The sequence below is a fragment of the Monodon monoceros genome, unplaced genomic scaffold (assembly GCF_005190385.1).
Source record: "Monodon monoceros isolate NGI ecotype Baffin Bay Population unplaced genomic scaffold, NGI_Narwhal_1 Super_Scaffold_3, whole genome shotgun sequence".
Classification (NCBI taxonomy): Eukaryota; Metazoa; Chordata; class Mammalia; order Artiodactyla; family Monodontidae; genus Monodon; species Monodon monoceros.
The window spans coordinates 23,045,628-23,166,843 of record NW_021703780.1 but is presented as its reverse complement, the minus strand read 5'-3'; the positions used below and the strand labels follow the sequence as shown (position 1 = coordinate 23,166,843).

Below are 121,216 nucleotides of genomic sequence, written 5' to 3'. Positions count from 1 at the left end.
GCACTGGAGTTTAACTACCCGAGCTTCAGATTCTATCACATGCAAAAAATGTCCTTTATTCTCCAAGTTCTCACTTATGAAGATAAGACTCATCACCATCATCACCATCTTCATCACCCAGCCCTCCGCAGGGTGGTTGCAAGGACAAGTGCTCACGATGGTTCTTGGCTCATGGAGCATGTTGGGTAAACACTAGCCACTGTTGCTACTGTTTAATGAGTTCTCTGACAGTGATGGGCAGGTATGGGAGCCTGGAGCATTTGGCTGAACAGATGTGAGGAGTCTTCTTCCTAGGAATTAAGAATAACAAAAAAATATGACTGCTAGGAGGCAGCAGATGAGATGGCCCCTGAGTGCTTCCAGCCTTAAAAGTCTTTGTCTAAGAACTCTGAGCATCTTGGCAGGAGCTGGATATCCACATGAAAGAAAGTACTGAATGGCCAATGGAAAACAAAACAAAACATTGCTTGAGACTTTTGTAATTCTTTGTGTCCTCTTGGAGAAATGCCTTTTTGAAGCTCAATTTTTCTCTTTCCCCATAGTACTGATTTTTTTAAAGCGATTTTCATTGTTTTGCAAAAGAGCTGCAAGGATTGGATGGGCCCTCATTTCACCATCCTGTGGAAGAGCCAAGTTCTGAAGTTCCCTGAGAGCATGGGTGGTTAAATCTTGGACCAGCAGTACTTGAAAACCATTCTACTGTGATTATCCACATTGGACCAATAGGACTTGATTTGAGTTTCCCCTCTTCCCACAATAGAATATTCTCGAGAAAAGGGGAAGAAGTCTGTGGATTAGGTAAGCCTTTAGTGTGGAAAGTGAACAGTTGGCTTCAGAAGCAGCAGCAGCAGCTATATCCCAGCCCTGGGCAGAACAGAAGAGACCAGAGTTACCACTTTGAACTTTCTTTGCACTTAGCGGAGCTGCAAATTACAGAGGGTCAGTTCTACTGTGCCAAGGTCAAGCCAGACCTTCTTTGCTGGCAGGAGCACAGACAGGGACCAGGTCAAATCGTAGGGCCAGCAGAGGCTCCTGGTGTGATGAGGTTGTGTTGCCGGGTGGTGTGACCACCACTCAGCAGTTCTGGGAGGAGCTGTTCCCTTGGCCTCTCCAGCCCTGCCTCGGTCAGGATGGGCTTCACCCTCAGGCTTCAGATCTCCTCCTGACTATAGAGCACTGTGGGCTCTAGACTGCTTGCCAGGCCTCAGTGGCCCCAGCTCTGCCCTGACTTGGCCTCTTGCCTCCCTGCCCTAGTCATTTACTAACAGAAAGAATTTTGTGAACACTTGGCTACTATGTTAGTTTTGTTATTTTTTTCAATCAATCAAAAGTTGTTTTATTGTTTGTTTTTTTAAAATTTTTTGGCTGCGTTGGGTCTTCCTTGCTGCACGCAGGCTCTCTTCAGTTGCAGAGAGCGAGGGCTTCCGTAGTTGTGGCACATGGGCACAGTAGTTCTGGCGCACGGGCCTAGCCACTCCACAGCATGCAGGATCTTCCCAGACCAAGGATCGAACCTGTGTCCCCTGCATTGACAAACAGATTCTTAACCACTGCACCACCAGGGAAGTCCCAATCAACAACTTCTGTTGGGGAAGTTACTGTGGCAGGTGCTTCTAGGCCCTGGGGTAGAGCAGTGGGCAAGATGGGCTTTCGTGGGATGTACATTCTCAAAGAGGGAAGATGAAGTAAGTAAGTAGGCAGGTGAAATAAACAAACAAGGTAGCCTGAGAACAGCCAGGAGTGTGGGCATCTTGCAGTCGTTACCTCTGCTGCTCAGCACAGTGCTGTGGGAAGGTGTTGTGCACTCATGTCTGTTACCTGGCAAGGAGACTGCAGCTCGGAGAGGAAGACTTGTCCAGGGTCACACAGCTGATGAGGAGAGCCAGCATCCAGGCTGAGTGAACTCTTGTCTGTTGCTGCACAACCTGTTACCGTAAAACGCTGGCTTAAAACAATAATCATTTATTATCTCTCACGGTTTTGTGGGTCAGGAACTCGGGGGACAGTGGGGAGATTTGAAGGCTGGGGGCTGGAATCATCAGAAGGGTCTAAAGATGGGTGTTGGCTGAGACTTCAGTTGGAGCTGTCAGCTGGAACCCCTACACCTAGCCTTTCCATGCAGCCTGGAATTTCTTACAACATGGTGCATGGGTTATAAAGGCAAGTGAGAGAGAGAGAGAGAGAGAGAGAAAGTGTATCCCATTGGTTGGGGCAGTCACAAGGCTGTGCCCAGATTCAAGGAGAGGAAACGTGGACCTCACGTCATGGTGGGCTGAGCATCAGTCCCACTGTGAAAAGAACACGTGGGATGCAATAAATATGTTGCTGCAGCCTTCTTTGGAAAGAATGATCCACTGCATCTGGTCTGCCTACTCCAAAGCGAGCGTTCACTGCACCTCGCACACTGCTGTCTACCCTCGCAGGTCCATCACCCAGTCTTGTCTATTTGCTGACTTTCAGCCTCTTCCCGGGTCTTTGATTTCTTCTGGATGCTTCAAGGCCAGCGGTAGTCCCACACCTCGCCGTTTCTGCCAATTGTGGTTCCTCCCACGGTCTCTTGTAATTTTAGGACACTCTGGATAGCGTTTATTCTCTCCGGTTTTTGAAGCAGGGAATTCTGTTACTTTGTACTTCAGGGTCCATTAACCCGAGGGGAATCGGAGGGTGGGCTTCATATCAGACAGCTTCCCCCGCCCCATACAGGGGTGATATTCAAAATACTTAACCAATGAGGCATCCACTTACGCGGCCCCTGGAGCCAGGAAGGGAACACTAGAGACGGTCGTGGGAGACGAGACCTGTGTTGCTGCCGTGAACCGCACGGAGGCTTCCGCGAGGGGGCGCTGTGCCGGAACTGCGACGTCGTGGGGAGAGGGAGCCGAGGGGCAGTAACACTAAGCAGCGCACAGTGTTCTCGGGGGTGGAGGGGAGGACAAATAACCTTTCTCCCCAACCCATCTTAGGTTCTTTATTTAGCTGGGGCCTTGCAAGTGGAGACCAGCAAAAGACAGATTAGAAAGAGAAAAACTGAAGTTTATTAACACGTGCATCGTGAATATGCTTGGGAATACTCAGTGCTGAGGAACTCGGAGGGGTGGCTAGAACTGGGGCTTATATACCATTTCGAGCTAAACAAAGGAAAAGGGGTTAAGGGGTTTGGGGCTTCTGGGTAGTGGAGGCCAGCTTTGGGAAGGTGATCAGGAAAAGTGTGGTAAATAGGGATTGTTTAGTAAGGTTTGTTATGCAGATTTGTCTGTGCCTTCTCCTTAGATAAGAGTTGTTAAGAGTCCTCCTCTTCCTGGTACAGGAGAGGGAGACACCTTTAGAAAAGTAAATTTACAAAAAGAAAACTTGTGGCCTGTTTTAGAGGTTTTCTTGCAGCTGCTGGTTCTCAATGGGCCTTTAGCTTAAAATAATCCATATGCCAAAGAGACATATTTTGGGGTGGCATATCCTGGTACCCTTCAGGCATGAGTGACTAATTCTGCACAGGGGAAACAGAAGCTGGGCCCTGTGCTTCAGGGCCTATTCATGGTTCAGTGAGCCCTTCAGAAGTGAACTGGTGATTACACCCTGAGGTTCTTGAATAATGTCCCCTTAAGTGCTTCCAACTCGTGTGCTGTATTGGATAGGGAAGTGCCCACACTCACACTTTTCCACTTGTATCCAATTCAGTAGCTTCTCTGTATTTCTAAAATAATCCATATTCCCCCTTAAGCCATTTGGCTCCCTGGTGTAACTCCTTCCCCCACATCTTCCCATCTTAATGCACAACATATGTATGCCAGCTCTTTCCACACAGTAAATCAGCAAATATTTCATATTAATATTGTTCCCTCTGCTGTGTTTGAAACCTCAGGGAAGAATTCTCTGATGCCCACACCACCCAACGCTCGTACACTTTATTCTTTCATTCTCTATGCCTTTGGCCTCGTACTTGCCCCCAACTCAGTTGTGTAGTGGTTACTTATGTTGGAATTGTGTCTCTGACCATCGTGATCTGCTTTGGACACTTTGAGGGTTGTGACTGAGTAAGCTTGTGCTGGGTTTCCCCCTAGGGTATCCAGTAGATAACTGTCCACACAGACTGAATGCATTCAGAATAAGATGTTAGCCCTAAAACCTCTGTTAATCCACTTATTCAACAAATCAGTTTTCATTAAAACAGATTGTTTACACTGCTTCATTTAATTCTCTGTTGTATTTCCCCTAGAGTCTGTCTAGAAAGGATTTTACTGTATGAGAACATTAGGGCCTCTGGGCACAGGGAGCTGATAAACAGGCCAAAAAGGTAGAGGCTTCCAGGTCCCAGTGAGAGAAAGACGACAGAGGTGATCATGATAAAAATGTATTACATAAGTGATTTGAAAAGTAGAACTAGGGTTAGCATCTCTTGTAGGGTGGAGATTGGGATTATTAAATATAAAACAGGGGATCTACATTTAGTATAGGATACAATCCAATTAGGAGGTCAAGGAGGCAAGAAGATTTGTACATGAATGGCTAAAATGAAGATTAGGGTTAAAATAGAGTTAATGCTGCCGTTCTGTGCTGATGCCAGAGTAAATGCTGAATCAAAGCCATTTTGTGTTGGGACTAGAATAAAACTAGGATTTCCCTTTTTCTTATTTCATCAGCATGTATCCGAGAGAATTTGGTATTGTTGCCACTGCCATGGGGAAAGCTGGGAGACAGCATCTGTGAGGTTAGGACCCCAGGAAACTTTACACATTTTTTGGAGATATTTATTCATTCATTCACTCGCTCGCTCATTCATTCATTTATAGAACTAATTGGGGGCCAATTTTCTGCAACATTCTGGTCCTTGCTTCTATGAGTCTGAAATCCAGTGGGGGAGTTAAGCCAGGAACACACTACATGAACTACCAAAACTTCCTCCAGGCAGCTATGTTTCTTGTTCTCAGGGGATGCTTTGGAGCATCTGATAAACTCTTACTCCAGGGAAGCAAACCTCCTTCAGCTGGGGGGTCTAATAAATTAGACATATTTCTATAGTGGGATGATTTCCTCAAAGTTTACTGAGAGATATGAGACTTCTCACCCGTGCCGGGGAGACACTATTTGTATTCAAGCACAGGGTTAAGAGCCTGGAGACTTGAATCAGCCCTCCTGGGTCCAAATGCCTGAAATTGTTAAGCTGCTACTAAATTCTGTGTCTCAGTTTCTGCATCTGAAGAAGGATGGCGCTATTACCTGTTTCATAGTGTTGTAATAGAGATTAAATGAGTCAATGTGTGAAAATTACTTTAAATGGTACCTGGGATATCATAATCACTATATAAATACCTAATAATAACAATATGATAAATCACCTTTCTGAGCAAGAGTACAAACCTGATGACCTTAGAGAGGTCTTAGGTCAGGAGTCTGGAATGCCAGTTGTAATACCATATACTGCCAGTCGATGGCACCAAAGCCCACATTGTTAAAACTGTCCTGCCGGCATAAACATTTTGAGGTCTCCCTCTCTGTCTGAGCTGTTTTCGATTTGTGGGTGCAGTAGAAGATGAAACACTAGAACTGAAGAAGTTAAGCTTTCTACTAAGGCTCTGTTCTGAATTCCAGCCTAAGGATACTGAAATATTTGACGACAGTATGAAAGCAACAGTGTGTATTTGAGAAGTTGCCTGATGGAAGTCACCAGGCCTGGGTTTTAGTCCTAACACTGTATGTCCTTGGGCAAGTTTCTGAACCCCTGGACTTCAACTTCCCCCCTTCCTTGCTGTCATTTGGGGCATAAAATAGAACAACAATGCAAAACAGACACTTAAGGAAGTGGAAAAAAAACCCGAGGGAGAAGTAAAGAAACTATGGTAGAAATGAGAAGTGGAGGTAAAGAAATAGTAATGATGTGACAAGGAGGTGAGTTGGAAATGGAAATGATAAAATTGGGGAGATCACCATGGAGGTGAAATGTATGAAATACAAAATAGAGAAAATATTAAATTTGATTCATATGTTTCATACAGAGGTAAGTACTTCCCCTTAGCACATTTTCAATCTCTGTGTCTCTGTGTCTCTCTCTGTGTCACACACACACACACCCACACTCACACTTGCATGCATGCACACATACGTGGCTGTCATCCATTTCTGTGACATGACGGATGTGAGGAGAGCAGAGGTGCGGGGAACACAGACTTCCTGACAAAACCATGAAGAAGTTGCTCTCACTTTTCATGCACATCAAGCAGTTCTTGCTCAGCTCTCCCTGGAGTCCTCGTCCTTCCCCAGCAGCCTCCTGAGTGCTCTCTTTACCTTCTTGTTCCTCAGGGTGTATATGAGAGGGTTAAGTGAAGGAGTGCCCGCTGAATAGAAGAGACCAAAGAACTTGCCCCTCTTCTGGGCATAGGGATTTTGGGGCTGGAGGTAAACGGAAATGACTAAACTGTAGAAGATGGTGACCACAGTGAGATGGAAGGAGCAGGTCCCCAAAGCCTTTCTCCATGCTATGGCAGAGTTAATCCTCAGCACTGCCCAGGCAATGGCACCATAAGAGATAAGAATGAGGGCGAGTGGCATGACCAGGAAGATGACACTGGACACAGCTAACTGAATTTCATTGTAGGTGGTGTCTCCTCCTAACTACAATGAGGTACCACCTCACACCAATCAGAATGGCCATCATTAAACAGTCTATAAATAACTAATGCTGGAGAGGGTGTGGAGAAAAGGGAATCCTCCTACACTGCTGGTGGAAAACACTATGGAGGTTCCTGAGAAAACTAAAGAAAAACTGAATTACCATGTGATCCAACAATTCCACTCCTGGGCATATATCTGGACAAAACTATAATCAAAAAGATACATGCACCCCATGTTCATAGCAGCACTATTTACAATAGCCAAGACATGGAAACAACCTAAATAGTCCACTGTATATTACTGCAGTGATGCTATCTATAGACTGTAGACAAGCGGTGACACCTAAAATAAGAGACTGGTATACACATGGGTTTTTTTCAGTGATCATACAACAGGTATTTATTAAACATGAATCATATGTCACTGTGTTCTAGGGATAACTACAGTCCCTCGCTTCATAAAGCTCACATTCTAGCACAATGCTTCTCAAACCCTTTTCTCTTCTGTACCCTACACATTTACTCAAACATAAAGCCAAATATTTTATTCCCATTTTATCTCTGACCCTACTCTCACAACACCCTGTACCTGCTTCTATCACAGTATTCATCACACTGGACTGTTATCACAGATGTCCTAGTCTGTTTCCCTAACCAGACTGAAGTACCTTGAAGGCAGGAGCCAAACGTCCTTCAACTTTATATCTCTACTGCCCAGAATAATTATCTGGCACTAAAAATATATTCAACAAATGTTGTATGAATGAATGCATGAATTAAATGCATGAATAAATAAATGAATGAATTGCTTAGCATCTGCTCCAGATGTACAAGGGGCTGACAAGGAAAGCTGGCCCTATAATACTGAGGGCTGGCCTCTCCTCCCATAGATATATCAGGTATAATACAGCCCAATGTTCACTTAGTTCTATTTTTTTTAATATTCATATGTATAACAACTAAGAATCAGTTCTTGGTACCATAATTTCAAAGATATGCTCTGGCTCCTTTTCCACCAGAACTCACCTTATAAGCAGGATGACTGCTAGCTCCCCACCTCTCTTTTGCAGGACCCAAGAAAAAGGAATGACGTTTTCAGGCTGGATGACTATGGGCCAATGTTGAATAACTGGTGAATCGAAAGCTGATGCCAAAATCTCACATGACAAGCTCTGCCCTTCCTGGGCACTGGATGGAACCTAGATGTAGGAATGTCATCAAAGGGGAAAGCAAAACGGATTATTTACATGTTAAAATTAAAATCCTAGGAAAGATATGACAGAGCAATCTCTCTGGACTACAGAGAAAGGGAAAATCCAATTCTCATTCCATTTTAGAAAAAGACAGAGGAAACGCACAGTCTTTCCTACAAAAGCATGCAACTTTAAAGACTATCAATACAGTCAATAACAAAAAGGTTAAGGAAGAAACTCAATTGAAGCACGTAGACACTATTTTCTTTAGCCCTTAAGAAAACCACATCATTCACTGTTTCTCTTCCCTGGCCAGTAGAAACACTACCTCCTCTTACCCATTCTTCTCCATCCAGATCTCGCTCTTCATCTCCCATCACTACTGTGACCTTCTCTCTGCTAGGTGAATCATGTACCCACATCCAGTCCCATCTCTCTCCAGGTAGGACTTCCAGGGCCTGCTGCTCAGGACAGGTCTCCTCAAGGGGGCCAAACCCCTGTGAACACCCATCAGAAGTAACTACCTTCTCCCAGTGACTGACATTTTGAGCCAATGGGCAGTAGCTGCTCTGCATTTTTTTGCCCATTGGCAGTATGGCTTTAGATACCAGTGAAGTTCAGTGGCTCCACTCTGCATGTTAGGTTACTGGCCTGAAAGAAAAGGGCAGGAAAAAAAGAGAGAGGGAGGGAGGGAAAGTCATGAATGGGAGTAGCACCACATCAACAAAAATCACAAAAGAACCAAGCAGCCCGACGGGGAAAGAAACTGGCAAAGAGGAAGGAAGTTAAAGCTCTGATGAGAGTTTCAGAATTCGTGAGAAAAGCCTAAGAGCACCATATCGTTTGGGTTTCCTCTCCTCACCTTACCAGCTATGCGACTGTGGGTAAGCTTTTAGCATATCTAGGCTTCAAGTTGCCTGTCTAAAAAGTGGGGTAGTGATAGTACCTACCTCATTGGGTTGTTTGAGAATTAAACGAATGAATATCAATATGTATACTACACTTAGGACAAGCCCTGACCCAGAATAAGCGCTATATTCACCAGTTTGCCAAATAAAAAAACTTTAATTGTAATATTAAAGGATGGCGTAAAGGAGGAGGAGAAGGAGAGAAAAACAGATTAGAAGAGGTAAAGGTAAAATATGCTCCAGCAGGCGGGCCCTCCTACGTCCCAACCCATCCAATCCCACCTCCGACCGCAGGCCCCGCCCCTCCCCAGAAGGCCAGCGAGGGGCTCCCGCCAGAACCCCGGGCAGGGCCTCACAGACCTGCCCCGCAACCTCACCTTCTCCGCCGACCTTGCGGGTCCTGCTTTCTCCGCGGTGGGGCCGAAGGAGCGCAAAGGCCTCCTCAGATGAGGTCCGAAAAACCCCACCCGCACCTCAGAGACGAGGGGCTGAACTCCAAAGTGCAGACAGAGCCTTTCTATTCCGCGGTCTCCATGGTAACGCGCGGCTCGCCCTTCTAGGACCCCCGGAGGACTCTTCTCTTTGGTCCAGCACTACAAACCCTGAGAAGCTGGACGGTTCCGGTCCCCGCTTGCTAGTTTGGACCTGTTGCCACATGGAGAACAGATGAGCTTGAATATGAAATTGATCTTCTTCAGCGTGTGAAGAGGGAAAACAACGAAAGAAAATGGAAGCACGAGTTAATCAGAATTACGAGAACGTAAGCTCCACCACGCAGAGATCTTTAACTGTTTTGTTCATTCCTGTATCCCAAGCTCTTATAACAGTTGCTGAAGAAATTCTTGTTAAATGAATGAATTGAAACGATTCTGAAAAAATATTGCTGCAAAGCATCATTGACTAATATCAGTATTTGCCTCTGATCAGTAGCTTTATTTAAAAGAGAACTATGTGTCACATACATTTAAATATCTTATAATTTGGGGATTATGAAAACCCACAAGCATGCATTATAAGTAATGTATGCTGTATTTTCCAAAATATTATATTTCTAAAGTATTATATTTTTCTATAATATATTTTCAGTATGTTATATTTCAGTATAATGATTAGCAGTAGAAACTTGAAGAGAAGTAATTAAGTTAATTACTTAAGTAATTAAGATAAGCACAAAAGATATATTTAAAAATTTGAGGAAGTGGCAAATACTTTTTAGATTATTCTTTCCTACACTAGAATATGAACTGGCTAGCATAAAATTATGGGACATAACCTTTTTAGAAGGGGAAACTCCAAGAAAATTATTTCAAAAAGACAGCCAATATAAACAAAATGAAATCCATAAACTCAAAGACAAAAAACAAATACTTGCTAAAGTTCTGAGTTGAACTGAAAAAATAATCAGAATAATGAACAAGACTGTTGGAAGGAAAATGAAAAATACCTGTGACAGATAAGATGAATGAGCTAAGGATACATTTTTCATTAAGGATATATCTCAAAACCATGAAGTTGAGTATGTACAAAGTACATAATAACCTCTATGAAGCATTCTTGCCAAAAATATTGAACCTAAATCAAATCAAACCTTTCAAGCTTAAATATGTACAGAGTGAAACTATCTGTATAAAATTAGGGAAATGTAAATTATACTATAAAATGTTTATGGCTACCCACATATGTACTAAAAATATATAAACATGCATCGGAATAATAACATCAATATCAAGACAGTAGTTAACCTGAGAAGGAAGAGGAGAGGAATTGGAGAGGAGTAGACAAGGGGATATAATTATATCTGTAATATTTATATCTTAAGATAGATGTTAAGTGTTTTTTTTATTATTGTTTTGTATGCCTGAAATGTTTGTTATTTTTTTAAAAAAGCCCCTGGAAATGAATTTGGTAATTTCAACAGACAGCAGAGGGGCCATAGAATTACTTAACACCAATCAGGCTTCTGTTTCTCCATCAAGGATCATGACCTTCAAATTGGGAATGGTAGGACAAACATTAATATGAGGAAATTAAATTTCAGGACATACAAGGAGATAGTAAAAGAGTAACTACTTGCCTTAAATGAGTGCAAGTCTTCGTACCCAGATAAAATTGCTTGAAGGATCCTGAATTTCAGGCAGATTAGCCACAGGGCCCCTGGAGGCCATTTTTAAGGAGTGTGACTCATGCCTAAGACTGGCAAATATCCAAATTTTCAAAAACTGAAAAAAGATGAACTGTGGAATTAGGCTGAAAAGCTTGACATGGATCCCTGGCAAAATTCCAGCATTAATTATTTTAGGAGATTATTTATGAGGTTTTATGAGATTGGGGTTAACCAAGAAAAATGTAAATAAATTATATCTCAATTGGACTAGATTATTAAAGTCATATACTAAGGATCTGCTGTGGAAGTAAAGTATCTTCATATCAGCAAAGGTTATAGCAAAGCCTCTCATAAATATACCCTGTGAGTATATGTGTACTGGACGCTAGTACTGTTAAGTAGATTGATATCAGGAAGAAAGACTACAGTCTGAAGAGTGGGTGACCATGCATAGCATCTTTCCTGCAGCCTCTTGCTCAGTGCCTTTGTGCAGTATTCACTGAACTCAGTTTCAGAATTAGGGACTTAGGGATCAGTCTAATCAAGACCCAATTTCCTTTAGAGGAGAAGAATACATTTGTATTAAATTGGAGGATTGAAGGAATTTTTTTAATATAATGATCATTATTTAGCAATTATTATGAGCCAGGCACTTTCATAAACCGTATATTGTACATTCACTCTCACAATGAGCTGAGATTAAAGGATTTATTGTTAGTGTTTTACAGATGCAGCAATTGAGGTGCAAAGGAGTTAAATGACTTGACCAAAATATCAAGCTAGTGAGTGGCAGAGCCAGGAATCAGGTCTTCAGAACATAAGATTGATGAACTTTCCATAATACCATTTTATAACTAATGTGCCTAGTACTTTCTAACCTCTTTTGCTTTTGAATAAATAAAAGCCCTGATCAGGCTGGAGGGACTGCTTTTTATCAAAATAGCCCAAGTGTGATATCCAAGACTCTGGAGTCATTAGTTTCTCTTCTAATTTTATCCTCCTTTGTAGTTTTAGACAAAATTATAATCTCTTGGCCCTCAGGTTTCTCAAGTGTGAAATGAACGAATTGTACTTGGTCATCACTGTGGTATCTTTCAGACTTCCAATTCTATTATTCTAATGATGAAATTTGATGCCAGGTGATGTGTTAAATGATTTCTGTATATTGTCTCATTTAATCCTCATAACGACTCCGAAAATTAGATATTCACCCTGGACCTATTTTACAGTTGGGGAAACTGGGGCACGATGTATACCTTGCTTAGGTTCTTATGCACACAGGTACCAAGTGGTTTAGCCTGGATTCAATCCCATAATTAATTTTATTTCATTTTGATAAGCTTTAAAAGAAGTTATGACCAGTCACAAAGCTATGCAATCACTCTTCCCTCTGAAAGGAACCAGGACTCCTTGGAGAAATGGCTGATTCCAGGTCTGGAGCAGGAAATATACAAAATGAGCCTGAAATATCTTGTGCTGCCAGAAGGCAAGAAAACCATCAAAGACTCTTAGAGTTAGATGAAAAGGGCACAGGAAATAAAATAAAGGGACTCCCACTGGCCAAAGATGGAATCATTTGAACATCAAGAAGAAAAAGAAAAAAAAAAGAAAAGTGCGATTGATTAAGAGTCCTTGAATGTTCTTTAAAAATCCATGAGTTAATGATGCTCAGAAAGAGGAAACAACAAAAAATATTAGTTACCAATTGCTGCATAACAAATTACCCCCAAATTTAGAATCAAATATTGAATATTTATTCTCTCACAGTCTCTACAGGTCAGGAATCTGAGAGCAGTTTAGGGGTTGGTTCTAGTTCTGTCTTAAGGTTGCAGCCAAGATGTTGACCCAGGCTGCAGTCAACTGAAGGCTTGACAGGGAGCTGACGGATCCACTTCTAGACTCACTCATATGGCTGTTCGCAGGAGGCTTTAGTTCCTCACCACCTGGGTCTCACTTTTCAGCCTGGCAGCTGGCTTCCCCTAGAGTGAGTGATCTGAGAGAATGGGAAAAAAAGAGAGACCAAGATAGAAGCCACAGTTTCTTTTTCTTCTTCTTTTTTTTTATTGGGGTACAGTTGCTTTACAATGTTGTGTGTGTTTCTGCTGTATCAGCTGTGTATATACATATATCCCCTGTTTTTTGGATTTCCTTCCCATTTAGGTCACCACAGAGCATTGAGTAGAGTTCCCTGTGCTATACAGTAGATTGTCATTAGTTATCTAGTTTATACATAGTATCAATAGTGTAGATATGTCAATCCCAATCTCCCAATTCATCCCACCCCTCCTTTCCCCCCTTGATGTCCATATATCTGTGTCTCTATTTCTGCTTTGCACATAGGTTCATCTGTACCATTTTTCTAGATTCCACATATATGCATTAATATACGATATCTGTTTTTCTGACTTACTTCACTCTGTATGACAGTCTCTAGGTCCATCCATGTCTCTGCAAATGGCACAATTTCGTTCTTTTTTATGGTTGAGTAATATTCCATTGTATATATGTACCACATCTTCTTTATGCACTCTTCTGTTGATGGACATTTGGGTTGCTTCCATGTCCTGGCTATTGTAAACAGTGCTTCAGTGAACACTGGGGTGCCACAGTTTCTTTTATTACCTAATATTAGAAGTAATATAACATCATTTCTGCCATACTCAATTGGTCACACAAACCAACACTGGTAAAATGTAGGAAGGAGATACACAAGAGTATGAATACTCGAAGGCAGTGCTCATTGATGGCCATTTTGAAGAATGGCTAATGTATCAGTGGCCTTGGCACCTAGGGCACAACTTTTTACTCTGAAAATTAGCAATTAAATAGAAAAGTAAACATTTGTCTTTCCTGTTTGAACTGACATTTCAGGATAACCAAATAACTGAATTGATAGGTTAATGAGATAAAATCCTTGTTTAAAAAGGAATTCCGGGCTTCCCTGGTGGCGCAGTGGTTGAGCGTCCACCTGCCGATGCAGGGGGCGCGGGTTCGTGCCCCGGTCCGGGAAGATCCCACATGCCGCGGAGCGGCTGGGCCCGTGAGCCATGGCCGTTGAGCCTGCGCGTCCGGAGCCTGTGCTCCGCAACGGGAGAGGCCACAACAGTGAGAGGCCCGCGTACCACAAAAAAAATAAATAAATAAAACAAAAAAAAAAGAAATTCCAACTCATAAATGTGAAAAAAATATTGAATTAGAAAATCCCAGTTCTGCAATAAAATGGTTGATTCAGGCAAAGATCATCAGTGGATGAAACCACCAGATAAAAGGTTGATGAGGAGCTTTACATGGAGGGATCCAACTAGCAAGTGCTGATTCATTGATCAATCTTAGCATCACAAAGAGTGAAATAATGACATTATATGCCTCCTGATATAAAGCAAAAAGAAGTACGTAGCACCACGTAAGAATGCTTACCCATAAAGGTAAACCAAACTCTAAACCTTTAGAGCTAACATCTAGTTAACAAATACAAGGCTAGAGAAACAAATCATTAAATGAGGATGCAAACAGACAAAGCCAGCATGTGGAACATTCAGGACAAATGACCCAATTTACTCAATGCGGGGAAAAGTGAAAGATGGAGGAGCTATTCTAGATCTAAATTAAAAGAGGATTAAGAGAAATAACCAAATAAAGTATGTAGACTTCAGATCTTTATTCAAAAAACCAGCGTATTTTATATATTTGGGAGATTTTAATATGGACTCAGTATTAGATGGTACCCAGGAATTATTTTAATTTTGTTAGGTGGGATAATGACATTGTGGTTCTGTTTTAAGAGATGCATTCTGAAGAACAGGAAATAACACGTTTGGAGTCTGCGGAGGCTTTCTAGGGAAATTCCTCGACCAGCGAGTTGAGGTTTCCTAGAAAGTCACCGGAAATGATTATTGAAGGACTAGGAAGTGGAGCTAGAATAGGTTTCTCTATTTTCTCATTTTTAGAGGAGAACGTCGGCAGGAAGGTCTGTGTCTTCAGCCAGCGTGGGACGGGACTTTAGCCGAGGGGCTCCCAAGCTGCCACTGGTGTCTCCGAAACCGCCGAGGTGCGGCTGGGAGGACCCTGGCACCACCACCTGGTTCACTTAAATACACCCCTTCCCTGGGGCCCGGGACGGCTGGCGGGGACGGGGCGGGGCTTTGGAGCCCGGTCCGCCGGGAGCTGGGGACCGCCGCGGGTTCCTGCCAAACAAGGGCCTTTTCCTCCTGCATTCCTAACTCCCTCCCGCTCTTCTTGGCTCTCAGCAGCCTCTTACCCTTTTTTTTTTTTCATTTATTTTCCTCCCCAGCATCCACTCGTACATTAATTAATTCAGCCAATTTCTAGCTGAGCGCCTACTGGCGCAGGCACTGTTTTAGAAGTTGGGAATACAGCAGTGAACAAAATAGACAAAAATCCCTGCCATCAAAAGCCTGGGAGCCTACATTTTAGTGAAGGCGAGATTTACAGTAAACAATAGAAAGAATATAAGTTAACTTATGCACCATGTTGGAAAGTGATAAAGTGCTATATAGGAAGGTAAGGCATGTCAGGATTGGAAGGAGGGGGTAGGCTGTAATTTTAAATAGGGGACCTAGAGTAGGTTTCCTTGGGAGGATTATGTACAAGCAAACAGTTGAAGGAAGCAAGATTATTCATCGTGAGGGTAGCTTGAGGTGGAGGGGACAGCCAGTACAAAGGCCCTAAAATGGAAATGTGCCTAAAAAGGAAGAGAAAGGTCTGTGTGACTGAAGAGGGTTGAATGAGGGGGAGAATAGTAGGAGAGGTAATAGCACACCCTATAGACTTGTATGCCATTGTAAGCACTTAAGCTTTTATTTTGAATGAACAAGAGAGACTCAAAAGGCACATTCTTTAGGGCCTTTTATGTTACTCTTTATTTTGAGTAAGATGGACCCATTGAGGGGTTTTAAGCAGAGAGATGAAATAATCCAACTTAAGTTTTAAATGGCCTACTCTGTTGTATTGAGGATAGAAGCAGGAGACCAGCTGGATGGCTAACGTAATACTGTAGGGCAATGCAGACAATGGTGGCTTGGGACAAGATAGTGGCAGTGGAGGTTGTATTCTGGATATATTATCATTTTCAGTTTATCTTCCCCTGCTCCCTCATCTCCCATAGATAGCTCAGATTCTCAGTGATTCCTTCTTTTTGCTTTGGTCACATTCCTCTGTTTTCTCCTCCCTTCATCGAATATGCAGGAAAATAAGGTATGGGATTACCACTAGCTTAGTACTGCTGATGAACCCCAAATCCAGGGCAGTATTTGACACATCAAGCCAAAAAGCAGCTGCCTTGTGGGTCAGGAGAGGCCCTTTGGCTGGCGCCACCAAGGCTTAAATCCCTGAAAGGAGGCTGGTATCCACTGGAGCCACTTCAAACTGGTCCAGGCAAAGCCACGATTGACTTGGAGCTGGATCCAACCAGCAGAGAAGAAACCGGGACAGTGTTAGAAGACTGGAAAAGAAAGCTGGGTAAAAAGATGCAGCAGGTAAAAAGAGGAATGTCTGCAGTATATCACAAAGAGGAAGAACTGAGCCCAAGAAAGGAGGAAAGCAGTGGGAGTGTGGTGGGCCTGGATTGACCTTGTGGAAGTGTTCTCCTTCAAAGTACTTTTTTTCCTGGATGGCCTGGTGATCATTTTACATTATAGAACAATTGGATGCCATTTCTGTTTTTCATAAGGTATATCAGGGACTGAGTCCCTGATTTTCTCACCCCTCTTGGTAGGTCTGGGAGTTGATTTCCATGAACGGAACTTCATAGTTGGTTGCAGCTTCCCCTACATTTTCCATCCCTCCATAACCTCTCCAAATGTATTCTTTTCCTTGCAATAGGTGGTGGTATCAGATGAGACTCCAGGACCATCAAACCAGCTTTGTATCCGTGATACCAAGCTCCTGCAGGAAAGAGGTAATGCACACAGGGTATTGTGGCAGGAGTTATGGCAGCTGAAAATGGGGCAGGGACACAGACTAAGTGGGAGATGCTCCCTGGGGCCTGGAAATATGCTCATTATTGAGTATTTATAGGAAATCTGTTATTTCTATACTAGGCTTGGCTCGGTATTGAGAGGAACTAAATTGTTAGGTTTCTACCCTCATCTTAAACCAAATTTGGAAAAAAATAAAGATTCATAAAAAAAGATTCTTCAAAGCAATTTATGAAAGATACTGAATGTATTCATTCACTTATTATATGTACAACTTTATGTATGATAAGTAGCTTACATATGTGTACATGAATATTTCCACATATAAAACTTGTGGTATAATACAGTAACTCCTCCCAACCACAATTTTACCAACATGTAAAATTTGAGTGTAGGTAATTTTATTTCTGTACCTGTGTTAACCCTGAGATTTTTAAATTAAGTATAGGTATACCTGAGAAATAGAAGATAAAGCCATGGCAAAAGAAGGAGAAAAGGTATTGTCATGAAGCTTTGAGAAGAATAAAGGAAGATGGGGAAATGTGGGGCTGGGCTTTAAAAATGCTCTTTGGTGGCATATATGAAGAGAAAAGTGGATAAGATTTGTATAGAAGTGGCTGATGGTATTTAACAATTCTGGAGTCATAAAATTAGACCCTGAAAGGCACAGACTTTTAGAGGACTAGGCCCCTGGACACCCCAAAAATAGGCTTTTAGTATATATTACCTACAAAGAAAAAATACGTAAAATGAATTTCTAAGCATATTATTGGAACTTCCAGAAGAGAAATCTTGAAATTTCCACTGTATAGGTAATCATAAATGAAAATTAATAATATAGGACATATTTATCACAAATTTAGGAGAGGTAGAAAATAATGAATATTGCTTAACTTCGTTGTTAATTTTATTTCATTTTTTAAAATATATATAATTTTATGGTTCACATCAGACCTGAGTACCCAAGTCCTCTTTTTCTCAAAAGATCTTGAATTCTCTTCTTATAGGTGATTTTCAGGGCCATAAAGTTTACAGTTACTTAACATAAAATGTAAATGAGTTAATCTCGCCCTGGATAATATCTATACACTGCTTTAACAAATAGTTTTGTTATGGGCTGAATGTTTGTGTCCCCTCAAAATTCGTATGTTGAAGCTGTAACCCACCCCGCAGTGTGATGATATTTAGAGGTGAGACCTTTGGGAAGTAATCATGTTTAGATGAAGTCATAAGGGTGGGGACCCAGTGATGAGATTAGTGTCCTCAGAAATGGAAGAGACCAGAGCTTTCACTCTCCCCCACATGTGAATTCCCGCTAGGGAATTCCCCCAAGTTCATTTTTAACTTGAGGGCAGAAACTGACCTTTCAAATTCTGAGGCTAAAAAATAAAGTTTAAGAATCACTACAGTGGGGGGAATTCCCTGGTGGTCCAATGGTTAGGACTTTTGCTGCCGTGGCCAGGTTTGCTTGGGGAACTAGGATCCCACAAGCCTCAGCGAGGCTAGGAAAAAAAAATCACTGCAGTGGTTACCAGGGGCTCAGGAGAGGGAAAAATAAGGAGTTGTTGTTTAATGGGTATAGAGTTTCAGTTTCGCAAGATGAAAAAGTTCTGGAGATCTATTATGCAACATTGTGAATATTTTTAACACTATTGAACTGTACACTTAAAAATGGTTAAAATGGTAAATTTCATATTATATGTTTTTTACCACAATTAAAAACAGTTTTTAATGTGATGAACACTTAGGGGAAAAAAAGCCATGACAAGGTAACAAAACTTTCCTAATTTATGAAGAAGATGTGGTAAAAATCCAACTGGATGTATATGGAGGAGAGTTTGGGTTAGATAGGGTGTGTGCTTTGTCAAAAATTTAAGACTTGTACATTTTACTGTATGTAAATTTTACTGTATGTAAATTTTACTTCAGAAGCAGGAATGTAAACAAATATTGAACTCTAGTTAATGATATGTATCATAAAGTGTTAGGGGTGAAGTATGCTTATGTCTTCAACTTACTTTGAAATGCAACAAAATATAAAATGAATTTATGGACAGAGACAGGGATAGTTAGATGGACAGATACGTGATAAAGCAAATATTGCAAAATGTTAATTGTAGAATGTAAGTGGTGAATATATGGATGTTTCCTCTACAATTCTTTCAACTTTTCTGTATATTTGAAAATGTTCATTATAAAATGTTGATTGAAAAAAACCCAATTAGGAGGTTTAAGTTTATTGATGTTATAAGGAAGAGAACTGTTATGGAACATTTGAGAGCAAAACATGTATCTGCTGTGAGCTCTGTGCCTTCCAGGTGGTTTGGGAACTTTTTGAGACAAAGAGTTATAAAGTAACAGGCTTTCAGAGGAGATAGTGAGAAAACTGTGTGGAACCCACAATGATTGAACACAGGCCTGTTCTTGATCAAAAGCTAAGGGTGGCCTAGACCAAAGAAAAGTCTTCTTGGCCTATTTCTGTGGAAAGAAGCCAGTTTACTCCTAAATTGAGGTTTTGGTAAAATTGAAATGATAGTTTTGGGGTCCTGAGGCCAAAGGGTTATCCTAGAGACTTACCAGTAGATGATTTCAGACCAGAAAGAATGGTCTTGGACTTGGGAATATGTTGATGACTATCAAGAAAGATAAACCACCATAAACACTGAAGCTACAGAGAGGCTGAGCTGGATTGCAAGGAATAAAACAGGGCCCCATTAATCAGTAATGTGAAACTGTACTTCTTGCCCAATCCATATGAATTATACCTAGTCACGTGTACACTCTGAGAAAGTTTCTTTTGCATTTTAAAAGTTGTGTGTGCTCTGCTATGCTGGGAGGGCAGTTGGGGGGAAGCGGAATCACTTAATACTAGGAAATTAACACTAAAGAGACTCAGAATCAAAGGGGGAAAGTGATTTTCTCTAAGAAGAACAAGGGAAAAATTTTTTCTAGTAAACTAACTTGAGTTTGACCAGCCATTAAGTTACCTAAAGAAAAAAGCTTTGGGCCTATCCCTGGATATTTCTGATCCATACCTTTCCTTCATTCCTTTCCCTCCACCTCCACCCCAAGTCGTTTTGGACAAAATGACTTCAACGTTCTAATATAGGAAGCCAGGTTATCGTATAAGCTGGGAGTCAGTGATTTGGGCCATTTGCGGAGGGTGTAAGGTATTCTAGGATGAAAAGAGACCAGAGAAAAAGGTGTAGTAGGTGAGAGAGAAGAAGAACGCACTTACAGTCGGCTTGGCTGCTGGCCAGGGCCTGATACCTCAAACTGGAAACTGAGACTAGAGGAATAATGGAGAAGGAGGATACTGTAATGCAGTAGACTTAATCCCTAGGTTAGAGCTTCGGAAGCTTCTACATTTGGGGAGGAGAGGATGAAAGCAGAAGGTTTCAACACTGTGCTGAATTGACTCTTGGCTTATTTCTCTTCTCTCAGCTCTGCCATCTCCTCATTGTCCTGCCTTTGCCGAAGATGGAAGCCAAGGAAGCCTGCCAGGAACAAAAATCATACTGATGAGCCAGTCTCAAGTGAGCTAAGACCCCTTCCTTCCCTCCTGGAAATATATCACTGCCTCCTAAATGTGGCCTTATTTTCACTGCCTTCCCTGGCTATGCACCTCCCAAGTCCACGTGCTCCCTCTCATAAGGGATACTTTGTTGGGTGACAAACCATTTGTGGATTGTTTCCTCTTTCGTTATTTTTTGCTATTGAAAGCTGATGCTACCTTTCACCTCATCCGCAAATATACACGAAACAGTAACAGCCTTTCACTTCTGTAAACCTCCCTACAAATTCCTTTCTTCTGCCTCTGTTTCCTGAGGGAACTATGGAGTTTTCTCCAGGACAGCAGGGACATATTGTTTCAGGAGGCAGTGACATTTGAGGATGTAGCTGTGAATTTCAGTAATGAGGAGTGGCAGTGTCTGACCCATGCTCAAAGGCACCTCTATAAAGATGTGATGTTGGAAAATTATGGAAACGTGGTATCACTTGGTAAGGACTTTCCCTGTACTTGGCTTAGTACTTTCTCCCTTCCTTTTTCTTTTAATTGCTTTATTTATTGATGTGTATGGGGTCTCATATTGAAAATCAGAGCTCTCATTTCATATCATCAATATCTTCCCCCAAATTAGTTTTGAGTTGCCCCTGTTACATAGCAAGATAATTTTCTGGCTAACCTAGTTGTTTTCTGATTCTTTGCAATGAAACTCTCCCTGGGTGAAAAGGAGACACTTAACGTCTGTTCTCCCTGGATTCTCGCCTCCTCAGGCCTCTCATTTTCCATTAAATGCTCTGTATTCAGCTCTTAGTCATGAGCTCCTTCCTAGCGGCTGAAAACAGATTAACCTCCCTCTACAGACTCCCATCCTCCTAAAAAGAACAGGGAAAATACAACCAACTGACTATTTCCCAGAATCTTCTTCTTTGCCCTTCTGAGTATTGACTTTCTGAGAAATTTCCTAGACCTGTTTATTTACATGTTACCAGACCCCTGAATAAACCCTTTTCTCTACCCAAATGGACATTTCTTTCCTGTTTCCTGTTTCCATATGCAGAGGGGTCAAGGTAAGCGTTAGCACAGTTCTCTGTTGCTCTACACACTGTCTTCTTCCCTCTCTACAACCAGGATTTCCATTTCCTAAACCTCCTTTGATCTCCCATCTGGAGCAAGAGGCAGAGCTCTGTGTTCAGGATGGACAGGACAGGGAGTTCCTGAGCTGCTCCCACCCAGGTGAGTGCCAGAGAAGCTGTCAGTCCCCTTCTGTGTTCCATGTGACAGAATGGTTATAGAATGTTCTTAGTGGTGGGTCATCCATCCCGAAGGGCCCAGAAGGAAATCTATTTAGGAAATCTTAAGGCAGAGAAAACAAACAAACGGTTTGGATAATTATTCTGTCATTATCTAATTGGCTGTTTGCAACCTATCTAATATAGGCTTTTTGCAATTTAGTCCTCCAAAAAGGCTCAGACAATTCATCTCCCCTCTGTGTATCATTTACTCCAGTGCTCAGAGAGCATTGCCTTTCTGCCTCCAGTTGTTTTCTTTTTTTTTTTTTTAGGAGCTTCCCCCATTTGGAGACCTGAGCCTTTGACCCTTGCTTTTTCTATTCTCTCTTATTGTGAAGTTAGTTAGTTTCTCTCATGGCTTCAGCTCTTAGCTCTGATGCAGATGCCTGCCACATTGATAATGCTAACCTTTACCTCTTTCCTGGGCAGCAGTCTCATGTTTCTAACTCCTGGTTTTTATTTGAATATCCCATTGTCATCTGGAAAGCAACCTATCTAAAGTCAAATTCATCTCTCCCTCCAAGGCTGTCTCTTCATTAAGCTCTCCCTATTTCTATATCTGGTTCTACCTCTTTCTTACTTTGTCTTTCCATTCCCTGAACCTCTTATCTAGTCAGTCATGAAATATTACCAGCTCTTCATTCAAGCTATTTTCTGTATTTGTCATTCAAAAAAAAACTTGTCCTTTGTTTCTAGGCCAACTCCAGCTGCTGTGTCCACAATGCCTACTCTTCCTTCCTCCCTTCCTTCCATCTAAAAAACATTTATTGAGCAACTATCATATGCCAGGTACATATGAGCAACTATCATATGCAGTCAGATAAGATATGGGCGAGCCCTGACTTACGGAAGCTTATTTTCTAGTGGGGAAGGCAGGTAAGTAAATAAGTAATTATATAGGACAGTATGGTGGGAGTTCTTGGGATATGTAGATAGGGATATGTACCTGGTATATACAAACATAGAGGAGAAGCACCTAAATCTGACCTGGGGACCAGAAGACTGCAGAAGGAATGACAACTGAATTAAGCTATGTAGGATAAGTGAGGTCATTTAGTTGAAGGAGGGGCAGAGGGGAATAACAAGTAGGAAAGTATTGAGGAGTAAAAGAATGTGAACTGTGAATAGTTCAGTGTGACCAGAGCCAAGGACTTGGAGTAGCCAGTGGGGAAAATACAGGAGCTGTAGACAGGGGCAAGATCATAATTGAATGAGCTTTTGATAAACTGCAGACCTTTAACTTTATTCTTATAGTAACAGCTAAGATTGATTAAGTACTTATTTTGGTGTTGGAAGTGCTTTGCATACATTGACTCATTTAATTATTGTGGATAGTCTAGATCCCATTTTATAGATATAGCAACTGAGAGAAGTTACAACATCCTCCCAAGTTTGCACAGGTATTAGGTGTCAGAACTAAGATTTGAACCCAGACAGTGAGCTGGGGCTCTTGACTGTACACTTTACTTGCTTTCTGTCTGGTTAACGATGGAGTGCCATTGAAGTGTTTAAAGCTAAGGAGTGATGTGATTAGATTTGATTTTTAGAAGGAATAATCTAGAAGCGATGTAGAGGTTGGATTAGAGGGGAGGCAGACTAAAGGACATTTGAGGGTTATTAAAGTTAGCTGGTGAGAATGCACTGGCAGTAGAAGTGAAGGAGACGGGATAGAGTTAAGAGATAATAAGAGATTGATTTGGACTCTGGTTACCAACTGTAAAAAGTAACTCCAGCTAGCTTAACCAAAAGAAAAATAATTTATTATTCAGGGTGTGTCAGGGAACTTAAGGGCAGGTATACATGAGGCTCAAGAAGGGATTGGAATGCCATCAGGCCCCACTCTCCAGCTGTCTTCTCTGCTACGCTGTGGGTCTGCTTCATTCTCCCTTCTTAGCAGATGTATCTTCTCTGCTTCTCAGTCCCGATGGCAGAGCATTCCCTCCCCTACACGACATACCATCCCACCACCACTGGTTTTCAAATTTAAGTGCTAAAGCTCTAGCTCTCTTCAGAGCCTGGCCTTACCTGCTTTCACATCATGATTCCAAAGTTCATGAAGAGAGAATCTGTCCTGGTTTGGGTCAGGTCTTGCCCAGATCTAATCTGCCCTACCCAGATGGGTGGAGTTACACCACAGAAATATGGCTCTCCAGGGCCCACTCTCAGGAGCAAAGCAGACAGACCCCTAAAAAGGAGGCTGCGCTGGCACTTGAGCCCCCGCTTTGCAGCTCCCATCACAGGTAACATTTATACAATGTTAGTGAGTACATATGAGAAGTTGAAGATGATTTCCGGTTTCCTGTCTTAGGTGACTAGGTGTATGAAGTTGTCATTCACTAAACTAGGAGATTCTAGAGCATGAGTAGATTTGGAAGGATTTTTGTGAAGTTTACTCAGTTTTAAATATCTTAGTACTTTTCAGTAGTTCAGCCTATTTTGACGTTGCCATAATGTTAGCAATTTTTCAAGCATGGGAAAGTCAGTTACTCTTCCAACAACTTAACCATTGCTTCACCTCTGCCAGCCCACTTATTTCCTTTCCTCTGAACATCTGACATTTTTATTTTCTTGTTTAAGTATCAGCTGCCAAGACACGGCCTGAGAATGAGAAGGCAAGTTCAGAACAGGCAGTTTTTGAAAATGGAGAAGTCTGCTGGGTGAAATTTAAAAGTCTCCTAAAAGTTGTTTCCCAGGATCCAGAGGTTGGAGAAGTTTGTGTACAAGATGTCAAATTAGAGAATCAATGGGAAATGCCTATGAGGGAGAAACTGAGAGAAGAGAAAGAACGCTGTGAGAAAGTGACCTTCAAGAAAGGAAAGAACCAGAAGGTACTTAGAAAAAATTCAAAATGTATTCCATATAGGGTTCTTACAGAAAAGAAACTCCATGAATGTGCCAGGTGTGACAAAAACTTCAGCTGGCATTCTGACCTAATTCTCCATGAGCGAATTCACTCTTGCCAGAAACCCTATATCTGTAATGAGTGTGGGAAAGCATTCAAGACCAAAAATCAGCTTTCTATGCACCAGATAATCCACACAGGGGAGAAACCCTTTAACTGTAGCCAGTGTGGGAAGGCCTTCAACAGTAGATCAGCTCTTTGCCGACATAAAAAAACGCACAGTGGGGAGAAGCCTCACAAGTGCAGCGACTGTGGGAAGGCCTTCAAGACCAGGAACCGTCTCAGGATGCATCAGATCATCCACACTGGGGAGAAGCCTTATGAGTGCAGTGGCTGTGGGAAGGCCTTTCAGTTTAAGCATTCCCTTATCATCCATGGCAGAAGCCATACTGGGGAGAAACCCTATGAGTGTGAGGAGTGCGGGAAGGCCTTCAGCGGGAGTTCAGACCTCATCAAACACACAAGAATCCACACTGGGGAGCGACCTTATGAGTGCAGTGAGTGTGGGAGGGCCTTCAGCCGAAGCTCAGACCTAAGCAAACACACAAGAATCCACACTCAGGAGAAACACTGTAGGTGCCCTCAGTGTGGAAAAGCCTTCAGCAGCAAGGCAGAGCTCACCAAACATAGAAGAATCCACACTGAAGAGAAGCCTTACAAGTGTAAGGAGTGTGGGAAAGCCTTTCGTCATAACTGTAAACGCAGGGCTCATGAACGAGAACACACTGGGGAGAAGCCCTATCGATGTGGGGATTGTGGGAAAACTTTTCAGGATCGGCACTGCCTTACCATCCATCAAAGAATCCACACTGGAGAGAAACCGTATAAATGTTCAGAGTGTGGTAGAGCGTTCAGTGGGAAATCAAACTTGACCAATCATCAAAGAATCCACACCGGAGAGAAGCCTTACAGATGTGAGGTGTGTGGAAAGGCCTTTCATCATAGTTCAGTCCTGAGGCAGCACAGAAGAATCCACACTGGTGAGAAGCCGTATACCTGCAGTGAGTGTGGCACGTCTTTCCGTCAGAGCTCAGCTCTGATTGGACACAAGCGAGTTCATACTGGGGAGAAACCTTATGAATGTGAGGAGTGTGGAAAAGCTTTCAGAGTGAGCTCAAATCTTACTGGACATAAGAAAAGAAAACATGGAGTGTGGGGAACCCACAAACTTGATGAGAATGGGAAATCCCTCTCTCCAGTAACCTGTTCTCAGACCTTTTCATTCATCAATATTTTGACAACCAACACTTGAGGGTAGTGATTCTGGTGTTTACACTTTCTCATTTCTCCTTCTACTTCTTACACTGGTCCCTCTTGTCTCCTGTATTGGTTCTTCCTGGTTCCCTGACCCCCTAATTGTGAGACCCCACCAAGCCTTTGTCCTTGACCTTCCTATTCAGTGTCTCTTCAGTGAGCACATTCACTTCCAAGGCTTTGTCTATCAATAATAGTATTGTAATAATAAATACTAGTGCTTGACACATGCCAGGCATTATTCTTTACAATTTTTAATCATCTAATCCATACAACATCCCTATGGGATGAGGAAATTGAGGCATAAAAAGAAGAAACCTGCTGTGGATCACTTAACTAGTAAATTCTGAACAAATGCCCACTGAATGCTTAGACTTAGCTGAGCAATTTCCATTATCCTGCACCACATCTCTCGGATATGAAGCTATACCTCAGTTCAGCACAGAACATTTTTTTAATTGATAAACATTGATCATCTTTAGCAGGTTTTGCTTTAACTTAAAGCCTGAATGGTACTTCTCCTTAACGGATCAGAATTGCTGAGATTCGGTGGGGAAACGGAGGCAGGGCAAGGGCAGATTTTAAAATTACAGATAAGCAGAAGTCAGGTATACACTGCCGAAGCAGCAGTGTACATATGGAAAAAGCATGAAGCCTGACCCACTTTGTTATAAATACACTAAAAGGTCTTCAAGATGTTAATTTCTTAAATATTTGCTATATCTGTTTGCATGATATATGAAATGCTCTTTCAAATAGATTAGTAAATTTATATCTATCTTTTCAAGTCTTTCAGTGTCTAACATCTATCCTTTCTCTTGCAAATGTTACAGGTCCTTACTTCAGACAGAATTAAATTAAATACCCACATGCAATAAGGCTGTTAAAATAGAAATTGAAAATCCTAGAAGAGGATGCAAATGTGTCAACTTAATTAACATAATGACCATAATTGAGAATTAAATTTAGTTCAGAGTTCCCTGACTGGTAAAGAGATGAGCAATGGGTTCCCCAGCATTTGTCAAAAGTGTTTTACAAGCTAATGTTTTTAAAAAATAATAAGTTTGAGAAATGCTGGCTAGGTGGGGGTATTTATTCCCTTAAAGACTTCTCAGGGTTTATACTATGCTAATGTCCTTTCTGAGTCTTAAACAAAGGAACTGTAAGAAGCATTGCTTTCCCAAAGTGATGGACGAAAGAATTCTGTTTGGAGGAGCACCTTCATGGACTCTTGTTTCACAGAAAACATCTTAGGAAATGGTTACACATTATCTAATATGGACAAGGAGTCCAAGATACACAATTTTCTAGTAACAAATTCCAAAGGGAATTACATGACTTATTATACAAAAGACAGATTAAACATTGTTTCTTATGTTCAGTTTCTACAGGAAATTAGAGCATGTCCTTTATATGGCCATTTCTTATATATTTTTTTGAAGAAAACCAAGATGAAAACATTTAGGATATAACTCTAAAATTGTCTCTGTGGAGGATGGCACTCTGTATATGTGGCTTTTGGATGATATAACGTGACTTAAGGGCAGAGTTTAGGATATGTCTGGAGAATTGGCAGTGCTTTTCCAATCTTTTTTGACTGCAAGGACCCCTTATTTGGTGATCAATAAATTTTACCGACACTCTCTCCCCCATGCATACACACACTACAAGTAGTTTTACTTTAATGCTTGATGGCAAAATGTTGTCATGTTCTCCTAGAAAATCTGAGGTTTTGTTAATTACAACAGCATGTATATGCTTTTGGAAAATGTATACACATGTTCAGGATGCTTTTTTACCCACAGGCCATGAGGTTCATTTGGATTTTGGACTCAAAGTCCTTAGCCCATCATGAGAACCCTCCAGTGCATCCTTTCAAGTCACTTCTTCAGTCAGTCTTTTAACAGAATCTGGCAAGATTTCAATTCCAGTTTAAATTCTGGACAGTCCTGGAGTGTTGATGTTTTGTGTTATTGATCAGAGTCATGTTCTTCAGACACCAGTTAACTGGAGGGGGTGGCAAGCCTGACATTCCTCTGTGAAAGTTGAGAAGCCTCTCTACTGAGCCCAAATAGAAGACTTTTAGACTTCATCCTCACCAGTCCATCTTCAACATGACTATTGTCTCCCTAAAATATTCCTATGATCTTGACACCTGCTTTTTAAAAATTTTTTATTTATTTTTATTGAAGTATAGCTGATTTACAATATTTTGGTTGTTTTAGGTGTACAGCTGCTTTTAAAACTCCCAACTGACTCTCAGTCCTGCAGTAAGAAATCCCAAATTACTATCTTGAACTCCAGGAATCTTTTGATACTTCCTGGACACTTAAAATGAACATTATGAAAAAAAACACTGAAGGAGTTTCAGATATTTTACCTGTGGAAAAAATCATTTAGAAGGGATCCTAAGGTGGAATAGACTCTGCTATACAGTTGTAAGTTTGGTAGACAGGCATAATGTAGAAGGAATTCAAAGATCAGATGCATAGTTGAATAATCAAACATGTTAGTGTTTCTTGAAACCCTAAGATTCTTGTAGTTCTAATTGTGAAGTTACTAAAACAAGAGTTGTTGATTTAGTTATTTCTTAGAAAAATCACCAGATAAAACTCACTTTTTTAAGCCTAATTAATTCTAAATGGAAAGACAGAAAAATTTCACCATGAACATTGATACCATGAGATTGTTTTCACTTTACCTGTACAGAAGAAGTAAAGAATGCCCATTTCACTCAGTTTTTAAAAGGGTGATAAAATACAGCTTTCAGAATTAGAACCACAAATGTACAGAAGTGTCTTTCTTAGCTCCTACCTATGGACTGTAGTTCTATGCCCTGGGATAATTGCAGAGTAAGATTAACCCATTGCTCACAAGGTAGTCCTTCAAAAATTTCAAGACAAAAGCTTCTCTTTCCATCAGGTAAAATATCTGAAATTTCTTCATTGCCTTTTCACAATGTTCATTCTAAATGTTCAGGAAATATCATAAGATTCCTGGAGTTCAATTTAGGGTTTCTTACTATGGGATTGAGAGTTAATGGAGAGTTTTTAAAGCTGGTGTCAGGATCATAGCAATAGGAAGACAATGATCATATTGAAGATGGGTTGGTGAGGGTGGAGTCTAGACATCTTGGCCTTTGTTCCATTGGTCTGTTGTCTAGCCCTACACCAATGCAAAACTGCTTAATTACTATAGCTTTAAAGTATCTTGACATCTGTAGGGTAAGTCCTACTGCTTTGTTATTATTTTTCAAGACTGACTTGGCTATTTTTGTCTAAGACTATACTTCTTCATGGATTGGAAGACTCAGTGTTATAAAGATGTCAGTTCTCCCCAAAATTGATCTATACATTCATTGCAACCTAAGTAAAAATCCCAAGGGTGCGTTTTTATGGTAATTGACAAATTGATTCTAAAATTTATGTCGAAATGCAATGTAATTCTTGGCCAAGGCGGGAAGAGTGGGGGAAAGGGATAGTTAGGGAGTTTGGCATTGACATGTACACACTGCTATATTTAAAATGGATAACCAACAAGGACCTACTATGTAGCACAGGGAACTCTGCTCAGTATTATGTAACAATCTAAATGGAAAAATGTATAACTGAATCACTTTGCTGTACACCAGAAACCATCACAAGATTGTTAATCAACTATGCTCCAATATAAAATAAAAAGTTTAATTAAAAAAAATATATGTAATTCTTGGCCAAGAATAGCCAAGACTGTAAAAGGTAAAATTTTGTCTTTTACAAGTAAGTTTTGGAAAATATTTGTATACCCTCAGGTCAAGAAAATATTTCTCAAACAAGACACCAAAAAAGGTTAATTTTAAGGAAAGCAATTAATTTTCTGATAAATTCAACTAGATTAAAATGAAGAATTATTTTTTCAAAATCACCATAAGGAAAGTGAAAATACAATTTTCTCATGAAATGAAAAAGATACTTGGAACAAATATACTTGGCAAATTATTATCTAAAATATTTTATGTTGAATCCCATGAATTGCCGAAGAGGTTGAATAGTGGCAATTTAACATGTTTCAACTTAATATAAACACTCCTATGAGTCAATAAGCAAAAGACAACCCCAAAATAGGCAAAAAGCATGAAGTATTTCACAGAAAACTGAAAAACGATGATGACCAAACAGAAAAATTGTCCAGTCTCAGTAATTAAGGAGTTTTGACCACAATGATATGCTGTGAGATACCTACTAGGTTGACAAATTCTCTTAAATCTGGAACTTCATTCAAAGTCCTCACATAGAGAACTTTTTTTTTTTTGGTAGAGACTCAACCATATTTGGGCAATAACTTATCTATTACATGAACCCCACTACGCTGTAAGTTCTATGAAGGCAAGGAACTTGGAGCTGGCAGGAGGGAGAGGGGGAGATAGGGCGGAAACAATTTTCAAGCTAAGTCCTGGAGGATGAGAAAGAGACACGAGGATCTGCTCAGAACAAAGAGAGCGCCCACCCCAAGCCACAGAGGTGTTGGATGCAGCTGAACTCGAAAGCGCCCAGAGGGGCGAAGTCACCTAGCGCTGGTGCGATGTGTCGGGCAGCTGCGGGACGAGGTGCTGGCGCTTTCCAGAGCCTCTTCTCGCGTCTGAATAACTAGGGTTCCAAACACAAAGTGCGCTGCAGAGAGGCTGGAGGAAGAACAGTGATTATTTTGAACATAAATTATTCCTTCGGAGGCACTGGCAGGATTTGTATTGAATTACAAGGGCTTTCCCAGGCATCTGACATCTATTCATTTGTTTGTAATAAAGACTGTATGCATAAAAGCACTTTTTGTTCGTGTTACTTGATTGCTGCATCCGCAGGGCCTAGAATATACTGGCTGCTCAAATAGATTATTTGAGCGGTTATTTTCGGTTGAGCATTGTTCTAGGGCAGTTATCTATGGCCCCTGGGTAAACAGAAGTCAAAAGAGGGGAAGATAGGGACCGACTTTGTAGTATGTTAGAACTGTCCACATTGGGCGTGAAGAAAGGACGTCTAACACTAGGAAGTTTTAAGAAAGAAAAATACACACTTGGCAGCGGTGGGATTCGAACCCACGCCCCCGAAGAGACTGGAGCCTTAATCCAGCGCCTTAGACCGCTCGGCCACGCTACCACTTCCGGCTTGCTCTTCTTTCCACATTTTCCCTAGGAGTGAAAGTCCTCCCCTTCCAACTCCCACACACGTTTCCCACCCGGGACTCTTTTCTGGCGTTCTTCCCACTAATACTCCCATAGAACTTCTGCCTGGTGTTCAGCCACCACCCATCCTGACCCCTGACACCCTGCTTCCCCACAGCTGGGAGTAGGGCGGGAGGAAACTAGGGCATCCGAGACTCCCGCCCCTTTGGGCCGCGGGCCCCGGGTGGGTTTCAGGTCCGCCGTGGATGGGGATGTCCAGCCCGAGCCGCGACACAGCTGAGTGAGTCCGGGAGTGGTTTGGGCTCCTCCCGAGGGGACTCTAGGAAAGGAAGGCAACCCGACGAAAGGCGCAGAGAGCACAGTCCTCAGGAGGACCACGGTCTCTGCAGAAGGGCCCCCAGGACCAAAGGCGTTGGGCGGTTCATTTTGAAACGCCAAGATTCGAATCATTTAAAAATATAGTTGCGGTCGGGCCGCGAAGGTGGCGAGAAGAAGCCCCTGAAGCAGCCCAAGAAGCAAGCTAAGGAGGTGGACGAGGAAAATAAGGCATTCAAGCAGAAACAAGAGGAGGAGCAGAAGAAACTCGAGGAGCTAAAAGCGAAGGCCGTGGGGAGAGGCCCCCTGGCCACAGGTGGAATTAAGAAGTCTGGCAGAAAGTAAGCTGTTCCTTGTGTCTGAGGCTATGATGATCCTTAATTCCATTCCTGTTTAAACATCTGGATTCCCTGCCATAACATCTGTTGCCACCTTTAGCTAGAATGAAGCGTTGTCTTGGAACCTACTGTACATTTAAGAATAAACTTTTGTAAAAAAAAAAAAATCATACAGTGGCTCATCTTGTCTTTCGTTCTTCTCAGCCATTGCTGCCTTAGCTATGAAATCTGCATAAACCCAGCCCAGAATCCTGCCAAAGTGTGTTCTTAAGTCTTTGTTCTACCCTGAATTCTGTTCCACCTGGAATTAAACCAACTCATTTGAAATGGCAAAATATATATACGTAGTTGCCGTCATAACATAATGCAATACATTGATAAAGTTGCTGTCTTAGGGCAGACGGTGGGGCGTGGGTCTCCCTGACCTAAAAGTTTTGGCTCAGACAAGGGTGTCATAAAACAAGAACACATTGTGCAGATTATGTCAAAAATAATATCTCGATAGGGAAAGTTAGCTAACGCTGGAGTTTCTGTTTGTTTTGGCATTCATCTCCAAGAAAGTCAATGCTGATAGTGTATTTATCCACTATTCCAATGAAAACTAGGCTTTCTTACAAATTCCTATACTAGAGTTGCTCATATGGAGTTTATTGCATAGTGCATGGGTGTTCATTTCCTGTGCCTACTGTAACAAATTAGCACAAACTGTGTGACTTAAAACAACAGAAATTTATTCTCTCACAATTCTGGAGGCCAGAAGTCCAATCTGTATCACCTCCCAAATCAAGGTGTCCTCAGAGCCAACCTTCCTCTGGAGACTCTAGGGGAAAATCTGCTTCCTTGACTCTTTCAACTTCAGGTGGCTGCTGGCATTCCTTGGTTTGTGGCCACATCTCTCCAATCTTCAAAGTAGGCATCTACGAATCTCTCTCTCTCTGCTTTGTCTTCAATGGCCTTCTCTTTCTAAGAAAATAAAAAATTGATTTAGTAGTATCTCATTATCCTTAGCTGCAATACTTTAGCAATTACCAGTGTTATTTCCTAAGGAGATTACCTTAGGAAAATCACTAAGAAAAAGGATTCTCAAGAGAGTAGAAGCAACATAGTTACCCCTACGCTTGCTAAAGCCTCACTTTCCCCAGTTTCTCCATATATCCCAAGCTAGGAGCCTCTTTTCTCACCCGCTGTGTCATTCTGAGCCCTCTCCCTGGTTCTCTCTCTCAGTCCCTCACAACAGCAGTCTCCTCCCCACTATGAGACTATGTACTCCCACCAGTTCTGGATCTCTGAGGGCAAGATGGACAGAGTTTGATGGAAACTGACCACTTTGTGACAACTTTAACCCTCAGAGACACAGAATGGTACCCTCCCGCTAGGTGCTAACTGGTTCAATGCTTCATCCGCGTCATCTTGATCCATCGAAGGCATCAATTCAGAGACCAATTTTCTCTTTCTAGTGCTCACATTCCTACATGATAAACCAAGAGGGGGAAACAGAAAAATGAAGAAATAAATTGAGATAAAGTGACTATATCCAGGAGTGGGCATCAGGAGTCCACTCATTCATTCAACAAGTATTGACCAAGTGCCTACTGGGTACCTGGGCACTAAGCTGTGCACTGGATATTCATCAGAAACACTTGACCATTGCTGTCTACACCCTCAGAGCTACCAGGGAAGGCAAACACTCATCTAGTTATTACAACTCAGTGCTGTGAATGAAGGAGGGCTGGGTTCGCACTTGGTTGAAGGAGCTAACTTAGTTCTGGAAAGGCCTGCTTGGAGGAATTTACGAATACGCGGAGGAATGCGGGGGCTGGAGTGAGACAAGCCTGGCGAGAAGCCTAACAAGGAAAAGTTTGGGTGGAGGGCGGCTGGGGTCGGGATTGCACCTGCAACCCCTTCCCCACCCCACAGGCCCGCTCCCGGAGGAAAGACACAGATTCCTGAAGGAGCCAGGGGTGAAAAGTGGAAGAAAGGAGAAAGAGGAGAAGGAGAATGAAAAGAAGAGGAGGGCTTCTCCCAAAGCCCCCACGGTCCGGTCCGGGTGATGGTGGTGAGGCCCCCGTCAGCTGCCGCTACCTGACGGTTTCCGGATCTATGATTCTAACATTCCGAGAAATAATGAGCCCAACCGTGCTCCTCAGGTGACAATCCCTGCAAGGACTAAAGGCCTACGCCACACAGAACAAAGAATCTAAACGGTATACAAATATATCCCTCTTCCTGTTCCCTGGAGAGGCACTTTCTAGTACCCTCTATCCAACTGTCAGCTCAGTGTGTACTCTCTAGGAAGCGGGGAGGACTGCCTCTCTCGCTGGTTCTAGTTCAGTCTTGGGGAACCCACAGCTTCAGTCCGACAGTTGGGTAGGCCGGGCGTCAGAGTGAGATTTGGAACCACCCTCACAGGTTCCTGGAAGTCGAACAGGGAACTCTGATGATCTTCTCTTTAGAGACTAAATTGATGGGAAAGCATTTAAAATTAGTTCCTCGGGACCGACCGACTTGAGAAAATGTCTGGGAAGCAACTATGCACCTTTAGGAGGTGGATTTGTCAGCAGTTGCCATCGGAACATATACAGAAGTGTAATTCTAGCTTCACCGGGTATGGCCAGAAAGCTTGACATTGAAAACGTATGCCATCCCATCAGTAGCAGAGAATTTCCAAATTTTAGTTCAGAATTCAAAGAGTTCGGATTTCAAAGTCCTGAACGATCCAGGAGCTTTCACAATTCCGCGCTTTGCTTCCCCTGATCCCTTGTCCTGGAATGCCGGTCTCCTCCTCATTCCCTCACAGAAACCTTGCTCATTCTTCAAAGCCCACTTCACATAAGTCAGTTCTCCACCCTGCCTCCGAATCTCTCTCCCTCTCTCTCTCTCTGTCTCTGTCTCTGTCTCTGTCTCTCTCTCTCTCTCTCTCTCACACACACACACACACACACACCACCGTGATTTTCCACACTTTTTTTTCTTAGCAGATTACTCTTTCTGCCCAACGGAAAACTTGTTCACAATATATGTCTCCTCCATTCAACCTAAGCACCACAAATGTAATAAAAATAATAATAATGAAATCATATGGATTAGGATAACAGTAGGGCTGAGCACTTTTTGCGCATTACTCCCCATAGCAAATCTATGAAGTAGATTTTTTTTTTCCTGCGGTACGCGGGTCTCTCACTGTTGGGGCTTCTCCCGTTGCGGAGCACAGGCTCCGGACGCGCAGCCTCAGCGGCCACGGTTCACAGGCCTAGCCGCTTCGCGGAATGCGAGGTTTTTGCGGAACTGGGGCATGAACCCGTGTTTTCCGCCTCTGCGGGCGGACTCTCAACCACTGCGCCACCAGGGAAGCCCTATGCGATAGATTTTTTATTCCCTTTTTACAGATGGGAAAACTGGGGTTTAGGGATATTAATTGAGAGATAGGAGCGTGTCTTGCTCATTTTTCATCTTCCATAGGGACTAGTGTAGTGCAAACCTACCTTGGCCCTGAAGATTGATTTACTGACCCCCAACTGTTGTCCGTTTTCTTATAGTCATTCAAGTTCTCCCTCTTTCCTCTTGTACTTATGTGGATTTTGGTTTTGTTATATTTTTGCCATTTTCTCTCTGAGTTGACAAGTAATTAGGTAGCAGTATCATGAGCACAGAACCTACTGTGCTAAAATACAGATTAGAGATTTTCCCCCCCATGGAGAATAAGTAATAGCTCATAACAGAAGAATAAAAAAAGAAGTCACATCACTTTCGAAGAAGAATCCTTTGTCTCTAATCCAATTAGGTTTATGTAGGAAAGTTTAAAATTTAGAAAACGATTAAACACATTCAGGGGTTCTACCCAGACTCCTCCCTAAAAACAGACATATAAAACTAAATGAAGCAAAGGATTCTTGCTGCATATAGAGGAGACAAAATATGACATCATTAAAAGAGGATGTTGTTCAGGAGTGATTGCCATCAGCCCTATAAGGTTGATTTCCTGTGAAATACTAAGCAGAAAGAAACAGAACAGCTTCAGTATATACAGAAATTTGACAAACTATACTACTTTTATACTTATGGCAAAACAAAATTTCTTAGACAAATTGATCTTACATAGGTGTCAAAGTGTATTAACTCAAGGAGAGTATTGGCAAGATGACAAAGGAGTGTCCCATCTCAAAGAGGTTTTGGAATTTGTGAATTTATATATGGGGGTTGGGGAAGAGCAGGGAATGTGCAATTAGTTAGAAAAAGAGTATTACTGTTTCATTTAACATGATCATAAAAACATCGTGTCCCCATCTGTTGGTAGAGTAAGATCAGGGTCACCATGATCTTTGTTTGGAAGCTTGTGGAGAATTCAAATGTGCATTGAACTTTTATAAGAAATGAGAAGGAAATAATAAGCAATACTTCTGTGGCTGCTATTTAGACAAACTAAGTAACAAAGATTCGTGCCCCAATACTGTCAGACAGGAGCGAATTAGCACAAAGGCATCAAACCTTGTCAAAAGTCAGAAGGATAACAGAATCTGCTTTTTCTCAAGTAGCTGTCAGTAAATTTCTCAGGTGCGCATTCAGAGATGCTGAATACATCGTTTGCCTGTTTCTTAGTTTTTTGACGGCAGTTTTCCTTTAATAATATGGCCTTCCCCTATTTCCTCTCTTAGAAAACCCCAGACAGATTGTAAATTCAGAGCGGAAAACAGGTGGAGGCGCTGGGGAGATAGGCAGTCCGGAGACCGCCTTGATCCAAGATTAAGTTACCGTGTCAGTATTTCTAGGCCGATCCCCCTTCTCCCAGCTGGATCAGTGAAACTAGAAAACCCGCCGGAGAGAGTGGGTTTCACAATTCCAGCCGCTTTCGGGAATTCAGAAACTCGCCCACAACCAGCCAAGGCAAACTTCCAGGAAATAACTTCCCGATTTCTTCCCTCTCATCTTCATTCGTAACTCTCTTTACAAAGTGTTATGCTAATCTCAACCAACTCCTAAAGCTAATCAGTTGCCTCCGAAATTTCCTGCTCACTGGACCATCCAACTGAATAAAATTTTGAAGCATTCAGGATAGTGGCGAGCTTTTTGGTCAATGTCAGGTAGCGTGATCATTAACAAAATTTTGTAAATAACTGAAATTTACATCATTTGTGATTTTGCGGTTGGAATATCAAAAACGTTGCAGAGTTTCTAGGCAGATAATGCCTCATATGAAAATTAAACTTGTATACACTTCAACATTTAGTATACACTTCGACTTTTAGTCTTATTTACAAGTTTCCCCCTTGGTTTCGCGAAAACCGAGAGGAAAAAACACTTTCCCTGACCGGGAATCGAACCCGGGCCGCGGCGGTGAGAGCGCCGAATCCTAACCACTAGACCACCAGGGAAGATACTAAGACGCTCTCAAAATAAGGCTACAAAGCTAATGTTCCATACGTATGAATGCGTCACTCCTTTTCTGAATATTCAATAAGGCAATGCAAGATCCCATTCGTTTTATACATGAACCTCCTGTTCCGCACCAACCAATAAAATCTGGACAAGGGGAAGATGTGGCAACGCCCAAGAAGGAGTAATCGGGGCCACGTAGCTGCATAGAGTCTCCTTCCCTGCTCCAGACGTGTGGATTTACTCAGGAATAAATGTAGATTTAACTAAGTCGTTACGGCAGTTCTTATGACATTAATTTGTAACTGTCTTCTTATCTTTCTCCTCATAAATTGGTGAGCCATTCGAAGATGAAAACCGTTTTTAAATTTATCTTTGGTTTCCTCAAAGTGTTTATGATTATGCTTATCAAATTCTTTATATTCAGTGAATAAAAAGACAGAGGATAAAGTCATAAGATATTATTTGAAAACGAAGTGGGCGGAGTCGAAGTAGCTCAGCTGGGAGAGCGTTAGGCTGAAGATGTAAAGGTCCGTGGTTCGACACCGGGCTTCAGCGTGTCTTTTTCCGAAGCTACATTAAAACACTGACTGAACAGATTGCAAACAAGAACATACCGAAACACTAGGCAACTTTTTTCTCAAATTCATAAAGGAAGACAGAGGGCTGTGCAATAAAACGATTCTTCCAGTCAGAGCAGCCTAGGGATGGGCTTCTACATCTCACAAAATAAAAGAGGTAGATCCAAACGTGCAGAAGGAAAACTACTTTCCCTTCTTCTTTGTAATATTTAGTGTGTGTCTTCTTTCTTGGTTCGGGCTCTGTTCCACTCATGCTATGTTCCTCTTTCTTCAAACCTATCCCTTCTTCATTCCCATGGAATTATTCCAACAACCGTAAGCCAAAGTCAAGAGACCCCAAAGTACTCCTCTTTCTCCTGTTCATTTCTACTTCATGATCTCCCTTTCCCCCAATCTTATTCTCTGCCAGCTTCTAATGCAAAGGAGACAGGTCATCCAGATAGATATGGAAAAGAGAAGTTTAATATGAGGAATACCAATTGCATTTTATTCTCGACGTCATGTTCCTTCAATAAATATTTATTAAGTGGACTCCTATGCAACTCTAAAGAGAAAGAGAGAGGCACGGCAGGACTGAAGCAAAGATTCCTGGAAAATGAAGTCATCTGAGTTGAATTGAAGAGGCGGCTCCTGGCTGGAAGGGCGGTGACGGGGCGGTGTGCGGGGTGCGTGGTAAACTGAGCCTGAGCCTTGAAGGAGAGAAGAGAGTCGTGATATTCCTGTAGCTCCCTTTTTCCCTACCTCCTAATTTCGTAGTTCTTCACATATCCCAACCTCTTCCTTCCTACTCAGAGGAAAATTTTCCCTCATTTCCAAGACTAATAGATATGCCATCTGAGCTTTTGACCCTTCTCCCAATTCCATTCTGCCCTCGTGTCTTTGATTCTCCCTCTTACCTGCCTCTCCTCAAAATACAGAATGCCTGCATGTCCATCTTCAGACAACAAAAAAGAGAAAACATGCCCTCCTGTCCGGCCCTCATGCTTCTTCCCCAGAATCTTTCCTTCCAGCCACCACCAAACTTGTTACAGAACAGTATTTGCCTCCACTTCCTTGCCTCACCAGTTGCTTGTCAACTGAGGTCTGCCTTCCAAACCTAGGAAACCATTACTATCAACTTCCCAAGTTTCTAATGCTTTGTCTCTTTTTTTGGCCCTAAACTTAATTCTGTGCAGGACACAAACTATTGACAACTCATCCTTCATGAATCAGTCTTCCTTGGACGTTTTCTTCTCTGTATTCTCCAGCTGTTCTGTTTCCATCTTCCCTCTCCCCCACTTCTAAGGACTCTTTAGAAATGGCTGCGTCTCAGTGTCCTGACCTCTGTCTTTTTTTAATTCAATTTTTAAATTATGCATAATTGTAGATTCACCTGCAATTATAAGAAATAATACAGAAATATCTCATGTACCCTTTACTGAGTTGCCCCCAATGGTGACATCTTGCAAAACTATAATGCAATATCAGGAGCAGGGTATTGATATTGATAAAGTCAAGATAAAGAACATTTCCATCACCACTAGGATCCTCATGTTGCCCTTTTATAGCCACACCCACTTTCCTCCTGCCCCCCCAACATCTCGCCGCCACTAATCTGTTGTCCATTTCTATAATTTTGTAATTTCAACAATGTTATATAAATGGAAACATATAGTATGTAACCTATTGGGATTGGCTTTTTGTACTCACTGTAATTCTTTGGAAATTCATCCAGGTTGCTGAGTGCTTCAATAGTTCATTCTTTTTTATTACTGAATACTATTCTGTGGTATGAGTTTACCACAGTTTGAACATTCCCCATTAAAGGACACTTGGGTTGTTTCCAGCTTTTTACTATTATGAATAAATCTGCTATAAATATTTGAGGATAGGTTTTTGTATAAACATCAGTCTTCATTTCTCTGGGTTAAATGTCCAGGAGTGCAACTTCTGGGTGGCATGGTACTTGCATGTTTAGTTTTAAAGAAACTGTCAAAGTGTTTCCCAGAGTGGCTGCACCATTTTACATTCCCACTAGCAATGTATATAGCCTCGTCAACACTTGGCATTGTTACTAGTTTTAGTTTAGCCATTCTGATAGGTATACAGTGACATCTCATTGTGGTTGTAATTTGCATTTCCTCAGTGGCTAATGATGTTGAAAACCTTTCCATGTGCTTATTTGCCATCCATATATCTGCTTTGGTGAAATGTCTCTTTAGGTGTTTTGTCCAATCCAGGAAGAACATTTGTGTACAGGTTTTTGAGTGAGAAGTTCCTGAAAAAACTTGGAAGTTCAGACCTGTGGCAAATCTGTCTTGGGTTATACAATTGTCATGCAATGCAATATAATGCAGCAGTATTTACAAAATGCAGTACAGCCTTACTGTTTTGGGAAAGGCTGATTGCAGGGTGGAGAAATCCCCAGGATAATAAATCACTAAGAAGAGCTTCTTCCAGTGTGGACTGACTACATCACCCTTTTGCACACCCTTTGTGTGCAAAACCTAAAGATAAAGTATACACTAGTGTTAAAAAAAAAAAAAAGACAGGCCCAAAATGGAGTCATTTATGCTAAGCCTCACTGTCACCAAACCTAGATCTAAGTAGGGCCTCTGCCCCCTAGAAATGTAATCTAAAACCATTCAATCAGGAATCACCTGATCAGCACTACTAGTTAGGTTATCTGCCTGATAGACTCCTGCCACCCCCCTAAAGGAAAGTAACCTAGCAATAGCCAACCTGCTTTTTTGCCTAGTATAACTTCCTTGTTCCTGCTCCCTTCTGCCTACTAAAGTCTTTCATTTTGTAGGGCTCCTCGGAACTCCTTCCTACCTGCTAGATTGGATGCTGCTCGATTGGAATCGATTTTTGTTCAAGTAAAATCTTAAAAATTTTAATATGCCTCAGTTTATCTTTTAACAGTATTATGTACGCCGCCCCGTGTACTCCGTGAAGTTAGGTGGTCTGCTGTGTGCAAAAATAATGCTGGGGCAAAACGAGTCTTCAAAAAGAGAATCCAGGGAAGATTAAACAAAAGAGACCGGGTCTCGTCGGATGTCCGGGCAGAACTGCAGGCACTGCTCGCAGGCGCGGTCCCACCGCCGCCCAACACGGGGAGTTTGACCTGCTCCGTGTCCGGCCTGGGCCGGGTCCCCCCCTCCTTAGACAACCTGGTACCCCCGGGCTCCCCCGGGAGCCCCATGTTGGTGCCAGGCCCGGTGCGGACGCCCGCTCTACACAGCGCGGTAGTCCCGAACCCCCGGGCACCCACGATCCGCCGACCTCAGCCTCCCGGGAAGCTGGGATTACAGGCGCGCGCCACCGTGCCCGGCGCGGGGAGATGCGGCGCCGCGGGCCTGGAGGCTGCGGCCGGTGGCACTGCCGTGCTGCGCGGCGCGACCCGCGCGGCGACTCCCCTGTGCACAGCCCACTACCCACTCTAGATTGCTAGAAGGGGCTGATAGAACCGAGCTCAGGAGACGCAGAAAGCCCCGGCAGAGATGTGAATAAGCTCGGTTTATCGTGTTGTCCTCGGAATCTTTGCAAAAAGGTCTGTTAAACAAATGGCCGTAAATTTAATGAAGGAAAGGGTGAAGGACTGTATTGAGGGTCGTGTTCTTCGCAAACTTCCATACGCATACAAAATCACGGGGGCGGGGGGTCTCGCTAAAATGCAGGTTCTAATGCTGTAGGTCTGGGGTGAGGTCTGAGAGTCTGCATTTCTAAGAAACTACCAGGTTAAGCCAATCAGCGGTCCGTGCTGCAAGTGACAAGACTGTTGACGCTTTGGAACCAGATGTCTACACATTTTCATTTATTTTAACAGTGGCAGCGTTATGATATTAGAACATTAAAGAGAAAAATAAAAAGATACCCACAGTTCTGCCTTCCCAACTGATTATGGGCATTTCCCTTCCTTTTTAGTTCCCGCCCTCATGCATACATGATTTTGTGCGTGGTTGAAACCAGGACATTTGTACAATGTCATGTTGGGCACATTTTCGTTTTGTGGGAAGTAATAAATATATGCAGAGAATTGTTCAATTACTACTCTGTCAGCAAACATTTACTGAGACCCTTCTTTGTGCCATCTATACTAGGTCCATCTGGGGAATCGGAGAGTACAAAATGCACTCTTCTGAGGAGCTTATGGCCTGATTTTTTAAAAATACAGACAAGTAAGTCAGTGAGAATTAAGACACACTCGTATTCTTCCATAGATGTAAGGGCAGGATGTTGTGTAGAGAAAATCATCATTACGGGCACCTAACCTAAGATGGGGATGGTTTACTGGAGGAGATGATAGCGGAAATGTGTCTTAAAGATGAGCTATAATTAGGCGGGTAAGGAAGATGTGATCGTTGTGATTTATAATAAATATTATTTGGTCTTCCTCACACTTCTGGCACACAGTTCCTAAAACACGGAGACTTTCCTAACTGTTGAGAGCCCTAAAGGTGCCTTTTGTTATGTTAATGAGGAGACTTTGGGAAAGCCCCAGAGATCTCCTAAGGGTGGGCACAGGTTGCCAGGGGCACTAACCGTGTGATTGGAGGGTTGAAATTTTCAGTCCCACCTCCTACCTCCTGGGAGGGAGAGGAGCTGGAGATTAAGTTAAATTACTGATGGCCTACGTTTAATGAATTGTGCCTATACAATGAAGCCTCCATAAAAACCAAAAAGGACAGGGTTTGAAGAGTTTCTGGGCTGGTGAACACTTGCAGATGTGGGGACAGTGACCAGCTCAGAGAAGGCATTGAAATTCCATCCTCCCTTTACCCATACCTTGCCCTTTGCATCTCTTCCATCTAGCTGTTCCTGAGTGATAGCCTCTTACAATAAACCAGTAATCTAGTACACAAAATGTTTCTCTGAGTTCTGTGAGCTGCTCTAGCAAATTAATTGAACCCAAGGAGGGGAGCCTGTGAAAATTCCCATCTCTAGTCAGTCGATCAGATGCACAGCTGACGACCTGGACTCATGTTTGGAGTCTGTGGGCAGTCTTGTGGAGCTGAGCCCTTAAGTGGTAAAATCTGATGCTACCTCTGGGTAGGTAGTGTCAGAACTGAGTTGAACTGTAGGACACCCAGCTGGTGTAAAGATTTGCTTGGCGGTGCGGGGGAAATCCCACATGTTGGAATTGTGTCAGTTTTATAGGGCATGGGAAGATTCTCTCCATGAAGCATCAACAGGTGCAAAGCTGAAAAGGTGTGAAAATCCCTAGTTCCTAGTTCCATTAGACCTGAGCGGAGCATCAACGGTGCATGGGCCAAGAGGACTAAGATTAAGATGAAGCTGCAGATGAAAAAAGAGTTACCTTGTGTGGTAGCTAGTCTCCCAGAACTGACCCCAGCGTAGCAGGTCTCTCAGTAATCACACCTGTGTGTAGCACATTCCCACAGTGAATCTTGGTTGACCAAGTAGAATTTCACTGAAGTGACACTTTGCCAGTTCCAGGCCTGCCTGAGTCATAAGAACCCTGGCAGCTTCTGACTGGGTTTCTTGGAATGCTCAATCTGGGAAGCTCCCTCTCAGAACCCAGTCACTGTACTGTGAGAAGTCCAAGCCACATGGGAAGGTCACAGCCAGGCACTCTGGACAGCAGCCTCAACAGAGCTCCTAGCAGGTCACAAACACTAACTGTCACAACCAGTCACGTGAGCAAGCCATCTTGGAGAGCTCAGCCCAGTCAAGTCCTCAGAGGTCTGGAGTTCTTGCTGACACCACACAGAGCAAAATTGCCCAGGTGAGCCCAGTGAACCCACAGAATCAAGAGAGATAACAAAATGGTTTTCTACTGCTATCACAGCAACCTTAGTGGCTTTAAAAAACACAAATTTATTATCTTAGAATTTTTCAGGTCAGAAGTGACGGGTATGGTCTCACCATGCTGAAAGCAAGGTATTCGCAGCCTGCATGCCTTTCTGGAGGCTCTAAGGGAGAATCTATTTCCCGCTTCACACTGTTTATAGAGTTTGTTTCTTTGTGGTTGTATGACTGAAGTCTCTGTTTTCTGCTGGCTTGAGCTAATGGCCACTCCTGGCTTCTAAAGACCGCTACATTCCTTGGTTCTTCAAAGACATGAATGATGGGTCAAGTCCTCAAATCACATCCCTTTACCTACTCTTCTGCTTCCTCTGCCACTTTTAAGGACTCTTGTGATTAGGATCATCTCCCCATCTCATGGTCCTCAATCTTAATCACATCTGTGAAGTCCCTTTTACCATGTAAGGTAACATTCACAGTTTCCAGGGATTAGAGAATCTTTTGGAATGTCCATTATTCTGCGTACCACAAGTCACTGTGCTTTGGAATTCTCTGTTACATATTAGTAGATAATGAGAACACATTGTGAGCTGTATCTTCAATGACTTTGAACTTTACCTCAAAGGCTTTGGAAAGACAAAGAAGTACCCTTCTGAACAGAAAGGCCAGTGTAACTGGTATCTTTTGCAAGCTTGTCCTGACTGTACTGCAGAAGTGGGGCCTCAGCTAGCACACAGAGTGCCTTTGTGCAAATTATGTAATAACAACTCATATTGGTGGATGAATAACAGAAGGGCAACCCTCGGGGCTGATAAAGTACAAAAAAAGGAAAATGCCACCTCTGTCCAAGGCTCATGGCTTGACTCTCAGAACTCAGGTCAGACTTCAGCTCCTATATACCTTCTCCGCAAGTGTCTTTTATAGGGCACCTGTGTATGACAGCCCTGTGTAGACAAACAATGGGAGACAAGCAAGGTTAGAAGCCCAGAAGCCAGATTGGAGGCCACTGCTGTAGCAGAGGAAAGACACGGAGGCAGGATGAGGAGAAAGAAAAAGTAAAACAGTGGTAGTAATCTGGTATGGAATAAAGGAGACTGATTCAGGAAGTACCAAGGAGGTAGAATTCACGGGACTTGGAAGCTGGTAGAATGTGAGTAAAAGAGGGGAAGGGATTAAAAAGGATGCAAATGTGATGATGCTATTCACCTGCTGTTGGAGGAGAAGCAGGTCTTCGCCAAGGTGATACTTTTCTTACGGAGAAGCGGGATTTGAAAACCAGGGAGAAAACAATGAGAATGACAGGGCTTGAGTCTGGTGCCCTTAACACAGTTGTTCATGTAGATGAAGAAATGCTATTGCATGCTAAAATATTTTGAAGCCCTCAAGGTCAGCAAGACTGGATGGAGTTGAAAGAAACGAAGGCTACAGAGCTGATGAGGATATTTTAATGAGAATCTTCTCATATTTGAAGAGAATTGACTCAGAATTTAGAGATCTCAGAAACTGAGGATGGGATAGGAAAATGGGGAGAAAAACAAGAGAAAATGTATCCCCTTCCTCCTCACGTCTTTACTTCCCTCTTTCCACAGCTTAGATTTCATGATTAATTACCAGCATTACGAGCTTGTATAACCTTCATCTCCTGTGCCCCACTCCCCACCCTAGGTCAAATCAAACACACCACCACTTTCTCCAAACCTGAATCTGAATAGCTGAATGGACAGAGCATACCCCAAACTGTGCTCCTCCGTTTAACCCACTCTAAACCAAACCTTTATCCCCTCTAACTCCACTGAAACTCCCTTGTCGAGTTCCAGCAACCTCCATCTTGCAAATTCCAATGGTCAATTCTCAGTCTTCAATTTGCTCAGCTTCTCAGTAACACTTGGCCCAGCTGATACTCCCTCTTTATGGAAACACATTCACTTGATTTCTGGAACACCACTCTCTCTTGGTTTGTTTGTTTGTTTGTTTGGGTTTTTTTTTTCCCACTTAAATGTAGTTCCTTCTTTATTTCCTCCCAGTCTCTAAATTTTGGAGTTCTCTAGGGTCCTGACCTGAGTCCTCATGTATTCCCTACATACACCCTCTCCCTATCTGAGCTCACCTGATCACCTGGCTTTCAATACCATCTATACCTTGAGAAGTCCCAGACTTAAACTTTCAACCCCATCTCTCCATTGAGCAGATCAAATTACATGACTGACATCTCCACTGAATGTCTAAAAGGCATCGCAAACTTAACATGTTCAAAGATCTCTTGATTTCTTACCCATCCCCCAAACCTGCTCCTTGCTCAGTTCTCATCTTGATAAAAAGCACAGCAGTAATTTAAACTTGTGAAATAAAACTTGGATTCCAAATAAGTTATACTTTCAGCAAGTAAGTTAAGAAAGTTGTGTTTAACTTGACTACTTGGCTGTCCCTTTCTGGTATTATTATTAATTATTATTATTGTTGTTGTTGTTACTTATTATTTTGTCCTGAAGCAGTCACATTTTCCCCCAAATAAATCACTTTTTTAGTGTATGAGTTTTTGTCCCAATCTACATAACATCAAACAATACTGGAGAAAGAACATATATACATTTCTGTTTTACCATAGTACTTTTCTCCATTCCCATCCTCAAAGTATTTCCAAATTAGATAAGGACATTCTTTTTACCCCACACTTTGAAAATAAAGATTTTACAGCAGGCCAATATTTTAAAGTATTTTCTATGGCCAGCAACAGTGATAGCCACCTTGTAGGCACATGCCTAAAGAGGCTATCTCATTCCATTTCTGTGAAGTAAAAAAATCTCAGTAAGTGCTTCTGCACATTCTGAAGAAAATAAAAACTGACCATAAACCTCAATAAACCATGAAAGCCTCAGTATCATGAGTAAGCAAACCACAATCCTTTAAAGCAATGTATGTGTACAAGGAGTGCAGGACATTTAGCAGATAAGATCTTTTTATTTTCTTTGGTAAGGCTAAATGGGATTTGCCAAAATTTACTTTTGCACTGTTGCCAAATGTGCAGATGGATGAGCATGGCCTAGTTTGTATTTGAACAAAATATCAACAATCTTCTGTTTTATGTATCTAGTGGTTTTATTAAATCTACACACAAATCAAGAAGACGATTTTTCGACACCATGTTTCAAATTAAAGTCGTAGGAGCTAGGGGAAAAATTTTTTGCTTGCCTAACTTTACACATCATTTGAAGTTGTTATATTGTAGAGAACAAGGTCATCCGACAGAATCGGCTTCACAGTACAAGAGGCCAATACATGGTATCGAAATTTCCCTTTTTGTTTGCCCTCGGGATGCAACCTTTGAATCAGGAAATAGAGAATGCGAGTTCTTTTCAAATATTATACCCAACACTATTTTTGACTGAGCATTGGTGTCATTTAGAGAAGAAGAAAAACCTCTGATTCGAAAGTTCTCGCCCGTCTTAACCCAGACTTGGGAGATTCAGTCTCCCCTTGTACTGTCACACCTCCTTCTCCACTATGTCCAAATCCAAATCCTTTTCTACATATTGTGCAGTACTCTGTTTTGGTAATTTACCTCCCTAATCCAGTTATATGTGTTCTTCCATCTGCCATTTAGACTTTTTCGGTGAGGTCTGGGTCATGCTGGCATTCACATGGTAGTCGTTTGTTCTCATTTTCATTATCTAGACTCAGGACATATGGTCGAAATATCCACAATGTTAAAAATTAAGCTAACATTATTTCGATAAAAAGCACAACAGTTAATCTACAGGCAGAGGCAAACTGTTAACGCTCACAACTACAAAACACCTATTTCGCATATTTAGATTACAGCACTCAGAGGGATGCAACACTGGATTGCCCATTATTGCGAACCAAAAATTCCGGTTGCCCTCATCAGCGGCCAGGGCAAAAACAGAGATTGCAACTACAGAAGTCGAATAATATGTGCCGCCTCAATTTGGCAATAAAATCAGTGTTCCTCTCAGCCCTCCAGGGGCGGGGGCGTCAGCGGAGGTAAAGCTGTCGTAGGGTTTTTTTGGTACTTTGCCCAGCCGTCCGCAACCCATCTCTGAAACCCTGACTCTTCTCAGCCCGGGAAGAGGTTTCCCAGGTGCGGCTTTCCCAAGACATTCCCGGGGCAAACCAGGAGACTGGGTAAGCCAAGCTTTTCACCTGTTCCTGTTTCTGTAACTACAGCTCTCTCATACCAGCAGATTCCCAAGAGTTTGCACCAAGGACACCTTATTCTTTAAAGCATCAAGTCCCATATGTCCAGGAATCCCCTTTGGACTTCTTCGGGACGGAGCAGTGGTCAGGGAAGATTGTAGTCTGTTGAGAAACTGATGGGACTTGGGGAGGTGTTTTCTTAAAATGAGGACAGACCGCTTTATGGGAAATTTGCCTGCGAAGGGGCATAAACGAAATAGAGCGACAGCCTGAGACAGGCGCCGAGTCAAAGGAAGCGTTTTGTTATTTAAGGTAGTAAACACTTTAACGTGTTTAAAGTACTGATGAGAAGAATCTGGTACGGAAAGAGAGAGGGAGAGTGAGAGAGGAAGTGGGCCGTTTTCCTCTTCCCTAGAGACCACAGGGATGGACGCCGGTATAGGTTAAGTGCAGGTATCCGGGCAAGAAGTTAAGGAAACTCTCCTTCTGTTGTGAGAGGTGAGGGTCATCAGTTCAGAACGAGGGGAGCAAAGGCAGTGGCATCGACAACGACTTTCCTCATCTGATTCAGGTTGTAGAAGTTGTTGCACTTTTAAGACGTTGCAGGGGAGCATTTCATTTTCAGATTTTAAAGTAAAGGAACTACAGAGCAAGAGAGTTTAAGCAAGGTAAATTCCAGTGCTAAAGGTATTTGATGAGGATGCTCAGCTGCCTGCCTCCTTAGCGCAGTAGGCAGCGCGTCAGTCTCATAATCTGAAGGTCCTGAGTTCGAACCTCAGAGGGGGCAGTTTGTTTTTTGCCCTCGCCCTCCATCAACCAGTAACCGCTTTCGTCTGGCAAAAGTCTACTTCCTAGTGACTGGGCCAGTTGTGTGCTGGTCAAAGAGCTGAAGCCTAAGCTGTCTTCCTCCTGATTGGTAGGTGCAAAAATATGGAAAGATGTTGTTTATGTATAATGACTTGTTATCTTCAGCTCCTTCCAGTGGACAACCTCTTGTCCAAGTTCCTCTGATTGCTATTTCTTCTTGGAACAGTATCCTATTGGCGCAATCTAATTTATTGGGGAAAAAAATTGAATGGACAGATATATGAAAATCTGACATTCAGTTTTCTCAGTAAGTCTTCTTGTTTCCTCTTCATATATACATGCCATCTCCTTGCCCTGGCCTCCCTATCTAATCTGGTCCTAACTGGTTTCCCATCTGTACTGCACTGAATATTGTTCCACAAAAATGTATGCCCACCCAGAACCTCAGAACGCGAACTTATTTGGAAATAGAGTCTTTGCAGATGTCATTAGTTAAATTTACATGAGATCATACTGGATGGGGGTGGTGGGGGGGCTTAAATTCAGTGGCTAGTGTCCTAAGAAGTATGTCTGTTTTATCCACTCCTGTATTTCCAGTGCCTAGCACAGTATCTGACAAACAATAAACACTTGTCAAATAAGTCAGTGAATTAATTAGCATATTAAACGTTACTTTGTTTTTGTTTTGGGTTTTTTTTTGCCATATTCCCTACCGCTATATTACTCCAGGCGATCAACATCTCAAATTTGGATTTTTGCAGTAATCCCCACGGGAGTCACACCTACTGAAGTTCATCCTGCAGGCATACTTCTCTGGCCCAGTCCGTGCTGGAAAAAGAGAGGGCAAAACTTAGGCTGCTCCTGCTAAATATCTGGACCTGTATTTCAGGACAGTTCTCTCAACAATTCATTCTGGTGCAGAACGAAAAAGGTATATACTAGGGAACATCTTAACAGTGTCTTCTAGACCCTCAGCCTCTGATTCCAGGAGCCTACATCTGCTACAGTTTAAGAGCTGCAGTTAAGGACTGTAGAGAGGCCAAATAGCTGGATGGTCTGGCTGTTCGGGCAGTTCCTTAGAGAATCTTGATTCTTGTTGGAGCCACTATTCTGAATCTGTTCCTCCTCTTTGTAGAATCAGAAACTATTTTTTAATTCACCCAGATTTTTTCAGGCTTACAGGACTGACTCGCAATAACCAAATGTCAGAGACATTCCAAGCCAGAGTATGAACATATTATAGCCGTACTGATGGTTGATCAGCATATTCTTTCCCTTGTAAAATAAACTCTATAGTGGAAAGCAAAGAACATTAGAAGATTGCTCTGTGAACCTATAATCAGAGTAAGGAAGTAATAAAATATTAATGATTATGATATTAGGCAATGATAGTCTGGCGCATTCACCACCAAAAAGCCAAGCCAAGCCAAGCTGTGGGTTGGCTGCCTCTGGGAAGGGATGGAATTCTGATCATAGTATATTTCTAAATAAAGTTACATTATCTTTGGTTACATATTCTTGTTACCTTTATGGAAATTTGACGTCCAGAAAAGCCTCCTCAGCCACTCGTTTACCAACTCTTACTTCACTCTTAGGAAATTATTTGGTTCTGGTACAAAGCCATGTACTCTAAGGCTCTCCTTAAATGCTAGCTCTCTTCATCTTACAGTAAAGGTCCCATCTATTCACCTTGGCGTTTGCATTTGCCTGAGTCACTTACACATACCGTGTAAAGAGATGGATGGTTTGCAAGGGTGGAGTCAGAACTGGATGGGAAAAGTCAAAAGCGACGCCCAAACAGGGGCTTGAACCCTAGACCCTTAGATTAAAGGTCTGATGCTCTGCCGAGTGAGCTACCTGGGCCTCTTTCATCACAGCATCTTTCCTGTACATCCTAATGTGAAGAAAAGTACATGAACAAAGTTCCAATTCTGTTCATGTTCCTTTTCTTTATTCCTAATTCCATTCCTGCCTCTTTGAATATGGCTCACAACTACTTCTGCCCCAGGTCATAAGAAAAAGATAACGCTCATATTTGAGTAATATAAACAATTACTTCTAAAAGTTGTATGTTACTAGAGATGTAATCACCTGGACCGTCTTGTGCTTCATCTTCACAATTTGTGTTCCAGTCTCCCCCCAGACCTTAAGAATGCCTAGCAGAAAAAGCTCTTAACAACTAGGTTTTGAGAACTTATTCTGAGCAAGGAGCTCTGCTTTGCCCCTGGTTTACAGCAGTGGAAAGCCACCACCTCAGCCTTCATGGAGTTTACCCTTTAGAAGGGAGAGTCAGCCTTTTAAACAATGAATTACACCATAAATGTTTAAACAGCCATTGTGATAAATGTTCTTAGGAAAAAGTACATGTTACTGAGGTTTGTAGAGAAACAAACAACTATAATCTCATGACCAGAGTTTCCAAGTTAAATGAGATAGTACACGTAAACTTTTGGAATAGTGTCTGGGTCATGCTAACAGTTCAATGAAAGTTAGGTGTTATCATCATTATTATTTTTATTATAAAATAGATGAATTAGAAAATCATATTTAATTGGTTGGTTGTGCCACCTTAGACAAGTTACTTAATCTCTCATCCACTTTCCTCCCTTAAATCCTGCAACAGAAATTTCTTCCTCAAAGGTTGGGTTTACCACAATGGTACATAGTGCATTCTAACTTATGTATTTATTCATGCCACTATTCAAAATAGATTTGAGGTGGTCTACACAACTTCACTGTAATAAGATAAAATGGAAAATGTTAATAGACTTAAGTAGGGATAAAGGGAGCATACAGGTAGAAAATTAAGATAAACGTATGCAAGCTATAGGTGTTCCCCACCCCATATCTCCAAGACAGTGGATTATAGAGGGAGGTGACCTCTTCCAGGGGGTAAGAGAAGACTTTTCCCAGGACATGATGTTTAAACTGAGAACCAACAGTTTAATAGTAATAGATTAGACAAAAACATGGCTCCAGCATTTTAGGAAGAGCAAAAAAGCAGAATACTTTCAGAGAACTTAAAGAAGGCCTGAGGTGCTTGAGTGCAGATATCTTGGGACAATACTGATGGAGGTGGGGGGCAAGGTAAACAGAAAGGCAGGGACAGATGAGAGACAGACAGGCTCAGAGGTTATGGCTAGGAGTACAGAGTACAAACTTCATCCTTGCAGCAATATAAAGTCACTGGGGATTTTAAGCAGAGAGGAACAACATGGTCAGAGATGATTTCAAAAAGATTATGTTGGTTTCATGTAAAGAATGTGTCAGCGTGAGGCAAGAGATGATAGGAAAACACAAATTAGGTTACTGTGTAGCCATGTAGACTTGACCTACGGACTATGTGGCAGTGTTGGGGAATGGTGCAGAGACTGGGAACATTTGGAAAGAAGCAGAAGACTTGGGCCCAGACTCTTCCAGGGCACCTAGAGAGGAAGAGGTGTCAAACTAATTCATTTCTCTCAGTAGGGCATTGCCTTAATAAACCCTTTACTTGGAAAGGCAGCAATAAAGCAGAATAAGAAAGGGCACTTTGGATCTTTTGAGAATTCTTTGGAAAGCATGGAGTGTTTGCTCTGTTCTTGATCTGACTTGTGGATACCTGAGGGTACTGCCACCAGTTCTGATCAGCAGGCAAGCCGTGAGTGATCAGACAAAAAAAGGAGAATCTTGGGAGGAAGTGACTTTCCCCACAATAGTCAATATGAGATAACTGGATATGTGCAGAGGGATTCCAAAAACTTGTTCAGCTGATTGCATTCAGATGTGATCTCCTGAGGTTGCTGTTAAAAATTCAGATTTGCAGTCTACCATGTCCCACTCAAACATAGTAAAGTCCATGAGATCAGGAGCAATTTCTGTTGTGTACAGTGTGGTATCCCTAGCCCCTATGTATCAGTCAAGGTCTAGTTCAGAAACAACACCAGGTATTTCAACTGAGAACACTGTGGTAACCCAGAGATAATAACTATGGAAAGTAGTTACCACCTTCTAGGGTGGAGGGGAAAAACGGGTAGGGGTTGGGCCTCTGAGGAAGAGCACAAAGAGAATGGTGGTTGGAATCAACTACCATTGTTGGAGCAACCCTGACTGGAATAGCAAAATTCAGAAAACAGTTCCTCTTCTCTTCTCCTGCCTCCCCGGCTCCTTCTAGTTCCTCTTATTGACAGAACCTAAGAGAAAGCCAATTGACAATGTTTTAGATATGTAATTTGCAGATGGCCAGAGCCAACATCACAGAAGAGGGTGAATTTGAAGCTGAGCGGGAATGGATTAATAGTAAGGGACACAGCTTTGAACAGTGCTTGGCACATAGTAGGTGCTCAATAAATATCTGTTCAATACCTCCCACTCAACAAGCTGAGATGTTAAGAGCTGGATATTAAATATCAATCTTGCTTTTTTTAAAATTAATTTTTATTGGAGTATAGTTGCTTTAAAACGTTATGTTAGTTTCTGCTGTACAGCAAGGTGAATCAGCTATACATATACATATATTCTCTCTTTTTTGGATTTCCTTCCCGTTTAGGTCACCACAGAGCACTGAGTCCCTGTGCTATACAGTAGGTTCTCATTAGTTACCTATTTTATACATAGTAGTGTATGTATATCAATCCCAAGCTCCCAGTTCATCCCACCCTCCCTTCCCCCCTTGGTATCTATATGTTTGTTCTCTGTGTTCTTATTTCTGCTTTGATTCTTGCTTGTTTTTATTTGAGCCAGGTGCTTATCCTGTCTCTCTAAATATCACTTCTTCTTTCTTCGTTTCCTGTTTCTCTTGTTACTCTTTCCTGTATTTTGCAGTTTGGATGACCTAGAGACCCAGTCAAGAACACTGGAAGCAGGAAAAGAAGTCCAATGCAAAGAGACTGAGCGGGGGGAAATGTTTTCTTTTTCATGTAGGATGGCGTTTGTGATCTGGTGGTAATTCCAGAAGAATGGCAAAAGATAATCAATAATTAATAGAAATGTTTTGCACATCATACTGCATCTTCCACATCCCCAGTGTAACCCTCCATCCCCTTCTCCCTCTCAACCAGTAAGTTTCTTGACCTTAATGTTTTTGTAACAAGTCAGTCTGAAAGCCTCCTAGCTCTATCTACAATTGGTATAAAAAGACTTTTGGAGTATTTAATCTTACTGAAAATTACTATTTTGTATCTGAACAGTACATGGTTCTGTTAAAAAAAAAAAATTCCCGTTTAGTTTCATCAAAGCAATTTCCTCCGAATTTTCCTTTTTTTATACGCAAACGGAAGAAAAGGTTGACGTTGCCCCCTCTGAGGTTCGAACTCAGGACCTTCAGATTATGAGACTGACGCGCTGCCTACTGCGCTAAGGAGGCAACTACGACTACCGCTTATGCAACACATCTACCAACTGTATTAAAGGAATCATTTTAGAATTCTCTGAATCACAGTGTTTCAAAGGAAGGCGGAACCATGGTTTAATTCGCCTCTAAAATATTCGAAGTTTGGATGGCAAAGCCACACAGAACAAGGTAAGGGCCCGACTACCGGCCCAGCCCCGTTTCCCCTGCAAACTTTCCTGCGAAGACTTTAGGGGCGGTGAGGGCAACTGAGTGCGGACTTTGCAGAAGTTCTGCTCGGTATGACCGGGGCCTGTGGAGATGGGCTACCTTCTGAAAGGCAAACAAGACTTAAATAACAAGGACCGTACTCTTTGCCTCCCTCGTGAGGTTCCAAGGAGGAGCTTGGTCTCCTGAGATAGATGAAGGAGGGCGAGGAAGGGAGGGGGCCTCAAGATTCTTTCCTCATTTCTCCTTGGCAGCTCCCGGGCTCAAGCCAAACGCCCAGACTTGCTCACTCCTGAAGTCCGGGGGCTTACTCCCTGAAGTCCAAGTGGATCTGGAACCCACAGCATCCACTGGAACTGTCAGTCTGCGTGACTCCTTTTTCCTATGCTGATGACAGACGGGGCAGGAGCCTCCTCCCGCGCCACCTGCGCCGTCGCCGTTCACGGTGAACCTGGGAGCCATGAGGAAGCAAAGTGTCAGGCGTCAGGGGGTTCTCGGGTTGTGCTGGGAGTGGAGCGGGGAACGCTGGAGGAAGGGCCCGCGGAGACAGCTCAGAGTGGCGGGGGCACGGGTGGGGTGGGGGGGAGAGAAAAAGGACCTGAAACGGGCGCAGTTTGGGTCAGATGAGATGCATGTAAAAGCGTACATTGTACGGGGTAGCGTGGCCGAGCGGTCTAAGGCGCTGGATTAAGGCTCCAGTCTCTTCGGGGGCGTGGGTTCGAATCCCACCGCTGCCAGTGACCTTTTGCCCTTCACCGTTGTCTGAGTAGGTACTCTTTCATGTCCAATATACACCGTTCTCACAGGCTCCAAGTTCAGGTAGGTCCCTCTCCTACCACTTCTGCTTTTCCCAGAGGCCAGAGATAACGCCCATATGCACTGTCCCCCAAAACAGTGTTCAACACATGACAGGCCTTCAACTGATTATTTCAATTAACAAAAAGTTAATGAGCATCTACTCTGCGTGGTACTTACTCCGTTATTGTAGTTTCATCACCCAATAGTTTCGAACGTATAACAGACCTTCATTTAATTCATTCGTTTATGTAAAAAAAAAGAAAAAAGAAAAGAAATCAGCTCCTACTATGTGTTACCTACTAGGTACTTAGGCCCCGTAGATACAGTTCTTACTTATTACCTTATTCAATAAATGGTGGAACAGTGAGTAGCTGTCAGCCTCCCTGAATCCACTTGCAACTGGAGACAGGTCCTGCCCGGCCGCGGTTCTCAGCATCCCCGAAGCCTTCTCATTTCACATTTTGAATCCTAATTATGCTGATCTGAGCTGTGGCGACTCTACGCAAGGTGCCTCGCCTTGCCACTCAACTGCCTCTCAGGTCACACGGTCTAGAGGCGCTTCCCCCCTCACTGCGCGCATCTCTGCGTCTTCCATTGGGCGCCCTCAGTCTCTGCTCCAAGCAATTCTCTCTGCCCTCAAAGCTTCTTATCCTCTACACCTCAGCAAGGTAGTTGCTCTCTCCTGGAAGCCTCCCTTGATCTCTCCCTCCAGAATTACAATTAGGCACTGAGGATCTGGAAGGAAACAAAGGAGAGGGTCCCTGCCCTGGTGCAGTGTAGAGAAGACAAGCATTAGACGCATAATGGCCCCAAGATGATACAATTTCTACGGTAAAGAATGCAACTGAGCTATGAATGACATTGTAGATATATAGTTACCAAAATAAAGGACAGTACAACAGTACAATGTATAGAAGAACACACTTCAACGTTTCCAGTGATAACAGTGTCAGAGGATAGGGAAGGGGGAGATTATAAATTCTACTTTAGGCACTTTTGTTTGAGTTGTTAGGATGAGTAGATATTTATTTCATAAGTCGAATAAGTGAATCCACGAGTCCACAAATGAATTGTTCAAAAAAATCCCAGTCTGATAAATACCGCGAAAGAGAAATGGAACGTGCTGGGGAGCCTGTAGCAGGCCTCAGCTTAGCCATCCCTTCTTTGGCAGGCTTTCCTCATTGCTACCTGCCCTTAATTGGGTATTCCTGTTGGTATGCTTTGGCCATGCTCTGTTGTCACTTGATCCATCACTTATTTTAGCATTTATCACAACTTTGGGAAATTTTTGTGTAGTCATCTTCTTTTCCCCATGTGTCATAAGCTTTGTCAGATACAGAACCATGTTTCTCTCACTTCCCCACATCATGAAAACTAAACAGATATTTGTAGTAAGTATCAGTGAATAAATATATAAATACATGAAAGAATATCTTTCTAATTGTGAAATGAGCAAGGTACACAGAGCTGAGGATCCCGGAAGACGTTGAGGTCTTCAGTTTGAGGTAGAGTCATGTGTTCTGAAGCCCCATTTCTACAGGACACTCCCGCTGAACTTGGTTCTTGACTCTGATTACGCCACACTGACTTGCTCTTTCTGGATTCAGCTCTGCTACCAGGTTACTGCAAATCATTCTTGCGCAGATTGCCAGGGATCACATTACTTCTGTATTGTGGGTCCCAGTCATCTCTTCCCCCAGTCATCCCCCTCAGCAGTCTTTGTTTGCATTCACCTTGCAATATTTATGAACCAACGATGAGCGATTCCAAGTGAAAAGTGTAGTCTTCTGAACTCCACACTCACAAATAAATAAAACAACCCACGGCCATCTGTACTATCTTCCAGCTCTATACTCCCTACCCTTTCCTGGGATATAAATGTGCTAAGATGAAAAACATTCATTTATACCCCTTCTGCCTTGCCTATCCTCAGAGAGCAGTTTAAAGCTTATAATTGAATAGTGGGCTTTTGAGGTTCTGGTGTAATTTTAAAACCAATGGACATTTTTCTTTAAGAAATAAGCCTGTGGCTCATGGAATAAAAAGTGTGCCACCTATACTGGGGAAGAAAGACTTGGTCCATTATTCAGCTGGATCTGAGATAACTTAGACCGTCTTTTAAGGCTAGGAGACTCAAGAAGATAGAACGGAGAGTTTATGTGCATGGAGGGAAGGAATAGACACTTAGGAGAACTCTATGGTGACCTGGCCAAAAGCCTTTGAATTTCACTGCTTCCCTCTCCACCTTCCAAAAGATATATGCCCTTCAACCCATATTTATTGAGTAGCTATTTCTTGACAGGCACCTTGCTTGGATGGAGTTACAACAAAAGGATGAAAGCCAGAAAATGATTCAGGGATTCCTAAGCAATTCAGCCTTGGGAGACTACCAGAGGCACATGAAGAATGACTGGCCAGTAATTAATATTTAGACTGACTAAAGTAGTAATTTATACCTGAGTGTTTCTTCCAGTGATGCTACATGTATGACCTCTTTATTATATGTTGTTCTTAACAGTTAAATAATCATGCTATGTTAATAAAGTTAAAGTTTAGAGAAATAAATGACTATACCCAGCACTATGACGTCCTCTCTTGGCCATCCACATTCGAGGACATATTTGTGTGGCCATATGAACACTGGAATGTCCACCTGGGAGCTAGGACCTGGAAAGGAGCCCCTCACCCCCAAAAAAGCAACAATCATGCCCTTTAGGCTTGTCAGATTTAGCCTATGGAGAGAAGGAAAAAGAAACATTCAAAAAAGTCCAGCGCTGGGCTACCTGATTATTTATTCACTCGTTCGTTCATTCATGCATGCATTCATTCATGCATGCATTCATTCATTCCATCTTTCATCTAGGCGTTCATACAACTAGCCATTGATTAAGCTTCTACTATGTACCAGACCTTAGGGTGTTAAAGAGGAATGAGAACCGGTCCTGCACTTAAGGCATCTCGGAGAGGGAGGACAGATTTTAAAATGGCAAGCCCATGATTACAGCTAAGCAGGAAGCACCAAGAAACTCCAAGTTGCTCTGGGGGCAAGTATCCTAGAATGAATAAGCGAAGCTGTAGAAAAAAGATGTTAATGTTTTTCTCCCTTTTGAACGACAAGATTAAAATCCAATTTGCCCTTGCGTGGGTCGGAAATGAAGGTAAAATCAAAACCTCCAGAGGTATCCATTTTCTTGGATCAGGATCCTGCCCTGACCCTGACATCAAGGGATGGAAATCTGGGAAGCAGGCTCAGTGGAAACAATCAGTGAAAGTCCCCTCCCACCCACCTCCCATCCTTGCTTTTGGCTTCTCCGTCGCCCTTCGGCTGAAAGAGCAGAGATTTTCCATCCCTCCAAAAAACGCCCCCGTAAATGAAAACAAACAAACAAATCAATTAGGAAGAAGAGGCAGAGCTTTCGGTTAAACTGGCACGTTTCGTTTTAAATTGTTTTCTATACATCTCTCTCATCAAAAAAAAATTTTTAATTAAACAGCACAAGGATAAAATAATTTTAAATGAAGTACAATCTATAACAATTTTGAATCACTATGTTGTATACCTGAAACGAATATAGTATTGTAAATCAACTATACCTCAATTGAAGGGAAAAAAAAAAAAAAAAAGAAAGCACAAGGAAAGAGATATCAGATGGACAGTGTAGAAACATCGATGCAACGGGGGTTCCATGGTGTAATGGTTAGCACTCTGGACTCTGAATCCAGCGATCCGAGTTCAAATCTCGGTGGAACCTTACCTTTTCTTTTCACATCCCAATCCTGTAACAGACTGAACCACGCTGCTTTCAATTTCCGCACTTCAATTTTTGATGGGTTCGGGCAGTGAGAAATGACGTGAGACTACGATGCTAGTGGCCCGTGAGCTCAGGAGCAGCCTATAATCACCGAGTCTGTGTACATGTCTTTCTGTTCCCACCAGACTCATTTTTCTCCCAGGACTCTCCAGGGTTAACGAGCGTTTAGTAAAAGCGCCTTTAGTGAACAAACCGGAGTGCAGAGCAAAACGTGATCCGTGATAAGTAGCAACCAAAACGGAAAAGAAAGAGTCTTTCTTTTCCTAATTGAGGGTCCGTCGTTAGGACTGTAAAAGGGAAAGTAGAGAGAAGAATGAATGGAAACAAAAAATGGCTGAGAAAGTGGTAGTGGTTGCTTTTAGAGCAAGAGGAAAAACAGTCTGTCAGAAGTGGGATTCGAACCCACGCCCCCATTCGGGGACCAGAATCCTCTCTGGAAGGAAGCTTGATGACTACAGCTTGAGTCTGGCGCCTTAGACCACTCGGCCATCCTGACAGCCCAGCGCTGCTCTCCCAAATGAGCAAAATCTGCGATTCTGCTGAACGTGCACTCACCATGGGCTGTTAAATTCTTTTGCAGTCTAGGGTTTATCCGAAAAAATGGGAATGTAAATCCTTAAAAATTAACTGAACCTTCTTTCTCAGTAGAGCCAGCAACTTTGACTGAACTCGCGAGGCTTTCCTCTCAGTCCAGGGTATAATTTGGCATTTCTCTCCTCTCCCTTCTTTCTGCCTTTCCCTGCAAGCCCCGGGGCACTGAGGCTCAGGGATCCTAACAACCCGGAACCGACCCCGGACTGGACAAGAGAGAACTCCCTTTATTCATTCCCAGAAAGGACACAGAGCACGGGCTCTGTTCCCGAGAAGATGCCTGGCAAACCAACCGAATTGGCGGGAGCTCAGCGGGGAAGAAGTGAGCGAGCCAGTGCAGACCTGGGGAGAAAACCGGCGAGTTAGTATAGACCAGAAAGGGGCATGGTGAGTGCGGTTTAGGGGCCTAGAGCATGAAGACTGGATGTGGATGTGAGTTGCAGAAAGTAGTAACCAATAAGAAAAAAAGATGAAGTGGAATTCATCAAAACTAAAAACTTCTGTTCATCAAAAACGCCATTAAAGCTCTTTCTTCACGACTCCATCTTCGCGGTAGCGGCAGTGGTGCCCACGGTTCAGTGGCCGACATGCAGTTCTGTGTCTTCGCCCGGGAGCTACACACTCTTGAGGTGACAGGCCAGGAGACAGTCGCCCAAATCAAGGCTCATGTAGCTTCCCTGGAGGGCATCCCTCACGTCGTGCTCCTGGCAGGAGCATCCTCATCCTAGAGGATGATGCTACCGTGGGTCAGTGTGGGGTGGAGGCTCTGAGCACTCTGGAAGTAACCAGGCACGTGCTTAGAGGTGAAGTCCATGGTTCCCTGGCCGGTGCTGGGAAAGTAAGAGGTCAGACTCCCAAGGTGGCCAAACAGGAGAAAAAGAAGATGGGCCGGGCCAAGAGGTGTATGCAGTACAACTAGGGCTTTGTAAACATTGTGCTCACCTTTGGCACGAAGAAGGGCCCCAATACCAACGCTCAAGTCCTTTGTAATCCTGGCTTTCTCTAGTAAAGTCACTTAGCCCAATCAAACAACTACAACAACAACAAACACCATTAAAAACGTGTACAGGAAAGACACAGAGACAAGGTGGCTGCCTGCACATCAAAGAGAGAGGCTTCAGGAGAAACCACCCCTGCTGACACCTTGACCTTGGACTTCCAGTCTCCAGAAAATATACCACACAGCCTCGTCTTTTGTTATGGCACACAGCCTCGTCTTTTGTTTGAGCCACACAGCCTCGTCTTTTGTTATGGCAGCCAGAGCAGACTAATACAAACGTCTTCCATGGTGGCTGAGGACTCTTAAGAGTCCAAGGCAGAAGATGTCAGTCCTCTCGTAGGCCAGGCCCAGCATCAGTGTAGAATCATTCTGCCATACTCTCTTGGTCAGAGCATTCTAGGCAAGTCCAGATTCAAGGCAAGAATAGGTTGTACCTCTCGATGATGCATGTCACATGCATATGGAGAGGAAGGAAACTGATGGTGACCATGCTGGAAGTAGCTACCATCCCTGCCCCCATCTAGCCCCAGTGGCCTGTAAACTTCATAAGGGCAGGAAGCAGAGGGTATTTACCAGGCACCCTCCGCTCATATCAAAGTGCTGGTATTCAACAAAATCCCCCAAACCCTTGTTGTTTGAAAGAATGGGTCAGATTAGCTTTTTCCCCCACTGTCTCCAAAGATTTTATCCTCAGGAAATGGAAGACAGTTAAATGTCAGTAAGCTAATTGCCAATTCAAAAAGAAATAATATTCAGGGAATTCCCTGGCAGTCCAGTGGTTAGGACTTGGTGCTTTCACTGCTGGGGCTCAGTTTGATCCCTGGGCTTGGAATTAAGATCCTGCAAGTCGCACGGTGCAGCCAAGAAAAAAAAATTTTAATGACTAAAGATAATCACATTTTTCAGTGACAGCATTACCTGAGTATGCCTTGAATTCTTCTATCCTGTATCATGTCTTAGATTGCTCTTTAATCTAGGACTCTTTACACTGGTCACTAAAGTAATAACCTACACCAGGGAATGTTGTTATGAGAATTAAACGAACTCAGCAATACTGGTATCTGATTAAAAAAAAAAAGTTGTCTAGCAGAGACCTGGGTCAGATAGAGAGGCCACTTACTGTAGTGGTTAGAGCTTAGACTCTGGAGCCAGTCTACCTGGATTCTAGTCTTGGCTCTGCCTTTCACTGACTCTGTGACCTTAGACAATTTAGTTAACAATTTCCCCAGCCATAAAATAGAGATCATGATACTAGCACTACCTTGTAGGATCTAGAAGGATTTTGTGCTTTAATGAACAGAGCCCAGTATATACTAGCTTCTAAATAGGTACTTACTAAATGAAACACCCATCTCTCCTTCTCCATCAACCTGAAGGAATAAGAGGAAGAATATGCAAATCAATTATTCTTAAAAGTTTCCTGATTTTTTCCCCCTCCTCTTTATTCTCAGTCCTCCTTTAGACCCATAGTAGTCCATCCTGAGAGTTTGCCCTATGGGTTCTCTTTCAGTGGGGTTGCTGGGAGCTGGTCAGAAAACTACAGAGCCACACCTGTTCAGAAGGAGATCTCTTCCCAAAGTGCAAGCAAATTCCTCTCCTTTATCAGACGTCTTACTCTCTCTCTCTCTGCTTCCTGCTCACTTCATGACTGCACACCTCTTAATTTCTCTGTTTTAAGATGACCCTCTCCTCCTTGCCTGTTTCAGCTTCATTCTCCATAGAAATAGCTGAGAATGGCACTGAGTATCCTGATTTTTTTCCTGCTTACCTGCCCTTCCTGTGTTTCTATTAGCTCTTACCCCACTAATGTCCTCTTGTGTCATTATTGCAATAGCCCCCAAATCGGTCCTCCTGGTTGGTATTGCCTTTACTATGGCTTGCACCATCAATACGTCACTCCTATGCTCACAAAGCTTCAATGGAACCTCCCTCCTATAAGGGTTGAGGACGCAGAGTCTGTCCTCCACAAGCAATTTTATCGTCATTGCTTTGTTTTCATGAATTTATCTAGCCAAATTTATCAGTACTGCCTGTCCAAATTTTCTTCCACGTAGTCACTCCTAAACTTATTCCAAAACAGATTCTCTCACAGCTTGTCAATATCCTCCCAATAGTTTACTTATTAATGTTCTTATAGGAGCCACAAACGATTTGAGGTAGTTGAAAAGAGTATTAACCATACAATAAAGTATTAGAGTTTTAAACTTTGAAAGGAAAAAAATGTCAGAGAGCATATGCCTTGAGTTCTTTGCTTGTAACCCTTTGTAGTCTCTTGCCTAGCTCTCTATAACTACCCCTCCTTTTCTGTAACTTTTAAATTATCTGTACTGTATTTTTGGCTAACAAAATAATATGTGCTTTTAGTAAAAATAAAATATGTATTGCAGAAATGTATAACCTAAAAAGTAGGGAATTCCCTGGTGGTCCATTGGTTAGGACTCCCTAAGATTCCACAAGCTGCATGGCGCAGCCAAAAAAAAAAACCTAGACAGTAAAAAAGTCACTCATAATCTATCCTCTCCTCCCAGTCTTTCCAGCACACCACACACTTATTAGTTTTGTTTATATTCCTCTGGTATTGTTTCAGTATTTACATTAGTATATTATTATTTTACAAAAAATTAATTTATTCTACATAGTGTACTGCAACTTGTTTTAACATGACAACATAAGTTGGATACCTTTTCACATCAGTATACACATTTGTTAAAATGACATATAATGACAATAACATTGTAGCATGTACCATACTTTTTAAATTAATTTTTTGGACAATTTTTTTCTTTGCTATTTTCTTTATAACAACTTTGCATCTCACTCCTTGTTTTTCTCACGTAGTCTCAACTAGACCAATACCTAGATTTGAATAGTAAATATATTTTAAAATAGCAAGATAAATGCTGTCTTAGAATGGAAAATTTCAGAGGATGTGGAATGAACAGACCACTATGTCAAAATGAGATACCTTATGCTTTTTTACTGTTAAAAGAAATTTCAGACCTTATTTATAAATGAGCCAATATTCCTCAAAATCAAAAAGTAAATTTCTGAAACAAAAGTCATTCTCTGATCAAGCAAAACCATTTTAAACGTTTAAAATTTAAAACAGAATATCCATTTCTCTGTGCAGAAAAAAGTAATTTAAATACTTGAGAATTCATTTGTGTCCTTATTTCTTAATTTAGTTTGTTTTGCATAATTAAGGCATGCACATGGTATAAACTTCAAAAGGTAGAAAAGATCCACCCACTTTTCACCCCAAAGCAGAAAGGCCTCCATATTACTGGGAGTCCTTTGATCACTTCTCTCCAGCATTCTTTAATTGTGGATACCCTCCATTTTGCTTTCTGCATCCCCCTCCCCAGCCATCCATCAACTCCAAGTCAATGAGAGAGCAAAAAACAGCAAGACGCTGAAAAGGAAGGGAATATGGTGTTTCCTACTTTGTCTCCTTTCACAAGCTACCCTGAAATGCTCTTCCAAGCTGGGATAAAATGAATGATGAACAGCAGGCTTTTACTTATACTAATGATGAAATAAAATTCATATTTTATGGCAAGACAAGAAAAATGTAAACATAAAACTTTTCTCTGCCTGTTTGGGCCTCCTCCCTCCCCTTTAGTGTATATAGTTCATCTGCATTAACCAGACCTCCTCAGGAGGTAACATTCCTTCTTAATCTTGTAAAGGCTCAAGATGACCCTCTACTCGCTTTGTACATGCAGATCTGGATTATGTAAACTGTCAGTATGTCATTTGATGTATAACTCTTTGTCTTAAAATTGTATATAACTGTACTTTGACCTCTAACCGGTGGTCCTCAGAGCTTTCTGAGAGACTCTGGGGTTATAATCTTCAGGTTGGCTCAAATAAAATTTTCTATTGCTTTCTTAGCTTGACTATTAACTTTTTGTCAATACTAAGTTTGAGACAGGTCTAATATTATTATTATTATTTTTTTTTTTTTTTGCGGTACGCGGGCCTCTCACTGTTGTGGCCTCTCCCATTGCGGAGCACAGGCTCCGGACGCAAAGGCTCAGCGGCCATGGCTCACGGGCCTAGCCACTCCGCGGCACGTGGGATCTTCCCAGACTGGGGCATGAAACCGTGTCTCCTGCATCAGCAGGCGGACTCTCAACCACTGCGCCGCCAGGGAAGCCCCAGCTCTCGTATTTTTATGAAGGTTTTATCATCCTGCGTTCTTGGTATTTGTGTAGTCAGGAATTTGGCCTCATCTAAAGAGACGTCTGGCCTTTGTCTTCTTCTGGGAGGTAACTTCTAAACACTAGGAATTTCCCTAGTGATAGGAGTATTATTCCTGGTGGTCCCCTCAGAACACAACTGAGAGTTTAGCTCATGAGATGACTCAGCATGGGGCATACACATACTTCTCAGGTCTGTTTCATAGGGACTTTTGGCTTTTGACTGAGGGAAGATGTTGGAAAATGAAGGAGAGAGGGAAAGGATGAGGGCCAAGGAGGGTTTGGCCCTGGCCATGTTTCACACGATGTCTAGGACAGCATCGTTCCCTCTCACTATATTTGAATCAAAGTGCTGGGCTAGGAGAAACATAGCCCTGACCAAGTGGGACTATTTTTAAGTTATGCTTGTAAATAAAAAGCTATTGTGGAGTAGAAGAACCTTCTGAATAGGACAGCCTTCAAAGACACAGTGATGATTTACCTTGATTTATCTGGGATACTTCCTATTTCCACCTGTTGTCTTTGTATAATTATTAAGAGCACCCACTGTCTCTCTCAAAGGTGTTCAAGTTTGGACAATGAATTAAATGGCCACCATTTTAAAAAAGAGGGTTCAGTTATTTGGGACAAGTGACATTTTGTCCTTTCTCCATCCTGTCTCGATTATGAAACTCCAGCAGCCATCTTGGACTATGACATGATCTTGAGGGTTAGGTACCATGCCCAAGAATGATGCAGCAGAAAAACAGAAAGTGACTAAACCACTAAGGATGATGAATCTGCCATACTAGCCCTAATTGCCTTCTTCTGGTCTTCTTTTACATGAGGGAGATAAAAACCCTTTTTTGGGCTTTCCTATCATATGCAGGAGAACCTAATTGTAAAGGATATAGGGCCCAAGTGACTAAACAGTCAGAATAGGGGAAGGTGATGTAGCAGATCTTGTGGATGTTTCACCAGCATCCAGTCTAGTCCACTGCATAGTACCCAGGAGGTCTGCAGAGTTTTGACTTCAAGGATGGGTCTCGGCTGGCATTGACCTGTGAGTATCATCTTAGCCCCCTTGCCACATTAACTGGTTCAGGGATGGGTAGTAAAAGCCAAATGTAAGCCAAGCAGCCCATAGTGTTCCTTTAAACACAGGGCTTTGTTTGACTGGAAAAAGACAAGACATGGAAGTTGTGATGTGCAGAAAATTTTTAAAACTTTTTATTCTGAGATTATTGTAGATTCACATATAGTTGTAAGAATAATAGAAACCCAGTATACTCTTCACCTAATCTCCTCCAGTGTTACTATCTTACATAAACATAGTACACTATCACAATCAGGAAATTGACATTGATATCATCCACCAACCTTATTCAGATTTCACTTGTTTTTATATGCACTTGTGTGTGTGTGTGTGTGTATTTAGTTCTATGAAGTTTCATCATGTGTAGATATCACATGTGATTAACACCACAGTTAAGATACAGAACTGTTCCATCACAAGGATCCCTTTTATAGTCACAGACACCTCCTTTCCCCCTTCTCAATAAACCATAAACCACTACTCTGTTCTCTATATCTATCATTTTGTCACTTCAAGAATGCTATACATGGAATCATACAGAATATAACATTTCGAGACTGACCTTCTTGACTCAGTATAATTCCCTTGAGATCCATCCAAGTTGTGTATTTCAATAGTTCATTCCTTTTCATTGCTGAAAAGTATTCCATGATATGGATGTGCCACAATTTGTTTAACCACTCATTATTGAAGAATGTTTCCAAGTTTGGCTATTATGAATAATGCTTTATGCAAACTTTTGGTGTGAATGTTAAGTTTTCATTTCTCTGGGTTAAATGTCCAATGACATATAGATTTGAGACTCAAAACCGCAGCAGCCATTTGGCTACCTCGTCAGAGAAACCTCCTCTGACCACCCAATATAAAATAATGCCCCAATCACTCTTCATCCTCCATATCCTGATTCATTTTTCTTCATGGATCTTTCATACTACGTATTTATTTCTTAGCTTGCCTATTATCCATATTTCTCCCTAGAAAGCAAATCCATGAGCCCAGGAACTTTGTTTTGTTCCCTGCTGTATCCTGGAGCCTAAAAGAGAGCCATGGTACACCCTCAACAAACACTTAAATGAATGAATGAATGGATGGATGAATGAATGAATGAATAAATCTCAGACATCTTTCCATATTAGTATATATAGATCTAACTCATTCTTTTTGGTCCCTGCATACTATTCCATTGTATGCCTGAATAGTATTTTCATTAACCTGTCCCCTATTGAAGCATATTTATATTGGTTCCAGCATTTTACAAATGCAAACAATGCTATAATGACAATCCTTATACAATCATCTTGTTTTTAAATAAATTTATTTATTTTTGGCTGCTTTGGGTCTTTATTGCTGCACACAGGCTTTCTCTAGTTGCAGTGAATGGGGGCTACTCTTCCTCGCGGTGCACAGGCTTCTCATTGCAGTGACTTCTCTTGTTATGGAGCATGGGCTCTAGGCACGCGGGCTTCAGTAGCTGTGGCATGCGGGCTCAGTAGTTGTGGCTCGCGGGCTCTAGAGCACAGGCTCAGTAGTTGTGGCGCACAGGCTTAGTTACTCCGTGGCATGTGGGATCTTCCCAGACCAGGGCTGGAACCCATGTCCCCTGCATTGGCAGGAGGATTCTTAACCACTGTGCCACCAGGGAAGTGCAATCAATCATCTTTGTACAGATGGGAGAGAAGAGGAGTAGATGGTTCAAAGAGTATGTGCATTAAAATTGTTTTTCTTAAGCTATTACTAAGTTGCTCTCAACAATGTTCTCCAAATTTACCCTCTCATGGTATACTGGAATGCCTGTTTCCTCATGTTCTCACCAATACTGAGTATTGTTGAGCTTTTTAGTCTTTATTCATTTCATAAATTAAAAGCAACATCACATTAATTTATTAATAGTGAGTTAAACTTCTTTCCACATGTTTATTAACTTGTTCTTTTCCCCTGTGAAACAAGGCAGGACCTGTGGGGCCCTCCCTGGTACAAACCCTTCCTGTGTCCATAGACTTTATTCAGCCTCCTTGAGCTTCCCTGAGTTCTAAAGAGCAGATTCAAACAGTTGCTAATCAGGGAAGGGAGGGAATGAAGAAGGAAAGGAAGAGCAGTCACGAAACAATAGTGCACCCTTGGGGCAGGGTCCTGGTTCCTCCTCAAGGAATATATATGACAACATATATATTGAGTTCTTCTGCCAGAACTAAGGTCCTCACCCAGGTAGAGGATGGTAACGTCAAGCTGAACACAAGATTTCTGGAGCACTGCCTGTCCTGTTACCTCACCACCAACCAATCAGAAGAAAGTCACACACCCTGCAGGCCTCACCCCAAATTTTGCCTATTAAAAACTTCTCCTCCAAAACCATTGGGGAGTTTAGGGGTTTTGAGCACGAGCCACCCTTTCTCCTTGCTTGGTCCTGCGATATAAACCTTTCCCTGCTCCAAACTCTGACATTTTGGTTTGTTTAGCCTCACTGTTCATCGGGCACAGGAACTTGGGTTTGAGAACAAGATTTGGGTTTATTTCTCAGTTCCCAGTCTATTCTATTGATCTATCAGCTTATTCTTACTTTAATTATTGTAGCCTTGTGTTTTTCCTATTTTTTATTTTTATATTTCCAGACTAACTTTAGCATCACTTGGTAAAGACAGAGAAAAGAGGAGAGAGTGGAAGCAGAAATATCTTAGGCCTTATCAGGTTCTACTCAGTTTGGTGCCTGGAAGAAGAATGGTCCAAGGAGAAAGGGGTCAACAGTGTCAAATGCCTCAGGAACATTAAGATAAAGGCTGAAGAGTATCCTCTGGATTTAGCCAATACTAACAGAAATTACTGGCACCCTGAGGGCAGATAGGTTGTGTTGATAGGGAATTTATTTTTAAATAGGTGGGAATTTATTTTAAAATAAAACACTTTATTAATAAAAATTGTATTTATTAGTTAGGCTTAGTTTCCATTGCATATGCAGACAATCCAAATAGGTGGCTTAAACAGGACAGCTGCTTTAGTCTCTCTTACATATATAATTAGATGCAGGCACTCTGCAGTGAATAAGGACCCAGGCTTCTTTACCTTTTACTATATCATCTTAGTGCAGGCTTCCATCAAGATTGTCTCATGGTCCAGGACAGCTGGTCAACCTCCTACCATCACGTGCACATTCCAGGCTGGAAGAATTAGGAAGGGGGAATGTTAAAAGGGTATGCTTTGCAGCTGAGTAGTCTTCCTTTAAGAAGCATTCTCAGAATGACCACCCAAAACCTTCCACATAGATATCACTAGCCACCTACAATCTCAGGGCCATGTTGAAGTGTGAAAGAAGCGCTAGGTGAGTTGGTGTTCCTGAGCACATCCATAACCAGCTGGACAAGATTTCATACAGCAGAGCTGCCTTCATGAATATACCATAGTATTGGCAGTAAAGGCACCTGGAAAGTATCTTTCAGCTGGGCATATTGCTACCTGGAATAAAACTTTAAGGAAGGAGTGGAGATTGGCTATAAAGTAGTCAATGACAGTCCCTTCCATATTGTGTTAAGGTTGAAAAGCACTTATTAAAATAAATAGCTGTACCAGAAGTCCCAAACTGGAGGTGAGGAGGTCAATTTCATCTTGCAGAGATGATTTTTACAATTTTTGGTTAGTTTCCAACACTTGAAAGTCAATCAATTTCACATAAATCTCTAGATTTCTGCCTTCTCTTGAAAATCAAAGATTTGGCAATATGCTGGGCTCACATTCTCAGTAAGAAGTAGCTGCCTCATCTGTCCTCCAGTTACTCGCTGTCCCCATCTTTCCCTGTTGCGACCCTGGACTGGCCTGCTCATTTAAATTACCGTCTTGTCTCCAGTAGCCATTTGTGTTTGCACCCTTTACAAATGAATAACTGTGATAAAGATAAGAAGTACGCATAAAATGTGACAGTAGAATCATTAAGTTAATTGATTATTAGTCTAATAATTCAACAAGTGTTGAAGTCCTTTCACGTGATTAAATCTATGTGCAAGGCATAATGGAGATCATAGAAGGTCTGGAGAGAAGTCTCTGTCCTCATGGAGTTACTAAAGTATCTGACCTCAGTTTATTTATGTATACTTTATACTTGACATATAAAGTATGCTGGACTATGTGAGAGCACACAACACTTCCTATTCTAAAAGTGTGCCCTGAATTAGAACCTTGACAGACATGTAAGAGTTATTGAAGTGTTATGTAAATAGGTTAGAGAAAAAGACTAGAAACAGGGAAACTGGTCACATTCAACCAGTCACTAACTCATTTAAAACACATTTGCAAACTGACATTGTTGAAATCATTTAGGTCAAAGTATAGTAATGTAAATTAAATTAACACAGGCAAGCCTGCCCAAATTCAATTAAATCTAGAGGAAGGACAATACTGAGAAAATAGCAAAGGAAACGAGGAAACACCAAGGTAGGGATGAGGGAACAACGCAAAATTTTTTTTTTAACTTTACTGGATAATGAAAAGAGACTGTGTCACCCACAGGATTCCCAATCTCCCTATACTTCAGGAAGGAGCAAGCATGTTTAGGTTCTATTCAACACAGCTCTTTGCAGTGGGTACTTTATTATTTTAATGGATAAGCATACTTAGGGTTTAAAAAGTAAAAGTTGTAAGGAAGTCTCCCTCCTTGCTGGGGTATAATTATTACCATTTCATCAGAGAGGAAACTGAAGCTCAGAATGGTAAACCAGTTTGCTTAGGTACAATAGGAAGCAGCAGAACTGGGCTTGTCTGTTTCTGTCACAGAAATGTTGCCGCCTGATAATTAAGCCTTTCTTTTTCGAAACAGAATTGCGAGCGCCTGTAAATGGGGTTTGTTTGATAAACCTCCTCACAGGCCGGGTGGGGCTCAGTCTGCAACCCTCATCCCTCCGGCCTCCCGGGGAGGCCAGATGTCTCTTCTTACCACACCAACACAAAGCTAGCTTTCTCTCGCCTTTGCTGAGGCGTGGGCACCAGACAGGAAACCCAACAAAAGACCAGGGATCCAGGCCCAGGGCCGCCGAAGCTCGGCGGCGGGCCCGGAGCGTGCAGGCAGGGGATACCCTGTCCCCGCCGCACCCCGCGGACACCGCCTGCCTCTGTAACCGGTATCCAAGGCTCCCGCGCCCGCGCGGTCCGCCCCAGGGCGGGCGGCTAGGCCTCCGCGGACCTCTGCGGAGGAAATCATCCAGGCCTGAGTCCAGAAAATCTTGCCGTGCGCAGGAGGCCTGAGCCAAGCCCCGCCCCCGAGCCGCCCCTTCCGCTCGCGCCGGGGTGAGGTCTGCGGGGCTGCCGGGATCCGCTCGGACGCGGCCACGTTGTCCTGAGCCTTCTGAGCGCCTGGCTCTGCGAGTCCAACCGGCGGCGCCCGACCAGCTGCCCCCTCGCATAGCCGCTGGGCTAGGTGGGGCCGCAATATCCCCACGCTCCCTCGGCCGGGCGCAGCGGCGCCGGGTTCCAGCGCGCGGGCGCGTCTGGGATCAGGGCCGGGGAGGAGCCGCCCTCCGTCAGCCGGGCTCGCCTCCCGGCGCCGCCCAGAAGCAGCGAACGGGAGGGAGCGCGGTACAGCTGGGCTCCGCGCAGGGCTGGGCGCCGGGGCCCATGCCCGTGCGCCCCTGCGGGCCCGCGCCATGGCCTCCGGGAGCGTGGCCGAGTGCTTACAGCAGGAGACCACCTGCCCCGTGTGCCTGCAGTACTTTGTCGAGCCCATGATGCTCGACTGCGGCCACAACATCTGTTGCGCCTGCCTCGCCCGCTGCTGGGGCGCGGCGGAGACCAATGTGTCGTGCCCCCAGTGCCGGGAGACCTTCCCGCAGCGGCACATGCGGCCCAACCGGCACCTGGCCAACGTGACCCAGCTGGTGAAGCAGTTGCGCACCGAGCGGCCGTCGGGGCCCGGAGGCGAGATGGGCGTGTGCGAGAAACACCGCGAGCCCCTGAAGTTGTACTGCGAGGAGGACCAGATGCCCATCTGCGTGGTGTGCGACCGCTCCCGCGAGCACCGCGGCCACAGCGTGCTGCCGCTCGAGGAGGCGGTGGAGGGCTTCAAGGTGAGGGCCGGGCGTGCGGGGCGGGGAGGGGCCGGAGCGCGAGTCGGACAAAGGGAGGAGAGAGCCAAAGGGGCTTCCTTTTTTCCGCCTAGAAAATGGCTGAGCCGGACGTGTGGTTCACAGCCGTCATTTCCTCTCTGTCCGCTCCAGAGCCTCGGCACTCAGATTTGGGAGGAAAACCTGTAGCTGGTGAGGAAGCCAGAAGTCTCCCCACCCCCACTCTCATTTCCTTATGTGCCTCTATGTTTACCCGCTCACGGGCACATTATACATAAAGACGGCCCATGGAGACCCCTCTTGACGGTATAAAAGATATGCGTAAAACCACGTCCACAACGACAAGCTTCAGAGACGCTCGCACTCCTGTCGGCTCCTAGATGATCTGAGACAAAACGCAGTCGGACGTTAACTGGCTGTATACACATCAAGCAGAGGCCCATCACCTCTCCATTCCCCAGCACTTCCCTGTGCTCCGTCCTCTTCTAGAAGCTCACGGAAAAGAACGAGCTCCTTACTACCTAAGTCATTTAACCACCGTGAGACTCATAGGAGATAACACAGTTATGAAGATTGAGTGAAATAAAATGATGTGTGGATCCCTTTGTGAACTCTTGAACCAACAGACTGGCACAGCTAAACAATAACGTGGAAACAAAGTATTAAATATAAAACAGTTGTAAGGCAACATTCAAGGAGTGCATGATCTGTGTGTTTGAGGACTGCAGGAATATGTACACAATTATGTACATGTTTAAATGTGAGTACATTCATGCAAAATTATTCACTTAACATTTATGGTGCTTTCAAAAATATTCTTTTACTCACACTGGTGATAACCCTCTAGTAGGTTGAGAAGGTGGTGTTTGCCCATGTCACACCAGAGGAAAATAAGAGAAGTTAAGTCATTTTCTCAGTACGCGTCTGTGAAAGAGCGACAACTTAAAGCCTCCTAGTCCATTCACCTTTCCACTAAGCCATGCAGTATCCTTCCAAGGGCAGGTAGGTGACCCACCATTTAAGATTCAAACTACCAAAGGAGAGGTCTGGTGACCCCTGTGCCCTGGTGATGGCAGTATGGTCCAAGGATAGGCTCTAACCAGGAACTTGGCATCAGGAATGTGGGTTGCACGTGTGATAAGCAGAATAGCCATATTGATGGTATGGTCTGCCTAATCTTGAACTGCCCACCTGTTTTTGCTTTTCTTAGGAGCAAATCCAGAACCAACTGGACCACCTAAAAAGAGTGAAAGACCTAAAGAAGAGGCGTCGGGCACAGGGGGAACAGGCACGAGCTGAGCTCTTGGTAAGGTTCTTTGGAATTCACAGGTAATATCAGTTCTGCCTGTCACTCTCTTTTTTTTTGTGAGGCTGTTAAGCTCCCCTTAACCTTGTGCAGTCACGTCGCCCAGAACTTCTAGGTGTGGGTGGAACAACCTTATATGACAGTTGGGAATTCACCTGGAGAACCAAGGGATTCCCTCCCACATTTTGGGGGAAAGGATGGAATAGCTGAGTTTAGAACCCCTAGAGATCTGACCTATCAAAAGTTTAATCTGCTAGCTTTGTGCAGATCAAGGTTGATCCCTGACAAAGCTAATACAGGTGAGATGCTTGGGCACAGTTAGCCTCCTTTGTACCATTCTGCAGACAGTTGCTGACAGTGGCTTTCTGTAAGCCTGCCTGTTGCTTCTTGCTGGAATGTTCCTTTTCTTGACAGTTCAGTTCTGAACTTTTCAGTTTGTTCCCTTCCCCTAGTCTCCCAAAGCCTTAGCAAGTGACTAATGTGCTGATTTGTGATAGGGATATTTGGGGGGGTTTGTTCTGGAAAAAAAAATAGAGACTTTTATAATATATACTTATATGTTTACCATCTAAGTGTTTAAGCATGTTTTGAACAATAAATAAAATATTACAAATTCCCATCTATTAGAGGTATTTTCATCTGAAAAGCAAACTCTTAGACTAGTAGTGTCTAGCACCATCTTGTGAGAAATTTTGTCAGTCCTGACCAGGGTGTAGTATAGAACTTTTGGACTGGGAACTTATTCCCATGATGCCGTAAGATACCACCACTTGTTCTGCTCACAGAATCCACTGAGACCTCAGCTGCCTTTGCTTGAAAATAGGTCTGACTGAAGGAGAATCTTCTAGTGAGCCTGAGTGGACTTAAATCATTAAACACACCACTGTGTCCTCTCTGGGGGGGATTGTCAAAGGGGGGAAACAGCACTTCTTTGAGAATCAGGGCACCTGGACATACTTCTTGGCTCTGTCAGTAGCCAGTTGAATAGATGGAGAGAGTAATACTACCTCTCTAGGCCTCAGTTTCCTCACTTGTGAAATAGGTAGGTTGGACTAGACTTTTGGTTCTTCAGCGAGGTGAGTACTGCCCTCTCCTCCTCTCTGTGGTGTGTGGGTGTTTGGTTGGAGTGATTGGAGAGGGTTGGGCAAGGATGCTAAATGTCCTGCAATGCAAAGAACAGTCCTATGCAGGCAGAATTGCCCCCCCCCCCACCAGGGTGCCAATGGCATTCTCTTTGCAAAGCACTGAATTAGTTGAGCTTTAAGGACTCTTTCATTTCTAAGATTATATTGTATTGTTTATGCATTGAAAGACTTGTTCCTTTCAGGAGAAGTATAAGTTCGTGAAAAGGATTTATAAGCAATGTGCGTGTGCATCACTGTTGCACAGTAAATAGTATACCTGAATGAAATGATGAGGTCTTGGGGTGGATAGCTAGGGGAGAAATATGAAGGGCTCTAGAAGTAGCCTTTCCTCTCTTCACTGCCCTTGCCTGTCATCCACACAGAGCCTGACCCAGATGGAGAGGGAGAAGATCGTTTGGGAGTTTGAGCAGCTGTATCACTCCTTGAAGGAGCATGAGTATCGCCTCCTGGCCCGTCTCGAGGAGCTAGACTTGGCCATCTACAACAGTATCAATGGTGCCATCACTCAGTTCTCTTGCAACATCTCCCACCTCAGCAACCTGATCGCCCAGCTGGAAGAGAAGCAGCAGCAGCCCACCAGGGAGCTCCTGCAGGTGAGGCTTAGCGCACCCTGCCAAGACAGCTCCTGCTAAAAGGTCTCCCTTCTCTCTTTGCCAAGCAGTATCCAGGACTCCCAACTGCCTTGCCAACTCTGTGGGAGTAGCAGGGGCTTGCCAAGCTCTCTGTTGGGCATGTTGGAGGGGAAATGTACGATAGAGGACCTGGTTGACACAGCTTGGGTCAGTCAGTTGCACTGTCTCATGGAAAGGGCAAAAGGGAGGCCTAATGCCCAGGCCCATCCTGCACTGATAAGTGGTCTGATCACAGGCTCTCAACCTCTCTGGGCCTCAGTGACCTCATCTACTCATTATGTAATGAGGGGTTTGGCCCACATGTCATTTAAAGACCCTCCTCACTCCAGTTACCCTGTAATTTTAACATGTATGTGTGTATTACCACAGCTACAAAACAAAGAAACGCTTGAGTGGGAGTGGTCAGCCCAAGCAGTCTTGTGATTTAATCTTGGTAGTGCAGGTGATAAAGCTGCAATGCACCCAACCCAGGAAGACCACTGGAAATGAGCTGATGCCTGACTGTCATTTGTTCATTCAGTGCATATGAATTGTCTATTCTGGGTCAGGCACTAGTCTAGGCACCGGAATTAAGTGGTGAATAAGCTCTCCTGAAACTTAAATTCTAATGTTGAGATCATATGATAAAGAAGTGAGCAAACAAGTATCATTGGTGTTGATAAACGCCATTAAAAAGGGGCTGATAGGATAGGGTTAGGGTCAGCAAATTATGGCCCGCCACCTGTTTTTGTATGTTCTACAAGCTAAGTAAGCTTTTTACAGTTTTGAATGGTTGGGGAAAAATCAGAAGGATGTTATTTCATGATATGTGAAATTCTATAAAATTTGAATTTCATTATCCATACTTTTTATTGGAACATAGCCACGCCCATTCATTTATGTATTGTCTGTTGCAGCAGAGTTGAGAAGTTGTGACAGACTGTATGGCCTTTTCCTTAGAAGAAGTTCACTGATTCCTGCTTTAGATTAAAACGAGAAGTCTTAATCTTGAGCCTTAACTAACACCAATATTTAATTGCCAGGGAGAGAAGGAAGAGCTTGCAAAGCGAACAGTTGACCAGAGAATGTGGCAAGGGAGGAAGAATGTTTCAGGAAGGAGGGAGTGGACAACAGAATCTAATGCAGTTGAGGTGAAATAATATAAGGGCTGAGATACATTTGGTTTAAAAACATGGGCATTATTGATAATCTTGATAATAATCATTATCATCTCAATGATTTTCATCTCAGATAATCATTGATATTCTGCCACAGTGGAATAATTTGGTCAGGAGCCACATGAGGGAGAGTTGTGGTGACAGAGGGTGAATGGAAACTGAAGAGTAAATGACTATTTCAAGAAGTAAGACTGTGAAGGAGATATTAAAAAAAATACTCGGAGATGAGGTAGGATTGTGGGGCTTTATGGGGAGGGGATGCTTAAAGAAACTAGCTAAACATATTTTAAAAGAAAATGTGGAAAGGAGCACCTATGTTGTAAGGATTCAGGTGAAGAAAATTACTGAAGCTATAGGATGAACTAATCACTAATGTGCTGTTTTGAGAAGGCAGAAGGGAAAGGTGACTAAAGCATATGTGTGGGACTTAGTTTTGGAAGATCCTCTGTTGTATGGGAAGAAAGGATGATGGGGGCAGGTAGATGCAGGCATGTTGTGCACTTTGGTCGCTAAAACCCGTTGGCTTTTTTTAAAATAAATTTATTTTATTTATTTATTTTGGCTGCATTTGTGTCTCCATTGCTGCGTGAGGGCTTTTCTCTAGTTGCAGTGAGCGGGGGCTACTCTTCGTTGCGGTGCGAGGGCTTCTCGTTGTGGTGGCTTCTCTTTGTTGCAGAGCACGGGCTCTAGGTACACGGCTTCAGTAGCTGTGGCTCGCGGGCTGTAGAGCGCAGGCTCAGTAGTTGTGGCGCACAGGCTTAGTTGCTCCGTGGCCTGTGGGATCTTCCCGGACCACGGCTCGAACCTGAGTCCCTGCCATTGGAAGGCAGATTAACCACTGCGCCACCAGGGAAGTCCCCCGTTGGCTCTTATTCTCTTTTGAAGTTAGAAAAGCAGGACCATCTGCTCCCATTGAGCAGGGATTAGAGAAAATATGAGCTTTGAAGAATGTGGGAAAGTTCTGAAATTATTGTTTCAGAGTATGGGAAAGCCATCTGGTTTGTGAGATGTATTAGAATTACTTGGACAGTGGACGTCAGTTTATACTGGGACTTGTCTGCCCAGTTGTGTGACCTTTTTCTTGTCCCTGCTTTTTCAGACTGTTACTGCTTGGTGCCAGGCATAGGGAGAGCAGGTAGTTGGGCTTATCCAGGATTAGGGCTTTGCAAGATTTGAGCTTTTTGTTTTGTTGTTTTTTGGTTTTTTGATTGTGATAAAATATACATAACCTGAATTCACCATTTTAATCATTTCAAAGTGTACAACTTAGTACATTTAGTAAACTCAGTGTTGTGCAACCATCACAGCTATGTAATTCCAGAACACTTTCATTACCTCGAAAGGAGACCTCGTACCCATTAGACAGTCATTCTTCATTCCTTTTTACCTAGTGGCAACCACTAATTTGTATCTTTATGGGTTTGCCCATGTTTTTAAGGTAGAAGGTATTTGTGAGAATATTTTTGAACACATGGACCGTGAAATCAAAACTGGATGATAGGGACTTCACTGGTGGCGCAGTGGTTAAGAATCCACCTGCCAATGCAGGGAACACAGCTTCGAGCCCTTGTCCGGGAAGATCCCACATGCCGCGGAGCAACTGCACCTAAGCCCATGAGCCACAACTACTGAGCCTGTCCTCTAAAGCCCGTGAGCCACAAGTACTGAGCCTGCATGCCACAACTACTGAAGCCTGTGTGCCTAGAGCCTGTGCTCCACAACAATGAGAAGCCCGCTCACCGCAACAAAGAGTAGACGCCACTCGCCACGACTAGAGAAAGCCCGTGTGCAGCAACTAAAACCCAACACAGCCAAAAATAAATAAATAAATTTATTTATTTAAAAAAAAACTGGATGATAAGTAAAAGTAGAGAAAAAAGAGGGGTTGTGGGCTCCATGGGGAAGAGGGGTCATGGTAGTAGTCACTTGAAAAGTAAGCTGAATCTTACTTAATGTGGGGAAATTAGAGCATTCCCACTGAGGTCAGGAAGTGGGCAAGATGTTCACTATTGTCTACCTGTATTTAACATTGTACATATGTATACACACACTCACACAGGAATATTAGGCAACTGTAAAAAAGAAATATACCTATGAACTGATACAGAGTGGTTTCTATAATATATTGGTAAGTGAAAAAAATCAAAGTGCAAAATATAGAGTGTGCTACTTTTTGTGTAAGAAAGATGAGATAATTGGAAAATACATGTATCTGTTTATTTTTGCAAAGGGAAGACTGGAAGGATAAATCAGAAAATAATGGGAATGGGGAGAATGTGATGAGAGGAGTTACGAGAAAGAGTGACAGACTCTCTCTGGCCACATCTCGGATATTTTGAGCACCAATATAAATAAGAACAGTGATGGATTATAACCCATTGAATAAAGTACGAATTGATGGGTCCATACTAATAATAAATAAGGGAAAATTCTTCCCTCCAGTAGAATGTTGACTAAGTAATGTAGAAGGAATTTTAAAATTTTATTTATTTATTTATTTTTGGCTGCGTTGGGTCTTCGTTGTTGCACGTGGGCTTTCTCTAGTTGCTGCGAGCAGGGGCTACTCTTTGTTGTGGTACGTGGGCTTCTAATTGCAGTGGCTTCTGTTACAGCACACGGGCTCTAGGCACGTGGGCTTCAGTAGTTGTGGCAGTAGTTGTGGCCCATGGGCTTAGTTGCTCCGTGGCATGCGGGATCTTGCCAGACCAGGGATCAAACAGTGACCCCTGCATTGGGAGGCGGATTCTTAACCACTGCACCACCAGGGAAGCGCTAGAAGGAATTTTGAAGGTAGAAAATGATCATTAGGCAACTATCATATTAAAAGTTAATTTAGACAATAATTATCGACAGATGCTAAACCTAAGGGGAGGGGGAGTTTGATAGGGACTGGCATATTAACATAATTTCAAAGTATCACTTTTAGATTACTTGTTAATTACAAAAGGAAAAATAGTAGCTATAAAATATCACCAATAAGGGACAAGTGAATATCATGTTTATTTAGAAGCAAACAGCATATCTAGTCAAAGACGGTACAGCTTGAGGACTTCCTAAGTGGTGCAGAGGTTAAGAATCCACCTGCCAATGCAGGGGACACACATTCGAGTCCTGGTCTGGGAAGATCCCACATGCTGTGGAGCAACTAAGCCCATGCACCACAACTACTGAGCCCGCTCGCCTAGAGCCCACTCGCCTAGAGCCCGTGCTCCGCAACAAGAGAAGCCACCTGCAATGAGAAGCCCACGCACCACAACAGAGTAGCCCCCGCTCGCTGCAACTAAAGAAAGCCCGCGTGCAGCAAAGACCCAACACAGCCAAAAATAAATAATAAATAAATAAATGAAGTAAAAAGAAAAAAAGAGTACACTTTAGTTTAATCATGACAGCAATATCTGGGAAACCCAAATAGAGAGATATTCTATAAAATAATTAGCCAGTGTTGAGGCAATGTGTCACAAAAGCCACTCCAGACTATAGACACATGTCATCATAAAAATGCAATGAACGATCCTGGATTACCTGAGTGGGGAGGGGAGTAGCTGTAAAGAATATTAATAAGACAATTAAATTAGGTTATGGACTGTTGATTATACAAATGTATCAATATTCAGCTTCCTGAGTTTGATAACTGTACTATAGTTATATAAGAAAATGTACTTGCTCTTAGGAGGTACAGAATCATAAAGGGGTAAAGGGATATAATATAAACAATGACCTCTCAAATGATTCTAAAGATAAATATGTCTGGGAGAACGAGTATACAGGAGCTCTTTGTGCTAGCAGCTTTTCTGTGTATTTGAAATGATTTCACAGTAACACGTCAAAGAAATCAAGCTAGACAGGCAGGCAGTTGTGGTCCAAGGGTGGGATGCTTGAGTCAGTAAATTTGAAATCTTGAGATCCTTGACCAGTGTGCAGGAGGAGAGCGCAGGAAGTGCTAGAATAGCGAATAGTGTGCAGCCCAGTTTCCTCTGCCCAGTTTTTAGCTCCTGGACCGTGAGTTGTGCTCCTTGTCTCCCTGGTTTCTCCCAGGAGAGCCACCCCATAGTTGGGTTTTCAACAAACATCTGTGAGAGAAAGTGGAAGTTAGGAATGATTTCTCATGCTTATCCTTTTCCTTTCTCTTATAGGACATCGGAGACACGTTGAACAGGTACAGTTTTCTCTCTCCCCCGTGCTAAATCAAGCCTGAAAAGATTTTCCCTCATACTTAGAAATTCTGGAAGGAGCCCAGAGCCTGAGGGCATCTTACCAAGTTGACACATGTCCCGCCTGTCCCTGAAGCGAGTCACTAGTGTGCAAAGAACTAGATGGAGTGCAGCTCTTCTCAGTAAAACTCAGGAATTATTGACAAATTATAAGGGTAAGGGGTGGAGTAGGGGGTCCATTTGGGAGGACACTTCTATGGAGAGGGTAGAGACTTACAGGGACTTAGGCAAAGTGCAAGGGTATTTTATAGTTTTTGTTTCCTAAACATTTCAGAATCCTTTCTTTTTTGTTATCTCTGTCTCTCTGTGTCTCTGTTTCTGACTCTTTCTTTTTTCTGTAATGGGGAAAATATGGTCTAAGAAAAGGGAGACCAGCTCAGAGTTATATAATGAGTGATGAGTTACCTGGATTCTGGCTCTTGTTCTCATTATTTCTCTACTGTATCATCAGATGGAAAGTGAGGAAGAGCTACCTGGGAATTGGGACATGACCAAGCAGGAGAAGCCCAGAATGTGCAAGAAGCCAAGATTAAATTATGTTTTCAGGGTTGGATGGCAAGGACAAATGGGATAGGCCTTGGGGGCATAATATTTGGTACCTACTGGGGCGGAGCCTGACTTTGAGGGAACTGAACTTTGAAGCTAATTAAAACCCTGAAGGGTGAAAACCCTCCAGAGGAAATGCAGCTTGATTATGCGGGAGCATTGGAGGAGATATGGGGGGGTGGCACATAGATGGGGTAGGATGGCTGGGAGGGCTATGTGGACAGAACTGTTGATAGAACTGAGCTTTTTGAGGGCTGCTGAGATGGGATGGTGATGAGCTGGAACTTGTACTAGTCCCTGCCAAGTGACCCCAACAAATACTCCCTTCACTTTTACTACTACTTTAACTTTTTGGTACCAGTCTAGCTCTGAACAAACAGGGAGATAGATCCTTTCGATTCTAGCATTTTGGGACGTTAAGGTTTGGGTTTGGCTCTCTGAGTTAGGAAACCCAAAATTTCGTTGGCTTAAGGCTTAAACATAATTTTAAAATTTTGTCACCATGAAAAATGTGCAAGTAGGTAGCCCAGGGCTGGTTTGGTGGCTCCAGTGATCATCAGACTCTGAGGTTTCTTTCCATTTACCCTTCTGTCATCTGTAAGATACAGTCCTCATTCTTACAGTCCAAGATAGTTCCTAGAATGCTAACCAGCAGGAAGAAGATAAGTCACATCACATACCTTTTTATTTTATTTTATTATTTTATATAACCAGAAACCTTTTTAAAAAAAAAAATTTATTTTTGGCTGCATTCGGTCTTTGTTGCTGCGCGCGGGCTTTCTCTAGTTGCGGCGAGCAGGGGCTACTCTTCGTTGCAGTGCACGGGCTTCTCATTGTGGTGGCTTCTCTTGTTGCAGAGCACGGGCTCTAGGCACGCGGGCTTCAGTAGTTGCAGCATGTGGGCTCAGTAGTTGTGGCTCACGGGCTGTAGAGCGCAGGCTCAGTAGTTGTGGCGCATGGGCTTAGTTGCTCCGTGGCATGTGGGATCTTCCCGGACCAGAGCTCGAACCCGTGTCCCCTAGCATTGGCAGGCGGATTCTTAACCACTGAACCGCCAGGGAAGCCCCACATTCCTTTTTAAGCAGACTTCTCAAATTACCGCAAGATACTTCTTACCTCTCATTGGCCAGAACTGAGTCACAAGGTCAAATTTAGACCAGTCAGGCATGAACCCAGTAAAATTTGGAAGATGGGAGAAGGCATATTGGGTGGGCAACTAGCAGTCAGTCTTTGCCATAGACCCCTTGAGGGGGGTGGTGGGTAACTGGGTATTGTCCAGAGAGTACCTATCTGTCTGAAGATGTCATTCTTTCCATATTTGGGAACCTGAGGATTATGGGTCGTTGCCCACCACAAATATCAAGGACTTTATCATGGAATCTAGTGCTTTCTGGCAAGGTCAGGCTTATATTCAGTTTAATTCAGTAAATCTTTGAGGACATGCCATGTGAAAAGCCAGGAGCTAGTACTGTGGGGGAATAAGAAGGTGAATAAGATGTCTCTCCTGTTCTGGTCCAGAGGATCGTAGTCTAGAAGGAGGATAGGAAAAAGACTAGAGTGGCTGCTTTTAAAGATTGTCCACCTGTGTTGGCCAGTTTAGCCAGGTTTGTCCTGGACCCTGAAAGGTTGTGGAGTTGGGGGAGGGATTCACTTGTTTTTTTGTTGCTTTTTTTTTTTAAAACTTAGGGCTGAAAGAATCAGGATCCCTGAACCCTGGATCACACCTCCAGATCTGCAAGAGAAAATCCACATTTTTGCCCAGAAGTGTCTGTTCTTGACTGAGAGTCTAAAGCAGTTCACAGGTAATGTAAGAAGAGGGATCCATGAGGGTTTATGCTCTCAATAACTATATTGCCTGAGAGGATGTATTTTCCAGCCAGATAATGGGATGCAAACTAAACATCTTCTTTTCTCTCCTTAGAAAAAATGCAGTCAGATATGGAGAAAATCCAAGGTAAATTTATCTACTTAATGGGCTTTTGACGTTGAAGTTTCCTGGGAAGATGAACGCTAAAGTGTGGGAAAATGGGAAATGCGCGATACCCGCTGGCCGGCCTCCCCTCATACTTTACATCTTCCTTTTTGCTTTGTTAATTTTTTCAATTAATAGCCTCTTGTTTCAATTTGAAGCCTTTTAACTATATGCACTCATTTCTTTTTTTTTTTTTTTTTTTTTTTGCGGTACGCGGGCCTCTCACCGTTATGGCCTCTCCCGCTACGGAGCACAGGCTCCGGACGCCGAGGCTCAGCGGCCATGGCTCACGGGCCCAGCCGCTCTGCGGCATGTGGGATCCTCCCGGACTGGGGCACGAACCCGTGTCCCCCGCATCGGCAGGCGGACTCCCAACCACTGCGCCACCAGGGAAGCCCTGCACTCATTTCTTAATCTACATTAATGGAAGAGAAAAATATGCAATCCAATAATTAATCCAGAATTAGTTTGATTATTTAAAATTATTTTTAATTGAGAAAGAGAATGAACAGAAACTATCCTAGCTACATTTCATTTGAGTTAGTGTTTGTGGTTATAATTTATAGTTTCTGCTGTGTGTGGGCACTGGTGCTGACCAGGACAGGAGGAATCAAGCAGCACTGATTGAGGCAGAACCTCGAGGGAAGTGGTTAGGAACAGGGATTCAGGAGTCCGGCTGCCTGGGTCCTGTGCCCAGCCCTGCCACTTGATAAGGATTCTACACTGTAATTTCCTCATCTGTAAAATGAGGAGGATAGTAGCTCTTACCTCACAGGGTTGTAAGGATTAAGTTAAATTAGTTACCATTTCTAAAGCCTTTTAGAATGGAGCCTGACACGTAATAAACCCTACATTTATGTTTATTAAATAAAATGTTCAAGGTATTTAAGGGATGCTCTTCCTAGTACAAAATTTTCTGCTCGTGATCACGTATGAGCATACAGCACATATGGCTGTATACTAAATGCTAAAATTCTAGGCAGCGTGGTAGAATTTGAAATCCTTATATGTAGGTAATCCCTTTTCTCATTTAGTACAAATTACAAATCCCCATAATTCTGATAATTTCCTGTATATGCTAAAACTTTATTTGCATTGTATCTTTTCAGATACATACTTTTTTCACATCTAGCAATGTAGACTTAGGGAATGCTCACAAGCAAAACAGGGAGAAACTCCACTTAATACCAGAAGCTCAGACATGACGTTCCTTGATCTGACTCATTTATTTTTCCTACTCTTCTCCTGTCACTTAAAAGGCTCACTGAGAACGTATCTGTGAAAATGCTTTTTCAACTGTAAAAGCATTTTACTGCAAATGGTCTTGTTTGCTCCAGCTTGGTAGTGGATGTCACTTGAACCACTCATCCCCTAGAACAGGTTGCTTATGAAAGCCAAGAGTTATCTATGATGCGGACTTGGAACCTCCATCTCCCCCTGCAGAGCCAGCTGGCCCACTGGAGGGTGGAATCCTTAATCTTGGCTCAGTTTGGCCCCATAGGCTACCAATCTCGGGCATGTCGTTATTCTTCTGCCCAAAGTTTCCAATCCCTCTTCCCTTTGAGCTCTAGGCTGGAAGATGGAATCATACACTGTATGAAGAAATCAGTGCATGACTGACAACAGGGGTTCTGGGGTGTCTAATGGAAACCATTGCTTTATGATGACTCTAACCAAAGCTCCATCTCTTAGGTATTCCTGGAAATATTCAGATGACTTCTGTAACTTCTTCTCTCTTTTGTTTTTTAGAATTGAGAGAGGCCCAGTTATACTCAGGTGGGTGATAGGAGACAAAACCATTTGGAAAAAGGAGTAAAAATCCTTATCAACGTAACTATTATTGTGAATGATTTTGGAAAGTGCCTAATTAGGATCCTTTAGGTTACATGTATGAAAAATGATAATAATCACAAAAATACATCAGTTGTTTCTATGGGTTTGTAATATCTTTGCCTCCTAAAGTGCTTCAGAGCTGAAACCATGGACCTTTGAATAGGAGGAAATCAAACTCAGGAGCTATGAAGGATTATAGAGGTGAAACTACAGTTTCCAAAAAGTAGAGCACTGCCACTGCTAGTACACTGGTATGCTGCTCTACCCACTTAGCCTTGGGCAGTGTGTGGTTTACAAAAGGCAGTCATCCTTCCAAAACTACTGAGCTCACCTCTTATTCTGAGTGCTAGGGACAGCCTAAGAGGAATCTGCTGTCATCCCTTCTCTGTGCCTCAGAGCAAGAGTTGAAACTCTCCCTCTCCTTGACCATCACCAACACCTCAGGTTCAGAGACACTGGGTAAATCTGTGACCTCATAGGTACTCAGAACTGAGGTTTGTACTTTCCACAGTCACAGGACCGCCTTCTGTTTCATGAGATCCTCCTCATGAACAGAGGGACTCTACATACAGTGGGTCTTCTTTCATTGATATCCCCTGGCTGTAATCCACATTTAATTCTTTCAACAAATATTACTTGAATACTTTGCTTATGTCTTACATTTCCTAATGTTGTGCAGGGTACTGTAGAGGGAACAAAAGAGCATAAGACACTGACCTATCCTTGGAGTTAAATGTCTGGTTGGAGATATGAGGTATACCCATGACATGAGGGAAAAAATGGGCAACTGTTGTGAACAGATTTTTGAACCAAAAACCAAGCCTCTGGGGTTCTTGGTCACCTCCACCAGTTGCCTGTCATCAATCTTTTGTGGGAATCGGTCAACCTAGCTGAGCTTTGGTTCAGAGAGAGAATGTTTGGGAGTCTTCCTTCTGAACCAGGTATGAAGAGCAAATGAGAGAATATATGCCAGTGATTTTAAAACAGGAAACCACCACATGATTGTAAGATGCATGTGGGACTAGTGCCTTTATCCGATGTAATGTGAACATTCATATGTTTCATAGCAGATCTGTTGATATTTGGTTTTAGAGTGCTATACCACACCCTGTCTATCTAAATTCTGTATTCTGTGAAACTTCTGGTCCCCAAGACTTTTAGATTAAGGGATTGGACATACATGTAAGAAAACCTCAAATTCAGCTTAATAATGGATATTGTGGTTTAAGATGTGAAAAAGCAAATAGAGGTAAAAATTTCAGTACTTTCAATATATCCTAGCTAAAAGAAGTAACTAGCTAATCCAAACAGTAACTTTTGGAATGTCAATTTCAGGATGTAATTGAGTGTAAGATGAATGTGCCTTTGTTGGAGAGCTCATATTCTCTTCTTAGCGGGTAGGAGAAAAGCTGGGTGTTCAGAGTGGGCTTTCCTGGCTCTCGGCTGACCTTCCTCTGCCCTTCTATTCCTCTGCAGTGGATGTGACTCTGGATCCAGACACGGCCTACCCCAGCCTGATCCTCTCTGATAACCTGCGGCAAGTGCGGTACAGTTACCTCCAGCAGGACCTGCCTGACAACCCTGAGCGGTTCAATCTGTTTCCCTGTGTCTTGGGCTCTCCATGCTTCATCGCTGGGAGACATTATTGGGAGGTAGAGGTGGGAGATAAAGCCAAGTGGACCATAGGTGTCTGTGAAGACTCAGTGTGCAGAAAAGGCGGAGTAACCTCGGCCCCCCAGAATGGATTCTGGGCAGTGTCCTTGTGGTATGGGAAAGAGTACTGGGCTCTTACCTCCCCAATGACTGCCCTCCCCCTGCGGACCCCTCTCCAACGGGTGGGGATTTTTTTGGACTATGATGCTGGCGAGGTCTCCTTCTACAATGTGACAGAGAGGTGTCACACCTTTACTTTCTCTCATGCTACCTTCTGTGGGCCTGTCCGGCCCTACTTCAGTCTGAGTTACTCGGGAGGGAAGAGCGCAGCTCCTCTGATCATCTGCCCCATGAGTGGGATCGATGGGTTTTCTGGCCATGTTGGGAATCATGGTCATTCCATGGAGACCTCCCCTTGAGGAGGTGAACTCAGGCCAAAAGGGCCATTGACCATACTCCTACCCCAGGCATAAGGCATCCTGTTGCCTTGACACTTCCTGCCCATCACAGCTGGATGTCCTTACCACTTTCCGAGCCCTGCAGTGCAAGACAGGATGTCCATGTTCTCTGCCATCCCCTCCCTTCCCACGAAAATTGTGAGATGTAATGAGAAGTATTAAGATTGCCCGGAAATAAAAACCACATGTCCACCTCCAGTGTTCCACACTTCTTGGTCTTAACACATTACTGGAGGGGATAAAGAATATGGATAATCTTGGGTTCGGAGAGCCATTCAAGATATTTAACACCTTGGCTCAGCCCCACATAGTGATCATGGGTATTTGCTGTCATTTCTGAACTAGGGCTTCTTTCTAAGAACCTAGAGCTGGACTAGGAAGTCCTGTCAGCATGGCTCCCTTTTGTCCCAGTTTTTCCTCCTGGGAATAGTACCTCTACCCCTGATTCCCAATTGGCCGTAGTTTTATTTATTAACTCCATTAAAGAGATCTATATGTGTTTTGATTAGTTACTGTTATTTTACAATAATGGTGGGAAATGGTCCCACCTCTGTTATGAGATAATATTCTAATCAATGTGCTCTTTTCTGTCTTTTTGAGGGCTTTGTCAGCTCCCTTCATTCTAATGAAAAGTCTATCCAGGTGCTGGATGCACGTCATCCAGGATAATTTTCTGCCCAGCACCATCCATTGTTCCTACATCCCCTCCCACTCACATTTGTGGACTGATGGTCAGTCATACACTATCCCTGGAAGGATTCCGGGGCAGTATGCCAGGGATTCATTGACTTTTGTCTCCTTTTCTCCCATCTCCTTTGAGGGATGGGGGGATTTACCTTTCTAATATGTGTACCATCAAGGGGCACTTCCATCCCCATGGCCATTGGATCACGAGGTGTTCTGAGGTCAGAAGACCAAGGCAGATCACTTTGAGCAAAAGCTCCCACAGTGGCTCTGAGTCCTGCTTCTCTTTGGGTACATGCTCCTCTGTTTGAAAATAAAGTGAGTATGGATGTTGTTTACACTGTTGTTGTCTTCTGGGTCTTGGTAGGATTGGGTTCATGTGGGTCCAGAATCCCATTCTGGCCAGTATTTTACTTCCAACTGGATGATAAAAACAGTACCATGTTACTATTTTCTAATGGTGCTGGGAAAGTAGCGTTGGACATCCACAGCCTACAGCTTTGTTAATCCTGTCACTTCACTGGGAAAGTGTTCTTTCAAGTCCTTTTTTATAACAGTGGGGTAATGCAGCAATGCTCGGTGTAGATCAAAGAGCCCAGAACTTGCTTCCCAACTCAGAAGCAGCAGCCTAAGCCCTTGGGGGCATGGAGGTCACCACGTCCTAAGGAGGAAAGATAGGCTGAGAGAACAGCTCCTTTCCAGGGTATTTGGATCTTTCCCGCTTCTGGACATGGCCTCAGAAGACAAGATTTTGTGGTCTTACTTAGTCCTGTACCCAGCATTGTGGTTCATGGCTGAAGATCATGAATTGGTGGTATGTCCTAATTCATTCATTTATTCATCAGGTTTTAAGAGAAATAACCAGGAGCTAAAGAGAGGGGCTTCCATGAGGCTAGGTTAGCTTTGGCTGAATGCTCTCAATAGATATAAATACATATGATAACATATATTATGTATGTATATAAAATACTACACAGATACAGAGCAGTGCTTAGCACATAATATGAAGTGCTTTATGGACAAGGGCTTATTTAATGCTCATAACAACCCTGCAAAGTGGGTACTATTGCCTTTATTTTACACAAGGAAACTGAAGCACAGAGAGGATAGTAATTTATCCAAGGTGCACAGCTAGGAAGCAGCAGGGCCAGAATTCATACTGAGGTGGAACACATGACCATATACATCATATCCTGCCTCACAATATCTATGGATTATGCTTTTCCACATGGGAAGGCAGAGCAGAAACTGAAGGCTTGGAGTGCCAGTCTGTTGACCTGGGACGTTAACAATAACTCTGTCTACTCTAGACTCAGGATTTGCGACTGGAAAACTAGGTGAAGAGACCCAGTCAGAATCGCATTCCAGTTTCACTTAATGTAGTACATTGGGGCAGGGAGGAAAGATAAGAGCCCACAAAGAGGGCACTTTGCTTGTACCAGTCCAAGAAAATGTGCCCCTAGGATAGACTCCCTGATCCTTGCTGCTGGACTGATGGAGCTGTCTCCAGGCTAACTTAAAGGGTCTCACATTGGGTCTGCTTTATCTCCAGTAGACCCAGTGCTTTAGGAGCAGCATCTTGAATTTTTATTAACAGCAGCACCTGGAGCAGTGATAAGCAGCCTTGTTGGATTCAGCAAAGCTACTTCCAATTTGAAATGGGATCTACTACAATAGTGAATCTTAACAATGCTGAGTGAAAAAAAAAGTCTTAAAAAACTCTACCTTGGGCCACCCTGGTGGCGCAGTGGTTGAGAGCCCGCCTGCCGATCCAGGGGCCACGGGTTCGTGCCCCGGTCTGGGAAGATCCCACATGCCGCGGAGCCTGTGCGTCTGGAGCCAGTGCTCCACAACGGGAGAGGCCACCACAGTGAGAGGCCCGCATACAGCAAAAAAAACAAAAACAAAAACAAAAAACTCTACCTTACGATACCCTTCTTATAATATGAATGAAAGGACTGTGGTTACCAATGGGGTGTGTGGGAGGATGGGATAGAGGAGGAGGATGTGTGTGGACGTGTTTCGTACTGTTTATCATCTGATTCTTTTGGGTGGTGGGTTTAGAGTTATTAAAAACAATTTTTTTAACCTGCCATTTTGGATGAAGTTAAATGAACCTTGTAAGTGATTCTAAATTCACTCATCTGCAGAAAGGTAAGCGTTTGAATTCGTATAGTCACAACATGGACCCCTTTAGGCAAACATGGGCCCAGTAGCATTCTTTGGCTCCTCTCTGGTTCTTTCCTCAGAAGTTGTTAATTACACATTAGGCCTTCAACAGCTCATTCTTTTGTTCTTTTGCGGCCCCGGGAAAACTGTTTGTCTTCAGCTGCTCTAGTTTTTTCTGATACTGACCCAGCAGGTACAGAAGAGCATCTACCCCAAGACCAGACAAGGCCTAGAAGGGACAGGTTCAAAGAATGAAAGGGAACTGGGCATGGCCCCTGCCATCCAGGATATGCAGTTGAGAAGATGAGAGAATACACATGACAAAGGCAAACTTAAAAGCACTAAGAAATTAAGAGCAAAGCTAGCATATAGTAAATAGATCCATTTGTTAATACCTTCAGTTATCTGTGATCCTGACCGAAGTATGGATGGAAGTCACACATCTCTCAGCAAAATAAAAAACAACTTGAAAGCTTAGTGTACGAATGGTGGGTGGATTGCTTCTTCACAAATGCGAGACAATGATTCTTTGATTCAAATACACAATTAACCAGTGTTAATTGTGCCCTGGCTGAACTTGACTATTGAGAATACAAGAGAACATGACCCTGTCCTTGGAAAAGTTAATAAAGTCAATTAAGAGGAGAAAAAATAACATGAAAAAGTGGAGATCGACAAAAGACCATTTGCAGATAAGTAAAACATTGTGTGCTGTAGGAGACCTCATTGTGGACCACGGTAGTGGGAAGAAGCTGAACACTTAGGTCTAATTTCTTCTTCAGTGCGCTTTTTCTTGAGGCTGAGAGGCTGGTACCTAGTAACTTGGTCCTGCAATAAATTTTGACTTGATCATGTAATTAAATCACTACACTCCTGAACCTCCTTTAACCCAGTAGTTTTTCTTTTAACAATCCATTTAATTTTTTTAAACATCTTTATTGGATTATAACTGCTTTACAATGGTGTGTTAGTTTCTGCTGTATAACAAGGTGAATCAGCTATACATATACATATATCCCCATATCCCCTCCCTCTTGCGTCTCCCTCCCACCCTTCCTATCCCACCCCTCTAGGTCACAAAGCACCGAGCTGATCTCCCTGTGCTATGTGGCTGCTTCCCACTAGCTAGCTATTTTACATTTGGTAGTGTATATATGTCCATGCCACCCTCTCACTTCGTCCCAGCTTACCCTTTCCCCTCCCCGTGTCCTCACGTCCATTCTCTACGTCTGCGTCTTTATTCCTGTCCTGCCCCTAGGTTCTTCAGAACCATTTTTTGGTGTTTTTTTTTTCAGATTCCATATATATGTGTTAGCATATGGTATTTGTTTTTCTCTTTCTGACTCACTTCACTCTGTATGACAGACTCTAGGTCCATCCACCTCACTACAAATAACTCAATTTCGTTTCTTTTTATGTCTGAGTAATATTCCATTTTATGGCTGAGTAATTTCTATGTGAGGTCTTTGTGAAGAATAATGAGAAAGCTCAACCAAACCAGTGTAGATTATTCTAGGGGAAGTGACTTTGCTAGGATATTAACAAAGTAGCTTAGATTTCATATTGTGCAAACAATACATGAATATGACAGTATTGCCCCAGGTACAGTTCCACATAAAACAGTCAAGAGATTGATTTCAAGGTTGGAAATTAAAGCCTGTTATTTGGGACTTCCCTGGTGCGCAATGGTTAAGAATCTGTCTGCTAATTCAAGGATACACGGGTTCGAGCCCTAGTTCGGGAAGATCCCATATGCCCACCACAAGTACTGAGCCTGCACTCTAGATAGAGCCCACGAGCTACAACTACTCAGCCTGCGTGCTGCGACTACTGAAGCCGGAGTGCCTAGAGCCCGTGCTCCGCAACAAGAGGAAACACCGCAATAGTAAGTCTGCGCACCACCAAGAAGAGTAGCCCCCCCCCCCCACGCAACAACAAAGACCCAGTGCAGCCAAAAATAAATAAACTGCACTTACCAAATTGAAAAAACAAATAATTTTAAAAAACTGGATAAACTGATCTAGTGATTCCACTTCTAGAAATAATTATGGATATTTGAAAATATTTATGCAAGGATGTTCTTTAGAGTATGTCTCATGAAAATGAAAAAAAATAATCGTATGTTCAACAATATCCATTCGATATGGGATAATTGCAGTACTTTGCAATTTAAAAAATTATAAATTTTTAAGAAGTTACAGTCGCCTCGTCGGGAATCACTTGCGGGACAATTATAGCTTAAGAGAGAAAACAGAGCAAATCTCAAATCTTGAGGGGAGGGAAATTAGGAAACAATTTTCCCCTATACTTCTCACTCCCCATTTTCTCTATCAAAAATAGCATATGAAACCAAGGGAGTCTAGAAATCTCAGGTTCTACCGAAATTAAAACTATTTCTCTTTATGCAGAAAACAGAACTAACGTTTGCCATACATAAAGAAAAAGGAAAACCTTTGTGTATCAATAAATACAAAAGGTAACCTATCGGGACAAAATCTGCTTAAAATTCCCAAATCTATGTTTCTACTGTCTGAACTTCACAGCCCAAACACAGCAGTTGAAACAAGTGAGTCAAACATACTTGTTGAGTTCCTACCATGTATGCCAGGCACGGTCCTGGGCAGGCACTGGGCCTACAAAGGTTATTTTCGCAGTTTCCCTGACCCCTAAGGACTCTCAATCTAGTTGGAGGAATGATTTCTTATTTTTTAGTCTCAGGATTTCATTAAAATATGTGACCTTCCAGACTCAGAGCTCAGATTACTTTGCACAAAGCTGAGAAAGCTGGAAAAGTCTGAGTCAGGAGATGTGGCACGTCCCTCATTTTCCCCCCGCTATCCCCCTTAAAAATCGCCATTTTATCCACGACCTGGCAATGGACGCCATGGAGACTTTCACTCCGGAATATCTGTGAGTGACCAGGAAGGTCAGGAAGCAAGCGTGTCGCTCCCAGAGTTTCTCTGGACCTGGGACAGGTCAATCCCTTGGGGCAGAAACTGGCTTTGTCAAGTCTACACCGGTGGGAGCTGTCGCGCCCTACAAGGATTTTCTCAGGCTGTTCCTCGGCTGTCACTTTCGGAGCCCAAAACAAACACTTCTCGAGTGGAAAGGCAGATCTGGGGACGAAAAGGAACCTAATAGAGAAGATAAAATGGTTCATGCCCTAGAATCGGGGTCTTTTGCTACATTTTTGGTGATGTTCCTCACTGTCTTCAAAAGAAAGAAAGCCTAGGGCGAGGCTAACTACGCTCAACATTTCGGTAAAGATTAGAGGCTGGAGAACCCACCAAGCGACCTGAGCTAAATGATGTTCGTTTTTCCCTTCCCTCCCGAAATATGAGCTGTCTTCCTTTTCAGTCCACAGGTGGCCTTTTATTCTTGGAGCGTTAGCCGGCGACTCGGACGTAAACCCTTCTCTGGAGTATACGTCACAGAGACGCTGCTCTTTGTGTCTATTTCAATGGAAAATCTCGCCGCTTTTGTAGGGTGTCAGGATGGCCGAGTGGTCTAAGGCGCCAGACTCAAGCTGAAGCTTCCCTACGTTGGGGATTCTGGTCTCCGTATGGAGGCGTGGGTTCGAATCCCACTTCTGACACACTCTTTTTTCCCTTCTCCTAATTTCCAAAACAAAAATACTGACAAGAGCAATATGTATAAGCAATTTATCAACTCACTGTGTTAAAAACTGACTTTCAAAATTTTCTGACAGGGACTGTTAATGCCAAAAATATTAAAAGCTGAAGCATCGCGATATTTTTTGGAAGCCACGCTATTTGGAGCGAAAACGCTTAATAAAGACCCGGAGAGTACTACAAGAGGTTGGTTTTTCTGAGGCATCGCGAGATAATCTAGAAACAGCGAGTTTTGGGAACCCGGATAGTTCCCTTCTCTTTGGTGCTGGAGGAGAAAGGGGGCAATGGTCCGGTACCCTGCCTTCTTATTTATCCGGCTCATCCACTTTGTTGCAGACCCAGGCCCTGCCCTGAATACTTCCTGTAGCACTTTGCTACCAACCCCACTCCCCTCTGGCTCATGGCAGTGCTGTCTGCAAAGAAATCTTATATAGATCCTCCAGTCTCTTCTCCATTTTCAAAAGTCATGTACTAGTTCTCAAACATTTCCTTTGTAAATTATGCACATTCACACTCACCTTGGCGTCTGATAATTATTTTGTTTCCTCAGTCAAAACTGAGTGCCGTTGTAACTCCTGAATTAAATGTGGAAGTTATACTTTCCTCCTCCAAATCTAACCACCATCAGTATTTTACTATATTTCTTACACTCCTGTTTTCTCTGCATTCGTGTATATATATTCATAAATATTTTGTTTGTTTTTATAGAAATGCAGTCATACGAAACATGCCATTCTCTCACACATTATTTCGCTTAATAGATCTTGAGCTCTTTCCACGTGAACACTTAATCTTTTTCCTTACAAAGGAAATGTTGCAAATCATTCCACAGGATAGGTAGATCCTATTTCATTTATCTACTTTTTTTTTTCTCAACGTTCACTGTATTTATAATTACCATTCTTTCAACAAATATTTAATGAGGGCTTATTATGTACCAGGGGATGCGGCCCTGGTGCTGTGGCAGTAGAATAGAATAGGGTAGGGTACGATAGAATTAAATTTTAATTTAATGTTAAAAACAGTAAAATAAGTTTATACCTTGTGTTGCTTATATTCCAGTCAAATGACTGATTCTGCCTCAGGAACACCACATTCCAAGATTCCCTTATCTTTCAGGAGAAGAATATACACATCCCAGATCTTGAGACTAAGTATTTAATGCCAGCTATTGAAGATTCATATATACATGACCATGTATTTCTCTGTCATTATGACCACTCATGACTACTCATTTGAGCTTTGATTTTTATCCTAATAGTCAAAATGCAAGAGACTAGGCAGGTGAAAAGAAAACCTAGTTTATTTGACAATTAAATTCTCCAGAGACATTCATCAGAGACAGATCCAATTGTTTGATCTGAGAAGTCACATTCTGAATTCAGATGGCGGGAACCAAATGGTTTCAAGTACTACCAAACATGCTCAGCTCCCTGCAGTTCTTAAATTAACTGTGGTTAACTGAAATATGAAATGAAATATAAAAGCTTAAGGAGGGGAAATCGATTCTCACAAGACTTCTATTATTTTTATTAAACACATAACTGTACAGGGCATATTATATCATATACATGTATATCCACTGCCTAATAAAATCATTTTCAGAGGAGAAGACAAGTGTATCTATGAATACTCTGGAAGAATGTGTATCTTCTTTGGAGAACTGGGTGAATTGAAAAAAGTCAGGAAGATAGTTGAGGTGAAGAGATAGCAGCTGTTTCTCTTGGAGAGTTCTAGAAGAAAAAAAGAAGCAAGGATGCTATCATAAATGACTTTTCATATGACTGTGATATTGGATATTTAAAAGGTTGATTTTAGTTTAAAAAAACACACAATTACAGAATTTTAACAAAACTACTTTTTAATAGGAAATTTCCCATTTCACTTGCAAGTGCCTCTTGGAATTATTGAGAAGATACTCCACCACTTCATTCGTCCTCTTCTTTGCCCTCCCCATGGGAAGAGAAAACTGAGTAAGAGTCAATAAGGGTTTTTACCTTCCTTGACCCACATTTCTCTTTTGGGTGGAATTAATGTTCAGCTGTCCTTTTGTGGTCTCCCTCAGCCCTTTGCTTTGGTGGTTTCTAGGTGTACCTGTGTCTTCACGAGCTGCCAGGTGAGTGTGTCTTCTGGGTTCCAGGTGTAGGCATGGTAAGAGGGAGTAGAGAAAGTCTTTTCTAGCTTCAGATCCAAAACCATGTTTTTCAATCTACATTTATCCCCCACAGAGCTGATATTTTATTTTTGCCACTAGTGAATATGCCTCAATTGTTTCCAAATTGTTAAATGATACTTTTTTAAAAAAGGTAAAATTATGACTTTCACACTAATGAAAACAAATATATGTCAAAGACTACTTAATTCATGAAAAATGTAACAACCAGTAAGATGTTACAACTGGTTCAAAAGAAAATTCAAAGTATCACATATTTATAGACAATTGTAATGTTGGAATAAATTTACAAATGGATTTTTTTAACCTGTCAATTTCAGGGCAATGATCAATTGCATTCCACTAAACACAGTTCACTTGCATTTCTGTGGATGAAAATCATTTGCACTATTATCAGTTTTCTACAACTTAAGAGTTGTAACACACCTCAAATCTATGAAAGTTGTTCTTATGGACTGAATATGTTCCCTCTCCCCTCCCCCCAATTCGTTTGTTGGAACCCTACCCGCTAATGTGATGGTATTTGGAGATGGGGTCTTTGGAAAGTAATGAGGATTAGATGAGATCTACCCTCATGAAAGGGATTAGTGTCCTGAGAGAGCTTACTTCCTCACTCTACTCTAAGAAAACAGCCTTCTACAACCAGGAAGAGGTTCCTCACTGGAACCCTGACCTCTCGGACCACCCTGATCTCAGACTTTCTAGCTTCTAGAACTGTAAGAAAGAAATTTCTGTTATTTAAGCCATCCAGTTTATGATATTTTGTTATAGCAGCCCAATCTAAGACAGTTGCCCTAGACAAAATATTGAGTATAGTTGCCTGTGCTATACAGTAGGTCCTTGTTGCTTATATATTTTATATATGGTAGAACATTCAAGTGCTTTATATGTACGTTTTTCAGGTATTTTTATTTTCATTAACATCAGGGTAGTGATGACAAGAGAGAAAAGGAAAAATAGGAGAGGGGGAAATGACTAAAATTTCTATCTAATTCAATCACTTATGGTTTGAAGTATTAGCCTTTGAACTTTGACCCTTGACCTATTAGTGTCTTCTGTGAAAGCTTCCTCTTTCTTACTTCCTTTCCTCCTTTTCTCATTTTCTCTCCTCCCCTTTTCCTGGTCACCTCCTCATAACTGACCTCCCCCACACCCTGACTCTTTTATCTTTAGCTGAAGGTGGTAGTCAAGCCTGAATTCTAAGCCATCTGAGAGTTACTCATTTTCCCTTGGGTATCTCCCATGTATATGTACACATGTTAATAAACTTCTGTTTGTTTTTCTCTTGTTTATCTGACTTTCATTACAGGGGACCCAGTCAAGAACTTAGAAGAATAGAGGGAAAATTATTTTTTCCTCCACTACAAATTGTAAAATTCTACAAGCCTTTTCTGGGAGAGTCTCAACCATTGTTTCATCCATAAAAGAAGTAGGAAAGCAAAGCTAGACTGGAACCTGGTTACAGATTGTGCTGAAGAGGAAAGCAATGAACATTTGTTACAGGTTTTAGAGCCCAAGTTAATCTAGAGAGGTTGTAGGATATGAGTTAAATACAATCAAGTGATGACTCTTCAAAAGCGTCAAACTGTTGAATTCTCCTGTCATAGAAGTTGAGGAAGAAACACAGTGACTGAGTAGAACTGTGAATACTTGTGGCAAAAGGCCAAGGTTGTTTCAAGTTCTTTGGAGCTATGTTCCAAAGAACATATCATAAGACCATCTACTTCATGCTTTACTTCCAGGATTAAATGAGACAATGTGTGCAAAGTGCATAACTCTTCGTAGCACAAAGAAAGGGGTCTGTAAATGCTATGTGTAGGTAGAGAGGCAAACAGCCAGTTAACTCTGGTGGTGTCGAGGAGTAAGTTCGAAAGTTTTAGCGGCTTCTCTGCTTTCGATGCAGGAAACTGAAGCGGAGGAACCACTGAGAAGGCGAGACAGCCAACGTCCTAGAGAGGACCGGGAAGTAACCTTGGTTTTTGTAGGCTAGGCTTGCTTTAGGAGTGGCCTCTTTAGGATAAGTTAATTTTTACCATTCCCATCTGGAGCTGCGGGGAGGAGGTCGGATTCACTGGCCGGAAGGGTGGGGTGAGTCAGGGGTGAAGTGGTTCCCGGCTGTGTGGAGACCTTGGAGCTCCAGTTGGGGCCCACTTTTCTGCTCTGGCGCTCTCGGACGTTTCAAACTTGGGACTTCTTTGTGGTCCTCCGCGTCGGTCAGACTCGGGTCCTGGGACCACCTGCTTTAAGGCTCGTCTGCACACTTTCTGCAGATCCTCAGCCCCTCTTCCCCTTCTCAGAGGTGGGTGGGTGGGACTGGAAGTGCCAAGCTTCTAATCTCTTGGTCTTTCTGGTGACCAGCCTTATTCTGAGTCTATCTAAGGGCACCACCCTAAGTTACCTCATTAGGATAAGAGCAAGGATAAGGATAAGATAAGGATGTGACTGACAAACCACACTCCTATCACTATGAAATCCCAAGAGTTTGAGGAGCTTTGTGCCAGGAACCAGGGACAAAGACCACATATATTTATTATACCACACTCACTTAACATTAGCAAATCCATCAGGGCATGCCCAGGCATGAGTTGGCTGGAGCTTGGTTTAGCAGAGATAAAAGTTTACAGTCATACTCCTTCAGGAAAGAGTCTCACCCAGTGACCAGTTCCGAGGTCCAGCCTGACTCTTAGGCAAGAATGAAGCATATTTCATTTGAGCCCATAGATATTTGAAACCTTTGAAACTCAGAAGGTAGGTGAAATATTGGAAGTGTTCGTTCACTCTGAGACTTCCCTTGTAAAAATAGTGTTTTGTAATATTCATGATTCCCTGCTTTCTGTCTCAGGAAAAGATGCTCATTATATCCAGAAAGGTTTATAAAACACATGATTGTGTACTAGCTAAAAATTGATTGGAGGGTAATAGGGAATGAGTACCTGACTTGTTTGGCTTTTAAAGTGTGAGTAAATAATGCAGAATCATGCTCGCTTCAACAGCACATATACTAAAGTTGAAAATGATACAGAGATTAGCATGGCCCTTGCTCAAGGTTGACACGCAAATTTGTGAAGAGTTGCATAATTTTAAAAGAAATTAAAAGTGAAAATATCAGTAAATGGGAGTTTGACTAAGCTATCCTCAGAATGATACATTTCATCCTAGCCACTGAGTTCATATGATGCACCTAACCAATACTAACCAGTGTAAAGCATGTCTAAGATTTAAAAGGTGAAGTTAAAATTCAACTAAATTGTGGATAGCTCCAGCTCAAATTTAAAAAGATACTTTAAAAAAATGTGGAATACCCAGCATAGAAATTAGGTTCAGAGGGGACCAAACTATAACCACTACAACACAGGCCCAATATCTCCACTGATGAGTAGATATACAGTTGTCCCCTGCTATCCATGGAGGATTGGTTCCAGGACCCCAGTGGATACCAAAATCGATGGACACTCAAGTTCTGTATATAAAATGGCATAGTTATTTGCTTATAACCTATATACATTCTCTTACATACTTTAAATCATCTCTAGATTACTCATAATACCTAATAGAGAGTAAATGCTATGTAAATAGTTGCTGGTGCATGGCAAATTCAAGTTTTGCTGTTTGGAACTTTCTGGAATTTTTTTCAGAATATTTTTGATATGGAGTTGGTTTAATCCATGGTTGCAGAACCTGCAGATATGGAGGTCTGACTGTAAATGAGATGAGTGTGGTACACCATCAGAGTGTTCCTAGGAAAGCAATAGTACAAGTCGCCAAATCTGATTTCTCTTTGAAATTTAGTATTCAGTTAACTCATCAGCTCTAGTATCATTCAGTTTCTTATAAATTTGTTGTAGAACGGTAGCACTTTATTGAAATGACACATTGAAAATTCCTATTTTAACCCCATTTCATCCATTTTTATTACAGAAATCTCCCTTTCATGGAACATGAGGTGAGAAAGAGACTATATTTCACCACTTAAAATAGCATGCCTGTAGTTCTCTGGTGGTGCAGTGGTTAAGAATTCACCTACCAATGCAGGGGACACAGGTTTGAGCCCTGGTCTGAGAAGATCCCACATGCCATGGAGCAACTAAGCCATGTAGATCTGGACTATGTATCTTTGGTGAACTTTATGTAACTTGTCACCGTGTCATTTTGATGAATGATCCTTTGTCTTGAGGATGTATATAACTGTATCACTGACCTCTAACAAGCAGAACAGTCCTCAGAATTTTCTGAAAGACTGTCTCCCAGGTTATAATCCTTATGTTGGCCTGAATAAAATTCTCTTTTTCTTCTTTAGATGGACTTGATTAATTTTTCATCTACATTTGTATAAGTGGAATCATACAGTATTTGTCTTTTTGTGACTGGTTGATTTCACTTAGCATAATGTCTCCAAGGTCTATCCATGTAGTAGCATGTGACAGAATTTCCTTCCCTTTTAAGACAATAATATTCCATGGTATATACCATATTTTGTTTATCCATTTATCCTTCTAAGGCTGTTTGGGTTTAATTTCACCTCTTGGCTATTGCGAATAATGCTGCTATGAACATGGGTACAAATATCTCTTTGAGACTCTGCTTTCAATTCTTTTGGATATAATACCCAGAAGTGGAGTTGCTTGTCGGATCATACCATAGTTCTATTTTTAAATTATTTGAGGAACCTCCCTGCTGTTCAGATCCATTTATGGCATTTGCACTCTTGCTAAAACTAAACCTATCATGGCTACATAGAAGTTGCTGCAGAGTACAGTTCAATTGGAATAAAAGCCTTTGGTGGCTTTTGCCTTTAGGCTTCTCTCTGAGATTGCTATTTGGGAGGTAGAGGCCATTATATTTAAGGTAGCTAATGAAAATCTGGAGAACACCTATTTCAAACCATTTAGAGCCACAGTAGTAGAGAATCCTAGCAGACACCTTGTTTCCAGAAATTTAACTCACCATTACCCCATTTAATTGATTTTTTTAGTGACCCCTTCCCTCCACCCCACCACGAAAAAAGTTCGGTATTTTAACTTTGAAAAGACCAAATGCCTTCATATTCTCAGCGAGTTAGCACTATTATTCCTTATGCCAGGAATAATAAAACTCTGTTTAAAGGAGCCCCCATCCCTTATTTTTGATCTCAGCCCGTTGCTTATTTCTTTGATAGGACGTGAAACAAATTTTAGTTATTTTGTTTCTGTTTATTTGATTTCATTTGTTGGGTCCGGTAGAAAGTAAGCTCCTTGAGGACACGTGGTATTTCCTCCTTGTTCATTTGTAAAATACTCGTCACACACCAGGCCTCCAATACCTAAATGTTATATAAGAGTTTATTTATTGAACTCACATCAGCAACAAGAAGGGAAAGGAAGCAAATCAGATTTTAAATATCTTCCAAGCTTTATCCAACCCGGCAGTGAATGAGACCAGCAAAGGGAAAAAAAAACGACGACCACGAAGGGACTCGAACCCTCAATCTTCTGATCCGGAATCAGACGCCTTATCCATTAGGCCACGCGGCCAGCTGACGGGAGACTGCTCTCACGTAGCGTACAAAAGGTATGTAAACAGGAGGGGGAGGGGGCTTTTCTACCGCGGATTCTGAAGATCTAGCTAAACAAGAGTTCTCAAAATTCACCAACAGTTAAACTATTTCCAACACCGTCTAAAAGTTGTAAAAACTAATACATAAATGTCAGGAACTGTTAGACGGTTCATCGTTGTGGACCCTGTTGAAGTCTTTGATTAATGACTTCGAGAGGTGGGGTAGAGAGGAAGACTTTGAGTCTAGAGCTGATGCTGCATCCCTTATGGAAAACAGCAAAGAGGAAGGAGTGAGCACAGATGGTGCATTCGGAGGGGAGTCTGAAGGGAATAATGGAGGTGCTGGAGGAAGCACAGAGATAGCCTGGAAGCTTCATAGAAAGTTCTCCTGTAAGTGCAAGGTTAGCTTAAGCCTAGAAAGGAATAGTTTATTCAGTATATATATATATATATATATATATATATATATATACACACATATATGCTTGTAGGTTTAAAAAGAACGGAGTGAATGGACGCTGTCAAGGAACTTGGTGATTTCCATGCTTGACTTGGATACGTCCCAAATTTGACTTGTTTTTGACAAGAAGATGTCCACTGGTTCGTTTATGGGTTAAGCCACAGAGCAATAGGGTTTTTTGAAAGAACCATGCTCATCAAAAGTGTGGGTGGAATAGGAAAGATGTGAAACGTCCAGCCCTAGAAGTAAAGCAGTAACACTCATGTATCCATTTACTCAATGGTTTTGGTTTCTCGAAAATGGCCAGCTATTTGAAACAAAACCAAATCAAAGAGAAATTTCTCCCCTCCTTTATCTTACACTCTTTCACAAAAAGACTTTTCCCCACCAACGTCTCCCATCCCTCCCACTGTTTTCTCCTACGGTATCTTCTCTTGGGGTTAACACAAAACTCAAATTATCGCCTAACCTGTCAATCAAGATTTTTGGAGTGCCTACTGTAGACTTTGACATCTCGCTCAGGGCTGGAATCTAGGGACATTGATGAGGGAGAGACTACTGAGGGTGGGGTGGAGGGTGTCCCAGAATGAGCACGAGATTTGGAGTAATAACAAGTGTGCTTCCCTGTCTTTCCAACACAAGATTATATAAACTGTTGCAGAGCAAAAAAAGTGACAAATATTTGCACTGCTGTAAAAGTAACTTTAGGATTAAAAACCTTAGAATTTACATTTCAGAGAGGAAAAGAAGAAATGAGGGAAGATATAAAGCTCAACGAACTACAGACCTGCCGTTTTCAGTTCTATTATGGACCATATTGCAGAAATTAAACCATTTGGGCACATAATTTTAAGAAAAGAACATTCTAGAGTTAGTGATTTTATTAATAATCCTTTGGCCAAGAGTGAAAATACAGACTGAAGGAATCTTAATACCCTCTACTAAACAAATTTAGAAAATTGAAGGCGGACTAGGGATACTAGCTGGGAATGAGTTTTGCATAGCAATTAAGTTGCACTCTTTGGAAACTGGTGGTTACATTCCAGAGGAGAAAACAAACTTTTGAATTCTAAACTCTTTAATGGATTCTCTTGGATTTTCATCTTAGCAGCCATACCATTTGCAAATAAAAATTGGCCTCCCCTAACCCAGTTTTGTACTTTTTATTTCTTTTACCTCTTCTTTGCCTCTTGTTCAAGTCTTTAATACATTTTTTAATATTAAAAAAATGGAAGTATAGTTGATTTACAATTTAATCTATTTGAGGTAATTTCTGTGTATGATGTAAAATAGTGCTCCAGTTTCATTCTTTTGCATGTGGCTGTCCAGTTTTCCCAACACCATTTATTGAAGAGACTATCCTTTCCCCATTATATATTCTTGGCTCCTTTGTGTGGGTTTACTTCTGGGCTTTCTATTCTGTTCCACTGATCTAGGTGTCTTTTTTTTATACCATACTGTTTTGGTTACCATAGCTTTGTAATATAGCTTGAAGGCAGGAAATGGATGCATCTAGCTTTGTTCTTCTTTCTCAAGATTGCTTTGGCTATTCAGAATCTTTTGTGGTTCCATAAAAATTTTAGGATTGTTTGTTCTTTTTCTGTGAAAAGCACCATTGGAATTGTGATAGGGATTGCTTTGGGTAGTATGGACATTTTAACAATATTCATTCTTCCAAACCATAAGCAAGGCATATCTTTCCATTTATTTGTGTCTTCTTCAATTTCTTTCATCAGGGTCTTGTAGTTTTCAGGGTACAGGTCTCTCACCTCCTAAGTTAAATTTATTCTAAGGTATTTTCTTGATTGGTGTTTTAAAGAGTGAGTAAAAGTGAAGGTCCAAAAATAATAATATAACTTCATATATTTTGCTTTAACTGAAACATCACCAATCTTTTGAAAAGAGAGAGGAGAAATTCCTTATAAGTTTCTTTCATCATATAAGTTTCTTTCACACTTAAAATGTGTCTGGTACAGATTCCAGTTTCTATTTATTTCAAGGGAGTGAGAACTTCAAGACGTTTTGAATCTCAGTGGAGAATCCTCTTAGATTTTTATATTTCCTCCCTTCTTTGTTCATGGTGATATTGCATTTTATTAACAATTGCTGCCTTTATATGCAATCTTTGCAGCTTTAAAAATTAAGGTTAAGCTACTAACGGGGTTCAGGACATGCTACCTCAAAATGTGGTATCTTGGTATATTGAATATTTAAGCCGAAGGAGTTTGAGAAAACAGGTTATAAAACTCTCAGGTGGAGGTGCCTTCCCTATACCTGGAGGGAAAGAGCATCCTTACCTCACATCCCCTACAGACAGAACTGTGATTTCTCTGCTCTTTCTCTGTAATTCTGATCTTTCACCTGTTTGTTCCATTTAATCCAAAATCTCTTTCTCCTTCAAGAGCAGTTACATTCTTATTCTTCCAAATACATGTCTTTTCTGTCATTTCCATGGTTCCTTGGAAGGGCAAGAGATAGTACCTACCTGCCAATCTCCTTGCCCTAGCCCATGGCTTCCCTGCTCTCTTTTACTTTTTCTCCATCCTTCTTATCCCCCAGTTTTAATTTCTTCAAAATTAAGGGGTTATTGTAATAGTTCTTTGGCTGATGAATTCACAAGCAACATTTGTTGGGTGGAGTATCGGTTGTGAAAGCATGTGCTGGCATGGGACATTGACACGGTGGGGGTGTCCTATTTTCAGCACTCTGGAAGATTTATTTTCCCAGCATGGGCTGGCAGCATGGAGCGGTTGATTTTTTACCCAAAATGATTCTAAGCAGGGAAATCATTTTAATTTAATCACTTTAATCTCTGTCCAGCAGCTCTACATAAGGATCATCACTAGAGATTACTTGAGGGTGGAAGATATGACTTCTGTTTCTGTGAGCTGCATACCCCTTGTTTCATGGTGGAGGTGATTCCATGCATTCCACCACATCTACAGTTACTTCCTCCACGGAAGTTTTGAATTCCTCAAAGTCATCCATGAGGGTTGCATCAACTTCTTCCAAACTCCTGTTAATGTTGATCTTCTGACCTCCTCCTATGCCATGAATTTTCTTAATGGCATTTAGAATGGTGAATCCTTTCCAGAAGATTTTCAATTTACTTTGCCCAGATCCATCAGAGAAATCACTATCTATGGAGTGGAATCTTAAACCAGTCAATCTGGAATTACCTAGTCAACACTAGTGAGATAATCTGCCTGATAGACCCCTGCCATCCTCCAAAGGAAGGTGACCTTGCCACAAACAATCCACTCTTTGCTAGTAACATCCTTGTCCTGCTCCCTCCTGTCTGTAAAAGTCTTTCACTTTGTACAGCACTTTGGAGCTTCTTTCTATCTGCTAGATGGCATGCTGCCTGATTCATTAATTGTTGAACAAAGCCAATAAGATCTTTTAAATTTATGCAGTTGAATTTTGATTTTTAACAATGTCTAAATTCAGAAATTTTGTTTTTTTCTGAAAACCTTGTAAAGCATAAGCATTTTTCTACAGTCTGTCTTCTCACCCTCTGCTTGGGAATCCCAACCAAACATAAAAACAAGCAAGCAAGCAAAGTCAGTGTTTCCCACTGCTGTCCCAGCAGCCCAGGTCTAAGCAGACAGCGTCCTTCTTTAACACTCAACACTGTTCCCTGACAACCACATAGATTGGTTTCCCTGCTGCACTTTAGAAAGACACCTATATTCGGTTACATAACTTCCAACAGTAGGGGATGAAAAATAACTTTTCCTCTACCTTCTAAGGTCTCAGCTGAGCCCCTGTAACAAAAGACAGATAAGGAAAGAGCAGACATATTTATTAACGTGTATATCTCATATACACATGGGAGACACCCAGGGAAATGAACAACTCTCAAAGAAGCAGCTTAGAATACATGCTTGATCTTCAGCCAAAAACAAAGAAAGAAGTACGTGAGGAGTTGACCTAGAAAAGCACGGTAAAGGAGGGTACGGTTTGTTAGGCAGATTTAAGTCAGGGCCTTCTCCACTGATGAGATTCTCTTATGATTTAGATTCTACAGAGGTTGTGAATTTTGGTCCCAGGAACCATCAGCAAAATCTGAAGACCTGTTAGAACTGCAAATTCTCGGGCCCGACCCCAGACCCACTGAATCAAATTCTGGGGATGATGTCCTCAATTTATATTTCAACGAGCCCTGCAGATGATTCTGATGCACCTAAAGTTTGTGAATGACTGGACTAGTAGGACCAATGCCTTCTGCTCTCTCACCTTAGAGCAAGGGGCCTTTTTTCTCTCCTGCCTAGAGAAAGCGCAGGAGCGATAGGGATCTGGGACACTTCTACTCTTCTGCGCATCCAAATCCCCAGCGTCTTGAGGAACCTCCTCTGCTGCACTCTTCCTCCCACCTTTCTGCCTCCTGCTCCTCACTTCCCTTCTTGTCTTTCTCCTCCTTCTGTGTTAACTTTCCCAGGATCCTAGTTCATTCCAGTTTCTGTCCCTAGATTTTCAGGCCCAGTTGTTCCCAAACTGGTCTATCTGATTCAACTGAGGGATATTTATTATTTTTTAACATTTATTTTGTTGAAGTATAGTTGATTTACAATGTTGTGTTAATTTCTCCTGTACAGCAACGTGATTCAGTTATACACATGTATATATACATAGATATACATTCTTTTTTCATATTCTTTTACATTATGGTTTATTACAGAATATTGAATGTAGTTCTCTGTGCTATACAGTAGGACCTTGTTGTTTATCCATTCTATATATAATAGTCTGCATCTGCAAATCCCAAACTCCCAATCCTTCCCTCCCCCCCTCCCACAAGTCTGTGAGTCTGTTTCTGTTTCACAGATAGGTTCATTTGTGTCATACTTTAGATTCCACATATAAGTGATATCATGTGGTATTTGTCTTTCTCTTTCTGACTTACCTCACTTAGGATGATAACCTCTAGGTCCATCCATGTAGCTGCAAATGGCATTATTTCATTTCTTTTTTTATGGTTGAGTAGTATTCCATTGTATATATGTACCACATCTTTATCCATTCCTTTGTCGATGGACATTTAGATGGCTCCCATGTCTTGGCTATTGTAAATAGTGCTGCAATGAACACAGGGGTGCATGTATCTTTTCCAATTACAGTTTTGTCCAGATATATGCCCAGGAGTGGGATTGCTGGATCATATAGCAACTCCTAATTTTAGGTTTTTGAGGAACAAACGTTCTGTTTCCCATAGTGGCTGCACTAATTTACATTCCCACCAACAGTGTAGGAGGTTCCCTTTTCCAATTGAGGGACATTTAAATAACATAAGATTCCCCAGCAGAGCCGGAGATTCTGAGCGCACTCAGCGTCTAGGGAGTGGGGACGGAAGTCCGTAGTTTTATTAAGCTCCTCCAGGTGATGTTCCATCTTTAAGGACCGCAGAAGTGTTGTATAAAAAACACTTATATATCCCTTTAACCTCTGGGTCTGAGGGTCGCCTGTGGCCCATGCTTTGTATGTGGCCCCTTGTCTATCCGACACTCCCCGCCCCGCGTGCAAATCCCCTGGGTCTCGACAGGGTCTGAGTCGCCGGGATGGCCAGGTCCGGAGCTGGGGAGGAGCCGAAAGGAAGATCGTGATTTCAGGTCTTCAAGAGTCCCACAGGTGTGAGAGAGAATCAGAAGAAAACTTAGGAAAAGGATTTAGGATTTACCCCAAATACTCATTTCTGGGTTGACCCTCGTACCCAAAGCCAGAGAACGGCGGGAAGCGCCTGATGGTTGAACCTCGGAGAGTAAGGGGTCTAACGACTGCAGGCGCACTGACAAGCCTACTCCTTAAAACGCCTTCCTTCTGCGTACTTTTCACTCCGTGGAGGATTCGGCCCGAAAGGGGGCGCTATAAGGCTGTCGGTTTCTTTCGCTCCTCTTCCCGGTGCGCGCTTCTCGGTGGTGCTCGCGATCCCAGCCGCCATGCGGTTTCCCGACTCTGAGGCTGGACGCCGGAACCTACCGGAGTTGGGGGCTGCGACCGACGCGGGCCTGTCTACAATGCCCCTTCAGTCTTCTCTCCTACCTGGACCTGAAACCCCATGACACCGTTTAGACTTTCTTCTTTTTATCCTCCTGCATTGTACTCGGTTTTCTGGCAACCTTTTTAAGCAGAGGTCTTATCCCAGACCTTTCCCTGGGGGCGGCCAGTCAGGACTGCTCCCTTCTCCACCGGCAGGTGGCCGTCGAGCTGGCGTCCGAGAGGGTTACCAGTAGTGGGAGAGCTCAGGACCAGACGGGACTTTCGGTAAAATGTTTAGTTTGCCTTCTCACAGCCTAGCGACAAGACAGTATCCAGTATAGAAAATTCAAAGATTGAATTTGTTGAAGTAAAATTTCGTTGAAAATATAGTAGCGGGTCATAGGAACATTTCTGAGCTTCTTTTAGAAGGAGGGGGTGTAGCTCAGTGGTAGAGCGCGTGCTTAGCATGCACGAGGCCCCGGGTTCAATCCCCGGCACCTCCAGGTTTTTCTCCTTTAACAATTAATATTTTTAGTACTGAATCGTTCCTGGGCACCTTCTCGTTTGCTGAGAATGTCCGCCGTCTGGCCTCTTTTCTGATTCTTTTGTTCCCTTCAGGTCTTTTAAGTCACAGAAAAAACAAGGAAAACAAACCGACTCTATTTTGTTTTTAATATGGACGCGTTTTTGCTCTAGGGCCGTGGCACCACACTGGGTAGCTGAGTCAACTAGCGAAAGACACGATTAAAGAGGCTGGGGGAGCACCAAACCGCTCAGGACTCCAGAAACCGAAAAACAAGCGAGGTACCAAATTAACAAGCACAATTACATAGTTACGTTTCGCAGTATCATCTAAGGGCAAGAAACACAGAAAGGAGAAAAAACAAGAACAAATGTGAAGTCCATTTGAACTTTTGAAAATGTGAAGGAAATTTTCTTTAGATTCCTTCGTTTTCGGAGCTGTTCCTGGGTGAAGGAATAGATACTCGGAGAGGAAAGCTTTCCTATGGGTTTCCCTACCACTCTCTTCCCATTACAGCCTCCCTTTCTTCTTTACTCCATCTCTCCGGTTTTATACATTATATGCATTTCTTTGACTTATTGTTCCTGACTTTTTTTTTTCATGGTTCCTGACTTTAGAGTAACTTTTAAAGTACAATGTAAGCTTTGGATCTAGATAGAAGTTCTTTATTGCGTTAAATAAGTTCTCCCCTTTTTACCTGACTTGAAGTAGCATGTGATTGGCTAATTGTAAAAGATGAGTTAAGGAGGGGAATCAATCAAAAAATAAAGATACACACTCCTACCCCCTATTCTTACCACTCCTGTCTCCATCCCGCATTTTGAAGGGCCTCACACATGCACGTGTGAACATCTCACACACACTTCCAAGATTCATACATACCCTTGGCCCTTCCAGGGCCACCTCCTAGGCCTAGGACCATGCACATTAATGTCATGGTCTGCCCCCAGGAGGATAGATTCAGAAGGAGGCCTGTGCAGGGCCTGGAAGAAGGGAGGATCAGAGCTGTTTGAGCAGAAAATTCTAGGAACCCTGGTATCATTAGGGAGATACTTGGCCAGGAGAGGCCCCAGGGCATAAGCACTTTTTGCCCAGGCTAAACCTGCCACTGAGTGTTTGCTCCAGAGTTTAAGGGTATATTTGTGTTTAACAATACCTGAGGGACTTCCCTGACTGTCCAGTGACTCAGGCTCCTTGCCTCCACTGCCAGGGACACGGGTTCGATTCCTGGTCGGAGAACTAATATCCCGCATGTTGCAAGACCTGGACAAAACAAACAAAAACAATACCTGAAACAGTCCTTTCCCGATGTAGTTCTAAGATTAACCTTTCACGCTGTCTTTTCCAAGATTCTCAGTTTCCTGACCCATGTATGTGTGGGTCTGGTAGTATCTCTTGCAACTTGTACCTGCTAGACTGTATACTTGACAATACTTGAAAAGTTGGAATGTAATGTAGGGGAGGAAAACATTTTCCTCGACCCTTTTAGGGTCCCTGACTAGGTCTGAAAATTGAAACAATAAAGAGAGATTAACAGGAGAAAAGCACGCAAATTTATTTAGTATAAGTTTTATTATGACATGGGAACCCTCATAAGAAAATGAAGACCCAAAGAAGTAGTTAGACCTGTGTATTTTATGCTAGGTTTGAGGCATAGTGGAGAGTCATGGAGGAATATGATAGATGATGAAATAAAATTCATATTTTATGATAAGACAAGAAAAATTTAAACATGAATTTTTTCTCTGCCCTTTTGGGTGTCCTCTCTCCCCTTTAGTGTGTATCGTGCATCTGCATTAACCAGACCTCCTTAGGAGATAACATCCCTCCTTAAACTTGTAAGGGGTCAGGATGACCCACTACTTGCTTTGTACATGCAGATCTAGATTGTGTAAACTGTCACTATGTCATTTGACGTATTTATCAATGACATATTGTCTCAAAAACTTATATAACTGTACTTTGAACTCTAATGGGTGGAACAGTACTCAGAGCTTTCTTTTTTATAAGTTTATTTATTTTTGGCTGCATTGGGTCTTCATTGCTGCGCGTGGGCTTTCTCTAGTTGCAGAGAGCGGGGGCTACTCTTCCTTTGTGGTGCGTGGGCTTCTCATTGTGGTGGCTTCTCTTGTTGTGGAGCACAGGCTCTAGGCGCACAGGATTCAGTAGTTGTGGCATGCGGGCTCAGTAGTTGTGGCTTGCGGGCTCCAGAGCGAAGGCTCAGCAGTTGTGGTGCAGGGGCTTAATTGCTCCGTGGCATGTGGGATCTTACTGGACCAGGGCTCAAACCCATGTACCCTGCATTGGCAGGAGGATTGTTAACCACTGTGCCACCAGGGAAGTTCCTCCTCAGAGCTTTCTGAAAGACTGTCTTCCAGGTTATAATCCTCAGGTTGGCTCAAATAATATTTTCCATTTCTTTCTTAGATCATCTATAGATTAATTTTTCATCGACATAGGTTAAGGACATTGTGGTAAATGGGGGAAATTTAGCAAGGCTTGTCTTTTAGGGGTCTTCTTTCTTCTTGGCATCCCTTTGTCTTTGGAGATAAGGGTGTTTCTTTCCTGCATACGGAGAGTACCTGTCACAGGTCACCTTTTATGACCTGTTTCAGGAAAAAAAGGTAATGGAGGGAGGTCAGAGTGCCCTTTCTGCTTCTGCTGTTTTCTCAAATTCCTTCAGCTTAAAATATTCAATATGCTAAAGTGTCATATTTAGGAGTTGTATGTCTGGAACCCTGTCAGTAACAAGATAGAATCTGTCAAAGGAAGAATTGATCTAAACTTTATAGATTTCTCTAACAATGTTATATGTTAAAGGTTTATGGGGATTTTGTGGCATAGATCATATTATCTTAGTGTTACCTGAAAACTGAGTTCACCTCTTGGTGAGTGTTGAGCCAAAAGACACAACCAAGCCAAAGAGTGGGAGAAGGAAGGATTTACTACTTGCTAGGGAGAACACTGGGGATATTTCTCAGAGCTGTGTCTCCCTGAACGGCAAAATTGGCGAAGTTTTAAGTTAAGGGTACATGCATATTCACGAAGGGGCTCAAGCAGGAGAGAATTCAGCATAGAATCGGGGCAAAGGTTGACAGAGTCCAGGCTCTAGTTGATTGAAGTCACAAGGGTTACCAAAGGTCAGCATTATCGTTCCTTAGGTTCCAGTTAGTCTGGTGGTTGAGCGCTAGAGAAGGTTTGGATCTGCACAACAGTTCAAGAATGTGCTTCAGGCTAATCTTTACCTTTGAAACAAAACTGGGAGTCTTTACAACTGATATATTGCCTCTGATATGGTTATTTCCCTGTTCTGATAATAGCTGTTTGTTCTTATATTCTTTTGTTCCCCTTAAAATCATTAACTACTGAGACTTCTTCTTCTGCAAGGGCAAGCACTGTGGCCAGGCTTAGATCACAAAATGGCTTAGGCCTAAAATGGCTTCTCTTATGTCAAGAAGAGAAGTAGGGGGTCTTTCTCCGTGGACCCCCTACCGAATCTGCCTATGTTAGGGCTGTTAAATTAATCGAACAAGGAGGCCAATAGACTGAGGTGGCTCTAATGTCCACATAAGCAAACTAAACCTAAGGCTGTAAATGCTTCAAGGTTACAAAATAGAAACAATAAGGACAACCAGTCACAAACAGCCAACTAAGCTTTGAGCTATAGCCAATCAAATAATTTTCTTTCTCTGCTTCTGCACCTTCTTTATATAAGTCTTTCCCCTAGCTCTTGTCAGAAGGTATGTTAAGGAAAGCTCTTCTGAAAACTTGAAAATGTTGATTTAAAAAAACATGAATTTATACTACTTTCTCAAAGTTTTGAGAATGATAAGAACAATGAAATGTATGTCTTAACGGGAGAATCTTAAGAATCTCACCTCTAAAGTGAATTTCTCTGTCAATTAAGAGTGCTAAAGGTATTTCCCAAATAGAGAAATAAATTCTGTAAACTGTAAAAGATACTATATATTGGTAACAGAGCTGTTGCCCTAGTCACACTTCAAGTGCTCAATAGCCACATGTGGCTAATAGCTACCATTTGGACAGCACAGATCCACAACATTTCCATTGTTGTAAAAAGTTCTGTTGGACAACACTAAGTTAAAATATTAGTCTTTTGGAAGAGAAAGCTTCACTCCAACCAAAAATTATACAATTTTACTTTTGAAGATATTATTGAAACATAATAAATTTTTTAAAAATTTGGACCACTGAATGAAATCTATTTGTAAATACCCAGATGGTCTTTGAGATAAAGGATTGAAGCCTTGCCATAACTTTAGTTCTTTTCTTTTTTGGAAGGGTAGGTATGATAAATACAGATAGAAAAGATTCAGCTACCCAGAGAGCTTCTTGGGTAAAGTTTTCCTAACCATAACTTTGGAAAGTTTGGAGGAATTTGTCCTCACCATTATAAGTGCTTTTATGTATTGGTAATTTAAGCATCAAAGTTCTGGAGAATGACTTAGGCGCCACCAGGTGGTCATCTTGGGAACACCAAAATCCTTTGCTATGTATGAGAGTTTTGAGATGGCCAATATCTTTCTGTAATGGTAGATTGTTGTTTTTGAATATGTCCTTCTGGATTCTTAAAATCATATTGAGAAGCTGTTTTTACAATACATTTTTATTTAGCTTCAAAGTTCTACCTTTAGAATAGTATTTACTATTCATAATTGAGCTATTTTTCAGATGCTATTTTTCTCTAATAAATCATTAATATTTTCCAATTTTTAATTGAGGTTCCCAAGACAGATAAAAATCTCTGTGTTTCCATATTATAGCATTCCAAAATCACAAAAACTCGAAGTCATATGTGCTCTCAGTATAGATGATAACTCTTAAATCTTTAGCAAAGATGCTCACATTAGAACTATTAGTCCAGTCATCTGAGTAGATGTTGGCAAAGGGGTAGCTTCCTTTACAGTGTTAAGAAGTTGCAGTGTCTCCAGCACAAAGTATACCTTGAAATTTTAAAGATATGAACCATTGACAATGAATTGTCTGGGGGAATATCAATCAGCACATGGAAGTCAGGATATACTCCCCCTTTCTCTATCTGACAAAAGGATCAAAGGAGGATCATTAATATAGTCATATCAATAGATAATTCTGGTCACCTCAGTCTTCTTCATCAGCTTTTAAATACACTCATATCTGACCTCACCAGACCTCTTGCCTCTGAAGAGCTTGGCAGTCAGCACAGTCAACAGCCTCTTCCAGCCTGCATCTTAATAGGATTCTGTTTTAGAATTTCCGCTTTTGAATATTCTTGCTCATATGATCCATGTCTTTTCATAGCCTACAAAAACTGGTGAATCAGAGGAAGCTTTTTTCTCTGCTTGGGTATTTCTCTTGTCGTTTCCTCTGGACTATGTTTAAACACTAAGCTTTCCTTAGGGAGAACCACCATGTACACCACCCTTGCCATGAAGGAGAGTGAGGTGCTGCCTGCAGCACAGAGGGACAACTGCAGAGACTAACAAATGTGCCAACGTGAGAAGAACCATAAGTTCTAAGTGAATATGACTGCTTGGTCTCAGGGACGGTGAAGTGAGAGGGACCTAGTGTATTAAAGCGGTTCCCCACTTACTTTAAATCATGCTTCAGGTCAAAAGCCTAAAGAGGACCAACTGGGATTGAAATCAGAATCTTCTATCAGCCTTTTAACCGGAAAATAAAAAGGCAACAAAACTCTTGTCATCTATGAATACATTTTTCTTCCATTTTTTGATTGAAAACAGCTGTATAGAACCAAGTACAGTATATGGAATCAATGGCTTTTCTCTCCTCAACCAAATTATTTTACCTTCTACTCTCAGTCCTGATTTTCAGTACAGGCCCAGAGATGTGGAGGCTCAGACTCAGAGGAAAAAGACCCTTGAATTTTGGGCTCCCATATTATCAAGCTCTCTTATCTGTTCCATGCCATTATTTTGTTGCTGGTAACTTCAGAGTCCCCTGAAGCCAACAGATTCAATGTAAAGTGGAAAGAAAGAGGCTTACTTTTTTTTCAAATTTATTTTATTTTTGGCTGCGTTGGGTCCTTGTTGCTGTGAGCAGGCTTTCTCTAGTTGCAGCGAGCGGGGACTGCTCTTCATTGCAGTGCATGGGCTTCTCATTGCAATGGCTTCTCTTGTTGCAGAGCACGGGCTGTAAGTGCACAGGCTCAGTAGTTGTGGCGCAGGGGCTTAGTTGCTCCGCGGCATGTGGGATCTTCCCGAACTAGGGCTCGAACCCATGTGCCCTGCATTGGCAGGTGGATTCTTAACCACTGCACCACCAGGGAAGCCCCCTACTTTGTTATTGATGACACAAATAATCTTTTTATATGGTGTAACCATTAACTTAGAGTTATAATTAATTTTTATGCTTTTGTTTTTTAAATTCTATGCCAGATTTAAAAGTGACTTGTACACCTACATCATAAATTTTACAGGATTCTATATTTATCTATATGTTTACCTTTACCAGGGAGTTGTATATTTTCATTCAGTTTTGTATTCTGTTTATCACCTTGCTCAACTTGAAGGATTCCCTTCAGCATTTCAGCTGGGGGCAGGGACAGTGGCATACTTCTTTATGACTGGCACTCCTGTTATAGTAGCTGGATGCTGGGCAAGAAGCAATAGGCTCAGGTCTTCTTGGCATCTCTCTCCTGGCCTGGAACCTCTGTCTCATGCTGGGCATAAAGGGGCCCCAGTATTTTCAGGCCTCCAATAAAATAGAACCTCTTTTCCATGAGTGGGGACTCGGTGAAAGACAGGAGCCCTCACCTCTTGGCTGCACTTGTCCAGAACTTAACCTCTGCAAGAAGGAGCTGAGGGCAGGATTAGAAATGGAGGGAAGATATTATAGTTCTCCAAGTGGAAACCGGGTGGGGGGTAGGGGGCATGGAGCCCTGTTTTCTTGGCTGTATAGTTTGGAGTACAGTTTCCATCAGGCTGGCCTGGAGAGGGAGTAGGCTGTGACTCAAATGCCACAGATCTTCATTGTTATAACTGAATTTTAATATATTTTCTTTTTGGTTTTAGAATTTTATTTATTTTTTTATACAGCAGGTTCTTATTAGTTATCCATTTTATACATATCAGTGTATACATGTCAACCCAATCTCCCAAATCATCCCACCACCACCACTCCCCTGCCACTTTTGCCCCTTGGTGTCCATAAGTTTGTTCTCTACATCTGTGTCTCTATTTCTGCCTTGCAAACCGGTTCATCTGTACCATTTTTCTAGATTCCACATATATGCATTAATATACAATATTTGCTTTTCTCTTTCTGACTTACTTCACTTTGTACGATAGTCTCTAGATCTGTCCACATCTCTACAAATGACCCAATTTCGTTCCTTTTTATGGCTGAGCAATATTTCATTGTCTACATGTACCACATCTTCTTTATCCATTCGTCTGTCGATGGACACTTAGGTTGCTTCCATGACCTGGCTATTGTAAATAGTGCTGCAATGAACACTGGGGTGCATGTGTCTTTTTGAATTATGGTTTTCTCTGGGTATATGCCCACTAGTGGGATTGCTGTGTCATACGGTAATTCTATTTTTAGTTGTTTTTTTTTAACATCTTTATTGAAGTATAATTGCTTTACAATGGTGTGTTAGTTTCTGCTTTATAACAGAGTGAATCAGTTATACATATGTCCCCATGTCTCTTCCCTCTTGCGTCTCCCTCCCTCCCTATCCCACCCCTTTAGGTGGTCACAAAGCACCGAGCTGATCTCCCTGTGCTGTGCAGCTGCTTCCCACTAGCTATCTATTTTATGTTTGGTAGTGTATATATGCCCATGCCACTCTCTCACTTTGTCCCAGCTTACCCTTCCCCCTCCCTGTATCCTCAAGTCCATTCTCTAGTAGGTCTGTGTCTTTATTCCTGTCTTGCCCCTAGGTTCTTCATGACCTTTTTTGTTCTCCAGAGTTTGTTGTTTGTAGATTTTCTGATGATGCCCATTCTAACTGGTGTGAGGTGATACCTCATTGTAGTTTTGACTTGCATTTCTCTAATAATTAGTGATGTTGAGCAGCTTCTCATGTGCTTCTTGGCCATCTGTATGTCTTCTTTGGGAAAATGTCTATTTAGGTCTTCTGCCCTTTTTTTTTTTTGCGGTACGCGGGCCTCTCACTGTTGTGGCCTCTCCCGTTGCAAAGCACAGGCTCCGGACGCGCAGGCCCAGCGGCCATGGTTCACGGGCCCAGCTGCTCCGTGGCATGTGGGATCCTCCCGGACCGGGGCACGAACCCACGTCCCCTGCCTCGGCAGGCAGACTCTCAACCACTGTGCCATAAGGGAAGCCCCTCTGCCCATTTTTTGACTGGGTTGTTTTGTTTTTTTAATATTGAGCTGCATGAGCTGTTTATGCATTTTGGAGATTAATCCTTTGTCTGTTGATTCATTTGCAAATATTTTCTCCCATTCTGAGGGTTGTCTTTTTGTCTTGTTTGGAGTTTCCTTTGCTGTACAACAGCTTTTAAGTTTCCTTAGGTCTCACTTGTTTATTTTTCTTTTTATTTCCATTACTCTAGGAGGTGGATCAAAAAAGATCTTGCTGTGATTTATGTCAGAGTGTTCTTACTATGTTTTCCTCTAGGAGTTTTATAGTGTCCAGTCTTACATTTAGGTCTTTAATCCATTTTGAGTTTATTTTTGTGTATGGTGTTAGGAAGTGTTCTAATTTCATTATTTTACATGTAGTTGTCCAGTTTTCCCAGCACCACTGATTGAAGAGACTGTCTTTTCTCCATTGTATATCCTTGCCTCCTTTGTCATAGATTAGTTGACCATAGGTGCATGGGTTTATCTCTGGGCTTTCTATCCTGTTCCATTGATCTATATTTCTGTTTTTATGCCAGTACCCTATTGTCTTGATTACTGTAGCTTTGTAGTATAGTCTGAAGTCAGGGAGTCTGATTCCTCCAGCTCCGTTTTTTTCCCTCAAGACTGCTTTGGCTATTCAGGGTCTTTTGTGTCTCCATACAAATTTTAAGATATTTTGTTCTAGTTCTGCAAAAAATGCCATTGGTAATTTGATAGGGATTGTGTTGAATCTGTAGATTGCTTTGGGTAGTACAGTGATTTTCACAATATTGATTCTTCCAATCCAAGAACATGGTATATCTCTCCATCTGTTTGTGTCATGTTTGATTTCTTTCATCAGTGTCTTATAGTTTTCTGAGTATAGGTCATTTACCTCTTTAGGAAGGTTTATTCCTAGGTATTTTATTCTTTTTGCTGCAATGGTGAATGGGATTATTTCCTTAATTTCTCTTTCTGGTCTTTCGTTGTTAGTGTATAGGAATGCAAGAGATTTCTGTGCATTAATTTTGTATCCTGCAACTTTACCAAATTCATTGATTAGCTCTAGTAGTTTTCTGGTGGCATCTTTAGGATTCTCTATGTATATTATCATGTCATCTGCAAACGGTGACAGTTTTACTTCTTCTTTTCTGATTTGGATTCCTTTTATTTCTTTTTCTTCTCTGATTACCGTGGCTAGGACTTCCAAAACTATGCTGAATCATAGTGGTGAGAGTGGACATCCTTGTCTTTTTCCTGATCTTAGAGGAAATGCTTTCATTTTTTCATCATTGAGAATGATGTTTGCTGTGCGTTTGTCGTATATGGCCTTTATTATGTTGAGGTAGGTTCCCTCTATGCCCACTTTCTGGAGGGTATTTATCATAGATGGGTGTTGAATTTTGTCAAAAGCTTTTTCGGCATCTATTGAGATGATCATATGGTTTTTATTCTTCAATTTGTTAATATGGTGTATCACATTGATTGATTTGCATATATTGAAGAATCCTTGCATCTCTGGGATAAATCCCACTTGATCATGGTGTATGATCCTTTTAATGTGCTGTTGGATTCTGTTTGCTAGTAGTTTTTGAGGATTTTTCATCTATTTTCATCAGTGATATTGGCCTGTAATTTTCTTTTTTTGTAGTACCTCTGTCTGGTTTTGGTATTCAAGGTGATAGTGGCCTCATAGAATGAGTTTGGGAGTGTTTTTCCCTCTGCAATTTTTGGAGGAGTTTGAGAAGGGTGGGTGTTAGCTTTTCTCTAAATGTTTGATAGAATTCACCTGTGAAGCCATCTGGTCCTGGACTTTTGTTTGTTGGAAGATTTTTAATCACAGTTTCAGTTTCAGTGCTTGTGATTAGTCTGTTTATATTTTCTATTTCTTTCTGGTTCAGTCTTGGAAGTTTGTATCTTTCTAAGAATTTGGCCATTTCTTCCAGGTTGTCCTTTTTATTGGCATAGAGTTGCTTGTAGTAGTCTCTTATTATGCTTTGTATTTCTGTGGTGTCTGTTGTAACTTCTCCTTTTTCATTTCTAATTTTATTGATTTGAGTCCTCTCCCTCTTTTTCTTGATAAGTCTAGCTAAAGGTTTATCAATTTTGTTTATCTTCTCAAAGAACCAGCTTTTAGTTTTATTGACCTTTGCTCTTGTTTTCTTTGTTTCTATTTCATTTATTTCTGCTCTGATCTTTATGATTTCTTTCCCTCTACTAACTTTGGGTTTTGTTTGTTCTTCTTTCTCTACTTCCTTTAGGTGTAAGGTTAGATTGTTTATTTGAGATTTTTCTTGTTTCTTGAGGTAGGCTTGTATTGCTATAAACTTCCCTTTTGGAACTGCTTTTGCTGCATCTCATAGGTTTTGGATCATCGTGTTTTTGTTGTCATTTGTCTCTAGGTATTTTTTGATTTCCTCTGATTCCTTCAGTGATCTCTTGGTTATTTAGTAATGTATTGTTTAGCCTCCATGTGTTTGTGTTTTTTATGTTTTCCCCCCGTAACTGAGTTCTAATCTCATAGCATTGTGGTCGGAAAAGATACTTGATATAATTTCAGTTTTCTTAAATTTACCGAGATTTGATTTGTGACCCAAGATGTGATCTATCCTGGAGAATGTTCCGTGTGCACTTCAGAAGAAAGTGTATTCTGCTGTTTTTGGTTGGAATGTCCTGTAAATATCAATTAAATCGATCTGGTCTTTTGTGTCATTTAAAGCTTGTGTTTCCTTATTAATTTTCTGTCTGGATGATCTGTTCATTGGTGTACGGTGAGCTGTTAAAGTCCCCCACTATTATTGTGTTACTGTCGATTTCCTCTTTCATAGCTGTTAGCATTTGCCTTATGTACTGAGGTGCTCCTATGTTGGGTGCATATATATTTATAATTGTTATATCTTCTTCTTGGATTGATCATTATGTAGGATCCTTCCTTGTCTCTTGTAACATTCTTTATTTTAAAGTCTATTTTATCTGATATGAGTATTGCTACTCCAACTTTCTTTTGATTTCCATTTGCATGGAATATCTTTTTCCATCCCCTCACTTTCAGTCTGAATGTGTCCATAGGGCTGAAGTGGGTCTCTTGTAGACAGCATATATAGGGGTCTTGTTTTTGTATCCATTCAGCAAGCCTGTGTCTTTTGGTTGGAGCATTTAATCCATTCACATTTAAGGTAATTTTTGATATGTATATTCCTATTATCATTTTCTTAATTGTTATGGTTTGTTTTTGTAGGTCCTTTTCTTCTCTTGTGTTTCCCACTTAGAGAAGTTCCTTTAGCATTTGTTGTAGAGCTGGTTTTGTGGTGCCGAATTCTCCTAGCTTTTGCTTGTCTGTAAAGCTGTTGATTTCTCCATGGAATCTGAATGAGATCCTTGCCGGGTAGAGTAATCTTGGTTGTAGGTTCTTCCCTTTCATCCGTTTAAATATATTGTGCCACTCCCTTCTGGCTTGTAGAGTTTCTGCTGAGAAATCAGCTGTTAACCTTATGGGAGTTCCCTTGTATGTTATTTGTCATTTTTTCCTTGCTGCTTTTAATAATTTTTCTTTGTCTTAATTTTTGTCAATTTGATTACTATGTGTCTCAGCGTGTTTCTCCTTGGGTTTATCCTGTATGGGATTCTGTGCTTCCTGGGCCTGGGTGGCTATTTCCTTTCCCGTGTTAGGGAAGTTTTTGACTATAATCTCTTCAAATATTATCTCGGGTCCTTTCTCTCTCTCTCACATTATGGAACCCCTATAATGTGAATGTTGGTGCATTTAACATTGTCCCAGAGGTCTTTTAGGCTGTCTTCATTTCTTTTCATTCTTTTTTCTTTATTCTGTTGCACAGCAGTGAATTCCACCATTCTGTCTTCCAGGTCACTTATCCCTTCTTCCACCTCAGTTATTCTGCTATTGATTCCTTCTAGTGTATTAATGGCAGCAACATAACTACTTATTTGATTAATTACATAAACACAAAGAGGTCATAATTACAATACCAAAATTACAATTAACAAATGATTACTTAAAATAGTGTAGTAATCATTTTTTTTCACTTCTTTTTGTCCTTAAGGTATTACCTTTCTCTCCATATAAGTAAGGTTTTTTTTTAGTTGTTTTTTGTTTGTTTTGAGAAACAAAATTTAGTTTATCCTTCTGTGTTCCATTTTACAGTGGCATTATATTGATGTGCATAGTTGTCTCCGTTTTTCCTTTTGATGGATATTTGGATCATTTCTCATCTTTTGCTTTATAAATAGTGATATGGTAAATAGTCCTATGCATCTACTTACCTTTTTATTTTTGCCAGTATATCTTTGGATAGTTTCCTAGAAGAGAGATTTATGGGTCAAAGGGTAAATAAATATGTAATTTTTCTAGATACTGCAAATCTCCTTCCCTTAGGATTGTATTCCTACCAGCAATCCACAGATGGACTAATGTCTCTGCAACCTTGAACAACAGAATATGCTATCCAACCTGTAGATTTTTGCCAATCTAATAGGCGAAAAAATTGTATCATAGTGTTAACTTAGTTGTATCTCCCTTATTATGAGTGAAATTGAGCATTTTTTTCATATAGTTAAGAACCATTTGTATTTCCTCCTCTTAACTCTTTATTCATACCTCTAAACTATTTTTTCCATGGATTTGTTGGCCTTTTACTCCTTTTAAAAATTTTATTTATGTAGAAGGAATAGTAACCATTTATCATGATATAAATTGCTAATAATTTTTTCAGCCTATTATCATTTGCTTCTTTGATTATGGTGTTTTTTGTAATGCAAAAAATTTTCCTTTAATGTTTGTATAATCATATTTATAAATATTTAGAATATTGCTTTTAGATTTGGGGTCATATTAGGTAATTTTGCTACTCCTTAGGTTATAGAGGAGTTCACATATGTTTTCTTTTTGTATTTGTATAGTTTCATTTTTTTAACATTAAAATTTTTAATACATATGGAATTTATCCTGGTATGCAAGGTGAGAAATGTATTCAATTTAATCCCTATTCATGTGACTATTCAATTATCTCAGTGCTACGAATTTAGAAGTTCATCTTTCCTTTGTTGATATGAGTTACTGCTTTTATTGTAAACTAATTTTTATTTGCAACTGGTTTTGTTATAGGATTTTCTGTTCTCTGTATCAATAACAGACAATTCCAGTTACAGAGGTTTTATGGTATGTTTTAAGCCTGTTGGGCTAGCTCTCCCTCCTTGCTTTTGCTCATTATTTTAGGGGTTTCCTGGCTATTATTGACGGCTTGTTTTTCTAAGTAAACTTTATAAAAATTACTCAGTTCCAGAAAAAACATGATGGCATTTTTATTGGGATTACATTAAATTAATAAATTATCTTAGGAATAAATGACAATTACATGAAGTTGTGTCTTTTTCTATTAGAATATTATATATATTTACAATGTTCAAGTATAGTTTTGTGACTTCAAGGAGTGTATTAGAATTTTATTCATATAGATTTTGGAAATTTTTAAAGTTTATACCCAGGAATTTTTTTCTTTTAAAATTTTATTTCCTTTTCCCTTTACTCCCCTCCCCACTCTCCCTGCTTCCTTCCTCCCACCCCCTTTTCCCTTTCTTTGCTGTTGTTAATGGCTTCCT

At 42.0% G+C, this 121,216-nt stretch overlaps 2 protein-coding genes, 11 non-coding genes and 2 pseudogenes across 15 annotated transcripts; 10 read left to right on the top strand and 5 right to left on the bottom strand.

Moving 5' to 3' along the window:
* The first annotated feature begins 9,131 nt into the window (after nt 1-9,131).
* Nucleotides 9,132-26,699, top strand: ZNF311 (zinc finger protein 311). 2 transcript variants are annotated; one of them, XM_029242748.1, is made up of 6 exons: nt 9,132-9,466; nt 16,652-16,727; nt 20,191-20,282; nt 20,622-20,748; nt 21,383-21,487; nt 24,121-26,699. In XM_029242748.1, exons 1-6 carry the CDS (start codon nt 9,434-9,436, stop codon nt 25,695-25,697), a joined length of 2,010 nt encoding a protein of 669 aa, XP_029098581.1. In that variant the 5' UTR covers nt 9,132-9,433; the 3' UTR covers nt 25,698-26,699. The 2 variants fall into 2 exon arrangements, with proteins under 2 accessions (XP_029098581.1, XP_029098582.1); XM_029242749.1 differs by lacking the exon at nt 9,132-9,466 and adding an exon at nt 14,719-14,777 and having other exon boundaries at nt 16,016-16,727; nt 20,191-20,748.
* Nucleotides 26,700-29,844: 3,145 nt separating this feature from the next.
* On the top strand, nt 29,845-31,677 carry LOC114907526 (annotated as a pseudogene). The gene is made up of 2 exons (XR_003796754.1): nt 29,845-29,874; nt 31,320-31,677. The product of XR_003796754.1 is annotated as a translation machinery-associated protein 7 pseudogene (transcript).
* On the bottom strand, nt 30,750-30,831 carry TRNAL-AAG. The gene has a single exon. It is a non-coding gene; the product is annotated as a tRNA-Leu (tRNA).
* A 5,130-nt stretch (nt 31,678-36,807) lies between the features above and the next one.
* On the bottom strand, nt 36,808-36,879 carry TRNAE-CUC. Its single transcript has one exon. It is a non-coding gene; the product is annotated as a tRNA-Glu (tRNA).
* Nucleotides 36,880-48,078: 11,199 nt separating this feature from the next.
* Nucleotides 48,079-48,151, top strand: TRNAM-CAU. Its single transcript has one exon. It is a non-coding gene; the product is annotated as a tRNA-Met (tRNA).
* A 5,291-nt stretch (nt 48,152-53,442) lies between these two features.
* On the bottom strand, nt 53,443-53,515 carry TRNAM-CAU. Its single transcript has one exon. It is a non-coding gene; the product is annotated as a tRNA-Met (tRNA).
* Nucleotides 53,516-54,362: 847 nt separating this feature from the next.
* Nucleotides 54,363-54,444, top strand: TRNAL-AAG. Its single transcript has one exon. It is a non-coding gene; the product is annotated as a tRNA-Leu (tRNA).
* A 3,741-nt stretch (nt 54,445-58,185) lies between these two features.
* Nucleotides 58,186-58,257, top strand: TRNAQ-CUG. The gene has a single exon. It is a non-coding gene; the product is annotated as a tRNA-Gln (tRNA).
* A 441-nt stretch (nt 58,258-58,698) lies between these two features.
* TRNAL-CAA lies at nt 58,699-58,813 on the bottom strand. The gene is made up of 2 exons: nt 58,776-58,813; nt 58,699-58,744 (listed from the first exon to the last, which is right to left on the bottom strand). It is a non-coding gene; the product is annotated as a tRNA-Leu (tRNA).
* A 682-nt stretch (nt 58,814-59,495) lies between these two features.
* On the top strand, nt 59,496-59,914 carry LOC114907524 (annotated as a pseudogene).
* Nucleotides 59,915-70,467: 10,553 nt separating this feature from the next.
* Nucleotides 70,468-87,159, top strand: LOC114907274 (zinc finger protein RFP). The gene is made up of 8 exons (XM_029242764.1): nt 70,468-71,229; nt 72,437-72,532; nt 74,040-74,270; nt 79,600-79,622; nt 81,910-82,025; nt 82,145-82,177; nt 83,945-83,971; nt 85,505-87,159. Exons 1-8 carry the CDS (start codon nt 70,810-70,812, stop codon nt 86,098-86,100), a joined length of 1,542 nt encoding a protein of 513 aa, XP_029098597.1. The 5' UTR covers nt 70,468-70,809; the 3' UTR covers nt 86,101-87,159.
* A 5,321-nt stretch (nt 87,160-92,480) lies between these two features.
* On the top strand, nt 92,481-92,587 carry TRNAL-CAA. The gene is made up of 2 exons: nt 92,481-92,518; nt 92,542-92,587. It is a non-coding gene; the product is annotated as a tRNA-Leu (tRNA).
* Nucleotides 92,588-97,774: 5,187 nt separating this feature from the next.
* Nucleotides 97,775-97,879, top strand: LOC114908245. The gene has a single exon (XR_003796934.1). It is a non-coding gene; the product is annotated as a U6 spliceosomal RNA (small nuclear RNA).
* Nucleotides 97,880-100,234: 2,355 nt separating this feature from the next.
* On the bottom strand, nt 100,235-100,307 carry TRNAR-CCG. Its single transcript has one exon. It is a non-coding gene; the product is annotated as a tRNA-Arg (tRNA).
* A 6,889-nt stretch (nt 100,308-107,196) lies between these two features.
* TRNAA-AGC lies at nt 107,197-107,268 on the top strand. Its single transcript has one exon. It is a non-coding gene; the product is annotated as a tRNA-Ala (tRNA).
* Nucleotides 107,269-121,216: the final 13,948 nt, after the last annotated feature.

What these genes read in the sequence shown, in the direction of transcription:
- ZNF311 (XM_029242748.1), top strand. Translation starts at nt 9,434, where the DNA reads ATGGAAGCACGAGTTAATCAGAATTACGAGAAC. An exon ending in CAAGCTCCTGCAGGAAAGAG is followed by an intron (nt 16,728 to 20,190) that starts GTAATGCACACA and finishes CTCTTCTCTCAG; the next exon opens with CTCTGCCATCTCCTCATTGT. An exon ending in CCTGAGCTGCTCCCACCCAG is followed by an intron (nt 21,488 to 24,120) that starts GTGAGTGCCAGA and finishes TTCTTGTTTAAG; the next exon opens with TATCAGCTGCCAAGACACGG.
- LOC114907274 (XM_029242764.1), top strand. Translation starts at nt 70,810, where the DNA reads ATGGCCTCCGGGAGCGTGGCCGAGTGCTTACAGCAGGAGACCACCTGC. An exon ending in AGGCGGTGGAGGGCTTCAAG is followed by an intron (nt 71,230 to 72,436) that starts GTGAGGGCCGGG and finishes TGCTTTTCTTAG; the next exon opens with GAGCAAATCCAGAACCAACT. An exon ending in AGATATGGAGAAAATCCAAG is followed by an intron (nt 82,178 to 83,944) that starts GTAAATTTATCT and finishes TTTGTTTTTTAG; the next exon opens with AATTGAGAGAGGCCCAGTTA.